This window comes from Hippocampus zosterae, chromosome 2, assembly GCF_025434085.1.
Source record: "Hippocampus zosterae strain Florida chromosome 2, ASM2543408v3, whole genome shotgun sequence".
Classification (NCBI taxonomy): Eukaryota; Metazoa; Chordata; class Actinopteri; order Syngnathiformes; family Syngnathidae; genus Hippocampus; species Hippocampus zosterae.
Window position 1 is genome coordinate 25,131,023 of NC_067452.1, and position 104,293 is coordinate 25,235,315.

Consider the following 104,293-nt stretch of genomic DNA (forward strand, 5'->3'; position numbering starts at 1 on the left):
TCATCTGGTACACATTTTGTTCATATGTGATTCCAAGAAATATCTCAGTGTAAAAAGTGTAACATCAAGACTTCGTCTCCCCTATATCTGTTTTTGGATCTGCGGGATATATAGAACACGGTTATTGAGGAGTAAAATGGATTCATTTAGCGTATCTGTGTTGTCTCAAACAAAGATATAACATTTGGGCACGCACATCCTCACCGGCAGAGACAGTCTTTGAAAATAATGGCGGCTCGGCTCATCATTAGAGGATGCTTGGATGCCCTCCTTCCTCCTTGCTGATTTACTTTGAAAGGGATAAAAATTAAATAATGAAAATCAAATATTAGGAGCAGCAGGATTCATTCTGAAGTTTGCAAAACCATTTTGTCTGGCAATTTACAGAGAAAAAAATGTACCCAAACTAATCGAGAGAGGCTTCATCATGCAACAAAGGACATCATCAGGAGGAAAAAGTGCAAGGTCTTTGACTGGCCTCGTCAATTCCCGGATCTCAACCCAATAAGGCATGTATTTTACCTGCTGTAGAAGAGAGAAACTCCAGAAACCTTTGTAAAAACTGAAAGAGGCTGCAGTAAAGGCCGAGAAAAATGCATTTCAAATGAAGACTGCAACAGCGTGGTGTCGTCAATAACAGGCAGTTATTGCATGATATTTTAAAAATGATATTTTGATCTCTTGTCATGCTTTTGCTCGCTTGAAATGAAACTTGAAATAACACAAAATCTGAGTTAGAACTCACACAACTTTGCGACTTTGTACAACAAAAACAAAGGAAACAACCTTGCTGTTCCTTTTTGGAGAGGGCTGAGTGTCAGCGCGAGCCAATATTGACATCTACTGGCTGAAGTTGTGTCTTACATTATGGGGTCACTTGAAACGTGCATGGTATATTAAACACAAAGTAGACTTAGAAAAAGAAATTCAAGTGATGTCAAATTTAAATAAAAAATGGAGAAGCTGGTACAAACTGAAACTCCGTATTCCTGAAGTGCCATTTATACTCCATAGATGAGAGGCTTCGACTCCAGGGGCTGCAACACAAATTCAAATGAAAAAATCCTTTCCAAAGACTGTTCTAGTGTGTTGCTGTGTGCAAGAGCGTGTGCATGTGTGTCTCATTGCTGGCTTCCTCTCTGAAACAGTGTTGTCTCAGCTTTTCTCAGTGCCGCCTCTGATGTGGCTTGTGAATCACTCGGATACATAGCACAATAGAAAAGCTATTTTGCTCACATTCTGAATTGAGGCTATTTGATGAAATGAGATCCCATCACAAAAACAAAGTGGACGTAGAATGGGTTGATATAAACAAATAAAATATAGCGGTGGCCCAGTGTTCAATTGGTTAACACGTCGACTTCACAATGCAGAGGTTGTGGATCTGAACTTCCTGTGTGGAGTTCGCATGTTGTCCCCGTGCCTGCGTGGGTTTTCTCCGGGTATTCCGATTTCCTCCCACATTCCAACCACATTTTCCCCCGATCCCTAGGTAAAATCCACACATGGATTTTTTTTTAAGAATTCTGGGTGTTTGTGGAAAAAAAATAGTTAACTATTTGAGCTTTTACCCATGTTAAAATGCTAATTTGTCACCAACCCCATTGTAGTGTTTTTCTCCATTCAGCCACCCCGTACGCATGACTGCTCATTATTCTCTCGGGACAAGCGTCACCCAATCCAAGAAAACAATTGGGCACTCACAAAGAGAGGAGCCACCCCCTTACCGCGCTGCAGACTAAACATACGCCCACTTTCTCAAGCAGCCGGCGGGACACCCGGCCGGATGTCCGATGAGCATATAGGGGAAAGAGGCTTTTTACTACTTATTATTTAGTGGGCATTGTGCCAGCTTTCGGACAATGTCATGAAAGCGGCGTGGTAGCCACGTGGAGAGAGGTGGTGTTTTCATGAGCCAGGTGTCTTCCTTCCAGGTTAGTCACCAAAATAGCCACCAAAATAACTAATATTTCATAGGAAAATAGATGATCATTCTGCCAAAGGTAAGATATGATCATAATTATTTCTAAAGTTAAGTGTGGAAATCTTAAAATAACAGCATACAGATCCTTTAATTCATGGGCGTCAAACTCAGGTCCTGGAGGGCCGCTGTCCTGCATGTTTTCCAAGTCTCCCTGTTGCAACACACCTGGATTCAAATGAACAGAATCAATGTCAGGCTTCCGCAGAGCTTGCTGATGATCTGATCATTTGAATCAGGTGTACTGCAACAGGGAGACTTGGAAAACATGCACGACAGCGGCCCTCCAGGACCAGAGTTTGACACCTATGCTTTAATTAATCAATGGACCACTTAGAATGTGATTGAATTTTAAAACAATGGGCCCATGCAAGGTCAGCTATATTGTCACCAATTTGAAGCGTACATTTGGGTGATGATATTCTCTGTGACTTGTCCTTGAAAGGCTTCTATTTCAATTACAGGTAAGTAATCACATAATGAAGTGAAATGCTGCTATAGACGCACATGAAGCGCTCTTACATCCACTACAGAAGTCCTTCATTTCAGCCTGGAATGTGGTCATATAATGGACAGAAATGAATTTTTCAGTTGTGTAAATGTGAACATTTCACCTGTGTTTCTAAGGATGATTAGTATCTCTAAAGTTCTGTTGTGTGTATGAGTAATTCAGTTGTGTTTTTGAGAGGTAACCCCTCATGGATGAACGTCTGTGCCAGTCACGTCAGAGTACTCAAACTTTAGTAAAAAATATCACAGTGTTGTCTAGGGATATTATGGGGGTTCACCATGGCAACAGACATCCCAGTGCCACATGCACCAACATGCACAACTGCCTGACACTCTTCCAGTGTGTGCTCCTGACCCTGCCCTCAGAAAGTATCTTGATGCTGTTTGCTAAATGTGAGAGGACGCACCGGCAACAGTGGTGATGCTTTTGTTCTCCAAAATTGCGCTGGCAAAGTGCTAATCAGACATTGTGCGATGGAGAAAACTGTCTGGCCTTGTGTGTGTTGATTCCAGTGCTGATAGACACGCTCCTCTTTGTGTTGTATTCTTCCTTCGTGCTGTAATGACTGTGTTTTTCAGAAATTCAGCACATCATTTGACCTTGCCTGTAGGGTGATGACAATAGGTTCATCCTGTACACTGTGTCTGACATGTCTGGTAAGCTGTAAATGAGCACTGGGCCTGCCGCGAAAGATAGTTTTACATGATGTGAATTTGTCATGTCAGTTTTGCACGTGGGGGGGGGGGGGGGGGTTATGTCTCAATGTGTTCTAGTGACTCATGTGCGAAGAACAGGCTGCTTGAAATGAGTGATTAGTATCACTTGGACTCATCACAACAGTGAATTTCTCTTCCTGTTGAAATCGATCAAGGCAAAAAAAAAAAAGGCTAAACGCAGTGCACACTGTATTTCTGTACTACTGGGTCACAAATGTTTTACGACTAAATTTATGTCTTTTACGTTTTAAATGACAATGTTTAGTGAAGTGTGTCGAAAAAGAAATCATGTCGCTGCCAATGTGGAGTCAAAATTTTTGTTTGAGCATATTTGAATAAAGTTCGAACATGCCTGTGGGCGAAAAACAAAGCCCCTTTTCCCATAATACGACATGGTATTGACATTCACATGCACAAGTTAAAAAATTGGCTTTTTTTTTTTTAGCATTTGGCTTACATTATACCAATACATACTAAAATCAAGTCAGTAAACATTGTTTGTTTGTAACTTTGATGGGTTTATTATTATTTTGTCTGCAATGCATGATTTCCAGTCAGTTCCACCCACAAATATGAATATATTGTTACACGAACACCTCTCTGAAAATGGAATGATGGAATACTTGATACATGCCCTTGCAGCGGTTATGTAAGTGTCCATAATGTGCTAATTAAGTTCCAAACTTTGTTTGTTTTTTGGTGTTTCAGTAGAACTGTTGAGTTAACTGTTTTCAAAATTAATTTAAAAATATTTTTAAAAAGTCAAATATTCTCCTGGAACTTTATGTGTTGAATGGTTCATGTTTGAAAGGCAATGGTGTTTAAATGTTTCTTATGGTGGAGCAGATGCGTGCATATGTACGATATAGGTGAATGTGTGTATGAGTGTGTGAGTCACGCACCACTATACAGCCTCCTGGGCTTCCATTTCTGATGTCCATCTCTCATAGCGCTACTGCGCACCGAACTCGGTGAACCCTCTGCTGTTTACACTCTACCCCTCCTCTATCCCTTCCTCCCTCTCTATTTCTCATACACTCGCTCTTTTTCGTGCTCGTCTGTTCTCTGCAGCTTCTTCTTTCATGCATCTCCATCCAACTCCCTGCTGTACAACCTTCATTCTCATGCACTCACGCTCTCTGGTGTTCTATGCCCCCCCCCCACCCCACCTACATCCCCCCCTGGCCCATCGCTCTTGAAAACTATGCCTCTGTGAGGCTTCCTCTGCAGTTCAAGACCTGTTCTGACAAAGACAGTCTATAACGCTAACGTTTCAGACACTCAGGGACTCTATCTGTGTTAGGCCTGTCTGGTTTAGCTGTTAGATGAGGCCAGCAAAAGAGGCAGACGAGAGAAGGAGGTGGTAGGCAGGAGAGAGAAAAGAAAGGTCGGTGCTTTTCACACCTGCGATCCAGTCGCCGTCCTCACTTGACATCCGCCGAATTCTCACGAGTGTGCTTGCCAGTGCGCGATGGTCCTTCCAAATATTCTACATACACACGTGCGCACACACAGACGCACACGCGCGCACACTCCCGGTCCATCAGGCGGCGAAAAGTTGAACAGCTTTTGTGTCATCAGCACTCTGTTGCCCACGCCGAGGCCCTTCTGTTAGATACAACATTGTCCAAAGGCAGACTGGTAACAATGTGTCTCTTTTATCTGTTTGTGTGCATGTCTGTGTCAGCGAATCTCAATGTTTTCATGAATGGAGAAACAGCCGCGTGCGTGCATGTGAAGCTGGCATAGTAAATGAGGACGACACCCGTGTCAGCTTTGCTCTTCCAGGAATCGTGACACATGATGATGTAACCTTACACCCTCTCCCCGAAAACAGAAACGGCATCCTTTGAATTTTGTACTGCTTACCTTGCACTTCTCGACCGCATTGTAGGACTGCAACACACTATTAATAATCTTGACCAAGTGTAAGTCGAATCTGAGTGTGCAATGAATTAAGTGCATCGCATGGCATGGACCTCAGAAAGTACAATGCATTCGCCCTAGAAAAGAGTTTGTCTCTGTGTATGTGGATTTGAGATTGTGGACAAGGCACAATATATGCAACCTTGTGTGTCTAAATGTAGAGCTTGTGCACTCACGAGGTCATCAAGTTCATCTCCATGTAACAACATGGGTCCTATTTTCATGCACAGCGCAAGCGTAGCACAAAGTGCAAGTCTAACAGTGATTATGGGTGGAGTTGTTGTTCTTGTGGTATTTATGCAGACAGGCGCAGTTAACAATGGGTGTTTGCGCCATTGTGGGAGTGCATAAAGTTGACTCGATTCACGGCCAATCGAAGCGGCTCCCCTTATTCCTTTTAAATTAAGTGTATGAGAGGCATGCGGATGTATAACGGACATGCTGCAGTCTGTGCAGGAGATCACGATGCATTTGTAAGCAACTGCAAAATCTCCACTCGGTGATGATTTAAAGTTGGCCACGGGGAAGTGGAGATGGCCTTTAACCCCCAATTGTGTGTCTGTGTGACAACTGCACTCCCTCCCACACAGACACACACACACACTGGTTGTGTCACAATCAGGGGGACATTTTTCAAAATATAGTGCAGATGATAATATTATTATTGTGCATTACATAATTAGCATTCAATTAGTTGAATGAAATATAAGGGCATCCGCCAAAATTTCAGCAAAGCGCAGAAAATGTCTACATGCGCCTCGATCAAACCCAACAAAATCGTGTGACACTAACTGTGCCACAACTTAGACCAGCTTTTAACTGGTGTAAATTCTATTTTTGGTCAACAAATTGTCAGGTGTGATAGAACACTCCCTCGGTCCGCCTGAACGCCCGGATAAGCTTAACGCGGTCTGCCAAATTTCTCAACATGGTAAATTTGAGTTGCCCCAGCAGGAGAATTAAGATGTGCCAGTTTGTACGCCGAGCACACGCATGTCTGCCTGCAAAAATAGGGCCCCATATGTCACTTTAGCTTGTTCATGTTGCTCAATCGTGAAAGATTCTCGTTGCTTAAAGAATGCTAGAGAATCAATTTGTTTCCATGCTGTCATGCCACCTCTTATGAGGCAAAGCGCTTGATGGCAAGGTTTCTTATCCGGGTGGCACACATCGGAAGCATAAGCCCTGCTCACGAATAGCGCACATAACATTATTCGCTGCTAATCGGGTATCAAACCAGCGGAGAGGAAAAAGCGGCTCCACTCTGCGCTTCATTTATAATTCACAGAAAGCAAATGAAGTTGTTATACTGGGAGCAATCAAATATAGATGAGAGAAGGTGTGTGTGTTTGTGTATGTGTGTGTGTGTGGAGGGGGGCACAAGAGAGATGAAGGGGAAAAAAGAGAAACTCACCTTGCATGTAGCAGAGCTTTAGCATGTCAGTGAACGTGGCAGTGACATTTTGCTAGCCGCATGAACACAGACACTCGCTGGGCTGGCTCTGGAGGCCATGGCTCTGAGCAGAGGCTAAAGCAATGACATGCATCATGCACCACACCAGCAGCATTTATTCAGCATGGTAAATTTGCAGTCCCTTGGTTCCCCTGCGTGTGTGTACACTTACATTCCACCCCCCCACCCCCCATCTATGGCTGAATGCGCTGACTCAGTCATAGCGAAACCCTATTTTGTGTCCTCACAAATGTCGAGAGACATTCAGGGCATCGCTGCGAAACCAGAATCTTCAATTGTTTCAGATGCAGCGTTGAAGAACACTCTCCAATTCTTTTCTGTGGTTGACTCACACAGGCCTTCTGTCGCTGCACGAGAACAGATTCTTTTATTTTTACTATCATGGACAAAAAAACGGTATTGGTGCAGCACCACAAAGCAAAAGGTATACACAAGAAAAACTAAAAGATCTTCTGATTCAATACCCTCCAGAAGAATAATTATATCGATAGTAAGAATATAATATATAAAATATAATAAATCAACCTAATATTGTAGGATTCTAATTATAGTCGCTTAATGGTGTTGTTGTTGATTGCTTAATATTGTTATTTGTATTCACTTTTCTTGGGGGCCGCTTTGCAAGCAGCATCACACAGAGATGGAGCCAATCGCAGCTGATGTTTGGGCCCGAGGTGATTTGGACTTTTCATTTCATCTGAAAGGAACTTGCAAACACTCAAAAGGATTGGCCTGTATCGAGAGTCGGGCCTTTTACCGCTCGACTGCGAGTTTGCTGCACTAACCGATTGACTACTGCATTGCATTTATCCATTTCATTATCATTGTGGAAATGCTTATCTAAAACATGGTGGGACATTATCAACCACTTCTACATTCCAAATTCCTAAAAGGTCATTGTTGGGTTGTTAGTGTTGTTCTGGGTGAGTTTTTTTCCTCAATAACAATAGAACTTTTAAACAAGAATACTTGTTTCTTAGTCAGTTTCTTTCATGTACATCATTAGTAGCTAAGCTAGGAAGGAACAAGCATGCTTTATTTTAAAGATGAAGACCCAAACAATGCTTTCGATATCATTCTCCATTTTGGGGACTTTCCCAGACCAACACAATGATATTTCAAGGTGTTCAGACCCAAGATCACCGCAAGATATGTGGGCTGGTTTCGATCAGCATACCAACATTTGATTGGAGAGTATGTGGCTGAGAATTGCAACTGTCAGCATATTTGTTTCAATCTCTTTGTCGCCTAGTTTTTTTAAATGTCAGATATTGGAAACAACTCTTTCTGGGCCATCTGTATTAAATGTTTACGTGTTTGCCCGTGCATGCGTCCACGCGTGCAGGCGTGTGTGGGCAGAGAGGCTGTTTGATGTGAGTCAGATCTAAACCCAGGCTGGTTTCTCTCACATGTGTGGGACGTATCCAGATGGCTCAGCAGGACAGCACAAATGTCACTCTGATAATGAGACGACAGAAAATACTGGTAGTTTGGGCTATATTTTGTGCTCAGACAGTTTAGAAACACACACACACACTCACTCACACACAAAGGAATACATTGACTTGCTTGTTGCAGTTATAGTAATAACAGAACCTTAAGACTAATAACATTCCTCCATAGAAAATTGACATCCCTGATTCAGCACCCGTCCTGCAGCTGCCACTGGGTGACTTTGTGACATCTGGGATCTGCTCATTGTTCAGGTTCTGTGCAAGGTACACTGGAAAAGGTACTTAGTTTTTGTTTTGTTGTTAAATACATTTTGTTCAGGACTCCTCACTCCTATGAGTGCAATTTTCATTTCTCCTCTTAGAGCACTTATGGAGCTTATTGTTGTAACGTTGCCAGCTGTCGGAGCCTAGATTGCATCAAAATAGCAGGTTGCGTTTTGCTGTAAATAGAACAAGCAATTTAAAGAAGAATGGACTGAAAAATCACACCTTCGACCAGCACAAGGCCAATGTTCTCAGTATGCCAGGAACCTATAGATGTGCTTCAGCTTTGCAATTTGAAACAGTGGTGGGAGACCAAGCATGGGGATTCTCAAGAGTCATTTCCTCAAAACGTATGGGGTATAAACAACCAAATCAAATGTACTTAACATATATTATGGAGTTGCAGACAGGATTCTTGTCACATCTTTCGGCAACATCAAAAGCCTGCTCCTGTTTTCCCTTCTGTCATATTTTTTTACCCCGTTCTGCACTTTCAAGGTAATTCTGACACACCCAACTTGCGAAATCTGGAAATTTGTGCACACAAGATGCGTGACTCTGTGAAGTTTAAGCGTGGCTGTAATTCCTGGACTGTGGAGTTTCTATGAGACGTGAGTTGCAGAGATCCATTGGATTGGGAAATTAACGCGGATCCCAAAGCTTTTCTAACAGCTTAGACTACCGGTAACTAACGAGCTAAGAGTAACTAACAGTACTTAGAAGTACCAAGAACTAAACTGAGGCTCAGAGGGGATCGAGCCCTTTCTGTTGCTGGTCCCTCTCTCTGGAATGACCTCCCACTGAACATTCGACAAGCCTAAATCGCTGCGCATCTTTAAAGCCCTCCTCAAAACTCACTTGTATTCTTTGGTGTTCGACTCAGCATGACTTAGATTTGTTCTTGATTTTACTGCTTGGTGCTTTCTACTGCCTTTATTACCGATTCGTCTTACTGTTTATTGTGTACCGATATGTTAAATCGCGCCATGTACAGCACTTTGTATGCAGCGATGGCTGTTTGAAAGTGCTCTATAAATAATGTTGACTTGACTTGACCAATTGTCGCCAGGAAGGTGTGAGCGGCTCATTAAATAGGCTACTTTTAAGGAGCATGTGCTGTTGCATTCTGTATTTAATATATACAATTAAATCATTTTGTCATGTCCGGATTTGGGACTGGGAGTTGCGGCTTGGAGTTCGAAGCGGATTACGTGGGACAGGAGAAGTGAACTAATCTCTTTTCGTCAATGGACGCTACAGCTTCGTGTTTGCTTTCAAAACTTAGCTTGTAGCAGACATGTGCTCATTTTCAGCATGACGTCTCTGACCCACTGGTGAAAGGACACTTTGATCCTCTCCTCTTTCATCTATAACTGCTTCAGACAACAAAGTGTATGCAGAAAAGTGTCTGTGTCCTATGTGTTGTGTGTTATTTTGACTTCAAGATGGTGCCGTGAGAGTTGCTCCCTTTCCAGCAGCTCCTATATTTTGTTGTTCTACTTCTTCCTTTTATAACTTTGCTGCTGTGAATTGGAAATTTCTCCAGTACGAGACGAATAAAGGTTTTCTAATCTTATCTTGTCGAAAGTGTTTATCAGATTACCGTGCTCATAACTTAATGCTTCAAGAGAAAAAACAAGGAAGTGTGCCAGCCACTAAGAATTTCACAAATGGCTTTGATCGAATACAAACAAATGATTCAAAACCAATCATTTTAATGACAGCAGTTGGTATGAGCGGCGCGTTCAGACAAACTCCAAGCCGCCAGCACGAGTCGGCAGCCACGCTTAATTGAATTAAAATGTGCAACATATTTAACCTTCAAGAGCTGCAAGACTCTGGACTGTGGAAGAGAAAAAGATGATGAAGTGTTTGGGAGACTGTGCGCTCCACCAGATTTGACAGGGAGCACCATCATTTCAGGGTTGTTTCACCTAGAGTGCATAGATTTCATGAAGGTGCATTAAGTGACACACTCAAGTCAATGGGAGTATCGGTGCAGCCAAAGATATGCATAGCTGTGTGCTTTTCTGACTCAAGCATATGTGAGAGTTGGGTGGATTTGGGTCGGGGGAGAGTGGCGAAACATCGAGACAACGGGCCGCATTTACTTCTGTCAAATTGCACCACATGACCTCAGGTATTGTGCGCACACATCCCACTTCATGGACGCACTCCGATTCATGTTAGATGTCAACATATGTTTTTGTAATATGAACCACTAGATCGAAAGATTAGATTTACTCCCCAACTTTGGAATTGGGCACCTTACTCTGCTTGTGAACGTCGACTTGACATCGTCTTTAAAAGTTTTGTCCATAGATGTATTGCACCAACTTTGGAATTGGCAATTTATTGTGATGATGCATGATGATGCAAATCTTTTGGAGCTTTCTACTACAATAGGGGTAAGTTGATTATGATACCTTCCTGAACATTGGCTGTAATCCAGCTTTTTCTTTTTTTTCTTTTTTTAAAAATATGACTTTCGTTTCCTTACCCCATATCCACCTAGTTTTCTGCAAATTGCATGTTTATCAATGTTGTTTGAAGAATATTTGGGTTTTTTTTTCCCCAATTATAATTGATCACAGATTTTGCGTAAAACTGCAAAACATGGACCGATTTTGATCCACTTGATCAGATCGATCTTAAAGTCTATTAAGGCTCATATTCTACCGTTGGTGCGTAAAACCATTCCTCAGGCGTCTTTGCTCCGCACTTTCAAGGCGCGACAGGTCCCACCTAGACCTCTGACACACCCACCAGTGTAACCAGTAAAAACTCGTGCAGCCACCGAAAGGTGTGACCCATTGAAATGTGAAGATGCCTGCAAATCTCGGATTATGGAGCTTTATTGAGACATGAATTCCGCAGAGATCCATTTGGAATATGTCAACCTTTCAACGTGAAATTGAATTGAGTATGGATCTTGATCGTCCCCACTGAGGATTATGGGTCATCTCATGGTCTTCTTGGAAGGAGCATTGGTATTAGCATTGTGTATATCAACTGACGCAATTTAATCAACGTACTGCGCTCATGACTGAATGTATATTTGAAGTCCTTCCATTGTTGAAAATCCAATTTAAGTGTTGCCTAGCAACGCTTCCTACCGCACATGCGAGCATGGACGGCACTTCTACGGATTTCACGACCAGCGTCTATCAAAATTAAAACAAAAGATTCGAAATTTACTGTAATTTAGCATTGTCATCATTAGAATAATGGCGGTGGTTGTGAGCGATGCCTCCAGACAAACTCCAAGGCACTCGCTCGAGTCAGAAGCTGCTCGGTCATGCAGCTGTCACACGGCGCAGGACGGAAACAGTTCATTGAATCAAAACGTTCATTGTGATGCGTCAACTTGAAAAGCGCTCGTCCTTAAGACACCCTCCTGAACACGCAGGAGGAAAGGCACTTAAATTTCTGGGAGCATATCCGCACCGCTATGTTTGACACACCATAGCAAGCAAACAATATGGACGGGAAGGACAGTATTTGTCATTCTATTCACAGTCACAGTTTCATGAAATGAAATGCATATGCCAATCCCGCATGCACACTCAAAATACAAGCAGGAATAAAGTCAAAAGCAACATGTAAGATTTTGTGTCATTGTGTTTTTTTAGATGTGATTTGAATGAATGAGCCATTGATCGTTGTATTCAAAATAGCGCCATCGGTCTGTGACGATGTCTCCGGTTGTTTGTGAGCTAGTGAATGAGAAAGAAGTAGACAATGTGAGACACTTTTCACAAAAGCAAAGCCACTGCAAAGAAAATGGCATTATTCGGAAAATATAGCTCATCAAAATATTTGGAATGAGATTTGTTCTTGCGTGATTAGGAGTGTAATTGTATTTATTTATTTATTTGTTTATTTTAATCTAGTTCAATTTTATTTCATGAACCCTGGCCGAGGGTATGATAAAGAATGATGGATGCATGCGTGGCCCGCACTCTGAGGTGTTTAGTCTCTCTAAAATTCTGGTTACGGCCCTGCCAGCAGGACCGTATCAACTACCGGTTGTATTGTTGGCGATCAAAAGGTTGGTGAGCTATCATGTTAAAATCACAATGAACCTTAATACAGTACTTGCATTCCAAATGTGACGAATTAACACATTGGCCTGCACATAGCGTTACATCCAACCATAGTCACCCACTGACCTATGCCAAATGACAACTTCACCTCCAGTCTTTCAAGGTCATTCCCGTGCATGGAAACCATGGCAACAGCAAAGAAAAAAAAATCTCAGACCCATCAAGCAGTGACACCTTACCCTGTCACCGTGAGACTCAGTTGAGAGGCACATCAAGTGTGAAAGCAAGAGTGAGAAGTTGTTGTTTATTTAATTTCCTGACCGGTCACCAGAGAGCTCCGTCAACCCCCTCTGTTTATCGAACTCCCACTTGCATACAAAGACATTTCACACGCACGCATGCAGAATATTTCCTTTGTCTACATCACACCATGGAGCAGTCTCGGAAAATTATATAGCTGCTATGTTGGATGTAATGACTGTGTGTAAATGCTTTGGCCTCACACATTTATCACGCCGACGCTGCTGGCCTTCGATGCAGCAGCTTTGCCAGCCTCGTATGGCTGCATGCCTGCACCTGTTTGCCTAATGCATGCACATAAACACACTTTATGAGTTCGCCTACAGTTACGAATGTTTATCTAATGACAACAATGTTATCTGGAGAGTATGGCATGTGTGTGTGTGTGTGTGCGCGTGTGTGCGTGCAAGCGCTAAGCGAGTGGTGTTGCTGCCCTATCAAACACTGACCATTGCTGGCAGCAGATTTTCTCCCCCGAGGTGATCTGTTATAGTGACAGAACAGCAAGTATTTTTAGCCCGAGACGACACGTACAAGTAATGATGAAGGAACGGCATGGCAACAACAGGAAATGAAAGTAAGAAGCAATTTAAATCAAAAGCACTTCAGTCATGTTGACTTGATGCTCTTTCGCCGATCACCGTTATGAAATCACCGATACTTATGCTTCCATTGTTTACTGGCCCGTTCTTCACTTCTCACGTTCATCGCAGTGAAACCGTGCTGACACTTTGTCTCCTCCCAGGATGCTCACGTGTAATGGCCACTTTGTACGTTTGAAGGTTGGGAAGCATGCAACATTTATTAGGCGTACCATCGTGTCTTCTTGTCGATCGAGATGGAGCACGATTGGCAAAAGAAGTTCTAAGAGGTAATGAATGTATCTGAACTTATGGCCCTGCTATGCCAAAAATAAATAAATAAAAGAAGTTATCAGGAAGGTTAGAGAGATTTGTTCAGTGCTCACAAGGGAGGCAGCAAGGCTCAAAGTGAATCGATCTACTGCTTGAGGTTGAAACGCTGGTCTATGCAAGATGAGTGGTGTTCATTTGTCTGAATCAGTTTTTCTTGTTTTGTTTTTCAAGCTGGTGTGGTCACAAGAGTACAAAAGAGGGTTGCTTGACTGCCATTACAGCATGCTGCCATTATTGTCAATACTGGTGTGCATACCGAACCGGAATGCGAGTTATGCTTGATAACGTTGGCCTGGGATTATTTTGAAGAAGTAAAACATTAAATTTAACGTTAGTTCAACTGGTGTTGTAGCCTATGATTGATGTTCTGTATGTATATATAGAACATCCCAGAATTGCATACACCCTCTTAAAAAATCCCCACTACACCACTGCATACAATGTATTTTTTTATCACTCGATATCCTGAGATACTTTGTGAACACAAGCAAAGCATTTATGAAACTTAACAGAAGACGACAAGAATTTCCCGTTGCAAGCTTTTTGTTTGGTGCCCCCCTAGTTGTTGGGAATAAAAAGAATAATATTCTTAGTACTCAATTGATACTGATTAATACATTTTTGGCAAATCCTGGTTGCTAATAGCAAATAAAACGCATAACAATTAAGTTACAGTATATGTAGTTGAATTTGTTGGTGTAATCATAAATCTACCATGAAACAGACACCACCATGTTCAGTTTCCCAAGGATTGATGAATTTACCAATATTTGTAGTCAAGCTGACACCCTCTCTCACACAGAAGACGCTAAGATAAACAAACATGCTAGCGACCAAGTGTGAGACAAGAAACATGAACAGTCAGATGACCAGGCAGTAGGAAAACCTTGACGGGTGAAAAATCCAGCCGCTTGTGTTTGCTTACAAACACAAATCGCTTCATATTAAAAAAGATTACATAAGATCATGTTACTCCATTTCCTCAAGAGAATTATTTCCAGAGTGAGACCTTTTATGTTCTCTTATTGGACGTCAAGATATATGGGAAATGCAAAACTGGTGGTCAGGACACTCTAGTTTGCTTAGAAAAGTCAGGAGGCCTCAGTGAGGACAATGTTTTCTCAATCTCTCGGTCTCTCTCTCTCTCTCTCACACTCACACACACACACACACACACATACACACATGTACAGTATACACACACACACCGGTTTGTTCCCTGAGTCAGCATTCTGCCTCAGCTCCAGTTTCTCTACCCTTGCCCGTCACTATTAGGACATCACTCTGTAGCATGTGCGTGTGTGTGTGTGTGTGTGCGCGCGGGCGCATGCAACCTTTGTGGTAGAGAGCTTCTGTTGCATTTACATGGTCAGGTCCTTTCACCGTCTTATGCAATAGGATATTTTTCACTTTGCGAGTAACCCTGGCCCTTCCTCTGTTGCTTTCTCCAAACAGCCATTTTAGCAATGCACCATAAAAAATGCACGTTGCCCTGAGCAATTCCACAATGCTCCCAATGGGCTTTGCATGTAGTAGCAAGTGACTGCATGTGTGTGTGCGTGAGTGATGTACTGGATACTACCAGTTCTGCAAACATGGAGCCAAAATATGAAACTAGAGAGGTGTGAGGCAAAAAAGGAAAGGACACTTTAGCTGAGGAGTTACTGACACACACACACACACACACACACACGCACATGCGCACACACACACACACACACACACACACACACACACACACAAACACAAGCAGGTACTGTAACTCACACCACGTACAATGGAATCCAACACATCAACTATTGCCTTTTCAGTGACAACGACACTAATTACGGTAACATTGCTGAATGTCGACACTATCAGAGCAGCTTTGTTTATTTTTGTGGTTGTAGTTTGCAGAGGTGTAGAACTGCGCGGCATCATACTGAGAGGGATCACAAAGAGTTGTGAAATGATCTCTGTCACTGTTGAGTGTGTATTCGAGCTGCTTCTTTCATATTTTGGCTCTCTAAGGTTTCTCACTTTGTCATTCTGTTTATACCAACAAGCAATACCCAATTCTTGGCTTGAAGGGAGGCAGCATGTTTTTGACCTACTCCCCATTGTTTTTTTTTTCTTGATAACGAGTAGTTTTAATTCTCAGTGAGCGCCACGGGACTCAACGAGGAGTGTCGGTTTCTCCCGTCGTCTTTCTTACACCCCTGCCGTCATCATGTGCTTGTCAAGCCATCAGTCTGCTCGTCTTTACTCTGCCTGTTTAACTCAGTCACAAAACTAATGTCAAAATAAATATGTCTTAATTCTTATGGTGCTCTTTTTGGAATGCACTGGAACCTGTGCGGTTAAAGAGGCTTTGGAGCAATGTTTTTCGGTAGTTTCAATATTCTTAATGGTCATCCAACCTACGACCCTCGTGGGGGTATGCGGAATCGCAAACGGATGGATGGGTATCCAAAGGTTAACGCATACAGGGAAGTGGCAAAGATGGATTGTATTGCATTGTATCAAGGTGCTATGTTGTAATTTCCATGACGTATGTCTGCCTTCAAAGATGTTTCTTCTGCTCTCCCAGTCCTCTCTCTCTCTCTGCCCTGTGATCCAGAAGTACCCTTCAGTGACCTTGAACATGTGACTCACCCGATTATGCTCATTGACATTGCTGTGTCTGATATATGTCATTGAAATATTGGTCAAAATTTGACTTTTATATTGCCAAAATGGCAATTTAGTCAGCAAAGAGAGTCATTATACTGTAGTATATTTGGCCTACCGAAAGCAAACCCCAACATTTGATTCCGCCAAAAGCCCAAATGGCAATTTTGTGACTGTTGTGTCTTTGGAGTCCATTCATTTTGCATTTAATCAACAAATGTGCAGACAGTGACGTTTTCCCACTTTGATGGACATCTCTGTGCGATTTGGGCGTTGTAGTGTGATTGCAGAAGTGAAAATGGGAGAGAAAGAAGGAGGGAGGAAATGATACTAAAACGTTTGTCCGCTGAGGTGCCGAATCATCACAAGAGCACATGCACGCATGTGAACGCTTGCGCGGGCGGGTGTGCGCCGCACACACTCTCTCTCTCACACACACACACACACACACACACACACACAACATGTGATCTGTCGATGGGTGCTGTAGTCACACACTCCTACTCTCTTGTTTGATCACAATCTCCTTGCTGCTTTCCAGTCCAACTCACTTAAGTAGAAGTCTTCACAAGATGATCCTTGTGAAAATATTGCTAGTCACATGTGTTTGGTGAACATATTGGAATACAAGATAACTCTTGGTGACGTACTTTAAACTATACAGAGTCAAGACCCCAATAATGTTGTCCATATCGAATAGCGCAGGGCAGTGGTTCCCTAAAAGATGTAATGCTGTGTAATATGTCACATTTGCATTGTGTTTTGTGTACGTGCAGCAGGGAGTATTTCTTATTTTCTTCTTCTCAGGCTGCCTTGAGTCCAACAAATTTGTCTGCGTTATATCAACACAATACTGAGCTCGCTGACCAATAACATAATGGGTGACCTGGTTAATCCGACAATATTAAAGCCAAGCAAAGCAAATCTGTGGCCACCATGGCAATGGTATTGCTCTTCTTATTTCAAGACATTTGTGATTTTCAGTAACGTTTGAAAATGACTACTCACCACGCTATCATTTTCTACTTTGCATCAGGCCCTCTTGGGCAAAGAGAGCAATTGTCTGAAACACGGTTTTGATGCAGGTGTCACAATTTTGATGGGAAGAACATTTCCAAAACTATGCTAGGTCTGATTGGTCACCGGTAATCCCTCAACACGCCACCGAGTTTAACCAAAAACATCCTTGTTGAGTAACACTGTTAAGAGCAGTAATTCAACAACCGTTTTGAAGAATTGAAACCTGCAGTAGTCTTGATTCAAAAACGTGTGATGCTGCAGCCTTCATCAAACAGGAGATGTTCTGTTTTTGTTTTTTTTTTGTTTCACTAATTTAACAACTCGTTGTTTCACTTATTCACCAGCATTACTATTGAGTTGGTACCATTTTAATATTCCATATGTGCACCCTATGTTACTGCTTTCGACGGAAATGTGACAAAAATATTGATAGATTTGTTCTGAATATTACATGGCACTTTGTATGAAAAGCCAAAGTCGGTCACGTGTCACGTCGAATAGTAAGTCCAATTGAATTGGTCCAGGGGCTGCAATCTCTGTTAGCTAAACATATGAACCTGACTTGACCTGACCTGGCCTGGACTGTCCACTCCCTTCCAGCACCGACCACAAAGGTCACAGATATTTGCTGATTATCTATCATCAATTATTTGGAAAATTAGCCAAGGGATTTAATCACAGTACCTGAGGTAAAGTGCATCTTAAAAATCTGTCTCAATAATCTTTTTTCATGTTGTGTAAAGAATCGCACATGCGCAATGGGGACTGCAAAGTGGAAAGTATATGACTTGTTGCCTCATTACAATCGCTATTCTATTAGCCTTGCTGCACAATAAGTGCAGGTGATCTCTGTTTGACAGAGAAGAACATGATGCCACTAGATGGGGCCCCACAATTTGGCCCAAGAAAAAGAAGCGTGGCCTCTGTTATGACTGTGAAGGATCCTAAACTTGACATTGCACCTACTGCAACTCGTCAGTGCTTTCTCACATACCGGTACAGTGTCCCCTGGTCTTAGGAGGCACACCTTTGTCTTCATCCCTCATGGCCTGGGATTGGCTGATGATGCTAAGAGGCTGAGGTGTTGCAACAAATAGCGAGAGCCACAGGGCCGGTTCATTCTGCATTCTGCTCAAGGGAGGTTAATGAGCCAAGCCACCGGGCTGTTCGCCAAACATGAGCGTCAATGCCAAAGCTTTCACAATGCGTCTGACTGTATTACCACTGAGCTCTGTCTAATTATACACTCCATTGCAGGTGGAGGGGGTAGGGAGTGAGGGGGGGGGGGGGGGCAAGTGTCAGGGAGCACTTGTAAAGCAATAAGGGAAGAGTGAGGTGAGGGGAGGGGTAGTGACATCAAGCGAGCTGGGGAAAGAGAATGCTCTGACAGGGAGATAGAAAGTGAAGGAGGGAGGGAGGGAGCGGGAGCGAGGGAGGGAGGGAGGGAGCAAAGAGGCGTTTAGAGAGTGAAAAGAAGGAGAGGCAGCGATAGGATGAATAGAGGAAAGGCTGAGCTGTAGCGAGGAAGAAGACACAAAGTGGATATTTCTATATGCCTTCTACGGCAGCCAACCTGGTCCAATGAGTGAAGTCTCCAGTCGCAGCTCCGCTCAGACGCTCAGCGAGGTATGTCAGCACACCACTTCCTCTTCTCTGTGTGTTTGTGAAGTATTGGGTGAGTGAAACTGTGTCAGGAACTTTGAATGAGACACACTGTTGTATGTAGACCGAGGCTGAAGTTCGGTATTTGTAGTACGTGTCGCTGTCACAAACATCTCAAAATCTTGTTTTTAGCGTGTATGTGAGGGGATGAATTTTGCCATTCACTCAAGTAATGTCACCTGTGTGTGTGTGTGTGTGTGTGTGTGTGTGTGTGTGTGTGTGTGTGTGTTGAATGTTTGCTATTCAGTCATGTAAGCCAGCACCTGCGTGAATGCGTGCATGCATATGCATGCATGACTGTGTGTGTGTGTGTGTGTGTAGGCGCGTGGTGGGGAATAACCGAGAGAGTGTGAACAAGCTGGTGAGTGTGACTGATCCAGAGAGAGCAAGTGAGTGAGAGAGAGGGAGATGGAGGTGCATCACTCAGCCTGATCGGGACTTTCAGAATTAGAGCAGTGGTCTTAAATAGCCCTGGTTCAGAGATGGCAAGGGGCCCTGGAGGAGCTGTATTTAAACTGGGAGCGCGCACAGGAGATTTCGTCAGAGTGGGACAATTCGCAGCTCATTCAGGAGCGGTTGGGGAGGGAAAAAAAATAAAGTGCAGTTGCCGCGTATGAGATCTTGTGCCAACAGGCGCATAACGTCCATAAGAGGGCAAAGAACCGGGGAAGGGGTTTATTGCATACAATGTTACGCACACAATACATTAAACTTTAAATGATGGTGCACGGTCAAACAATTACATCTCTCTTTTTATTCGTCTTCTCCCGCATCATTCTTTTGGGCTTATATGGTGTGTTTGTCTTGCCTCAACAATACAACTAATTTCTCACTACTGCATTCCTAAAAGTTCGGGTGACTATTTTTGCTGCGTGGGTAGCCCTTGCGCGATGTGCCGAAGAACGTTTAAGAGATTCAAAGTGTGTGTGTGTGTGTGGGGGGGGGGGGGGTTGCTAATGCTCTTTCGTGTCAGTCTTGCAACATTTGGCCTCGCCGACTTGTTCTAATCATGAGCATTTTCCCGAGTGTTGAAATATATCTCGAGGTACAGGATTTCTATGACTCCCGTTGTTAAAAGCGTTTGTCTGGAGAATCAAACCATGTGCGTAGGCTGAACGTTTGCTTTCTTTGATGTGTGCCTCTCAAAGAAAATAAATGAGGTTGACTGACTGCTGGCCCTTTAAGAGGTCTATTTTTGCAGAGGCATACATGAAGCGGGAAGCCGTGGCACACGGATGGGCCTCACTCGTGTGACTCCACACCACACATCCCGGTGGACCGTCCGTAACCTTGTGACTAAGAGACTGCCAGAGTGAGTGATAAAAGTCTAAGCGTGTGCTCTCTCAGCACAAGCTCAAACAGGATCATCAAAAGGCAGAGCTACAGGTTTTGCATCTGACGAGGAGAGTCAAGCGAATCTCTCTGAAGCCTAAAAGTGATAATGAGTGGGAGCCTGAGATTAAAAAGAAAACAAAAAAAAAAAGACACCCTCATGCACACTCGGCACAAGTGCGCCAACATTCCCACATATTTGTTTTGATATGCAGATAGCACTCAAAGAAATCTCAAACATCCATGTGCCCCCTTCTTAAAAAAACACATAATTCATCCCAGTTTACTCACACCTACACTCTCGACAAAAAAAAACCTAACAAAACAAAAAAAAAGAGCACGTCTCAGAATATTTCATACACTTGGAGGCGCGTACAGTGCTTTACACCCACGTCCAAAAATACTTATACATCGTCGATATGTGAACTTAAAATAATCACCTCCTTATGCAATCTGCATGTTATATAATGCACGGCCTGTCATTATCACAGGGCTCCTTCACGCCCTGCTGTGCTTCTCCACCTACCTACCATATACACTCACAGACGTACACACACACACACACACACACACACGTACACTATACCGTGTGTTGACATACTCTACTCGAGCACTCTCACCCACTTTGAGGGTGTGCTTTCCTGCAGCCCGGCAGACGAATGAGACAGAAAGAAAGTGAAAAAAGAGACGTAACATTGATAAAATATGTGCAAATGTATCGTGCAGCTTGTTATTGGGATTTACGCTAAAATGAAATAATTGTTTTCTCTTCTGAATTTTAGAAACCTCCTTTTATTTACTTACCTCTTAAATGTTTTGATGGATTTTAAAGTTTCCTGTTACATGTTGTCACTGTGCACTGTGATAGTAATGGCGTGGTAAAAGCTTATTTTGTCGGTCTCTGCTTTGCTTCTGAATGTCGTTAACCGTTGTGTTTATAAGTGCTTTAGGTGCCGTCTTTGTTTGTGTGAAGCACGATGCTATAACATGCTTTTCAAATGTGCTTTAAAGCTGCCCAGCCTTGCGTTGCCGTACACTTATGCATATAGGGGTGTTGAAGTTGTTCACTCCTTCCTCAAGGTTTTTCCGTTTGACTGACATGTTAAGGTTAATGGCCCTCAATGTTATCAAGAGCATGGTGGCCATCGGGAATTTTGGGAGCTTCCCGAATGGCCGGTCCCTTTACAGGCCAACCCCACCCGACCCCATCTGTATATATATTTCGGCGCGCGTCAGCCATCTGTCCAACCCCCGTCCACGAAAAGGAATTGTCATCCGCAACCCCCACCCTGTCGACGAATATTCCCAGACCCAATTTTTTTTTTCAGATAGTCTCCCAGATTGTTACTCAAAGTCACACCTTTGAAATGATTTTCAATTCCCTTCATATAACTTTCACTCTCTATAATACACCCGCAGCAAAATATTTTTTGAACTTTATCCTGTTTACGCTCTCCTCTTTTCATTTGTGAGCGATCACCAGCACACCTGATCAAATGGTTCAATAATAAGTCTCTAGTGAAAGTGGTTTGAAAAACAAAAGACAAAAAACTAAAGCAAAAACGTTTCTGAGTTTATGTTCAGGGCTGTCTATACAAGCTCAGTGGATGAATATGAGCAGTGACGAAGGCATTCCAGACAGCCTCTGTGTAGACAGTCTAGACAGATTCTCTGTCAGTGAATGGCACTCAAGCTAGCAACAAGAGACTTGGCTCTGGTACGTCCATGGAGTTACCATCACTGTGCTTGCTTAGTGCGTGCTGACATTTTGCTGCTAAGACCAGAAAACTAACATAAGCCCAATTTGAATGACACTGTCATGAGGACGGCGTGTGAATAAAAACACATTTTTGGAATGGACACAGACAACCACACACTTTTATAGAGACGCTTACACAATACAAGCTGTAGCCGTCACATTCTCAATCAACTTCCCTCCGGCTCATGTTAGCTTCTGATCTCAAAGTACGGTACTCTTTTCAGTACCTCGGAATTGTGTTAGTCTTGTCAAAAGCTCGTGGAGAGGTGCTGGCTCAGAATGTGTGCTTTTAAAAATTGTGGAAAATGGAACTTAAAAAAAAAGTGATGCCACAAGCGCATTATCAAAATCACCATGATGGCAGTTTTTTTTGTTTTTTTGGGGTGTGTGGTGGTGGGGGGTTGGGGGGGCTGTCAATGCCAGCTCTTCATGGCTGAATATAATAATGGTGCACAGAATCACGCTACAGCGGTGGAAAGTGCAAGAACAAAACTACCCTACACAGACATTTAAATGTCAATGAATGATAACAAGCCGGTGCGCCCACACACTGGAGGAAGATGTCAACCTCACAGGTTTGCAGAGTACTTGTTAACTGCCATGTTGACCTCTGCAAGAACCTGTGCATGTCCGCTACATGTTTGTCGCTCACTCAGAAACGCAGCAGCTATGGAGGATTCACAGGTGTACCTTTTATTTTTTTATTTTTCTGATTTCTGCGGGCTGGCTGAGCCCAGCGCAATTAGATGAGTCATATTTAACTGATACTGAATAAAAGCCAGTTTGAAGAGTCATTGCGACCCCATTTATAATCTCGGGGCTACAAGTCTGAAGGTGGGATTTCCTCTCCAAAGTACACTAAACCTGCCGTAAACCGTACCCATCTTGTCTAGTATTAACCAAGCTATACCTTACGAACTCCACTCTCTCCTCAGCATCACAAAAAAATTTCCCCACTTGCAATGGCACGCGCATTCCCTGACCACTTTGGTCGGGAGACCTTAGTGATTATTTTTCGTCGCGTCTATTTTTGTGCTTGCAATGTGCAGCGGTGTCGGACGACATTGCATCATATATTGACTGAGTTTGAAAATATCTTGTACTGTTTAAAATTCCTATCTTTGGAATGGTCCACGAAACAGTGTTCCATGAATACTTCAGAACTGGATAGGAATTTGTAAGGGAAGACTTTATAGGTGTTTTAATTACAACAACAATAATAAGAATAATAACAATAATAATTATAATCATCATTGTTGTGATAGTTTAGATCTAAATGGAGCCGCTCAAGTAATTCATGCGTGGCTACACTGTGGCTACACGTGGACACTTGTCGCAGTGACGCCAGTGAAGGTACAACACAAAATATGACTCCAATGAGAATATGACTCCAAACAGAGCGAATAGCACGTTCTGTTTGAATTTGTTTGCATTTTATTTTGCCACCACTTGCGGCTCCTGATAATTGCATCGAGGTGTTGCGAATGGATGACTATGTTTACATGCAGTCAATAACCCTTTTACAACCTGAGTATGGTCAGGGTTGAGGGTTTTAAAGGCCATGTAAACCCTCACAAAAACCCAAATATGTTGTTATTCGGGTCAGCCTGAATATTGTCATGTAAACGCAATCCGGTTACCTCCTTCGGATGGGGCATTGATTTATGCCCCCTGTATGTTTGCATCGGGTTATTTAAATGCAGGAGTAATCCTGTCTGCTCCCGCATGCAGACAGGCTATTCCAAGTGTTTCAGAAAGCGGAATTTTGATCTTTCACCGAAAATTGAGTGCATGTAACCAGAGTCAATGTGCCAATTAACATAAAGACTGTTGCTACATGACTCAGTAGTCTTGCTTGTGTCCCTGGACACATGCAGATTAACATGTGTGTGTGCGTGTGTTAATGTGTTTATAGTAACTCTTGAGCCCTAAGCCCATCCTCATTGTGCTTGAGCCGGGTACAGGCTGGGCTTCCTGTCGAAGATTGGGTCAAGTTTATCTTGTCCCTCTGCTTTCATTTTCCGCTGTGTTTCATTCAACAACAAATTTCTGCTGCATCAGGAGTCCATCACAAGAGATCCTTTGCATGTCCTCAAATGGGTTCAGATTTTCTGATACAGGACGAGCAAGAGAGCGATAGAATCGATTGCTCAGGAGTAAGTCAACTTTTGTGACTTTATGCGGAAAACCCGCCCCCCTCCCCTTTCAGAATTTATTTAAGCCAACAAAAGAAATGGAATGGCATTATTTTAATGTTTTTCATTACATTCATTTTTATTTGCTCACACTTAAAATATAAAATAGGGCGGCCCGGTAGCCCAGTGGTTAGCACGTCGGTTTCACAGTGCGTAGGGTACCGGGTTCGATTCCAGCTCCGGCCTCCTTGTGTGGAGTTTGCATGTTCTCCCCGGGCCTGCGTGGGTTTTCTCCGGGTGCTCCGGTTTCCTCCCACATTCCAAAAACATGCGTGGCAGGCTGATTGAACACTCTAAATTGTCCCTAGGTGTGAGTGTGAGTGTGAATGGTTGTTCGTTTCTGTGTGCCCTGCGATTGGCTGGCAACCGATTCAGGGTGTCCCCCGCCTACTGCCCGAAGACAGCTGGGATAGGCTCCAGTACCCCCCGCGACCCTAGTGAGGATCGAGCGGCTCGGAAGATGAATGAATGAATGAATGAATGAATAAAATATAAAATGAAGTCTTCATTTCATTTTCTCTCATTACTGGCAAACAAATTTAAGTGGCTCTGGTGATCCAAGATGTTGCAACAACCAATTCCCATATCAGGCAGCCAAAGACTTTATAGACAGTGTTGTTACGCATCTGGAGGCTCCAAAAACACATGCGTTGGCATCTTTTATTGATTCTTCATCAGCATTCAATTGTACACAACCCCACATTCTTGCTAGCAGCCTTTCTGACCTAGCTGATATTTTTGACAGACAGCATGGTTGGTCGGGTGGATGACAAGGAGGCCACTAAGAGTTTGTGTAAATAGCACCTTGTCTAAGTCTACAGAGTATGCTGCAGGATCACCCACAGGGTTGTCACCGTTGTTATTTATATTTTATACTTATTGCTGTCATAGCACATTTGAGTCATCATCTATAATGAAGTATACTGATGATTCAGTCATCCTCAGTCTATTACATGACCATGAGATGGCCCATGGTCCTGTCTTGAATTATTTTACCGAGTGGTGTGCTAAGGGAGTTAATCTTCCAATGTAATGTCGCCAAGACTGAAGACGTGCAGTTTGATTTCTGTTGAAATCCACCGACAGCCACCAACTAGTAGAAACCCTAATTAAATGTTTAGGAACTGTTCTGGACACCAAGCTGACTTTTGAGGCCAACACAGATCAAATGTGAAAGAGGGCCAACCAGAGATTGTTTTATTTGAAGAAGCTGAGGACTTTTCATGTTGACAGCTTACTTATGAAAATGTTCTATTTGTCATATGTTGAAATTTTACTCACATTTGCAATAAGGTGTTGGTTGGGCAATCTCATAAAAACAGGCTGGGAGGTGTGGTTAAGCTGTGCCGAAAGATCACTGGAGTTGATCTTATTGATCTCAGCCATGTTTACCAGGTTAGATGTATACGGGGGGGGGGGGGGGGGGGGCATCCTGGCAGACCCGCAGCATCCTCTTTTACAGAGTTTCGGCAACTGCCATCAGGAAGGAGCTGGACCTTTTCTCGGAAGGCAAAGTCCAATAGATACCTGAGATTGTTTGTAACAGCAGCTGTTAAGCTCTGAAATCAGATATGAGATTGCGCTTCGTCTACCATGATGACATTATGTGTTCTCGCTTTCCATGTATTCATGAAACTTGACTATTTTATTGTTTTGTTTTTTTTTTCCGTTTGATTGTGTCGCATCCAAAATTGCCGAATGGGGACGCTTCTTTTTGATTCTCTTCTATTTTATTCCAACCCTGGGCCAAAATAGCGGCCTTTGGCTTTCAGAACCCGGCCAACTCGGAATTCTCACTGTGCTCCAGATGGGCCACTCTGGGCCTGCTGTAATGTATTCCATGCAAGCTACTGCTCTGCCCCATACGGGCAACTTATCCAGCGACTCAAAACAATCTCTGATAGTTAACCAGTCTGTTGATCATAAAACAGTGTCTGACTGGCTGCCTCTTTGGGCTGGTGCGGATCATTCAGTCCTGCAGAACTTGTTCCATTGCAGCAGTACTTCCACTGTGTACTCTTTAGCTGAGTTTGTTTACAACCGGTTTGCTGTCAGCTCTGACTTGGCGTGTCACGCTTTATACTGCAGGCTGGAACACTGATTTCAAATGACTTCACCTTGCTCCTCCTTGCGTCTTTAATTCAGTATTAAAATTCATTTTAAGTCACTCCGCTCTTCTTTCCTTCCAGTAGAAACAGTTTGACTAGACTTTAAAGGCTCTCTTTTCATGACCGGCATAAATCCTGTGCGGAGCGTGGTGTAACTCTCTTGGGAGGCTGGTTCAACCCGATGCTAGTAGTTTGGCAGATAAGTAGGAACTAGTGGATCTGTGAGAGGAAGGGCTTCGCCGCTGTGAGTGTATGTTTCCCCCCCCCAACCCCTTGATTCTGTGGCTCCCCCTGGAGGCAACGGCACCTTTATAATTGGCCTATATCACCCAATGTACAAGATGGGCTGTGAGTGACTGATTACTAGGATTGGGTGTAGTCTGCCTTTTGCTTGCAGTCAGCTGGGATAGCCTCTAGCTTCGTGTGACCCTTTCCAGACATCATTCTGAGCTGCAAACTCATTGGACAAAAAATGGAAAGGAAGTTAAAAGGTTTTAAACCATTTTTAATATATTTTTCTTTTAACTAAGCCTCTCATCCTCTCAAATTCAACACCTATTGGTTCATATAACTGATACAAAATATGTGCATAGCACAAGTGTTCAACTTTAAAATTATGTGCAAATCACTGAGCACATATTCTGACCAGAAACTGGAATTTAAAATACTTATAACGTTGTACAAAAATTAGTCTCTGAAAACTATGAATAAAATGTACAACAATTTAAATCTAAATCAAAGCACAAAGCATACAGCCTATTTAAACTTTTGCTTAACCACATACAGCACTTCATTAGATTTTTTTTCATGTGTAGTTCCATTTTTACTTTTCGGAAACAGTCAATTTCATAAGTACCGTTTTGAGGTATTTATTGTTGGTAAATGTAGAAAAAGGCCAAAGACGTCACTGTGTGTTAATGCAGCTTGTTATGATGGAAACCAAAGTACTTTTTGAGGTGGTACTTGGAAGAAAAATTTTGAGAACCACTGGGCTACGTTCAACACGTAGCAGATGTAGTCATGTTAGTAATGCTTGTCGGAAACAGTGTGCAAGGTGTTTTGCCTCTTGCAGGCTGCTTTGCTCAACACCTGCTGCTTGTGTGGCAATTTATTTTGGGATAAACTTGTATATATTAAAAAAAAGCATGAAGTGATTAACAGGGTGAGTGTTTAATGGGAAAGATAAAATCGTCCTCTGCATCATTTTTAACCAACACATGGAATAATTAAATTCCTCAGTCAAATTAAATAGAACACACCATCAATCAAACGACTAATCATATTTCCACTGACTGGCATAGAATTGACGCACAGTCAGAGTGAAAGAGGAAAAGCGGTGTTCATTGAAGGTTATCTACTATTTTACAGTATATAGTGCTTTACAAATTTATTAAACCATGACCCAATGAAACATTTGTACTCCAGCATTACTAATTTAAAAAGTTGTGTGGCATGAGTAACTTAACCATTAGCCAAAAGGCCCCATTAATGCAAAAATGTACATGCGGGTTTTGGAGCAACATATTCTTTCAAATAATGCCCTTTTCAGGATGTCCCTGCGTTTTTGAGCAATGCCGAGCCGCATTCTGCATGTTACAACAGCCTGGCTTCGTAGTAAAAGAGTGGGAATACAGTCCAGTACTTGACTGACCTGCTAGCCGTCCAGTCCTGCCATCTATTGAAATTGTGTGGCTCAAATACAACAATGGAGACCACAGACTGTTGTGCAACTGAAGCTGTACATCAAGCAAGAAGGACAAAGAATGTCACTTACCAAGCCTCAACAATTAGTGTCTTTTATGAGTTTCCAAATGGTTATTGAGTGTTGTTCAAAGAAAAGGTGACGTAACACAGTGATTATCAAGCCTCTGATCCAGTTTTTTTTGGAACCTATAGCAAGCATTTGATTAAAAATGAGTGAACATTTGCTTTACTGGGTTAAAGGAAAAAAGCTCACTCCATTAAACACTAAAATGTACAGCAACAAACCCACACAATGAACACAATAAATAGCAGAGCAGACACCTATGGGCAGCCCACACAGACTCATAGTACGTTAGCTTCAAGCAGCAATCAGTCTGAAAAATAAAAGTAATGCTCACCATAAATGTCAGACGAGACAGTTGCCATCCAACAGTGAAAACTTATAATCTTGGCCTTAAGAGCTGAGATGTTTCCAGTGCTCCTCGACTATCATTCCACGCTGTTCGAATGCACTCAAACTGTCTGCATGTTGCACTGGATCATGATAGTGTACATTTCTTTCCTGGGTTAAATTCACACGACTAATTTATGATGAAGGTGTCCTTCTCCAAAATTATTTCACAAGATTTGCTGTTTTCAGTTTAATTATTTTTTCCCTGTTGGGTTTATTGTCCTTTCCTGATTGTTTCTGACTTTGAGCATTCAATGAACTACACAGCTGTCACCAATTTAGTTTAATTTTAATGAGCCACAGCAGCCATGTCAATGCACTTGTCTTGACTCAGTCACAGAGAAAAATCATTGAAAGCTCTCCCGCGGCACTCCCGTTGGCGTGCTCATCGTGCCAAACTAAATGCATCAAAAGAGGCAATTTGTGGAGGACAAAGGATACAAATTTCAATGAAAAGCTTCAGAGAAAGAGCAAAAGTGTATTTGTGTTATGACTGTCAAGTTTTGTGGTTCTTTTTGAGTCACGAGCAGCAGAGAAAGGCAAAAGTGTGTAGGACGACAAACAAAGTACATTGCAGCGTCTCATCAAAGAGTTCCTCTCGATTTAATTGGTGCAATGTTTTTCTGTGTTGTATGTTGCACGTACAGCACATTTGACAATTAAGTTGTACTTGACTTGACTTGAACGTAAGGTAATATAAGATGAGATCTGCAACTAATTCAGCTGTGCTAAGTGATAAATTATTCATCTACAGCTGCAAAACACCAAAGAGAATGGGCTAAGAAAAATTAGCATTAGATATTACCCTTAGCAGGGTTCTCGAAGGTATGTGGGAATTCGCCCAACCAGTCTACATGTGTTTTGTGGACTTGGAGAAGGCGTTTGACCGTGTCCCTCGGGGAGTTCTGTGGGGGGTGCTTCGTGGGTATGGAGTACCGAACCCCCTGATACGGGCTGTTCGGTCACTATACCACCGATGTCAGAGTTTGGTTCGCATTGCCGGCAGTAAGTCGGAATCGTTTCCAGTGAGGGTAGGACTCCGCCAAGGCTGCCCTTTGTCACCGATTCTGTTCATAATCTTCATGGACAGAATCTCTAGGCGCAGCCGAAGTGTTGAGGGGGTCCGTTTTGGGGGCCTCAGTATTGCATCCTTGCTTTTTGCAGATGATGTGGTGCTGTTGGCTCCTTCAAACACGGCTCTCCAACTCTCACTGGAGCGTTTCGCAGCCGAGTGTGAAGCGGTTGGGATGAAAATCAGCACCTCCAAATCTGAAACCATGGTCCTCAGTCGGAAAAGGGTGGAGTGCCCCCTCCGGGTCGGGGGGGAGATCTTGCCCCAAGTGGAGGAGTTTAAGTATCTTGGGGTCTTGTTCACGAGTGAGGGCAGGAGGGAGCGAGAGATCGACAGGCGGATCGGTGCAGCGTCTGCTGTGATGCGGACGTTGTATCGGTCTGTCGTGGTGAAGAAGGAGCTGAGCCAAAGGGCGAAGCTCTCAATTTACCAGTCGATCTACGTTCCAACTCTCATCTATGGTCACGAGCTATGGGTCGTGACCGAAAGAACGAGATCCCGGATACAAGCGGCCGAAATGAGTTTTCTCCGCAGGGTGTCCGGGCTCTCCCTTAGAGATAAGGTGAGAAGCTCGGTCATCCGGGAGGAGCTCCGAGTCGAGCCGCTTCTCCTCCACATCGAGAGGAGCCAGATGAGGTGGCTTGGGCATCTGATTCGGATGCCTCCTGAACGCCTCCCTGGTGAGGTGTTCCGGGCATGTCCCACCGGGAGGAGACCCCGAGGAAGACCCAGGACACGCTGGAGAGACTATGTCACCCAACTGGCCTGGGAACGCCTCGGGATCCCCCGGGGAGAGCTGGAAGAAGTAGCTAGGGAGAGGGAAGTCTGGGCTTCCCTGCTAAAGCTGTTGCCCCCGCGACCCGTCCCCGGATAAGCGGTAGAAGATGGATGGATGGATGGATGGATGGTTACCACACTGCCCCTTAGAGGCCAAGATATGCACAACAGTTATTTCTTGTACTGTATTTATTGATTTGTGTTGCAGGTAATTTCATCCAATCAAGTTTCAATTGTTGCTCTGGGGGCCAGATATGGCCCATCACATAATTTTATGTGGCCCACAAAAGCCAAATTTGTAAATTGACTTAATGTTTTTTGCTAAAATACCAGAATTGCAAATTCTCTTGACTTTTAAAAATCTTGAGATATTTCAAGACTTTTTTGTTTCCAATATCCTTTTAAAAAATTTAATATTTGAACAGTTCTTATTGATGCTTTCACCAGTTTTGTTGTGTGTATGTAATATGAGACGATCTTACATTTTATTTTCTTTTGACACTCCTTTTTTAAGTGCCTGCCTGGCGCCTCAGGTCTGTGGACCAGACATTATTAGAAGTTCCAAGAACTAAACTGAGGCTTAGAGGGGATCGAGCCTTTTCTGTTGCTGGTCCCTCTCTCTGGAATGACCTCCCACTGAACATTCGGCAAGCCTCCTCGCTGCCCATCTTCAAAACCCTCCTCAAAACTCTACCGCCTTTATTACCGATTTGTCTTACTGTTTATTGTGCATGTTAAATTGCTCCATGTACAGCACTTTGTGTGCAGCAATGGCTGTTTGAAAGTGCTCTATAAATACTCTTGACTTGACATAAGTCATTGTTCAAGTATACTGTATATCAAATTTAGTTTTGGTAGTTGAATTAGTAAAGTTTTGAAATCAATGAATAATCATGTTGATAACCAAAATTTCAAGATCAATCAAAATAATTGCCAAGCCCTCATAGAATGCTGAACATTGAATACAATTACATGGGTGAAAATGAATCTGTCAAGCAGATTGTTAATTGTTCTGTGGTTAAGGACTTGTTTTTTCTTTGCTTTGGACTGTGAAACTCCTTTCTCCAAAATTTCAGAGAGGCCTCTTTCATCATTCGGTATGAACCTGCTTCGAAAGAGGTTTGCTAATCAACCTTTGTGAGAGGGAGATGATCACCGAAAAGTACACATCACGTAGAGCTGCACACGGTATACACGTGGTACAGCTGATTTGATTGCATCATTTCAAACAGAACATTGATTACTTTCTTTTTAAATAAGCCTTATTAGATATTAGAAGTCATGAGACTGCGCTCGTGGGACTGGGTCTGGCCCGGGCCCAATTCCTGGTGAACGTCTCAATTACTCAAAGCTACCATGACATGATGAAACACAAAATTAAAAGAAAGCTCTTTGTGCTGTACAGTGTGTATTTCACTCCATTTGGAATTAATCACATATTTTGGCATAATTATATTGGGTTGGACTTTTTATCATAATTGGAGTGACTTGTATCTTATTGTATTGTATCTGAATAGCCTGACACACTGTGAATGTATCATGCGGTTGCCGTGTGTTGAGATACATATCATATCAGCCTCAGTGATGGAGACGCACATCCCTAATAAATCAGATCAGTGTACAAAAGTAATGAATGGATTGAGAGATGACCTCTCACAGGGTGATGGTTTTGAATCTCGAGCCTCGAAAATGGTTGGATGGGATCCATGCAGTAAATGTACCCGACATTGTGGACATGCAGTATTAAGTGCAGAGTCCTCGGCTGTTTGTGTCTGCCTGTGTGTATCTGTGTGTGTTTGTATCCCTCAGAGTGATTAAAGCAAGTGGGCGGCAGTAGCAACTGGTCTGCCTGTGTGGCTCGGCATAGCAGACATGTTTCTCACTGCTAGATATTACTCATTTCCTCAGTCGTTTGCACACACAAAAACACACCCGCATGCGCGTGCACACATATACACACGCGCGCACACACACACACATTTATACACACGCGCGCACACACACATGACACACAGCAGAGACGAATAGGGCTCTCAGTTATTTCCCTTGATTTTTCTGGCTTGACTATATCATTTCACACACAGCAACACTGGGTGTGTTGCTGTGTGTGTTGCTGCTACAGATGTTGACAAGTGTCAGTGTGGCAGAGTAAGGAGCTGAAGATTGGGTTGAACCCACGGGATGTTTGGGATATGAATGGCACGCTACGCTGGGATATCTGCTCATCTTGCACTAAGGTCAGTGTCTCGTCACAGCTCCATCCAGCCGACTCCCTGCGCCCACATCAAGTTTGCGCTCACCAAGGACAGCTGATTGACAGCCGCACAGAGGCATGCTTTTGTGCCAAAAAGGCGGCATGATGTGGCACCATTGAATACAAATCTTTAATCCTCAATCTAAAATATTCTCGGATTAGATTGCAAATTGTATCCAGACATATTTCTTCCAATTAAGCAATATTTATCCAAATTTTAAAAAGAAAAAAAAAACCTTGAGATGAATTGCACTGATGTTTACCAAAGAAATCAAAGTGTGATGTGAAAGAGTGCCTGACATTGCTATGATCAGCGAGGTTTGGTATAGTTTAACACTCCCCCAGTAAAATGACGGCACCGAAAGAGCAGCTCTATATACATGTGTGCACAGTGTAGGAGTCTTCTTTCAGAAGACATTTCACAGCAAACTCCTCCACATGCACAATACTCCTTCTTTGTTTTCTCATACTGGTTGGCAGGGTTCAAACAGGTTTATTCGCTGAAACATATTTGTTTGTTTTTTAAATGGGGTTATGAAAAGGACAACGATATTCGTTTCTGGAGAAGAAAAATGCAGATTAATAGTTTACTTAGGGTGAGTTAGTTAGTTTAAGGAATACGGGTGAACCTGAAAGTGCTTCAAATGTACAAAAGAATACTTTCAAAGAAAATTATAGATGGTTAATAAATTTAATTTAAATTTAACGGTTTAGCATTTCGGGGTACATTTTCAAACATGGTAGTGTTGTTTTGTCTATTTTCCCTTCATGTCCAAACATGTTGTAAAGCGTTTGGTAGATTTAAATTCAAATTTTGGTAAATTCAAATGGTCTCAAACACATGACGCAGTCAAGAAATTCTACGTGATTACCAGTAACTCTTGATAATGCACAGTTGTGAATAAAATCATTCCAGTTCATAAAGCCTCATCCACATCATAAAACTGTAAAATACCAAGAGGTGCAAAGCTCTTATCTGGGCAAAAGGTGCCTACATTGAATAATCTAATTATAAAACATTTTATAATTAAATAAATCAAGAATTCTTCATAATGTCGATGACTATTCATTTACATTTCAGATTTTTTTTTTTTAATAATGAAAAAATAATGAAAGGGTGTTTCCAAACACTTGACAGGCATTCTAAGTGTATAGATACAGACAACCACTCACATTAACATTCAAAATGCGGGAACTACGCACTGACATATATTTGATTGCATGGCATTTAGCTCTGTCATATGTCAGATACATAAGATTCTGAACTGTATTCATTATTTTTAGTAGGGATGGGCGAATACCAAGACCGGCCTTATTCTAAGGTAATGTCAATCGTGCAGATATTTGGCAATGGTGAGTCCCTCCTCAAACAGTGAACAATGTACTCATACTCGTATCAGTCTGAAAAAAAAAAGCGGCATTAAAAATCCCAAATTTTTACCACAAAGGCCAACATTTTAAAATGCCATCATGGACCACCGAATGAAAAATGAAAACTGTTTAAGTGATATTCTAGATTTTTGCTTCTGAAAGGATATTTTCTTCTCATTATTTTTGGTTCATAAGACATTTAGAGGGACTGTGAAAACATCTTAGAGTGTACAATAAAGTTATGGTATAAAATTCTTTATTAATATAACTTACTACCTAGAAAATGGGTGCGCCCATGTGAGACACAGCGTCTCACACCCACAGCAACCTGCCAACTTTTCAGCTTTCCACTCAGATGCATAAACAGCTTCGTTGTCTCCAAAACGTCATCTGTTTTTGGACCTCGTAACTTGTTGAGCAACAGTTTACCCGCCATTCTGTGGAGTATTCCCATCTCACCTCTCTAACCGACAAGATGCGCGAGCAGACGCAGTTGCCATGGTGACAGTATGGTAGATGGTGAGACAGCGGTACTGTAGGTTGTTGTCGGGTGAGTGTGGGGCCAAGAGGCAGCGTGGCGTTCTCTCTGTGGGGGTGGGGGGAACAGCTGGGATGACAAGATGGCAAAGAACGGGCTCATTTTGATGCATTTCGTTTCAGGGGACGGCCGGGTGGAAGAGAATTAGTGGAGCTCCCCCGCACTTTTCGCTGAGTGAAAAAAGACGGCGAAGTCTGAGACACATTGGAGGATGCTAACGCACACCAAAAAACGAAACAAATAAACACACACATTCTCCCATATCCCGAGCAACATGGCATGCAGTCACAGAGTCGCCTCTTTTGACAAATATTTAGTTGGCATACACAGCTCCTCACTATTCACAACAACTTGTGCTGTCTCTGTCAGCTTTTGGGTGGGTGGTGACCAGCTTTGACTGTCACTGAGGGAGCAAGCAGTGCTGGCTGTGGGAGTAGTTGTGTGTCTGTTGCTGTCTGTGTGTGAAAGCGAAGAGCCGGAGGGGTGAATTTTGGGAGGCTGGTGGGGTGCCTGTAGTACACTTCCTGAGTCTGCCAGCGGGTGTCGTCCGGGTGGTTCATGACAATAATATCAAAACACATCTCCATATTGCAACCAAAGATAAAGAGAAGAATACTCCAGCTGCGTGTGTGTGAGTGTGTGTGTGTGTGTGTGTGTGTGTGTGTGTGTACGTGCATGCAGGAATGCACCTGCTTCATTCGCTTTCAGGAGTATTTTTAGCCAACATGTGGGAGTGATGTGTTTAAATGAAATGAGTAAGTTGGATAGTTTCAGTCCCACCACACTGCACTCAGGTGATGACTAAGTTCTGACCTTTTTAAATTTGGCGACATTTGACAGGAAGCCCATCTTCGCATATCCACGATTTATAGGGGTGTTCACACAGCAACTTTTACTCCAGTGTAGCCCCCCGAGAGCGTTCACACGTATAAAGTTACACCGGTTTAGCCGCTGAAAACAGTTTAAACCGGAGCAAATTTAAAACTGTTCAAAAATTTACTCCGGAGTAAATGCTCGTTTACGAGGCAGCACCGATATAAAATGGGACGTGTGAACGCTCCAGGGGTAGACTCGTTGCGCATGAGAAGAGTTGATTACATACGGGTATTGAATGCTGTGGAAATTGTAGAAACTCAAAGAAAGCGTCAATTTCTCACGTTTGTTTTTATTCACGGTCGTTTTTATTAGCACACCAAAAAGACTCCCTGCGCAAAACGAGACCGGCCGAAAGTCAGTTTCCATAGAAACAAGCAGACTAACATGGCGGTCCTTAAAGGGACTGCAATTATTTCTACCCCGTTACCAAATGATCGTGAACTCTCTGACAAGCATATGAAAACATTGCATTCACACGTTTGCAGTTGGTGGTGAATTATGTATATAGAAGTCACTACAATGCGTTGCTTTCGTGCTCTGTTGTACTCTCTTCTCTCATCTTTTTACAATGTCTAATAGACCACAGCGTTGATTTGTCCAGAGAGGTATAAACCATAGTTTTTCGATATGTGACAAACAAGGCTGGGAAAAAGAAGTACACTTTACGAATGCGCATGTTTTATTTCCGTATTATTACTATGGTATTGCACGGCCGCAGAAACTGCCGTGTGAACGCAAGTGGGGCTGCACCGGGGTTAACACGCTTCTCTTTAGTTAGTAGCTTTTTACGTGTGAACGCTCCACAAAATTTACACCGGTGTAAGAATATATCGCAACAAAATACGTCAGTGCAGCACCGATGCAAATGTGTGCCGTGCGAACACCCCTATTGACCTCCCAAGGTGGGTAACAACGTGATGTATTTACTGTATTAAATAATGATTTGGGATTAATTGTACTTGTGCGAGTAGTTTCAATGCAAGCTACTTTTACCGCTATGACTCTGTTACAGTGAGATACGTTCCAAAAGCTTCTTTTGATTTTATCCCTTATTACTTGTGCGGTGTATTTGTTTTGGTTAGTCAGAGAGACTTCTGCCTCGGGCACTGTCACGTGAATGTCTTTCAGCAAACCAACGTAACCGCGAGTGAAATTTGACTCCATTTTGTCGATCAAATGGAGCTGGGCAGTCTTATGAGCGCACATGAAGTCTCTGCTGCCCCTCCCACCGGCAAAGTTGTGAAAGTGACTCATTACATGAAACGAAGCATGACAGAAACAACAGAGGAAACAGCATGCTCTTAAATCTGACTGCAAAAAAGTACACTGACCAAAGTTTTGGTTGGGTTTACTCCATTTTACTTCATCAAGCGGCTGTACGAAATAAAATCTTCTGGACCCATGTTCGTTTTTTTCAGTAGACTATCAAAATAAAATCATCGAGCTCCACATCCATTTTTAGGTAGACTACATGCCGACTTAAAAAACGGATCGAGAGCCAAAAGATTTTATTTTGTGCAGCCACTTGACGAAATAAAATTGCAGTCAATTCAACACCCGTTTTTTTTTTTTTCAGTGTCGGCAATATCTGAATTTTCACATATCTATCTTATATTTTTGTTCACTTGATCTTCATAAACAAAAAACAAACAAACAATAAATTGTGAAGTTTTCACCAGTTACTCACTACTCAAGTAGTTTTTCCACAGACTGCTCATTCAAATCAGCAATTGGAGGATAACTTTTCATTTTTACTGGAGTCAGATTATTCCAAAATCGTACTTGAGCACAATTTTTGGCTATCTGAGCGGCCTCCAGTGTTCTCTACCTATCTCACCCATGTCGTCCTCTGCAGGTGAGTGTCCTCAACCCTGCAAAATCCACAGTGATCAAACAGTGATGCTGTGCCACAGCCTTCCCCTCTGTGTGTCCCCTCCATTCTCCCGCGAGGCCCATGTGACCTAGCCTACGCCCACACGTAGGGGGCACCAACGGCCGCTGGAGCCCACCCATGAATCCCAGCCCTGACCGCAGCAAAGAGTGCCTCCCTCCCAAGAAGAGGGAGTCTCGGCAAGGGTCGTCCGAACGCTACCTTCCGCCGCCCGATGAATTTAAGCCCCCTGTGCCATTTCGGAGTAGGACTAACGCAGGACGAGGGGAGAGCAGCAGAGAGGTCGTGGAAAGGCAGCGAGCTCTTGCTAGCCCAAACCCTAATTTCCATCACACTCCTCCAGCCCTACCTGCACCAGCACCACTGCCCCTGCCATGGCCCTTGAGCTACACTTCCTCTGTGTCCCTTCCGCTTTTTCAAGGGCATGTTGTGGAAAGGAGGGGTTCCGCGTCTCCTGCATGGAGAGATGATCCCCTCTCAACACCACTGCCTCACCACTCCAGGTGGCTCCGAGCTGAAGGTCCCCTTTCCTCCCCGTCCTCCAGTTGCTCGTTTAAGACTCCATTCCCAGCTGATTCGAGAGAGACGTGGTCTTATATTAACAGTAGCCGGCGAGATTACAGCTCCTCTCTCTTCTCCCCGTCCTACCTGTTTGGCCATACCTCTCTCTACCCCCAAGAGCCAAGTTTAGTTGAAGCCAGGAACAGATACCTGGGAAAGAGGCCCAATGGACTGGATGGGCCGGGCAGCAGGACTGCCTCTGCCTCTAGGCATTTGTTCCCAGGTGATTACGGACATGATAGTATCAGAACTAGATTGGACCTGAGTCCACAAAGCTCCCATACTAATGGTGGCCGGAGACAGCAGGACGATCTGACACCTCATACTCAGTCCGGGGGCCCAATTTTTTCAGACTCTCAGGCTCACGAGCTACATTCCTCACTGCAGGACAGGCATCGGCAAAGAATACCCACCAGCCCCCATCCGCTGGGACAAGACCCCAGGGCAAGTAGAGAGAGATTACCCGACACAGCGGGGGGCCCAGCAGCCGAAGCTCACCTCTACTACTCTTTGGGATCTGTCTGCCAGTCCAGCCCTCAGACCTCCCAGTCCTACCCACCATACAGTCCCTCAGGAACACCACTGTATAACTTGCAAGCAGAGCCTGGCCTAAAGCAGCAGTGTCCAAGGAACTCCCCCAACTCACCACAGGGTCTACTGAACAGCCATGACGGGTCCCAAAAGGACCATGACAAAGACCAAGACAAAAACAGAGAACAGGCTCTGCATCGGAACAGGGAGCGAGATAAAGACAAAGAGAAGCACCTGAAATATAACAGGGATCATGTTCACACCTCACCCCCTGCACCTCACCCACCATCCCCTGCGCTCCTACCTCACTTCACCAAGGGGTCGCTCATTGAGCTGGCCAGCGGGCAGTTGAAACAGGTGGAGGAGCTGCAGACAGATGACTTCTTGAGGAGTGCTGATACATCACCAGAGTTCCATCTCAGCACCTGCACGGTGTTGCTCATTTCGCCCAGCAGTGCACAGGGTGTCAGCCAACTGCAGGTCCACCTCACAGACCGCAACACTCAGGTAAGCAATCTATCTCATCAAAAACAGACTTGCACAAATGAGGTTGGCTTTGTAGGCTCGTGCTTTAGCCCTCCCAATCAAGATTCCCCTGTTCACCTGTAATCCTTTATTGCAGGGATGGGAAAGTAAAACCACAAACTCCTTCCGAACGGTGATAAAACAAAAAATGCCCACGTTTCCCTGGAAAGACGGGGGACTCGGTGAAGAAAAATCCCGGAAAAAATGGGATAAATCCCAAATATGAAAAAATGGTGGGGGGAAATTTTTTGCAAATATGTAATTGCCGAATTACAAATATGCAATAGTCGGTTGTAATTTTTAGTTGGAACATCACCACTAGATAGCAGACATCTCTTAGCTGAGCTTACACTGGGTCTTAACACTCCACTATGTTACTACGTGACTAGGCCTAGTATATTTTTTTCAGATTTTGAATGGCATACAGGACAAACAGTACCTTGATAATATTAACATTTTGATTGAGTTGATTTTTGTGAAAAAAAAATCAAAAATTAGTTCTTGCACTTCATTTGGGTTTCTTGATCAGCAGCTTTATTACGCCATCCTTGAATGGTCCCTCTTACATAAAAATAACACATTCGCTTTTTTCTAAGGAGTTCCTGAAGGTCTTGGTGGAGTATCCGTTCTTCGTCCAGGACCAAGGCTGGTCTTCTTGCTGCCCTCTGAGAACAACTCAACTCTATGGCCTTCCCTGCCGCCAGCTTACAGAGGGGGATGTCTGCCTTGCTCTCACTCCAGCACCCAAGCAACTCCACAGGACATTTGTGCGTTCCTCCTGCAAGGTCCAACGCACAGAACATCTTCCCAGGGCTGCAGCAGGAGGCTCAGGCAGCTCACACAGGGTGAAAATGCCACCTCCTCCTCCTCCTCCTCCCCCTCTCCCCCAGCACTCGCCTCCTACCGGGGCTCCGCACATCCCGGGCGCAAAATCTCAGACTCGGGAGCTCGGGCGATCTCGGAAAAGGCGCTGGTCGGCCCCTGATGTCCTTCCCTCAGCAGGTACTGATGAAAGCCTCCTGGATTTACCTCAAGGCTCCAAGCTGATGAAGTGGAAGTAGAAAATTGCACATGCACACGTTCACCAACAGTAAGCACATGTATACGCGCTAAGTCTCTGTTGCTCCCACGAGGGTTGCAGGTATGGAACAAGAAAGAACAATCAAAAATTACGGGTGTTCACACTGCCGCCCTCAGGCTTAAATATGTCTACCTGTGGCCCCCACCCCCTTCCCTCTTCTACTCCCCTCTTTTGTTCTCCCTTCCTTGGCTTGAAAGGAGCAGCCACTGAAAGATGTCTGGGTGGCTCCTTGCAGACACACTGAAGACATTAGTGAGACAATCAAGCACTCGTCTGTGTTCACTCTGTTTATGTAACGGTCGTCCCACACACATATTTACCGACAGTGTTGTTCTGCAGGGTATCAATTCTTCAATCAGTGTTATGAAAGTAAGCACTATTCATGCATACACACACACACACATATATATATATATATATATATATATACACAGTATGTATATGTATATGTGTGTGCGTGCGTGCGGGCGTGCGTGCGTGTATGTATGTATGAACAAAAAAAGTTATCTTACATGTGTACAGTGAGTATGCTAAACAGACTTAATGCAACTTTGTCCAGATACGTTGTGTTCGACTTTTTCTTGCTTCTCAACCATTGTGTCCGTGTTGGTCTGGGCAGTCAAGATGAATGTAAGAGCGTGAACAACTCTTTGCCTTCTTCAGATCTTATCACCTTCAATGAGTTGTTTGTCAAGGCATTACTCTCCAATATGTTCTTAACATGATCTCCGAGAAGAGGTGGGTGAACACTAATGAAAACTGCGTATGAGACAATCGTGCCCACATGGACAGATGTGTACCATAGTCTACACACTGTTTTTTTTTCCATTAAAAGCTGAATAGTGGAAAGAGTGCAGTGAGACGGGAGAGTAATGGTGCTAATAACACGTTGGAACATGATGCTTTGTGGATATCCATGTCATTGTTACGTACTGTATGCAGTATGTCTGAAAGCAGGGAAAATGATCAAAGTATTTTAAACTCTGATACGGGTATCTCCTCTGATTCAGCACACTCTTTCACTTTAGTTTTTGTGACTAAACCATCCCTGTAAATTATTCCTTCTCAATGCCATAGCTACAAAATGTATATTTTTTAAAACCGTGTATCTGTTATATGATGTTCGCTAGAAATAAATGGGAAAAAAAGCTTCTTAGATTTACTCAGCACTTGTGATTTATTCCAAGCATTTCCTCAAATCTGCAAAAGCAACTGTTTCAAAACTTTTATTAGCTTTCAAAAATATACAGTTTGAGCGAAAGGCAATGAAGTAAAACTGGCAGTCAAACACAATGCAGTGCCCTCGACTTGTTCAGGTTTCGAAATGCTTTGATGACAAGCGACGGACACAGTGATGAACATTGAGGGTTTCTACGAGGAAGGTGAGTCACCTCATGCAAACGCTGAATTTATCTCACACATTTGGACTTTGAAGTGAGGTGTTTCTGATTTCCTGTTGTGTTTATCATTATAATTTCCCTTTCTGCGGTTGCATTTGGAATATGCATGGCGAAAAGGTTTCCCCACATCATTTTCAACACTTTGGTTGAATATGAAAGCAATAAGTTGACAGGCTTCACTGTGCTGACAAAATATGTACATTTAAAATACCGTATCAAAGTTATTTCCCTTAACAACACATCTTTGGGTGGCAAAGTCTTGCTTGCATGATCGTGAAAGGAGAAATAAAACTTTTGCTGGCTTATGTTGTCCCCACTGCAGGATGGTTGACTTTCTGATCTTCTTTCCCTTGACTAGTGACAGAACTGTCCGGCTTTTCCTTCATCTCCTCCAAGCGGAGCTTCTGCAGCAGTTCCACTGCAAACGCGGGTACAGCCTGGGCAGGGCAGATGGTTAGTGATGTACATAGTCGGTGTTGTACCACACTCTACTGGTGCTTTCAGGATACTACAACTGACTTCGAGTCAGCATCTGTCTGAATGCAAATGCTGTCTGCAAGCGGAATACTACGGAGCCCCTGAGATGACATGGGAGGTCTGCAAGAGAACATGTTAATGCGCGTTTATGCATTCCCGGGTCAGGTTGGCTACTGTCGCCTAAAGCTTGGCTATTTGAGAGACGACAGTAAGCTTCAGATGTCTTTCACTTATTTGGAAACTGTGCTTAAAATCAATCACAGAGTTGATGTATTTTTATTTACAGCCCATTTCAAAGTAAAATTCAATCAAACTCAACGAATGAAAACGCTCCATCTTCATTGCTTTCATTTAGAAGATGACCGGAAAGTACATAAATGCATACTTTAAAAAAATGCTCCCATGAAAAAAAAAGATTTAAAAAATACATTTTGCTTCATCTTGCAAAATTTGCGAGGAAAGGCGAAGGGTTTTTCCCCCCCTTCCATGTCACCTTCGAGGCCTGAACAATACAGAGGTGAATGGGAAAAAATTTCTTCAATAATTAGTCAAATCATGACCTCAGAGTTTTGACCCACCTGTACCATGACAAGCTTCTTGGTTTTAGGGATTGTCGGGTCTGGGTACTCCTCCCCAAAGCAGAGTTCAATTGTACAATTGGGTGGTGCTCCTTTTCCTTGTAAACAGCTCTGAAGATCTGTGGACATTTTTTTGGAGCTTTTGATTTCTCATATACTGCAATTCAACAATTTATGTTGAAAAAAAATGTAATTTACAATGGCTCGTGTTTTGCCAATGGTGTTCAACAAATGTTTTAAACTCACAACAACAACAAATTAAAAAAAACATGGTCACTCACCATTAAGGAATGTTGACGTGTCCAGCAATTTGAAGGTCTTCTCCCGTTCCAGTTTGTTTGGCCTGTCAGTGTGGGGTGCCAGGGGGCCACTCCAGTACACTCTGCCCTGGCAGAAGCGCTTGATGAACACCCCATCAGGAGCAGCCCATAAGAGTACACCGCTTTCCAGATGGCAGAGAAGTCGGGTTATTGCGTCCACCGTGCATGACGGCATGTGTTTGCGATTTGGGGAAGGGAAGTTGAGCCGTTCCGTGGTGCAAGGCCCGTATATACGCTCGCTTCCTAAAGGGACACGACCCTGCAGGATGAAGCACCCATCGGGACTCTTGGTGGTGCACTTCGCCACGCTTTGGCCCTGATACAGCAGTGTCACCTGCATTCGAAAATCTGTGAACACATGCAAATTAGCCGGCTGTTCAGTGATATGTGTGGTATTCCCCCCCCACACACACCCCTTACCTGATATGGTATTTAGAGCGGTGCAAGCCATTAAAGCAGAGTGCTGAGAGTGACTTGTTTCCTCTGTCAGCTCAGAATACGTTTGTTTCATCATTAAATCACCTACGGTAGAGTGGAAATAAAGCGTCAGCACTTTGTCTGAACTGTGTGGCTCTCTTGATCTAGCCCAGTGATTCCAAACCTTAATGAGCCATGGCACATTTTTTTTAAGTTTGAAAAATCGCACAGCACACCAACAAACAAAGTTGTCACAAAAAGAAGATGCAAATGTCAATTTCATACCTTTTGCCATCTAATAGAATATGATTTATTTGTTCTTTCTGTCAGTATAAGTTGTTGGCATAGATAGATGGACAAAGATACATTGTTTGTTCTTAAGAAATAATTTTCTCACCAAATGAGTACAATTTGATCATTTCCTCTTTTCAGATAAGCTAACAAGTATCTGAGCTTCTTCAAAGTTCGACAACTTCTCTCTTCTTCTGCCCTCTGAAGTTGTACTGCCAATCATAGGTCAGTCCCGTGACTACAACAGACATCCGGTTTGGGGGCCAATATGTGGTGGACATATCTTGTGTATGTGTGTGTGTGCATGTGTGCGTGCGTGGTGTCTTTGGCACTCCACACACTATAACCCCAGTGAGCAAACGCCTGCTTAGTCTGACCTCTTAATATGTGTCTCTCTCATATTTGAAAAATCCGCTGATGTTGTGAATTGGTCTGAGTAAATCAAGAACAGATTTGAATTTGTAATGCCGACCTTGCTGCCGACAGCAGTCAAACTTTCACTTTCACATATGCGCTCACACATGCACGCACTTGCACTTTCAAAGACCGGTTTGAAACATGCCAAATGGATTTTTAAAAAATGGTGGCCTAACCAACATTCTCTTGTGAGGGACATATTCTAGTGAGTTGGAATGTTCACATTGTGAACCCTTATTTTGTCCACCTCTTAATGAACAACTCACATGTTGTAGCTGTGTGCATGTTTGTGTAGCTAGGTGCGGGTTGAAAAGTTAAGCTCTTACGGGGTTGGCTTTGGACTTCTTCCGGCTCTTCTTCGTGAGCTTGAAATGATTCCTTTTTGATGACAAAACAACAAGATCCAGGTTCAAACAGTTAAAACCATTAATATCTCTCCATCAGAGCAACAACAAGGAGCATGTGCCTTGACAGTATGTCAATAATTACACTGGACATCATGGCTCAATAATCTATTCATATTTTTTTTTTCTTCTTTGTCTAACCAAAAATGATACCCGATTGAATTGCCCCTGTCACATCATTGCCCATCATTCCAAATAGGGTTCTTCTTTCAATATTGGAAAACGTTTTTGGTGTCCAAGTATAGGGATCATTGCCATTTTTGTACAATAGTTATTTGTGAGTTGTTGTTTTTTTTCACCAAGACTAACCTGATTGTCTTGGAAATCGGAGCTCCTTGGCGATGTCTTAACTTGGCTGATCAGGTGGACTTTGGTCGGCGTAGACTCTGTGAATAAACAATAAGGATGCGCTCCTCATGAAGTCAGGTATGATTTAAAACACTGTGATTCAAAATATTCTCCTTACCAGCTCGGCAAGCCTTTGCGTCGCCTCGCTGGATGCGATAAACTTTATAAGGCTCAGAGCTGTCCAGCTGGCTCAGCTCATGGACAACTTGGAAATCTGTGCTCTTGTTCAGTGCGCAGCGCAAACGAGTCTTCCACAAAGTGGGGTTGTCCTTGTCTCGTCCCTCCCTGTGTTTCCCCTTGTGCAAGGTCCAGGCCTGAGCACACAAACATTCATTTGCTCAGTAAATTACTTAAGTTTTGAAATTCTTGACTGAATTTCAAAACATCTTTTCTACCTTTGGTACTTTTCTCATTTACCTACTGATGGCGCACCATCAGGAGCAACTGGGGGTTCAGGATCATTCTCAAGGACATTTCGACAAAGTCACATTGGCTAGGGATCAAACCCACCGACCTCCGTGTTGGGAGACGCCCACTCTACCAATGAGCCATGCCGCCCGGTGCAATGTGAAACTCTCTCTAGAAGTCAATTAAATGACTTACCAAAGACAATGATTTTTATTTTCTGATTCCAGTAGATCTCAAGAGCTTGAACTACGGTACATTGTTTTGATTTGGAGTGCCAGGTAAAAGTTTGACCAACCTATTGCAGGCACACATTTGAATTGACATTATCAAGACTTCATAAAACTCAAAGGACTTCCTTTGAAACTAAACATGTGGACTGATTTCGACCAAGAAGGTCTTGGACCAAGAAAATGGAATGCCAGATTTACATGACTTAATTTTCTTTGTATGGTTATTGATTATTACAGCGAACCCAACATGTACATTCATCATTGGTTTATTCTCATATTGTTTTGGCACCATGTTGGTGTTGAGGAAGTAACTATGGTGAAGTGAGTTGTGTAATGTCATTTAGACAAAACTAGTCTTTTAGTGCCATTTTGTGGTATTTGTAGACAATTATGAATCTTTTTATCCATCCATCCATGCATTTTCCGATCCGCTTTATCCTCACAAGGGTTGCCTTGGTGCTGGAGCCTATCCCAGCTGTCTCCGGGCAGGAGGTAGGGCACACCCTGAACCGGTTGCCAGTTAATTGCAGGGCACCCATCAACGAACAACCATCCGCGCTCATACTCATACGAGGGACAATTTAGAGTTTTCAATCAGCCTGCCATGCATGTTTTTGGAATGTGGGAGGAACCCGGAGTGCCTATGGAAAATCTAAGCAGGCACAGGACGAACATGCAAACTCCATACAGGGAGGCCGAATCGAACCCTGCACCTCTGCACTGTGAGGTCGACGCGCTAACCACCCGACCACCAGGCCAAACATGATATTATTATGATTATTGCAAATAAGTAACTGTGAAATATTTCAACATCTTCAAGACATTTACATGTACTTTCAAAGTTATGTATAGTTCCTGCTGTTGATGTACAGTAATAATGATAATATGATTCAGAGATAATTCTGTAAATTTCGATTATCACTCAATCAAAAAGGAAGTAAACGAGCGTTTGTCCTTGCTGTACTTATACAGTAAATCATTTTCCCCGTTTCATTTGTTTATTGAACATAATACATATACAGTATTAATTTGACAGAAAGTAAGGTCAGTAAAATAGTAAAAAGGATAGAGAAATCAGTTATCATCCAACACAATTATTATGTTTAAGGGAGTAGGAAGAAGTAAAAAACTTATCTAGTCCTACCCCGTCTTATGTGTGTATAAATAGATCAAATCAGAATGTGAAAGTCGCTGAAAGATCACCTTGAAAAGTGCAGCATCGTCCGTCTGCTTGTAGTCCTTCTTGGATGCGTGCTTCCAAGGAATCCTGAACATGGTTTTGTCCCGGTCCTCCCAACAAAGACCCTCATAGGCGCCGCTCTCCACCTGAGCTATGAGCCACTCTTTCAAGTGCGTCCTGGGCCCTTCCTGCGTCTTCATCACACTCATCACATGGGCTCGGTCCAACCAATGTACCCCCTGGCAAAACCGTATTGCAACTCAAGTCCAAGTTGACCACTAAAAAAGTAATGAGAGAGCCCCAGGCACGTGTAAAGTTCAGCACTGCACGAGCTCTTTGGGAACCGAAAGCGAAAGTTTGGCGGACGCTGCATACTTTCGGTTTCCAAGTCGCACAAACGACCTTAAATACGTAATCATAAACGTATACAAGGATTACAACACAGGTAAAGGTCACATATCAATAAACGAAAGTAGTTTACGTCTACGACTTCGAGAAGACTGTCGTGTAGCGTTTGACGCTCTGGTATTCGTTGTAGGATTATTCATAACAATGACATTGCACACACACACACACACACGCACACGCACACACGCACACACGCACACACACACACGCGCACACACACACGCGCGCGCGCACACGAATAAATAAAAAGTATTGTGTGCGGGGCAGGTGAGACTGAAAGATATAATTGGAAGTTATGCTCACCATAAGAATAGAAAATAAAAATAAAACGGCCGGGAATCAACCTCAGAACTGAGAGTACTGAAACACCTTGATTTATCAAACAATATTGAACACTCTAAAAATTGTCCCTAGGTGTGAGTGTGAGCGTGGATGGTTGTTCGTCTCTGTGTGCCCTGTGATTGGCTGGTAACCAATTCAGGGTGTCCCCCGCCTACTGCCCGAAGACAGCTGGGATAGGCTCCAGCACCCCCCGCGACCCTAGTGAGGATCAAGCGGCTCGGAAGATGAATGAATGAATGTTCATAAATTAACAAACCGAGGTAGTGTATTTTTTGGCCTTTAGAGGGCAGTGTGTTTGCATTTGCTGACCTTGTTCTGTTCTGCTACAAAGATCATGGACAACAAAATGCTCAATAATGCTCTTCTTTCATTTCAGCTCCCACGAAAAAGAACAGCTCCAATTTTTGCTCGTGGTCTTTCAGCACTATTTCTCACATCTGTAGACATCCTTGATTGAATGAACAGCTCTCTTAGAATAATGGCCTGAATCATATTTTGAATCATATTTGCTCAAATCGGCTTCATCCTACTCAACATTCATTTCTACGCCTGAAATTGAATTATTAATTAATATAATACAATATAATTTCATTCAATTTTCGTGCTTTTGGATAAAATGGGGAAAAGAAGACATTATTTTAGAAAGGTGACGTCATCGTCAAGCACTGGATGCTGCTGCTGTTTTAGATCCTTTTCAATGAGTCAACTATTAGTTAGGGGCGGCCCGGTAGACCAGTGGTTAGCACGTCGGCTTCACAGTGCAGAGGTACCGGGTTGGATTCCAGCTCCGGCCTCCCTTTGTGGAGTTTGCATGTTCTCCCCGGGCCTGCGTGGGTTTTCTCCAGGTGCTCCGGTTTCCTCCCACATTCCAAAAACATGTGTGGCAGGCTGATTGAACACGCTAAATTGTCCCTAGGTGTGAGTGTGAGCGTGCATGGTTGTTCGTCTATGTGTGCCCTGCGATTGGCTGGCAACCGATTCAGGGTGTCCCCCGCCTACTGCCTGAAGACAGCTGAGATAGGCTCCAGCACCCCCTGCGACCCTAGTGAGGATCAAGCGGCTCGGAAGATGAATGAATGAATGAACTATTAGTTAGCATGCTGCTACATAAGTGAGCAAGTCAAATGAGCAAATGATTAAATTAAATAATTAATAAAAATAAAAACGTTCATTCTTTATTTTGGTCGTTCTAACTAAAGCCTATACATCTACAAATGCTCTCCTTATATTGGCAAATATTTTGACGTGTCACACTTCCTTCTCATCACTCTTTCATTATCAGTGCCTGCTGATTTTGGAATGAAATGCAACTCAAGGAAATGTCAAACCTTTTTTCATGCCTTCCGAGTCTAATTTACCAGAGTACCGTTGTATGTCAAGGCCACAAAACGACACCACCAAAAGTAATAAAATCATCAGCTGTAATATTATTGGGTACACAAGCTAAAATTATCCAATTTATGATCAGAATCCAAAATTTATCCATCCATCCATCCATCCATCCATTTTCTTATTCGCTTATCCTAACAAGGGCCGTGGGCGTGCTTGAACCTATCCCAGCTGTTTTGGGGCAGTAGGCGGGGCACACCCTGAACTGGTTGCCAGCTAATCGCCGGGCACACAGAGACGAACAACCATCCACGCTCACAATCACACCTGGGGACAATTTAGAGTGTTCGATCAACCTGCCACACATATATTTTTGAATGTGGGAGGAAACAGAGTACCCGGAGAAAACCCACACAGGCACGTTGAGAAGATGCAAACTCCACGGACGACGGTCGGAACTGGAATTGAACCCTGCACCTCCGCACTGCGAAGCGGACGTGCTAGTCAACCACAAGGCCGCCAGTTTCCAAAATCTGCCTTCAAATCTAATAACAACGACAGCCATATTAAATGCCTGAAAAAAAATTGTAGAAGTTTAGGGCACTGTGACTTATCTTTGATAGCTCACAAACAAATACACCACCTTGAGTATGACAGCTTTTATTACAGCAGAGAACCTGAACATGTCAGGAGCACAAAAGGCTGCTCACACAAAGCCCACTCTGCGCCATTCTCCACTCCTCCCTCAGACACTTTCTGAAATCAGCTTTCAAGTTTGTGTAGCAGCTTCCACTGATTAAATAGAGTCACTGTTTCCATGACAAGTGTGCGCATAGTTCTGTCGGAGTCATTTTATGCGTATGTATCCAGCCATTTTCTATACTGCTGTCCTCATTAGTGCGGTGGGTGAGCTGGAGCTTAGCCCAGCTGACTTCAGACGAGCGGCAGGATCCACCCTGGACTGGCGGTCAGTCAATCCCGGGGCCATTCTAGGTTTAGTTCTTTGTGTGGGAAACAAAGCTGTCAGCGTCACAAACAAACAAACCTGATTGACATCTCAGGAAATAAATACACTATTTGCTTGGTATGACAATATTATTTACAATTCGTTAATACAGTTCCTTAAGTCCAAAGTTGCATCCAGGTTCTCTCGTAAGAAATAAACATCTACAGCAAAAGAAGCTACTAACACAACTGAACATAAACAAGATTGTTGATGGTGAATGAATACATGGCTTAAAATGTCTTGTATACACAGTAGAGAGCACAAGTGCGTGTGTGTGTGTGTGTGTGTGTGTGTAATTTTAAATTCCATTTCAGCCACACAACACTGTTTACTTGGAGACTACCCTGTAGGCGAAACAAGAGCTTTTTGCACACAGGAAATTGTCTTGGACCACATGTTCTTGTGCCAAAACTCGTCAGGATTTTGTTTGCGTGTTTGTGTGTAAGTGTATGTGTGTGGGTGTGTGTGTGTGCGCGCTAGTATGTGACAAGGTGATCAGCCTCTAGTGGCAGCCACAAGCTCTGACCACCATGTTGCGGTACTTTTTGAGGATGACATTGGAGCTGTCGTCAAAGTACAGCACTGAGATGGCGTGGAGCTGCGTGGGAGCACAGCAAGGCTTTGGAACTGTGTCCGGGTTGATGAAGTGAACCTGCGTGTGCCAAGAGCAGAAAAAAAAGAGGTGCATGGTCATCCACGGTTTGCTTCTAACAACAAGGCGATTGTAGAATAATTGGTAGGATTGTATTATCATCCATGTTTAATGTTATGCGTTCTATTATTTTTATTTTATTTTATTTTATGTGAAATGTTCTGTAAAGCGGGCGGCCCGGTAGCCCAGTGGTTAGCACGTCGGCTTCACAGTGCAGAGGTACCGGGTTCGATTCCAGCTCCGGCCTCCCTGTGTGGAGTTTGCATGTTCTCCCCGGGCCTGCGTGGGTTTTCTCCGGGTGCTCCGGTTTCCTCCCACATTCCAAAAACATGTGTGGCAGGCTGATTGAACACTCTAAATTGTCCCTAGGAGTGAGTGTGAGTGCGAATGGTTGTTCGTCTCTGTGTGCCCTGTGATTGGCTGGCAACCGATTCTGGGTGTCCCCCGCCTACTGCCCGGAGACAGCTGGGATAGGCTCCAGCAACCCCCGCGACCCTAGTGAGGATGAAGCGGCTCAGAAGATGAATGAATGAATGAATGTTCTGTAAAGCGCTTTGTTATAGCTGCAGCTGTTGTCAAAGCACTCTATAAATAAAGATGTATTGTTTTGAAAGGTGATGGGATGATTAGATTCGAAAAAGTCCTCAAGATTACTCACGAGCGTTTGCACAATGGCGTGGTTTGTGGCGTTCATGTACGAATTGAGTGGGAAGGCGCACTCGCCCTCGCAGTAGTACGCTGCGTATCCTTCAGGAGCGATGATCCAGTCCTGGGCATGGGACGGTGTTATGATTTAAAAAGCAGACACAGAGGGAGGCTGAGACGTGATATTAAATGTGAGGAGTTCGGACCTGCCACCCAAGATCTCGGAAGCTGACATACAGCTCGTGCTTCTTGCACGCCTGCTTCTGATCAGTGCTGCTGTTCTCTGTGCAAGGAGAGGGGGAGACATTGGTCATTCTCAAACAACAATTAAGCCCAATTGACACAACGCAGATCCAAACTCAAACATTTCAACAGCTGCTATCAGAAATCTCCTCCAGAGCCAGCAGCAATTTGCGAATGGGCCACCCAGCTCACATTGCGGCGTCAACCTTTGTCCTCTTGCTTTACTCTTCATTTGTGTTATTGTTGACCAGGCAAGGGTGGGCTTTTGCCGGGCAATGCACCCCATGCATGACGAGAAGACAGAATCTTCCATTTGCCCATCAACAATCCTTTCTGAAGAGGCATCCAGCGTCATAGGTGGCAGCTATCATCACCCCTCCACCTGGCAATACTTTTTAGGGGGCATCATACCCATGTGCTCCCTTCAGATAACAACTGTGGGTCTTCGGAACTAAAGAAATATCTCAATATAAAAACAAATAAAAAATCCATCATGATAATTTGACGATATTCTACAAAAATATTGGAAATCTGCATTTGCTTCTCAGAACAGTTGTGGTTGCCAACAAAAGCACTTGCTTATTTTTTAAATTGCTCCATATTTTGAGCTGGAGTAAGTACCACTGCCAACTACTACAGCAATCAGAATGAAAAAAAAAACAAAAACAAAACTATTTGATTTGGTATGTGGTGTACCACATATGTTACCCTGGAATATATCATTTTTGGGTCGTCTTTATAACACAAATGGTCAGAGGAATACAGCTGTTGGCGCCGTGACTGCATATCGTCGCTGACGTACGATAAACACATCAATTTTCGACTTTTTTTTTAAAAATTTGAAAATACCAACAAATGCAGCTGTGATCTTTTGGCAGATAGCTTCCAAAATGTCCCTACACATTCTACTCAAGTGATCATTAATGTAGCTGTGATGGAGACTACTAGCGTGTAAGAAGTGATATATATCGAACATCAGGAAAACTTTTAGCTATGCTTTATTTCTGGCCAAAAAGGGTCCAAATTGGTCAGTGATCAGGAACGACTGGTTCTCATCATCCACTTAAGGCCATGTCGGTCCAAAAAGTTCTAAACAGGCTTGTGTGTTTGTGACGCCGGTTGCCCCACAGCACAGCCCAGATGTGCTCTGCCATAAAAACCTTTTACTCCTTCGTAGAGAACACGGGAACTAATGTGATTGTAATGCTTGTGCAAATAAACAAAAGCGGCCGAGGGCTACTCAAACCTCTGGCATTACACTCTAATGTTTCAGCGGGTCCCATAAACATGAACCTCTCACACCTCCAGTGAAAGATCATTAGATATACGTATTGCATGTTTTGTCTTTGTCAAATTTTATGATTGTTAGTATGGCATAACAATGATTACTTATGTCATTTGGTTAAAAGAAAAATAAGCCTCTTGCATTCACGTTCAGAAATGGACAAAATGGCAGAATCCTGGCGGGCTACTTGGCAAGTGAATTGTTAGATAGGATGTTGCCAAACTCGTCAGGCAGCTGGACTGGTGTTTATACATGTTTGTAATCTCATAATTTAATCTTGCAAATATTCTTTTGGGGCCTGCCAAACAATATGGCAGAGCAGTCTGTGTGCTTTTCAGATTTCAGGTTGGTTTGAAGATCCATACTATGATTTTAGTTTGGATGTTTTCAGAGTGGCAGTTTTATCAAACTACCTGTTAATTTTTTGTTTTGTTTTTTCACGAAAACAAGGGGAAAGAGCACAGAAGATTATTTGTGTGTGTGTGTGTGTGTGTGTGTGTGTGGTTTACTCCTTCTGACACACACTTTTGTTGATTACCTGCAATGTTGGCCACTCGCAGGGCCTCTTGGCTCTTGGCCCCTCTGGAGCGATTCGGGTTCCGCTGCTTGGTGCCTCCGTGTGCTGAACGAATGCTTCGCAGGTGCACCTCGGTAGCTTTGAAGAAGGCCACCATGAACGGCTGTTTGTTCTGCGGCCCACTGCGACCGATCAGCCCTGCTGCGCGAGGGTTTATACTGTCGCCTGTACAGGGTGACACAGAGAAGAATACCAAAAAAAAGTGTCATTATTGATATCAACCTTGTTGGAAATGAAATGTGTGCTTCTCGTTTGTACCATATTATTGGAAAATGACTTGTTTGTGTATTTCTTTTTGGAGTGGGCAGTGGCTGCCCACCCATGAAAGTGAAGAATAAAATTACACAACTGAGAATTTTTTTTTTTTTTTGTGGATTGCCAATGGAAAAATCTGTGCTTGGTGCTTAGGTGAATGCAGGCCAAAGTATATTTGTGGATCGTGGTTAAAAGTTCTTAATCCAGACACATGACATAGACGTGATAGCAGCTTGAATTCGTAGAAAATATGATGTGGGGATTTGTGTTAGATTTTGTTTTGTCTGCTTTTCCATGCATGGTTCATTAGGTTTTTGTGTCCATCTGGGCTCGTGTTTAAGCAACTTGTGTCTTGTCCAGGTGTTTTTAGTTGTCACATCTGTTTGCTTGTATTTAGTTCCCTGTTCCATGATTACTGCTTCTGTCGGTGTCCTGGTGGTTTGTGAGTTTAGTCCCAGTTTTGCTTTGCTACTTAGTGTCTCAGTCTTTGTACTTTTATTATTTTGAGTCCACATGCCTTTTTTGCTTTTGTGTTAATTTTTTGGGCAGGCGGGAGGATCTCCTTTTTCAGTTCATCTTGCACATTACCTTGATTGACAGCTTCCCTGCAGTTGTGTCTGCAACGCTGCCCCGATCAGTACAGAAAAGTGGCCCACAAGCGCGTCTCATCATCTCATCATCAAATCATTCTCTGGAAATTCCTCAAATTTTTAGGTGTGCTCAAGCGCACCCCCCACCCCCCAAAAAAAGAAAAAAAAAACTATCTCTCTCTTTATATATAAGTGGAGATGTCGGCACTGTTGGACAGTCTGCGTTGGTGCGGCTGGATAGATGGCTGCTGAAGTTGAGGGTGAGGAGAGAGAAGCGTTGGCGCAGAATGCGGATGCATATTTGGAACAGAGTCACCGCTTGCAATTTAACATGGGAAAGGAGAAGTGAACCAATGTCTTTTTTTTGTCAATGGATGCTATTGCTTCTGGTTTACTTTGAAACTTTGCTTGAAGCCGACGTGTGCACATTTTGAACATAACGTCTTTCATCCACTGGTGAAAGGACATTTTGATTTTCTCCTCTTTCATCTAGAACTCCTTCGCGTATTGAGGGAAAAGTGGTTAGGATTGCACGACTGTCCGTGTTTTTATGTTGTGTGTTGTGTTTATTATTTACTTTATGTTAACTGTTTTGTAAAGCGCTTTGTTACAGCTGCAGCTGTTGTGAAAGCGCTAGATAAATCAGGATGTATTGTATTGTATTGTATATACTGTACATACATTATATACAGTGTGTGTGTGTCAAGGCCTTGGCTTCTTTGCATGTTCTATGTGGGTATGTTGGCACATGCTTGTGTGGCCCCATCCGAAGAATGTGCGTCTGATCACCGTTTGGCATATCAAGGCTGCTGCTTGACGCTGCCGGCAGACCGTCCTGTGTTCCTGTCTACACTCGCTCATCGGGACTTCAATACACACTAATAGTTGTTGCATTCCCTCCCTTATCATGAAAGCATCTGTTTTCCTTGCCAGGTATGCAACATCCTGCCAACCTGAGAGACATCATGTCATTAATCACACTCATCTGATCAACACTGTTTGTTGACAGTGTTTTCCAAAGACTAACAACCGAGCATGGTGATGACAACCTCAGGCAGTCATAGTGTCAAAAGACGTGATGACGTGGCATGCTTCCTACGAGCATACTAACCATGCTGCTGGAATGACGGATTGTGGCGGCATTGTCTGATTGAGTTTCTTTTGAGAAGAGGGGAATTGCACCTTCTGTAAATTAAAAGAGCGACCGCCTGGAAAGATATGACCCAAGTGGGTTCATCACGGGCAGGGGTCAGCAAACCAAAATGTTGAAAGAGCCATATGGGACCAAAATAAACAAAAAACAAATATGTCTGGAACTGCAAAAAAGAAAAAGCCTTATAATGAAGGCAACACATGCTGTATGTCTCTATATGAGCTATGTTAGCCTGCTATCAGGTCTAAGTTGGCTACAGATTCCCAACGAACATTCATGAGGTTGGTTTTATATATATATATATATATATATATATATATTCATTCATTCATCTTCAGCACCGCTTGATCCTCACTAGGGTCGCGGGGGGTGCTGGAGCCCATCCCAGCCGTCTCCGGGCAGTAGGTGGGGGACACCCTGAATCGGTTGCCAGCCAATCGCAGGGCACACAGAGACGAACAACCATCCACGCGCACACTCACACCTAGGGACAATTTAGAGTGTTCAATCAGCCTGCCATGCATGTTTTTGGAATGTGGGAGGAAACCGGAGCACCCGGAGAAAACCCACGCATGCCCGGGGAGAACATGCAAACTCCACACAGGGAGGCCGGAGCTGGAATCGAACCCGGTACCTCTGCACTGTGAAGCCGACGCGCTAACCACTGGACTACCGGGCCGCCCTATATATATATATATATATATATAGGGCCGCCCTATAGGATTAAGCGGTTCGGAAAATGGATGGAGATATATATATATATATATATATATATGAGGATCAAGCGGTACGGAAGATGAATGAATGAATATATTGTATATATATTTTTTGCGAGATAAAAATAATAATAAAAAAATAGAAATCACTTCAAAACTATCCATCCATCCATTTTCTGATCCACTTATCCTCAAAAGGGTTGCAGGGCGTGCTGGAGCCTATCCCAGCTGTCTTTGGGCAGTAAGCGGGGTACACCCTGCTAATGCCAGCTAATTGCAGGGCACACATAGACGAACACCCATCTGCACTCACACTCACACCGAGAGCATTCCGTCAACCTGCCACGCATGTTTTTGGAATGTGGGAGGAAACCGGAGTACCCAGAGAAACCCCACGCAGGCACGGGCGTAACATGCAAAGTCCACACAGGAAGGCTGGAGCCGGGATTGAACCCTGCACCTTTGCACTGTGAGGCCGACACGCTAACCAGTCGACCACCGGGCCCCTACTTCAAAACTAATACACAATCTAGTTTTGTGGCTTTACTTGCGTGTTTCGCAAACACATTCAACCTGTTTAGAAATATGTTATAACATACTTTCCAGAAACCTTTGAACATGTACTAACCAATACCTAACGTGCAAGGAACTAAAAGACTCCCCCCTCCTTCCTATCCAGCCCTCACAAACACACATGGGGCACAGCTGCAACACAGACATGGGAACAGGAATTGTATTGAAACAGAATGGCTACTTGTAAATGTTTTTTTTTACTTAAATTAACAAATAAATAATTAGAAACAACTAACAAATACTATAAACAAAATTGGGGTGCTGAACCGGGGACATGGTATCGCGCCGTGCATGGATTTTTACAATATGGAAGACTCATGTTCGTTAATTCCTGGTTTTGTTTTTCAAATTTGTATGGAAATGTAGATAACAGCGACAATTTAGAAGACATGTATTTTCACATTGCTCGGACTTTAACTCTTTAACTCTACAAGATGTTCTTGTACGTCTTTTTAAAATTAGGCCCCACATACCAAGGACGTACATACAGTCTGTCTTTTTTTGCGTCATAGAGAGGAGGAGGGTCTGATGCAATCTGTGATTGAGAAAAAGCCGTTTGCATTGTAAATCACGTAAAAAAAAGCGACCGGTAGGTGGCAGTGGTGCCTCATATGCTTGAAATGCATGCTTTTACGAAAACCTCTTTTTCTCTTTTTTTTGCCCAGGAATCGCCATTTTTATGAAATTTAGCCATTTTTTAATGCCGATTGCTGAAGAATGGAACAAGATAGAAACATTTTTTTTCTGCTGAAAGAAGAGAGTCCAAACTTTCTTTTGCTAGGCTCCATGTTTGTATAGCATTAGAACCAAACATTCGGTGGGCCTTGCAAGATCAGTCAAAATCCAGTAAAACGCTAGGATTGAGGGAGTTGCTCCAGTGAAAATGACTGGGATTAAATGACTTAAATGTGTTTTAAGTATGTGCAATAGGTAAAATCAGAGCTGGGGACTCAAGCTGACTCGATTTTGTGACTTGATTTGACAAGGGTTCAGAATTGAGACTCGACTTGGACTTGGACCCAAGACATGACATAAGACATGATAATTTGACGGACTTGATTGTTGGCCATTTTTTGTGTAGTTTGAAGATGAAATATAAAATTAATCAGGCTATAATGTAATGTGATGTAATGTTTTATGCAATAGATAGATCGATTGACTGACACACAGAGACACAGTGTGATTAGTTTCAAAAATTAGTTGTAATTATTTAATTTACTGTAGGGGTTGATCATAATTTGGTATGTTAAGTTGTTGCGGGTGCAGTAATGCCTTGGTTTTCATGCTCCGCAGTTCTGCTTGTGACACTCACCGTTTGTGCCGTCCAGAGCCAACTGCAGACCCAGATTTCTTCTTGGGTTGAGGACCCAGTGGTTGCTGGTGGCCGTCACATCAAAAACCAGCCAGCCCTCCTCTGCAGACCAGATCACTCGTGAGTCCAGCAGAAAAAGGTCAGACTCTCTGTGCAGGGAACACAGAAGATGAACGTGTCGCAAGTAAACAACCACAAGAAGCAGCACAGGGACTGGAAGGAATTCCAAGCAAAGAGGGAGGTTGGGAGGATGGAGCAGGAGGGGTGGGGGGGGGCTCCAGATGGTGAAGCCCAGGGGAACACCTCATTTCTTTAATTGACAATAATGGCTTTACAAATGACTAGCCATTGATACACCACATATAGTCCATCATTGCCTTAAAATTTGTAGCAACATGAGTCATAAGTCAAAAGGAGGAAGAAAATTGTTGTGAAAAAGTACATGTGTGGGAAATGTAGCAAGCTCGGTCACATCGTTCGACCGCATGGATACTCCGGATGGAGTGTAAAATCTCCATCGTGTCCTTTATGCGGCCATAGGCATCTCCCGATTGTGTGTCACAGACCTCCGATTCATCATGTGTTGTTCACATGACCGTGGGACACTTTTGTAGGGACCATCGTGGCATCTTTTGACATGTGGTTTTGCTGGGCAAGCTTTAAGATGAATACTGCAGTACTGTACATGTTGATGTGATAAAACAACAGTCTGTACTCTTTATTTGTGGCTGTATCAAATATGTTATATATCCTGCATGTTGTTCAGCCCCGTACATAACACCCATGTTGAGACAAAAAGAAGACAAAAAACCCCCAGAAGTATTCACCTGTCGGAATGTTCCTCCAGCACTTGGTAGATGCTGATGCGAAAGGTTTCGTTATCAAAGCGTTCATGGATGAAGTCTTTATAAATACGAAACTCAGCAGCCGTGACCGCTTCACCCTCAGGAATCTGGGACAGGTCAAATCGAAATTCTCGATGATGCCGTCGCACTGGTAGGAATTCCTTGTCATGCTCCACTGCAAGAAGGAAACAATGATGGCTTCAGAGATCTTATTGGTCGCTCATATGTTGCTGTTTGGAAGCTGGTGAGTGGCACATTAAGCGCATTAACCTGCTTTGTCTTGATACTCATGATGAGTGAGAAGCGACACATCTGGCATGATAAAGGCACACTGACAATTTAACGAGTGCCTCACTTCTCCCCTCTCAGCCCCGGCGAGTCATTCAGTCCAACTCTCATCTGTTTCTCGTGAGTTGAGAATCCATGTTTGGAGTACATAGTTCCGCTCATCTCCACAACACTAACCAGCCCGTTGTAACCCCCTTGGGAAGTGACCTCCTTACATCACCCCCACCACCCCTCAGCATGTTCCTCTTACGTCCTGGCAGGACGTCGCAGGGATCAGCGGCGCAACTCTCCACATCTCGATCCACTTTTCCCTTCGTGATTAACACTCAGGCAGACCTCACACATGAGTTTGACACACCTGCATTAAGGTTAGTTTGTTTTTTGGGAAGGATTCACATATCAAATTTGAGTCTTGAATTGAACCAATGTGTAATGAGTTTTGAATGTTTTATTTGGTAGAATATTGAAAAGCTTTTCTTTTTTTTACCTCTAAATTGAGGTCAGTTGGGAAATACGGGAATAAAATTAGGATCAAATGAAACTATAAATGAAGAATGAACCATACCTGGATATGAGACCTTACTGAAGAAAGACATTCGCCAAAGATCAGATGTGTCAATCATATTGGACAAAGCTTCTTGCAATGCTAGTAAGAAAATATTCTACACAAGAAAATGACCCTGTGACAAGTGTGTTTAATATGTATCAATAAATAAATAAATATTCCAAACTTCTGCTTAAACTTTCTCTGTTGACTGATCTCCACCCTCTCTTTGTTGATTTAAGCTCCACCCACCAAATGTTCTTAACTTCGTAACAAATTCCTTGGTAAAACACGGGCAGAAAAAAAAAAAAAAACAGCGATTTATTTTTGAAACCTACGTCTCACACACACACACTCAGGCCCATAAACACACCAGTTCAATAAGAATTTCTGATGACAGCGCATATATTCGAAAGCAGTTGTTGGCAAGATGAATGTGGCGTGATGTCTTACGCATGCTCCCCTACACATGCTTGACACATGCCTGTGCAGTCGTTTTACTTTCAGTGCACCTGCTGCTTCCTCCGCTCTGGTTGCCATGAAGTTGTTTTTTTTCCCCCTGCAGGCTTTACATCGCGTTTCTTTTATGTCTCCCACAAACCCAGTCGCCGTTAGTACGATTCAAAGAGACTCTAAATATGTACTTGAGCCTTAACGATTGTCTGCACCTTATATATCATTTATAGTAAAGATACAAAGTCGACGCAACATTGTTTAAATGTCGTAATTTTCTAATTAAAAAAAAAGATATTCAATTGTTTTCATGAGTTGTGTTGATTTAATACCTTGTAGCTGCCATTGTGCCCTTAACAAGGACCCAAACCCATCTAATATCAGACTCTTAGGATCCCTTTACAATTGTTGCGAAATCTAATTATGCCAGAAGCAAAGGTCCATCGCCAAATGGAGAAGTTTCCTCGACACTTTTTAACATTGTAGTTGTGATCTATTTATCAAATGAGAACACAAAAAATTGAGACACTGCAAAGCTCACAAATTCACATCAACTCTATATTGACATCTCTCCTCCATGTTTCCCCCAGTTGAACTCCTTTTGAGAAGAAGCCTATGCAGACCTTCAGCTAAGTATAGCCAAGCAATCAATCAGCAAAACAGCCAAGTCAATCTCTCAGCTCGAGAGCAGCTGAAATCTTTTGGGACACATTTGCTTCTCCAAAAATGTCAAGGCACCAGTTTGCGTAGTCTGTGGCAGCATTACAACCGCCTGGAGCTTTATCTTAAACGCAGACCTGATCTGACAATTACCGTAAGTAGCACAGCAGTCATCAGCTGTGGAAGCCAAACCTTCAGAAACATGAATGACTTCTTGAAACCGGGAGTGTTTAGCCATTGCTTCACCTGTTCTGCAAACACATGTTCACACACACGCACATCACAAAGTGAACATTGACCCGCTTTTATGATGTGCCGAGGGTCCACATTGGGCACACACATGGGGTAGGTATCACAAAGTATGAGGAAGAACCTGTGAAGCAGACAGCCTTGTGTGTCCCATCTTGCAGTCAGACTATCAATATAGCTTTTTGTAATACATAATTACAAATGCAACCACAAATGCACACCAATAGACATGCACACACACACGCACACACACACACACACACGCAAAGTGAGATGCTTTGGTTATTTGGTCTGCCGTCGGATTTGCTTTTCATACAAGCTGCTGATTAAGCAGTGCGACCCCACATCATTTGACCTGGCCTGACCACATGAAGCAAATCACAATGACAAATTGATGAGTTCAATCTGTCATTCCATTTTGAGTCGTCAACACCCAGGGTATTTATTTCTTCTACGGACCAGAGGTGTGGCATTCCGTCAATACTGACGGAAGGTCTGTCAATCCGTCACTGACAGATGCCCGTTTTGCTGAGCCTAGACGTGAAACTGATCGAGGAACCATCAACGGGCGTGGGTTTTTCTCCGTCACTGGAATCCTCACTAGCCGGGTCAGTACCAACAGATCTTTTCTATCTATCACTGAGTAACATGTCCACGTTATACTTAATGTTTTCAGTGGAATTAAATTAAAGCCAAATATATTTTATGCTTTACAACTTTGCAGATGCCAGTCGCAGGGGACACATAGACGAAGAACTATTCACACACTATCTCACAATCACACCTAGGGACAATTTTGGAATGTCGAATTAACACACAGTGCATGTTTTTGGTATTTGGGAAGAAACCGGACGACCCGGAGAAAACACACACAGGCATGGCGAGAACATGCCAATTCCACACAGGAAGGCTGGGGCACTGTGAGGCGAACATGCTAACCAGTTGACCACTGTGCCGCGCGGTTACAAAACACATACATTATAGAAACACATGTATTTGTTTATTTGCCGATAACAGTTTCTGTGCGAGTGTATCACGGTTGTCAATTTTAATTGGAATAGTTTTGCATTAGTTAATTTATTTACAAAACCTTGAGTCCCTTCACCGAAACATCAGAATTTAAGTTGAATGCAAAGTTGCATTTTAAGAGGGAAACAACCTGTAACCTTAAGTGCAGCCACTCGTTATTGTTTCTGATTCCACCACGCAAAGTTACTAAGAAGAACACGTGTAGACATTTCTGCTCGGGTTGCTCAGCACATTATGGCTGAAGTTAACTTCATATTAAAAGTGCAAGAATGTCGTATTTTCTTCAAATACTGCTGTATCAAGTGTTAAATGGAAAGACTAAAGCTCATAAATCTTCTCTCACACTGTGTCATGCTTTGTGTCCTCAGAGTAAATTAGTGTGTGTCATGACACTCCTTCCTTGAAGGTTTCCCTGTAGTGAGATAAGAATGCTAAAATAAGCCCCGCAGATATGTGGGAACAGCAGTATCCATTTGGTGTTTAAAGCAAACTATTGGCTGATTCTCAACTTCAATATGATCCCTTGGATTTGTATTCAATTTTTTAAAGAACAAAAATAGTGACAAACATCACTATCATACTTTCTGTCCTTTGCCGTTCTCATTGCTCACTCCTCACTTCCTTGTCTTACAGACCCAAGAAGTATCGCAGACACCTCGGCCTCCGGAGCAACAACAGACAGATGTGACGGCTCACATTAGCCCAAGTGTCTGCTGAGCACCGTCACACGCCTCAGTGGCACCTTGAACACTTCCGCCGCAAGGCAGGGGGGCCCAGGGCGAGCTCACCCCTGGCACTGCTGCGCTTCGGCTTGATCTTCACCCTCCCACCTTCAGTCTTTTCTGGAGATGTCCGTTCCACAAGATCCCTGTGGAGTTCATTAAGTCCTATGCCACAGCTGATTCCCATGATCAGTCAAATGTCCATCATTTTCAGAAATTGGAACACTCACAAGCCACGCATATTTGACTGACACGATATAATGACCTGCCTCTTTCTTCCTCTCAGACGGTTTGACAATGTTTTAATTACAATCCAGGGAACTGGTAGGAGTCATAGTTTCCACGAGCCTGGGGAAGAAATGGGCATTGCAAAGAAGGGACAAGTTGCTCAGGATGTTTATCCTATAAAGTTTAAAGAGGGTTTGATCTTTCGGCTAACCACAGTAGGGTGATTACTATGTCAAGAAACTTCCTGCACTCCTGATGACATCATGCCCGTGTGATGTATTTATACTGGAAAAGGGTCAACAGAGTTTCACGTTGGAACTTGGTCACACCTGACGATCATTCCTTAACTCGGTAAGAGCGTTTGCGTGCGTATTCACAAAAGAGCACACAGGCGGGCGTGCGTGTCCGCCTGAGGGCGTGCACGTGCCACTCAGACTGAATGTGTGCAAGTTGAGGCAGCGACCGCAAGAAGAAAGGTCTTTTACTTGTGGTCAAACCAAATCTTTATGAGTTCTCTAGCCTACAGGCAGTCTGCAGATCACAGATCTTGGCCTTTCTTGTCTCTCAGTGCAGTCATCAAACAAGCAAGTGTTCCCTCTGCAGCCATAAAGCAAGGAAGGTTCCACCTCACGCTTCACTGGGCATCACTGACCGGAGATTTATGGTATATTCTATATGTAACAGACTGGAACACAGAGAACGTGTTGGACTTGTTTAAAGACCATCAAGCGCAACCACATGTTTCAATTACCCTGACTGAACGACATCATCATGCAGTTTATCTCTTGACCATTCATGCCCGAGCTTGCCCAATTCTCTCTCGGGAATGTTGTTTTGCGGAACATTAAAAGGGATGAAGTCGGGGTGTGCAGTATGAACGATGTATTCAGTAGCAAAGCTATGAATTTGCCCGACTAGTGAGATTTGGATCCTGCCAGCCAATCGTTGGAACACATGTTGATTACGTATTTGTATCTGCCTCCATACTCACTGCTCAGTGAGGCGGAAATGCGCAAACTGTATGGCCAGACCCAGGAGAAAGTATGAAAAAACGTTTGTGAAATAAAGTATGTTTACAATATCCACTTGCCTTTTGAGTTGTTAAAGACGTGAGCAATTGATGTAAACAACGCTTAGCCTCATTTGTATTATAGAAGGCAGCCTTAAGAGAGCAGTATGTCATAACTCCCACAATGCAGAAAGAGCTATAGCTACATCCCTGTGCAAATATGTCAAAACAAGACACACCTCACAGCTTTTCGGACCCCACTGTAAGGTGAAAACGGATGACAAGACATATCAGAATGAGAAACTGTGAGATAGGTTAAGACTAAGGAGGGCTGAAAGAAGAGTTCAGGAGGATGACTTACTGTAGATCAGCTATAGAAACAAGGTGAAACGGGGGCTGACTTGAATGATGACCAGAACCCCCAACGCTGCAGTGGTAAAGTCAAATACAGTATAACCAACTCCTTCACAGAGAAGCTACACACTTTCGTCGCTCGGTTTAACAGCAGTAGAACATCAACCACCGGAACGTGTCTAACAACAGGATCCCCTCGCCAAGCCATCACTAGAAGTGACCAGCTGGCGACCGGCATCCTGCACTGGTTTGGGCAAATTCTAAGGGCCATGCTTACGATGCAATTCTCCCAATGGTACCCAAATTTGAAACAGACCAAAATTTAGTCCCTGGCTCTATGCCAAAAAATTTTTGATGATTCGCCATGCAACACAAAAACTTGAATAAATTGGCTTCAAACCTGCTGCGTACAATGAAAAAAAAAAATTGAAGTTACTGACAGTGTAGTGGTTCATTCATCTGACTATGGTGCAAGCAACATGGGTTTCGATTCCATTCAAGAAGGGTGTGATAAACTAACAGTCTTGACACAATATGTGCATTGCGAAACAGTGACTGAGTGGCACCTAAGTGAGCTGGGCTGAATAGGTTGAGCAGCATAGAAAACAGATATATGGAATTCACTTGGTTAGTCACAGTAATCGTTAAGTTTTAAAATGTCACCCATTGTATTGAAACCCATGGATTAGATGGGCATCCAGTTGTCTTTTAGGAGAGATGCACACCAGATATGAATCGCTACAAATTGGCTTGGTGTTGCTGATTGTTGTTGTTTCTTTTCAATTTTGATATATGTGAATAAACAAGACAAAAGCTACATACGCATCATGTCAAATCGAACCGTAATGCCACCAAATCAAAATGAATGCAATCGTCCCTGGAGCTGCAAACTGCACCTGCTTTGGCTGGTCATATTTGCTGAAAGGCAAAAGGATTTGTTTTCATCGTAGCGACATGAACGTTCAAGATATCTCAAAATCATCAAAACGACATACAACTCATCGTTACGCCAGCCAATCATGTGAGCCAATAACAAACATCCGAGGGCAAGGATCAATGAGTGAGACGTGCACAAGGAAGGGGACTCGATGATTTTTGTGGCAAAAAAGAAGTCATACTCCCTTACTTGGTTGTATTTTGGATTCAACATTTTTTTAAATAGGCTCTAAACCAGAGCAAAGTGTTGTGTAGGTCTTTCTCACTTTGCAAAAATGGCAACAAGCATGCCTTCACAGTGTTATGTTCCACCACATGGCGACAAAACATTTTTAGCGCATCGAGTATCATCGTAAATTGTGAGATGGACTTTCTGAAGCCAGAAATGATTATTAAGTAGTCAAACAACCTGTGGAACGTAGCGCTGTTGCACTCCCTGCAGGAACGCACACCGTTGTTTGTAGCTTGGTGGTAATCGCAACTCGGCCCATCCATGCATTTCATATTCTCCACTAAAGACTGAGGTCAGGCGCCGGGTGTGGCTGCTACCCACATTTTCCAATTGACTTCAAATTTATAATGGTGGGTAAAGGCACCCCCTCGCATGTCAACTGTAATGCTGGTTGCGCCTCCTAATAGTAGAAAATTATAGTAGCTGTCACTCCACTCCACCTGCTCCAATTGTATATGGTGGGTTTTATGATGGCAATAGTTTTTTTTCCTCGATTGGAATTATTTTCCACCCAATCCAAGCCAAAAAAAAACAAAAAACACACATTTTGTACTGACACTGCTGGATCTGATGCTAGCGCAGGGTTGTTGCGAGCTGAGTTCAGGAGACAGGCAGGCTGCACCCTGTGCACAAATCACAAGGCACACATCTTTCACAGTCAAGAACGCACGCTGCCTGCATGAAAGCTAGGCGAGTGAACCACTACACTATCAGTGACCTCTTGCGCATGTGTTTTATGCTCTTTCATTTTGCGGTCTCAGCAACCACAACCACCTCAGCCTTCCTTCCTGACTCTTATTATGGACTTTCACGTTCACAAGCAACATCATGACAATCTCCCAGTCCTTTTCATGCATTGAATGATTCACGTTTCCCAATGGGATACATTAAACAACATTTTGAAATACTCCAAGTCCCCCATCGTCATTTTCTGAGTGTAGTTAGTTTATTTGGACCAATTTGTTGTGTTAACAACAACGATACTTGAGATTGACACAACGGCCAAATGTTGCATCTTACTTAATTATAACAAATCGATGGCCTGTCTTTTCATTTGGTTGAAATGTTATTGAAACCAAATCATCCATTAGACTACACTTGCGCATGCACGTGTGTATTTTGAAAAAGGCAATTCATCATAATTTGGTACAAGTAGTTTCTCCACTTTTATCAGTGGGTTACAAACTCCCAACATAACCAGATGTCCACTGTCTGCAGGCTTGGCAGAGAAACAACCCACATGACACACACACACACACATATATATATATATATACACATATATACACGCGCACACACACACACACACACACACACACACACACATACAGAAATAGGCTTCCGTTTCTATAGGCAACGGATGTCATATTTCCTCATCATACCATTAAAAACATTCACTGCTGCTTTTATGTGCTTTGATCTGGCCTGCAGAGTCTGGTTGGTATTATAGGGCTTCCGCTGAGGCAATGTTCAGTTAGCATCACACAATACTGGTGACTGGTCAGGGAAAGTGGCTCTGAAATAGTGTTTTATTATGCACAAACACATCAGTTCAAAGGCACATTCTGTTCCCACAAGAAAAGGGGATAAAAAAAGTGCCTGACTTGCTTTAAAGGAACGCAATGCTATTCTGATATTACGCCTTGCTTTTCCACCCCACCTGATCCCTAGTGCCGCCGAGGAAGAGCTGCTCAATCAGTTTTTGCATGGGTAGTCATCAAAGTGCGGGGGAGTTTGATATGCTGCTAGTCGCTGATAAGACAAGGCTATAGAAACCCAGATGAAAGAAAAGCAGCAAGACGGTTGTACTGCATTTTCTTGTGCCCTTTTTCAAAAATATACTTCTTTGTAACTTTTTTTGGGGGGGGGGGGGCAAAATGGGCAATGTAGGAAAGCAATAAAATCAAAATGAGCCTAACATTACTGGCAATGAATGAGCTCTGGCCAGCAAATTTGGAACACCCACTACTTCACGCATCTGGCCTTTTGGACACCTTGCCCTGTTGTGAAGTCCCACCCACCAAGTGCTTCTCCCAGAGCAGCGCCAAGAGTGCGTAGAAGTTGCTGCATACTCCCAGATGTCATTTTGGACTCCTGGGTTCAGCAGGTGAATCAGATCCAGAGCAGAAATTTTCCTGGAACTGTTTTGGCAGCCGCTGGAGATGCAAGATTCTTTTTCATTGTTTCTGGTATTGATTTATCCACCAGCCCAACATATAATACATCAAATCATGGCGTGCATTAAAAGGAATGGCCTGACAGGAAGGCACGGCTATCTCTACCAACTGTAACATTCCATTGCCTTTGCTCACTCCCCACTCTTCACAAGGCTGTAAAACATGCCCTGAATAACACTAATTAGCTCCAAGCACATTCCTTTTGGGCATCTGAAAAGTGCAAGCATGTTTCTTTCCCAGTCCACACTATACACAAATGTGTTTACTTTTAGTTTCATTTGGAGAGGTCCACGAGTGATTTCATGAACCGAGAAAGGCAACTAATGCTGTCAATGGCAGGATGCATTCACTGTGGAATGACGGGCCTTCAGCGCTTGCTTGTTTATTCTGCGTCAATTTGGAGAAGCGACTCAGAGTTGAACCAGAGCCAGAAAGTTGGAGGAGATAGACAATATGTGTATTTATGAGGGTGGGAAAATGAGAACTCTGATTGGCTAGCAACCAGTTCAGGGTGTAGCCCGCCTACTGCACGACGACAGCTGGGAAAGGCTCCAGCACATCCCGCGACCCTTGTGAAGATAAACGAATCAGAAAATGGTTGGATGGATGCATGGATGGAGGGAAAGTGAGAAATCAATAGTGTGTGTGTGTGTGTGTGTGTGTGTGTGTGTGTGTGTGTGTGTGTGTGTGCGTGTGTGTGTGTGTGTGTATCTGAGCGCTTGGGGTTCAGAGAAAGTGTGTGCATGTGTGCAAGAAAGAGGTGGGGGAGTGGAAAAACACACAAAAGAAAGTGTTGAAATGTTTTATGTCTGAGGATTAAACCTCAGGAGGTGAGGGCCGGAGCGGGTGCTTGGAGACGAGATGTGGCGAAACCCATCGGGGACTCTCTGTTAGCTAGCTGAACCGGTGCTGATACATCAATACTGTTGGCGCAGGAAGGAAACAAGGGACATTCATGGGTGTCGCAGGATCTTGCATGCAGGATGAATCTGAGACAGGGCCAGACATAATGGAGGAGGTTGCGATGAGGGATTCCGAAAATATCAAGTTTCTCTGCACAGCTGCTCTGGTGTGCAGACAGTGGGAAACATCTATATTAACCTCTGCTCCACGTGCAGCCCACTGTGGAGGAATGCAAGGAGAAATAGGCACATAGGTGGGAAGAGAATGGATGAATACATGCTCCTGGTATGATTTGAGCGTGCAGCCCTCAGAGCGGGTGCAGACATTAACGGGCAGACATCTAAGCACAAACTCCGAAGGGAGTGATGAGGTGGTATGGTGCAGGGCCAGGTGGTGCCCTGTCAGGTCACCAAGGTAACGGAGAAACTAATTACCTGGTGAGCAGAAGTTACACACTTCCTCTGTGTCACAGCGCAAGAAGGAAAAGAGCATGTACGTTGGTTTTTTTTTTTTCATTGTAGTCATTTTTGGCTAAATATATCACATCTGGCACTGATTACAACAGCACAACACAGAAATACCCCTTGTTCCTGCTGTTGTGTGATGAAATGATCCATGATGATGACAAACTATTGCTTTTTGAAAAGGCTTGTTCTGAAAAACAAATCACCCACTGAGAGTGCAGACACGCTAGCTGCTTTCCTTGTCTGATCCCAAACACAGAAACATACGACTGCAAAGCCACACACATATAAAAACATAACGAGAACTCACAGCCATGATATACTGACCAGCATTCATTTCACAATGCAAAATGTAAAGTTTGACGCAAAGTGTGCATATCTCCTGCAGGATAATAATACTCATTATCATAATCAGAATAATGAAGGACACCGCTGACCCATGCAAGTCATTACAAAAATGCATGGACAGTAACTGGTCTGGGATAGACAAAATGTGAATAACAAAAACAAACTTTTTGTTATTGTTGTGACATGATCCATCATGATGACAAACTATTACTTTTGAAAAGGCCTGTTCTGAAAAACAAATCACCCACTGAAAGTGCAGGCACACCATCTGCTCTCTTTGTCCGAGATACCAAACACAGAAACATACCACGGCACTGTCACACACATTTCTAAACATTCTGTGTTCCAGAAAAAAAGGCTACATGACGCAGTACCTGTAACTGTTGCTTCTGTGTCAGTCATCCAGGGTGCAAAGAAAAACAATGCCAAAGTCAGACTACTTAACTGTAACCCTGCACGGAAATGTTCAGCATTCAAAATCCGAGCTGAGTAAGAATAAGCTTAACCAGATCCCAAGTAAATGAACTACGGCGCACCGTCTCGGTCTGGCCAAAAGCACTGCAAGTTGTAATTTGTTATACAGGAAATGCTTATGACATACTTAATTCATTGCGGCTGAGCGATAATGCTGCCATCGACCGCCACATTAAACACAAAGGCATTACAGATGAACGGATAGGTATGAAAGGAAGAATGTGTTTTCATTGTGAGCTGGATCTATCTGTTGACCCTGGGTCAAGGTTCTAGGTCCATTTTTTTTTTTAATTAGGACAACATTTTGACAGTTTCTGTTATAATGAGATACAAATTGATGAAATGAGTCGACACTTTTATAAGATGCCAGTGTGTGGTGCAGCAAAGGTTTGGTTACTAAAGTGCCCTCTTTTTGCCCCGGGCGCAACATGCGCGACGTGTTTGGGTGGCCCAGGCTGCGTGCATATTGCTGAGCATTCTAAACGTATGCTGTAAGCCATTTACACAGCTGGCCTTTCAAACGGAGGTGACTCAGCGAGAGGACGTCCCTGGATGGGGGGTCTGTCCCAAAGCCCGCACCGACCCAAGCTGGCCTCTCACGCGAGCTGACTCCAAAGAATTCCAGCTCCTCAGGGCGACAATGAAAAAATGATAAGGGGGAACAACGAGAATTGTGTGGAATATGCTTTCGGCTTACCATAATTACACAAATACACGTTCGCTGGTATCAGCGCTGTAATTAGATGAACACTAATAGTACTGTATAAAGCAATGCGTTAAAATAAGCTTTTCAGGAAAAGGCTAATGCACCTTGGCAGAGAGGCGCTGGAGACTTCCAGAGAGCCCAGGGACTGTTTTTAAATAAAAGCCACACTCATTCTACTCTCAGGCGACCTAAATAAAAATAAAAACCACAATGAGCAAATGTGGAAAGAAAGGAATTTGAAGAGGAAATGGGCAATCCATCCGATTCTGCCTGACGCTCATATGAAGGCAAAGAAACAAAGTGTACCTGCTGCCTCTAATCAAGCTGCCAGGAAACTGATGCTATCACAAGGGGCAACAGAACTCTTTTGGCAGATGCAGCACATACGGGAGCACAGAATTCATGCCTCCAAAAAATAAATAAATAAACCCCACACGTCATCGTCAGGGGGTTTCAGAAGTTCAGAGAAACATTTGCTGCTTAACCTTTGAATATACGACTTGTAATCGAACGTGATCGATGGCCATATCTGCTGACGCATCTCGGAATCGAGTGCCTCTCTCATCTCTCTTCCCTGTCCCCTTGATGCATTCAACCTTAGCTGCACGCTTAGCGAGGCCTTTTGACTTTGGGAGTCTCTGTGGTCAAATCCATCTGTGTTGCAGCCTTTCGAAAATAGTCACAATGCAGCAGCTCCCACTGTAATTATACAGTGCAGCGGAGGAGCCAGTGTCACCTCCCTCTCTCCTGCCAAGATGCTCCGACAATGATCTTACCAGGAGTGTAAAAGTGCAGCTCTGTGAACTGTATGCTCTTCAACAAGTTTATATTGACACATTTTTTTTACTTTGCACACAAGTCTTAAATCAATAGAAACACAAGAGGCCACTTCGCAAATGGCCTCTTTGAATGACCAATTGCAACTGACTTCATCGAGCATGGCTCATAGCTGAATGCCATTGTTCAGCAGCCAGGGAACCGTACTCACAGAGGCGCCTCTGAATCGCAGTTGGAAGGGAACACCCACTGCACTTTGATCCATTGTGCTGGTGGCACACTCTCATTCTTTAGATAACGCAGCGACCTGCTCGAACCTCCGAGTGCCAGCACCTGGCCTCGAGCTCCTGCAGAGCTGTTGAACAGAGAAACTTGCAAATCGCATTGTGTGGCAGTTCTCCTCCAGCGCACACCACACAATAACATGTTTGAAAGTTGCATGAGGAAAGTGATGCGTCGAGCTGGTGATTTATGACGAGCTGCGTATGCAGACTTACAGGTCATTACTTGTGTTTGAGGAATTTGAAATGACACAAGTTAGTGGCCTCTTGGCTTGCCATCACTAAAATGCGAATGATTCAGCATGAATTGAATTGATTTCCCCATGTAGCACTTCCAAAGGGAACAAACCAAAAGGCTGTTATGTTAGACAAAGACATCCTACCTATATTGACAAAGCTCATGACCATGTCTGCATCATTCAGGAAGTTGTTGTCTTGCAGGCCGGCGATGGGAGGCGCCTGCGTGGTGAAGATGGGCTTGTATGGATAGGAGTACCTGTCGTCGTCCACCTCCGTGGACATGGCGTTGTACAGGTCCAACATGAACATGGGGGCAGAGTTGTGCTTGCCGTGGAGGTGCGGTCGCGGCCGGTGCGGCAGCCCCAGGATGGAGAGGATCTCCCGCTGTATCTCCCGGCGCTCCTGGCTTCTCAGCCGGCGGTGAATGAAGCTGGAGTGGAACTCGTTGTCCACGGAAAAGTTTGTAAAACTCGTGTCGGCCACGACGCAGAAACTCCAAATGAAGAGCAAAGCTGGTGCGCGTCTTTCCAAAAGGGATGCCATAGCAAACGACGCCGTGCGTAAAAGTCTCTCTGCCGCCAAAAGCTCCAAAACAGTCGTTTGCACTATTAGCGACCGTGTTCAGTGTCCTGAATCAGCTGCCGTCATGATGCGGGAAATTCTCCCGAATGGATCACAAACTTCGACTGCGTCCTTTGAATGGCGTTTTTCATCAGGCGGAGCGCGTGGTCCTCTGTCGCCTGTTTGCCTTGCGACACTTGCGTGCTGCTGACTGCAAGTGCACAGTGGAAGCTGGCGGCTTTCACCAGGAGAGAACAACTTCTGCGGACAGCTGTGATGGGAGGAGCAGGCGAAAGAGATAAAGAGGGTGGCAGCTTGAATGAAGACGGCGGGTTTGTATTTGTACGCTCAGCACCGTTTCACACAATATTTTGTTCATGCATTGCACTTCGGTGCGAACGGTCATGACTGACGATGTCGACATTGCTTTTTCCCCCCTCGCTCGTTACAATTGCCAATGGAAAAGAGTCTGTTTTGAATAATTCGGGGGATTTTGTTATGATTGCATATCTTAATTGGGTCTTGGGGGCGGGGGGGGGGGGGGGGGGGGGATATGCCGATTGCGCCAAATAGCTTGCTTTGTGGACCCAAACTCATTTTTGACCATACTCCACACTTTCTGCTCTGCTGTGGCAGGACGTTTGTGACAAAGGCAGTGGTGAACAGCCACAGATTACAAAGGAGGGTTGCAGATGTTTGGCAGCTGCTTCCATGCTCCATCTGCCCCCAGTGCCCCAGCACCTCTTAAACACCAAACTTTTAAGCCGCTGCGCCGCTGACCCTCTCGTGAGTTCTGTTCTCACTGACACACTTGAATGTATTTCAGATGGCTGTTGCAGGACTGAACTCTTAGAACATGAGAGAATGGAGTTTCAAAGACTCCTCTTTCGATGCTTTAAGGCCGCAGCTCGCCGAACTTCAATCGCAAAGCAAGCAAGGCTGCCAAACAGCTTTAGCCATGATTGTAAACAGAGGGGGCGAGCAGAGAGGGTCTTCGAGTCCTGTCCACTTGGCTCACCTTACCGTGCACCACCTCAAATGTGTCTGTTTGTCGTCCTCAAGAAATGATTAGCTTCTCCTTTTAGGGTCAATATTGATAATAGCTAAAAGCCCGCAACTTGTTCTTCATTTTGCTTGATATAGTTGCTTAGAAGTAGTGGACCGGTTTTCATTGGGTGAACTCGCGGTGTGGGAGCGTGGAGGGGACTGCCCCCCCTCCTGAAATATGCTTGAACTCCTCAAGGTGTCAGGCCAGACTATTAACTTTTGGCTATTTTCAAAATTATCCAGGAATATTTTCAACATTTACCCACATTCTCCGTATGGATAATACATTGAATGCTTTCCTGGAATTTCTGAATAATATTATGAGTTCGAAAAAAAAAAGTAAATAAAAAAGGGCAAAGGTGGGGGCAATCAAAGGGCTACTGAAAGTGTGGCCCGCGGGCTCATGGCCAGTCTTGCCTATGTACCCCCAAAGTATGTCTCCTAACTAAAAAAGTTTAAACATTAAATTATCCATACACATTCCCAGCCCTTTTTAAGTTGGAAGGGGAGCTTTTTCAAATGTTTTATTTTATTCAGTATAAAAATGTATGTTGACAGTTGATAACGTGTTTCCAAGTCTACAGGTTTTTATTTTGTAGATCCCCCGAGACAGCTTTAGCCACCCATTGCCCCCACCACCACAACCCCCACCCCAGCCCGGATGAAAGTGTAGCACTGCCGCTACCAGTTTTATCCTGCACCTCGTAATGGCTCCAGATGTTTACAGAGTAGACAGTACCCAAAGGGTCTTGGTATCATTTTCATCCTTGGTACAGTCATTTTCATTTGTTCCTGTGTTCTCTCTCTTTTCAAGATGGCTTGTTGAGGTCAAACCTCTAACTAGCCCCCCCGGTCTTTGGCTTAGTTTTTGCCATGCCAGGAGATGACAACCATGGATGAGACAAAAAGAACAGACCTCCCTTTGTTTGCGACTCACCAAGCCTGGTGAAATTCACAGTAAACAGTGGGCACAAGGCTCAGGCGAGACTGAGTGAGCCTCACTGAGAGGTCCTTGACAGGGGGACAGAAAGCAGACAAGCAGAGGAAACTGCGTTTGAAGCTTCTATCAACAACCCTCAAAACACTGCGTACAGCTGTGTTACAGACTCCAGTCTGCTCTGTCACAAATTATTTTTTGGGTTGTGGGCAGACACTACCAAGACAGGACACAAATTGACAACAGACACGTTTATTTTCAGCCAGTCATCATTTTACTCACATAACTCATGTTATCTCACTATTTATCCATAGTAGTGTCGAGATACGAGAGGCTGCTGGCTGGATGTTGTACACGTTTTCACTCGACAAACATCTTCATCTGTGAGTGTTTTACGATCTGTATTCAATTAGTTGGCTTTTTTTTTACAACCATTTGTCATAAATCATATCAAATTATCACTTGCATATTCTACTAGCAGACACTGCATTGTTCTTTATTGAATGTAATGTTTTTTTAAGGAATCAATAAGGCACCACAATTTGCTTTTGTAGAAAAAGTAACCTGGACTGATAATGCACGCACACACACACACACACACACACACACACACACGCTTGCATAATACCGTATTTTCCTCACTAAAAGGCGTGCTGGATTATGAGGCGCACCTTCAATTAACGGCCTATTTTGTAATTTTTTTTCATATATTGGATGCTTCGCATTATAAGACACAATCGACAATGCATCCACTAGATAGAGCTACGCTCAAGGAAATGCCAACAGCACATTAAACTACACTACACCCTGATTAGCAAGGAGCCATTTTGGGGGTTGACATATTACTGTAATGACCATACACAAGGCGCATCGGATTTTAAGGCGCGCTGTGAGCTTTTAAGAAAACGGAAGGCATTGAGGTGCGCCTTTTAGTGTGGAAAATACGGTAAGCTTCTTTTTAAACTTTATATATTTTTTAACGATGCTGCTGGCTTGTGCTTTGCTAGCTGTTAGCTGTTGGTAGATAGTTGCGTTAACTGCGAGAAGCACCTGATGGAATGTTTTTAAATTTGAGTTCGACATCTTGGATGTTGACATGAGTTTCCTTTGGGGTTGCATTCCAAAGAGCAGAATGTATAACTAAATTACTCACGAAAAGTTAGGGATATTTGGCTTTCAGTATGGTATGCATGGAAAATGTAAAAAGCTCATGATATAGTGATATCATATCGTGAAATGTATACATTTAAGTAGAAGGATGTTCATCATGTCAAAAAATTCATTGAAACATAAGTTAACTACAATAATCGTAGCAAAGACTCAGCCCGCTCCTTGAGTTTCCGCCAGACATTCACCTTCGCGCATTTAGGGATCGCATTATTACAGCACCTGCCAGTTTCCGGGTTTGCGTCCTGCTCAAGGTCAATCCGTTCTGTTCGATATCAGCCTTTTGTCCTGTAAACCTCCTTCGTACCACTTACTTCATCTGTGATTCTTTAAGCCCCCGAGTTTATGACAAAACACTCAGCCCAAAATACAGTCAGCTCATTCATCCCCTTCATTCCTACTCATCCCTCATCACCCCTCCGAAGCGTCCCTCCTCAGCCCTCCTCATCAACCCTCACAATCGTCTCAACCTCTATTGTTTGTATTCCTTGTATTCACTGTAAGATCTCGAGTAGGGGATATTGAAACACCCCTTGATTCCTGTCTCTTCGTACCTGTGCTCTGACCGGCACACCATCTGGTTTACAGTTAACTCCTTAAACGAATCAGTCCTAACGCATCCCCAACAATAATGTCTCGATAACTCGTTATGTGCCCTTGAGCATCAATTACCATTTGACAACGACGTCTCATGCTGCTCACACTAAGACTTTTTGTCTGTTGAGGCATGGCTTCCCACTATTCTTGAAGGACAGCCTTCAGATCATTGAGGTTCTGGAGTGCAGAGTTACAGTCCTCTACACTGCGACTCGGCTGATCCCACAGGTTTTCAATCGGATTCAGGTCTGGAGAAAGTGCAGGCCATTCCATTTGAGGTACACCAGCCTCCAATCGCCGTTCCCTGATGATGTGACCTCGATGAGCTGGAGCATTGTTGTTCTTGGTATAATTTTAAGTTGTGTAGCCAAAACATGCTTGAAAAGTTCTTCACCAAAAAAAAAAAAAAAGATGATGCGCTGTCCGTTCATGCACTGCTCCCAGCAGAGAATCTTGAAGCACACAATCAGAAGCAAGATTAATATTTATTTCATATGGTGCCCTAAAGAGCTGCAGGCGGAAATACTTTAAATACCTGTGGACTGAGTGAGGTCCATTAGGTGGTGAGAAGAAGGGATGTTCGAAGCAAGTAGACCCAAAGTTGATGTAGTAAAACTTTATTCAGGCTAAACTGAACCCTAAATAAGGGCCTAATGGAGGGTTTTTGTCAACCAATCTCCCATTATCTATCCCAGTTGTCTTTATCTAACTCTTTGGTGTATCAATGTTCCACAATGTTTCCACGAGTGTGTCACTCTTCCAAGGGCCTTATGAACCTATGAAACACAGCAGTGAGACAAGCATTTTTTTTTTAAAATAAGGTGGGGGGGCAAATATGGAATATTTCTAATATCCCATCTTGGTTTCATGTTTGATCCATCTTTTATTTCATGTCATTTAACATGTTTTTTTTCTAATCTAGATGCTTAAAATCCCATTGTCTTATGTATTCAAATATTATTATTTGTTTCTTATGGGTCAAAGATATAAACATCTACCAAACCACACTAGAATGAAAACATCCAGCGAATAGTTTTTTTTTTTTTTGGGGGGGGGGTGTATTCCTAATTTCCGTTTTGGAATGAAATTGAGCCATTATCCCCGTCTTTCTGGGATTTCCACAATGGCTAAATTTGCATCACTGTAACAAAGGAGTTCCATGATACCATGATTATCTTATTAGAAATGCTTCAACAGCAGTCATCCTGTGGCATATTTGTGCCATGTCATTTCATTTGGCCATTCTTCTGTAGTCTAATATGGGAACTCCACGGTGATCTGACTCATAATTTATCCATTATGTCACCGGCGTTCTAGATAAGCTTATCTGTAACACAGTACTCGACTTAGCTTTAGCCGTTGCAGGACGTTAGCACTCGGGCACCTGTGTCATCAGTTTGACACTGGGCTGCTCTCCACATCAAGCCACATGCTTATCAGTAAGCTTTACGGAGGTGTCAGGTCCTGATAAAAGTCCGACCATTAGCCGACTACCTCGATGGGCAGAGGTCCCATTTAGATTCTTTTCTCGTCACTGAAAGGCCTTGCCCCGTTTGACTCTTTCTTTTATCACTCCTTAAATGTGTCCTGACTTGTCAACAGAAAGGACCCCAGGTGACCAGCCAGACCGTCCTTAGGGAATACTGGACTGAGGAGCCATTAGAGTAGAGGCGGCATCGTCAGACTGACCAAAAGATGATAAGAAACAGAGCCGGCCGAAAGCCTGAAGAGGAAAGGTAGAGGGCCAGATGGGGGAGTGGGAGGGAGATTTGGTGAACTATAGAAGTAGTGAATGGAGGGCAGCTCTGTTTTCTATTTGTGAGGATTAGGTTGACAGATTTGTATTTAGTTTCTCTGGGCCAAGCTGCAGTTAATCCCCCTCACCTGCAACGAGTCCAACCCCCCCCCCCCTCCTTCTTTTTCCTCTGACCCTGCAGCCCGCAACTTCCCCCTCTACTTCCCTTGTGCCCCGCTCACTCCTGCCCAGTACAAACACTCATCCCGAGACAAGCACATGACTCGTTGCACTCTGTCTCCTCAGGTTAGAGCCTAGCACTCGACACAAATCTCTCCTGGGCAAAGGGAACAGCAGGGGGCTCAGCTTTTCTGCCGCACAAGAAAAAAGAACCCCCACAACCTGAGGTGGTTCACATTTACGATTTTTTTTCCAGCTTGGGTGAGGAGGTTGTCCTTCATCACTTAGAGATAGCAATTACTCAGAAATTAAGAACCACTATACCGGAAGCAGCTTGTCAAAGCCACTCAGGGTGAATGAATACTTTAGGTAAAGCTTCACATTAGGAGAAATTCAGGGTCAGGTCAGGGGCACAGACCTCTTCTCTTTGGTTCTGAGTTCTCACACGCCTTGACTAGGCCTTCACACTGTGAAAGATGGACTGCTCTGTAAACGCACAATGCTTGCCTGCCATTAGTTAAATAGGAGGGTCCTCAGGATGACCTGATATCGTTGATCAAAAAAGTGGTGGAATGTAACAATGGTGCAAATCGGGGCAGAAAGGTTTGTTGTCAATCAAGTATTGTGCAATGTAAAGTAATGATCCATTGAATCACTTAATATTATACAGGTATATTATAATGTTTTTTTAATTTTTGATATTATTATTATTACATTGATGAAATTTGGTATTTAATTAATTAATCCTACTGGTAAAATAAGATGTAAAGGCAGCAATGTTCACACATAAAAAAACACAGATTTTTAATTCTTTCTGAAGTTTAATTTATGATATTGATTATAAAAGAGGACATTCAATTTAGAGTCTGACATACGAGTATACAGTATATCTACTTTTTGCATGCCACATGCGGAACAAATCACGCACATGGCATATCATCTTGGCAGATTGCAGGGAGAAATATTTGATTGAAAGGGGTACTGAAACATTGCTGCACCTATTGAACTCGGAGGATGGGGATGGCGCCTTGCTTGAAAGCATTTTGCTGGTACAGTAAGCAGACTTGCAACTCTCCAACAACTCATTGGCTTTCCACGTCCATATTTTGTCCACAACAGGACTCGCTTCCAAGGCCGAAGTCCACAATTGAGCGACTGCCGCAACATATTATTGCAAACAGTATATTTATGTCCTGTACATCCTGTACAGACTATGAGCAAAACAAAAAGAAAAAAATGCTTTACAAAGCCAAGCAAGTATTTAAAAAATATATACGCAAAGCAGTGGAGAAAAATGTTTTTATGCTTGCATATCTACAGGCAGTAACAAATATATATTATGGAAAAATCTAGGGTATTATTTGTACAATCAGCGCAATTTTGAAAATACAGTATGAGATTGCCACTACTGTAATCAGTATCAATAATATAGACTGAATCTCGCACATACTGTAAATATCGCTGTGCCAAGCCGGAACATATGTCAGAATTTGGTACGTTTGATCTTTCTGTGATCTGTGGGTGTTATCTTCTCATATGTATGTATGCATGTATGTATTAGGGATGTGAATCTCAGCATTGAGGACGATTCGATACACATCTCGATGCACTACCAGCGATGCGATACTTAAACGATACATGGAATTTTCTGGCGACACGATGCGATACGTTTCACCGTCTTCACGATGTGATACAACGTGATACACATTTAGTTCAAATCAATGCGATCCGATACGATACAGTGCAATTTGTTGTGATATTGTGCAATTAAACATGATGCAAATACGCAAAGAAAAAACGTTTTTAAAAAATGGAATTCAGTATGGTATTGCAAAAAGTAGACCACTTTATTCCTTATAAACAGCAGAACGTGTAAAACAACTTATTTAAGCCCTTTCACAATTGGGTTTTGTGCAAAGAAAATGTAAACAATTTGGTACCTGAGACTCACAGCTGTTGCTGTAGTGTAAACACAAACAGTCTACTCACTGAGTGTCTTATATGAAATATCCATCTCCATAGGACAGAAAAAAATACAATTGAAACAATGTGGCAGTCACAGCCTCAAAGCTGCTGTGTGTATTGTAGCGTACACAGACCACTCTCACTGAGTGTCAAAATGAAATGTCCAAAAGAGTCATCCATATATAGTTTCTCCTTGCGCGGTCACAGTGAGCTGCAAGGGGACCCCCAAAATAAGAGGCGATTTTTTTTCTGGTCCTGACCTGGTTTGCCAAGAGTTTCTCCGGTGTCCAACGAGGAACTGGACGGGGAGGGGGAGGGAAACTTGTCGGTGATGTGGTGCCATCGTTTTAAGTGGTCTGCATATTTGTGGTGCTGCCATTGTATGGCTTCGTAGTGCGACATTCTTTGCAAATTACGGAGCTTTTATCAATTTTTCCGTGTTTCTTTTCGAAGCCGTAGTATTTCCAAAAATAAGATCTGAATGTTGCGGAAGCATTAAATACAGTAGTTTCCTCGCTGCTGCTTGCGCGAACTTCCATAGTGTTTCGCTAATTGTGTACTGGACTGTATGTGACGCACGGCTACCGTCCGTATTCAACACAAAACGCAAAACAATTGTGGTGCATTCATTGTGCCTAGGAAGAGGGCAGATAGGTGACGTTTAACATTAATAAAACGGCGCTTGAATCGGATTTTACCGATACCCACCAATGCATCGTGATGAATCTCGATTTCACCCGTCAATCGCGTCGTACCCAGTGAATGAGCCGATGCACTCGCATCGCGCACAGGCGCATCGATGTATCGATTTATATCGATTATTTTCCACACCATTAGTATGTATGTATGTATGCATTTGTTCATTCGTTCATTCATTTTTACAAACTATTTATTATAATTGTATGCTAGTTGTGTTAGTGTAAGAAACAAAAAAAAGCTGAAATAATTTTAAGACAACATTCTGTATTATTAAGCAGCGGGCATACGTGGGGGGTAGCACGAGGGCGCGCTACTCGTGTTTCGCTTCGCGTAGCTTTTGACAGAGGCGAGGGACGGATTTTTCAAGAGGATTTCTTCCCTAAAACTGATCATCGTTGGCTACCCCTGTTGAACAGCGCAAAGCCATGGCCGACCGCCAGCGTGAAGATGAAGAAAGTAGTTTGTAAGAGAAAGGTTTTTCCTCATACTACCAGCCGATACAGTGTAATGCAATGTGACACTGAGTTGGGCTAGCTAGTCAGCATTAGATTGTAAATTTGTCAAAAGATCGTTTTTTGCAATAAACGTAACCATCACATTGAGAGGGAGTACAGTATATTGTATGTGCATGTACAGTATATTGTGTCACTTCTCTCTCTGAGCTTGATGCTAAATTGCTCTTAGCATTTGTAAAGGCATTTTGCACACGTGCACCCCACGTGTGTTTTCCTGTACCGTATATTACTAGACAAAAAGATTCTTATGTAATTTGATAAAGACTAACCATATACATGTGTATGTATCTTAAACTGATAGGTATTTAAAGTGCAAGTATTTATATGATCTTAATAATTTACTGCACTGCTAATCATTTGCGGCTGAATTTGCTTGACTGTGTTCACAATCAGTTCTACTTGGATGTCCAGGGAGGTTTTGAAACGCATTGAAAATGTAATCCTGGAAATAGTAACTCATCTCGCGAAGGATGAGGCACCAGCCCTTGTGCTACCAAACAGATCCAGCTGGGACAATGTCAGGTGATTTCATTTCATCAGATTTACATATGGCATGTTCATGTACCTGACTGAATTTGAAAAGATAAAAGAATGATTTTGTGCTGAAAAATCAACATTTACCTTCATGGGGTTTTGTAGGCATTTGGGCCACACAAGACCACCAGCTTGTTGAATTTCTTTCCAGAGGGAAGAAAAACTGCCTCTGTTAGAATTTGCACGACGGAGAGTTCAAAACGACCATATGGGGGTAGCCAGGTGTTAGCAGCGAAAAAATGTGCTGTGGACCACAGAAAGTGAAGCTGAAATAACTTCCTGCTGCTCAAAAGATGACTGAGTAATTAAAAGAACACAGCACCTAATGTGACTAAGCTGTTCAGCAAAGCACACGTTATGGGTGGGGGTGTGTGTGGGGGGGGGGGGGGGGCTTCCTAAAGGTAACCCTCAGGCTGTGGGGAATTCTTGATTGCTCACATGTGGAAGAACAGTTTTTCAAAGCTGTACAAATATGTAAATTACAATGCACCACACTCTTTGTTGTACGGTACTGAATATGCTTTTTAAATCCTCATGTCATTCATTTGTTCTTGAGAACCTTAATTTCGTCCTTCTTTCAGTTTTGACAATGCCATTGGGCTTCAGATGAGTTCAACAAGTGCTGTCCGGACGATCAGAAGTGACTGCCCAAGAACTGCCACCACATTTTGTAAGATTGCTTGCACTCCTTATGTCCTTAAACTCAGTTTCAATTAATTACTGTGTTTTTACTTGCATAAATGAGAAATAAAGTCAAGTAGGCAAGGGGAATATTTGTTTTCACCACCTGGATATCACTGCATGGATTTTCACACCAGCCCATTCCAAGATTTGTATTAGCCTTCAATCCATACGGAATGTTTTTTTTTCCCTCTGTTTGAAGCCCAGATTCTCAAGATTCTCTCTGTGACTTACACACTTGTGCAGAGCAACTCATATGCCACAAAAAGGTCCTAATTTCAGCATGCAGTTCCTCTTTATCAACTCCAAATCCTCAAATCAGCTTTTTATTTATCTTTATTGTTCTCCACAGAGACATCTATTACAACCATCCCCAGCTGTTTGGCTCTCAGAAAATTGTTGATAGAATAGTGGATGATGTATCCTGCATGCTCAAGATTCCTCGAAGATCTCTTCACGTGGTGAGTGCGTCCAATTCCACTGGCTTGAGTATGTTTTGTTATTGTACTGCATAACGGCAACAACAACACAACATTTGATCACATTGCATCTATAGGGGTGTTCACACGGCACACATTTGCATCGGTGCTGCACCGATGTATTTTGTTGTGATATATCTTACACCGGTGTAAATGTTGTGGAGCGTTCACACGTATAAAGCTGCTTATGAAAGAGAAACGTGTTAACCCCGGTGCAGCCCCACTTGCGTTCACACAGCAGTTTCTGCGGCCGTGCAATACAATATACGCATGTTTTAATCAATAAAATATGCTCATGCGTAAAGTGTACTTCCTTTTCCCCGCCTTGTTTGTGACATCAAAAAACCTTGGTTTATACTTCTCTGGACAAATAACGCTGTGGTCTATCAGACACCGTAAAAGGATGAGAGAGAGAAAGGAAAGAAGTGCAAACAACCCAGGATGCAAGTTATGTAATACCCGTATGTAATCAACTCTTCTCACGCGTAGCAAGTCTACCCCTGTAACGTTCACACGTCCCATTTTATATCGGTGCTACACCACAAACTAGCATTTACTGCGGAGTACATTTTTAAACCCCCTTCTGAGCAGAGTTACAGGGGCTACACCGGGATAACTTTGTTTGTGTGAATGCTCTACGGGGGGCAGTCCTGGTGCCACACCGGAGTAAAAGTTGCCATGTGAACACCCCTTATGATACAAAATGCTGTTTTTCCTTTCGCTTAGTAAGGGCTGGGCAATATGGGACCAAATTTATATCCTGATATTTTTCAGCCGATTGGTGATGCACTCTATGCTGGTGTATGTGTATAGCATACCTTTGATATTTTCTCATGCTCTTTTATCATTGATATCAGGTGCATGTCAAACTTGGCCGGAATTAACATAGTTGCAATTTTGACACCAACAGTTGGCCACGTCCAAAGGTTTAATCTCAGGTGATCTTTGTTATATGGAGGAGGACGGGACGAGGATCAACTGCCACTCAAACTCCTCTGTAAGTTCTACTTCCTCCATGATTCAAGTGAACTACTTCTGATTTCTTTTCCCTCAATGTGTCCCAGTTCCTATATTAGTCATGGAAGTAAAAAAAAAAACTATAGAATTGGTTGAGATTCAAATCAGGCTTTGATTTTTTATGGATAAAAATCAAGAGGTGCAAGAATTAATTGTTAAATTAACTAATCAAATATATCAATAACTATTTTTTAATAATGAACCAATTCTTGGATCTCTGTAACTCTCCATGAAAGGGGACTTTTTGTTGAATGAACCGAAAAAAAATTGCTTTTATTTTGCTTTACAGTGATCAACATGTTTGCATATTTTCTGACATGTTAATGGGCCAAACCAGTTACAGAATCATTATTGATGTATGTTTGTGCATTTTCTATACAGAAATGTTGTCCTGTCTGTGTATAATAGACTATGCAATTGGGAAAACAACAAAACAGAAGGGAAATATAGAGTTTTGTCGTATTTTCATGCGACAGTGTGTGTAAGATAAAATGAAAGTTATCTCGACATGCAGTCAGAACAATTGGATTTTTATTGGAATTAAATCAGAATTGTGCAGTGCCCACCCGGTCGCATTGCCCATTGATTTAATAGAAGATCTTCTCTTTTGATATTGTATATCATTGCGGAAACATTTTGTGAAGGCCATCTTCTTATCTTAATTTATTCTTCAATTCCTTTATGTAAATGCACTTGTGTGTTTTCGAAGGCCATTTTCGAAAACTGACTGTAAAAGTGGGTCGTGACTGATCATGGGGAAAAAGAAACATTGCTCACTGCCGGTGGTCTGCTTACTTCCGACTGGAAACCGGACACGCAGTTGTCTGTCAATCTTCATCCTGACACAAATGAGACAGTTATGTAGTTCATGTCAGAGAGCTGAGTTCACAATATCGATGTCCGCAAACTAAACGCGCTGCTTGTTGGTGCCTCCAAGACTCAGTTCTTGTGGTTTTTCAGCGGATATTGTGTGTATTCTTTACACAAACAAACCATTGTGGGTCTTGGGGCAGACAGAAGTATGCATATTTGGGTACGAGACATGAATGTTTCTTCTAAAGTTGTATCTTGTTTTAGGCTGTCGCGGTCTCATCCAACATTGGAGGCATCCGTAGTATCCTTTGATTTATTTTTTCAAGACTGTTCCTGTACTGGAGCGAGGGGTGGGGGGGTTGTGCTAATTGGCTGCAGGGACTGTGCTTTGCCTGAGCCATGCACAGATATTGTATCATCAGCCAAATTCATTCTCGTAGTTGAGAAGGATGCTACATTTCAGAGACTTCTTCAGGATGACTTCTGCACAAAGCTTTCTCCATTAATCATGATCACGGTATGTCAAACGTTCTTTTTATCTCCAATCTCACACGGATGACACTTTTAATCTGTTGACTGGAAGCACAGCTGTCTTTATTATTATTATTATATTTTGAGTATGCATGTTTTAAAAAAATGTGTTTAAGGGTAAAGGCTTTCCAGATGTGAACAGCAGGTTGATGGTGAGAAAGCTCTGGGACGTGCTCCACGTCCCCATCTTCACTTTGGTGGATGCCGACCCGCACGGTACATCTGCTTTAGTACAGCCCTGTTTTACATATCATCCAACGAAACATATATCCTCTCACTAAACAGTCGGCAACTCAAAGCACCTGTTAGCTCTCCCAGGTTGTCTCTTCAAGCTATCATTCCACCAGGTCTAATCTCTTCCAGACATTCAACTTCTTTTGTGTTGCATGGCAGGACACATATGTAATGTTTTACTTTGTTCTGAGCTCTGTTGCACATCTCGCAGGGTAATTGCTCTTGTATGTTGGTGATCGCGGCATGTTGTGTCTCTGATTTTCCCAGGCATTGAAATCATGTGTATCTACAAGTATGGATCAGTGGTGAGTCCCATTTGATCAAGTATTGCTCCATTCTGTCTTATCCACTGTGGCCAAGTTTGTGTTTGGGCCTTTGGACACTGCACTTGTACGATCCGCCGTCAAACAGCCCATTCATTGTGTATGTGCTGCCGTGTAGCAATTGGCGCGGCTGCATTCTGTGGTGGCTGGCAGCGCGTGAGATGAAAAAGGTTTTATTCAAACGGCAGCACACTGTGACAACATCTCTACGTATTCAATAGCAAAGATGGCGGTGGAGTGATTTCAGAGTGATAACAGCAAGACACTTTGGCAGAGTTGCACGTTAAAAACAGCATGGAGAGGGGAAAAAAACAGCTATTTGGGGTAAAGGTGGACCAAAGGTTTTTGGCAACCGCCAAAAGAAAATAGGATATGGGAAAAGAAGTCATGGCAACTCATGTGACATTTGTTGTTAATTTGTTGTCGCCTCCCTCTCCTGACAACAAAAGAAGGGAACGCCTCCCCAGCTAGCTCGCATGTTTCGCATGTGGCATCTGCCACAACAAGTTACAGCACGAAAAGATGTAATAACTCACCAGGATTCTCCCTTTGGCCATAATGCGAGACAGGATTTTAGCTAAGGTAAGCCTATTTACGATAAAAACAAGTACTTTTCCATAATTAGAAGCATAAGTTTTGAATCCACCCAGAAATCGTTCACTGCCATCAACACATTTAGAGGATTAAGGAATGCTGACTTTGGGTGTCAGTCGCACTTGAGTATGAGTCACGGGACCAACCAAACTATGAAAAAGAGGGCAATTTATAGTCCCAAAAAATGCTGTAATTAATAGATGGGACCTCTGAACCATTGTACTGATGTCAACATTTCTTTCTTTTTTTTGTTTTTTTTTTTATAGGCCATGTCATTTGAGGCCCAAAGCCTGACCATCCCCAATGTCATGTGGTTAGGCCTCCTCCCCTCGGACCTCGAGAGGTTTGGGCTCAAGTCAACTCCTCCTGCTAATTCCTCTTGACCTTTTGTTTTTATTTATGTCACTGTTGCTGTCTCTAGTTCAGAGATGTCAAACTCAGGTCCTGGAGAGCCGCTGTCCTGCATGTTTTCCAAGTCTCCCTGTTGCAACACACCTGATTCAAGTGAACACATCTGATCATTTGTGCAATCAGGTGTGTTGCAACAGGGAGACTTGGAAAACATGCAGGACAGCGGCCCTCCAGGACCTGAGTTTGACACCTATGCTGAGTATGCTCTAGTTTGTCGCTAGGAGGTCCTGAGAACAATAGATTAAAGTTTAAGCTAAATCGGGGGGTTGTTCTGAGCTGGAATTGAACCCAGGATCTCCCACATCACATTATGCAAGTGGGTAAATGCTCATATGCAGTGCAGTTCCCCCCCCTGGTGGGGCTATTGGTAAATTCTAGTGGAGCGACTCACCATTTGACAAAATACATCCGCGGTTTGTCAATTTTGAAGAGTTTTTCATTAGCCTGCTGTGACATGAAAAAACAAGCTCAGTGGTAAAACACTAATTTGATTCTTGAGGTTACAGATTCCTCGGAATGCTCTGATCCCCCTCACCAAGGCTGATGAAAACAAACTCAACAGCCTCCTCAAAAGGCCCTATGTGACGGCCCAACCAGAGTGGCTGATAGAGGTCAGAGAGAAAAGAGATAAACCATTGATTAATTTGGGAATGGTGTATGCTATCAATGGTGGCCAACCTGCCCTTGAAAAATTCCACTTGTCGATCTTAAACTTTCACTTGTATTTCCCAAACTAATGTCGTTTTCTTGTGTGGGTCTTCTAGGACTGGACAGGGTGCTTTTTTTCCACCTTTATGCTCATCCAGTTTGCCACCCTCTGCTGTATATTTAACTAACTAACTTGTACAATCAATTTTTGTCATTAATTACAATAATATAGGTACTATATTAATGTATTGAGTTCCTTCTTTGACATTGTGCTCATGTGATTCGTGGATGTGTAGTTTGACCTCAGCCTGTTTTGGTGTCATCGTAGATGACGTTGATGCAGAAGAATAGAGTCAAAGCAGAAATACAATCGCTGGCAGCCATCGGTCCGGATTTCCTCACAAGCATCTATCTGCCCAACAAACTGCGCTTTGGGGGCTGGTTATAAGTGCAATGCTGCCACCTCGTGGGAGAAGAACTTAATGACAGCATTGGTTGGAAATAGCGTTGTATGGAATGGATCAGTTTTAACCTTTACTGTCAAAATGTCTTGTTTATTTCACATGCATGTACATTAAATCTTCGTATTTTTATACGATTTATGTCACATTGGGGACGTCACATTGTGTGTGGTCATATTTGGACAATTTCTCTAAGTACGTTTGCAGGAGAAGGAAAAGAAAATTTGGAAGAGGGAATGACTGTCAAGATTAAAACACATTTGAGTCAACAGAAGAAATGTGGGATCATAAAACATGCAATTTGGTAGTTTATTACAAATATTAGTCTTTAAACATATTTTCAGATTTTCCAGATCTGTTTTTTTATATTTATGTTGAAACAATGTCATAATTATTTAAATTCAATAAAAATGGATTGATCTCAAACACTTGCATACAACGGCAGATAACTGTCCCGTTCATGAAGTCTCTTGCGTGTGTAGATGTCTGCAGATAATTTGCCTTGTAGTGAGTAGTGCAGCGGTGTCAAACATACAGCTCACAGCCCCCAAGGAGGTTTGATCGGGCCCGCGGGATCATTTAAAAGTGAAAAAATGAATAAAAGACAAGGAATGAATATTTTGATAAGGTGCAATTCACGGAGCATCCGCTAGGGGATGCACTGTTTTGGTTCGAGTAGAAGACAACATTGTTTTGATCAGAGAAGAAGACAACAGCCGCCTTAGTCTGTCACTGAGCAGACCCAATAGAGCAGACACTATAAAGGACATGCGAATATTTTATTCTTTACATTTAATAGCACTCTCCTTAGTTTGGAGGGTGTTAAATTTAGATTTTATATGCACATGTGTAAATGGTTTAAAAAGTTCATTTCTTTATAAATCTCGTTTAATCTTAAAATGCATTACTATATTTTCAATACCAATTACTTGTGAAAGTTTTGCGCCTTTTACAATCAGTGAGATCAGTTGTAATGCATATATGTGAGTGATAAAAGTCAATTGCACATTTGTCTAAAGAAATCTAAGGTTCTTCATGAAATGTATTGTAAAAGATATATTCATTAAATTTCAACATTTTCCTAATGTTCTTTGCTTCTTTAGACCAAAACAAAGGAAATACATATTATTTTGGTTACTTTTAGGACAGTATGCTACAATTTTGATGGTCCGGCCCACTTAACATCTACCGAGGCCTTATGTGGCCCACAATGTGAAATGAGTTTGACACCCCTGGAGAAGTGTCTTGTGATTTTTTTTAACACTCTGGTACCACTATAGAGCTGTAGCAAGTCTTTGGGAAGCCTTCCTTTTTGCCAGCTGACTGCTGCTGATTAAATGTTGGTGGTTAGGCCATCCTCTGTTTGCACCACTCTTGGATGAGAGTGCATGGACTTAGCCATGTTTTGTCGGGGTTTTTTCGTCTGTCAAATGAAAGTGGACTGGGATGTACTCAGGTAACAAATGGAAGGATGACACAGTAGGGATAATTTACAGGACGCCGGAGAGATAAATACGTATTGTGAATGTCGTCATTTCACAGTTGGGAGTTCAAGGCTCAGTAAGCCAGTGTCCCTTCATGGGCTACTGAACTAATGTTCGCTGCTAACCCTCTGCTTGATATCCACAGAATGTCCGGTAAAAACTTGGAACGACGTGGGCTTGGAATTGCGTTCGCACTCATCAGCCAAGTGTGACTTTTGTCAACAGCCTCTTCGCTTTGGTCAGATGAGTGAGCGGAAGAGATTCTGCTTGAAAGGTCGCAGTCACGCAATCTTAGGCTAGAGCAGTGCTTCTCAAATAGTGGGACGCCCCCCCCCCCCGCCCCCCAGGGGGGCGCGAGGCACCATCAAAAGGGAGCATACCTTTTTGTTTTTAGTTTTTTTTAATTGTCCAAGAATAAAGTGCAATTGCACCTCCACTACATAAGGGGGAAGTGACGCTCTTATTGGCAGCGTGTGCTCTGGGAGCATTCGCTTAGTGTTTTGTTTGCAGTGAGCATGCGCGCTTTGCACACAGCACAGAGTATGAGTGTGAAGTGCAGACACGAAGTCGACAGGCGGAGAGAGACAGAGAAAAGAGGTCAACAATCATACCGCTTTGTGACTGCTACTTGTAGCCATTAATCTAGATTCATCTTCAAAAAAATCTGCAGTAATTATTTTATATATTTTTGTTTTGCAGCTTTTCATATTGTGCTCCTGAATTAATGTTGGTGATCAGTTTGAATGTATTGTTATTTATTGATTTCATGTAATTTTATTTTTCAGTATTGTATGGTTTGACATGGTCAGTCAAAAAATGTATTGTATTTTTGAATTTCACTTAAAATCTTTTCTGTTAGTTACTAAAGCTATTCATTGTTGTAAGTTGGTCCATAATTCTTATTTTTAATTCTCTTATACGTTAATAAGGACACAGTGTTATGCAAATTTGTACTTTTAACAATTCTATGGACAAATGATACTATTTATAGTCGCGTGAGGGGGGGGGGCGAGATGTTTTCTTCTGACGAGGGGGGGGGGGGATGACAGAGAAGCACTGGGCTAGAGAGTGGTAGAAAAAAAATGGTATCCAACCATTTCCACTTTGCCTATACAGTATATCCAAGGTGTTCATTGTTCCAATTTCTGAATCAGTAATAAATGTGAAACCTAGGCGGTGAACAAACAAAGACGTTTTTAGAGTTGATCGGTTTTCTGATGATTAGCGCTCGTGTACACCTACGACCTCCCCGGCGGTTCATCAAGGCATTTCCAGACTTCGTTGATTTCACCACACGGGGGCGAAGTTGGTCTCCGTGTTGGCCGTGACACGAGCGCCTCTCTCCGCGATGACCCATAATGTACTCGGGTATGCGGTGCAGTTTGAGGCTTTCATGATGAACAACCACTGAATGGTATCAACGATGAACAGGATATTGCATCTCCTCCTGAGATAACGCAAAAATGCCCGCATTGTGTTTTGCTGCATGCGCAACAATGATGCACATATAGATCTTTAACACAACTGTGTGGAGGCCTACTTGAAATTCATTCATTCATTCGTTCATTCATTCATTCATTCATCTTCTGAACCGCTTCATCCTCACTAGGGTCGCGGGGGGTGCTGGAGCCTATCCCAGCTGTCTCCGGGCAGTAGGCGGGGGACACCCTGAATCGGTCGCCAGCCAATCACAGGGCACACAGAGACGAACAACCATCCGTGCTCACACTCGCACCTAGGGACAATTTAGAGTGTACAATCAGCCTGCCACGCATGTTTTTGGAATGTGGGAGGAAACCGGAGCACCCGGAGAAAACCCACGCAGGCCCGGGGAGAACATGCAAACTCCACACAGGGAGGCCGGAGCTGGAATCAAACCTCTGCACTGTGAAGCCGACGTGCTAACCACTGGACTACCGGGCCACCTCCTACTTGAAATGTTAACCTGAAATCATGAAGGGGCCAATAATTCTGATGCAATTATTTTTTGGTATGCATCTTGGAGCGTGGTAGGATGAGGCTGTACAGAAAAAAAAAATGCTAATCGGATCCGGCCCACTTCAAGGAAGGCAAAACTCCCCTCCCTTCTGTGCCATCCCTGCATCCAGTCTGGGGCTGCGGTCAGGCGAGCCTCCAATCCAACAGTACAAATAAAAATCAAATACCGCAAAGATTGTTAAAAATTGTGCATTACGGTTTTGTGCCGCTTATCCGCCATGTTGGCCTACTTCAAAATAAAAGCATTACAAATAATAAGTAGGAATTACTACTTTGGATTTAAAATAATTACATCTATGTTTTAACAGAAGCGGTCCCAGGAAATGTCTGACGTTTATTTGAACCCTGCAAATATGTATCTGCATCTGTATACCCCTGATTAGAAAAATAAAAAGATTAAAACATCACTTTGTTTTCCCAAAACCATTCCAATTCTGTGGGGAACTAGACTATCTTAAGACTCCGTCTTTGATACACATCTGGTGTTGCATTTCAAAATCAAAAGTCCAATTAAATATGCATATTTGACTGTCATTACCCCTACCCCAAAGAAAAGAATAAAATAAAAATGATTCAAAAACATCCTTTTATCCTAAAGTCAGACCAATTCTCTGAGACATTGGACTGTCCCAGCACTCCAACAAAAATACTTTCATACAGATGTGGTGTTTCATTTCAAAATAAAAGTCCTCTGAAATCTGCAAATTTGACTGATCTTCCATAATCCCTTAGTTATCCCACAAACAGTCCATTCCTGGGGAACACTAGACCATCCCATGACTCCACCAACAATAACATTTTTTGTTTTGAAACATAACAGCAGATCAATATGAAGCCTTACAATAACTTGACCACAAACCCTGGACATGGGGCAGCAAATATTATTTAAAAATTTAAGCGATGCCAAATGACCATTAAACAATAATAGCAACATTCTCTCCTCTGGCTGATTGATACAGTGCTTGATCTCAAGGGCCAATTTATATGACCTCACAGAACTTTGCAAACATCTCAAAATGACCAAAATTATACAGAGCACAGGGAAGGAAAAGAAAGAGGAAGAACAAAAAAGAAACAAAATTGATGAATGAGAGGTTATGTTTTTGCGCCTTTTGGTTTATCCAATTAGTGAACACAATACAATTTGTTTGACATTAACGAAACTAAGAAAATGTTTCATTTTAATTGTGTGACATGTTATCATATAAATGAATAAAAGGCAATGTTAAAAAGTCAACTTCTTTTGTAAGTGTATGTAAATCGTCAAAAGAGGCGGGCACTGTCAAATCTCACCGAGGGCGCCACATTGACTTGGGCCGGCCCAGCTTGACTTGGAGCAGCCACCATTGCTACAGTAATCATAGTTACAGTGCCATTGGCGCTTCACAGAGTGCCATCAGTGAATTGAAGGGGGCATTTCCTCTCATGATTTCTTGCAGCTACACTTGTCACTGTGTTTAACATGGTTCTCCGTGTAAGACACATTCCTTGCAAAGGTGTTGTTTCAAGTCTTGTATCAAAATATTGCTACTTTTGGTATTAAATTATTGTGACTTTTGATGAAACCCTTAACAAAAAAAGGTGGTGCAGTTAGTGTTGAATATATTTTAATGCCCTGCTATTTTTTTACTTCAATGTGGAAATGTAGTTGCAATGAGAAAGCGAGAACACGATTAAATCAATGAAAGCACTTTTGTCTTTCTTTTATTTTTATTTATTATTTTTTTATTTATTTTTAATGTTTTGCTAATTTCAAAACTAGCCCAAGGGTCATAGGAGTTTGCATGAAAGTGTTAGTGGAAGGTCTTAAGCTGATCAAATCAATCACTAGACCCTAACCCAAAAAAAGCATTCATTTCACCCGCTGAAGAGGAAGGAGACTGAAGCGAGAAGCCTCTAGAAATAAAAACTTAAAGAGGCTGCAGTAAAGGCCAAGGAAACAATTTGAAATGATGAATACAACAGTCTGGTGAAGTCAATGGGTCGCAGGCTTGATGTAGTTTTTGCAAGTAAGGGTTTTGCCACCAAATATTCCATGTGATTGATTGAAAGTTAATAGTATCCTTCTTTTAATAGCATAGCATTTGGAGCAACAGTTTCTAGCGTAATGTGCAGGTGTCATTGTTATTTTTAATTCCATCTTGTCCACAAATATAGAATGGCTGAATGGCCTGTATGCGTTGCCAAAGGCCGCACAACAACAATGAAACATGTCAAATATCTTCTATCTTGTATTTGATACAATATTGAATAAAGAGATATTGGAAAGTTTTTGTTTGATGTGGTTCGCAAATTTTCATTTGTGTCTGTAGTTCGTTCTACCAATAAATACCTCCGATGTGGCATTCAATACTCCATAAAAGTAATCGTATACATGATGTGTTTAACGATGATAAGGCAAAGGGACATTTGTATCAATTATTTGTTAGAATAGATGGAAAAGTGTTGAAGACACGGGTCAAAAAAGTAATAAGTGTGAGGATTACATCAAATTGCATCGCCCCAAAAGGCATTCCAACTCATAAAGCAACAAAACAAACAAACAACAAAAACAGAAAATGTACTGCAACTGTAAATTGGATAATAACAGGGACATGGTGGCATGAAGACCACAATACACAGACTGCCAGAAATAACAAATGACGTCAATCAAACCAGTAAATTATATGGAGAAACAAAACATTTTTCAATGACAGAGTAATGATCGAAAAAGGCCACATCAATATCATGACTTTTGAAATTGTTGCGCTCTCCAGCCCACATCAGAGCAGTTCCACTTGTTACAAAAAATATCCATATAATACAAAGCAAAGCAGCCACATAATGCATCAGAAGGACAAAATCTGTGACTGTTTGATTCAAATCAATTCCAGCCATCATCCCAGTTTGTCATGCAAAGGGTAAAACATGACTACTTCCTCAGAACCTAAGCACGAGAAATCTGCTGAAAAGATCTCTAACACATGGAAACTGAAAGTTCAATTTTTTGCTCCTTTGCCACAGAGACATTTTGAAAGACGTTACAAATATGTGTTTACAATTAGCCTTCAAGCAAGCAATGAGTGCATTCGCTTGCAAACGTAAGCCCGCTCGCTTAAACAACCGTTCGTCATGTAGCATACAAGTGGGGAACATTGTTTTGTTGTGTTTTCTTTTGCAACAGAACAGCCTAAATACATGTGTGTGCAAATATATCGGTATTGTTTGCGTGCGTGGGACAGAGCGTTGTGTCTAAAGACCAATGTCGTGTGTCTTCCCTTCGATTACTTTGATAGAGTTGGAACAGGAACAAGTGAAGATTAATCAAAATGAAGGGGCACTGACTGCAGGCCAGTGCCAGTCGATTTGGCGGTGTGGTTAAATTGCCTCAAGGAGGCCTGTCATCAGTTGGATGATAAACAGTGTTTGCCCCCTTCTTTTGCCACGAGCGTCCTCCTGCCCAGCAAGAAAAATTGTTTCGACCTGTGTTCGCTAATTCACAGTGGGGGTGCGGGTTGGGACATTAATCATCCCTCCTCATTTGACAAAAGAGTTGTCTTGGATGGACTGGAAGGAGATCTTCAAATTTCACTTTTCGCTGATGACAAGATACCACTTGTTAATAATGGCTGGTAAACACTGAGAGGCAGAGAGCGAAAGCAGTGCACTGCTGTGGAAAATAAAATAATTTGAATGCATGTGAGGCTGATGGAACCCATCCAAGACTTGCAGCTGATTTCCACATGGAAAGGCGGCATTCCACAATAGGCCACACTGACCCCCTTCTCTCTTAAATTGCGTGGCACCCTTTTAATTGTGTGCCTAAAACAGCAATGGAACATATCACAATGGAAGCTATCACACTGTGGAGCTCAGCCAAGTGCTCCTTCCCCCACTTTGCCGAGGATGGAGGCTTTTATATTGGCGAGCTGAGGCTTTGCTCCCGTCATCATTTCCATGCTGCTTTCCGCTGATTCCCTAATATCCTTAGCGCCTTGCGTAGGGATAAGCCCATCATGCTGAAACATGACTATAAACCGTTCACGGCTCTAAAGAATCCATTATGGTTCCTCCACAAACATGGAGACTCAAATGGCCACTTCGCTCATGCTCATTTATTTACCCTCAGTGCTGCGGTGCAGGGGGATTCGCCACACTGCCAGACAGTGATGCTGTTTTCAATTACAAGTGGTCATTTATACCACAAATCACTTAGCAGGCATCTTTAGCACACTCAGCTATGCATACGTTTAAGCGCGCAACAAAAGTACTTTACTAAGTTAAGAGCTCAGTAAAAGACTGGTGGCGTGGATCCAATTGTGGCAGGTGCAAGTGTGAACAAAGCACAGAGCATCATCCATAAAATGCATATTCGCTTACACAGACTGAGGCTGAAATAACAATATCATTATCATCCACCAACTCCAGCGCACGCACGCGCACACACACACACACACACACACACACACACACACACACACACACACACACACATACGTGTTTTGGTGCATTTTCAGGACGTCCGTTTGTTCACCCGACATATGGGTACATGCCTTTCCCGTGGTCCTACAGGCTCCAAAAAAATATGGTAACCATGAAAAAAAATCAGGAAGACAGCCATCTACTCAGATTTTGGCTAGGACGTAATTTTTTTTTGATTTATGACAAAACTACTACATATGAGGACATTGACAGGTTTTTGTGTATTATGGAGACAGTCACCTCAAACACACTACCATTTCATGTTTTTGTGAATTTTGAGCCCCCTAGATACACATCATTTTCAAGTATATATGACTTATGAAGACCAGCTAAGAGTAAAGTGTGTATTTTTAAATTGACTCATGTTACATACCAACAGTATATGTTAGGCACATGTGTCCAATTGTCATGCTCGGGCATGGGAAGAACTCTACAAAGGAAGGAAGCCCAGATTCAAACATTCAAATACCAATTGCTGAACTGTGAGGCGAATGTGCCAAACAGTCGTTACACCCGTCATCCCTCAAATATTCACATTAATAATACAAGATAGTAAAATAAGCTGTGAAGAAGAAGAGACGGTTAAATATGTGGTCAGTCCACTTGCTTATTTTTTAATTGCTGACAAATATGAAATTATGAACACAGAAAACATGCCACCTCCTCTCCATGACACAAAGCACTGCAATAGATGAGGGTTGTTTGAACTGAAGAAGATTATGTCAAAATGTGAATACTGCGATGAAGAATTTTTAATGAATCTGGCGATATATTGTGCCATGTGTGTAGCAACTTCTTTAGCTACCGTTAGACAAAAGCAACTTTTCAAAAAGTATTGAAATTCTTGAAATAGGATGAATTCAAATGTTTTAGGGTTTTTCCGAAATATCACCTCAAACCTAATAAGCCTATCTTTTGTGAGAAGTTTGTATATCGTACGTACGTTTATATACAGCAGGGGTGTCCAAGGTCGGTCCTCAAGGGCCGCTGTCTTTTTGTTTTCCAGCTCTCCCAGGATGTTCTAGTGCTGCATCAGAGCTGACTGATGAACTGATCATCTGAAACAGGTGTGATGCAGCCGGGAGAGCTGGAAAACAGGCACGACAGTGGCCCTCCAGGCCCAGATCGGGACATGCCTGATATACAGTATAATTTACATGTTCATACATCTTCAAGGATTTTCCAAATTGCTCTTGAAGATCATGAAAAAACAAACGTGAAACACAGTATTAAACAACAAATATGAAATCCATAATTGACCATCCCACCCTAAATGCACCATTGCTATTGCTTTAGTTAACTTGAACTGAAATGTACCCAGACGTGCTCGCATTTAAATGGACTAGCCATTCATTTCCCTTTTTAATGCAGTTATATCCTGTTGTGGATGTAGTTTTTGATGGACACCCAGCCTCTGTCTTTCAGAGCTGCTGGCTCTGCGTGGAGACAGGACTCCCAGCTCGTTTTACCTGAAACTTTATGGCTTGTTATGAAATCAAACATATGTCGCTCAACAGCCTTCACTTCATCATCTGTCCACGTGCGTCTCTTATTCCCACCTGTAAAAGAAGGCATTATTTATTAAAAATGGAAAAATAAAATAATCAAAATAAGATATTCCAGGAAATAATGAGAATTTTGAAAATTTGAGAATTTTGAGAATTTATCTCTCATTCCATTCATGGTCTCCAGAGGGTTCAGTCAGGTCACTTGGTGTCTGGAACATAACATTACGGTGTCAAAATATTCAGCATTCTTCATTCTGACCAGTTAAGAAATGAATAAACATTAATTATCATTGAACATTGCTCACGGGAGAGTTTGGGATGAATATACCACACTATAGAAAGTTAACACTGTTCAGTTCTGTGGAACAGCAATATGGGGACATTCGAACACAGGCTCTCCAGAGTTAGGTTAAGGCAAAAGTCATGTCACCTGAAACACACTCAGGTTTTTCAGGTCTAAAGAAATATGAGGACATGACGACTGAAATCATGGAGAGTCCATGTTTCTGATTTATAACTTCTCCTGTGTTTGTCAAAGAACATTGAAAATTCAAACCTAGTATATCATGATAAGAAGTAGTAACCTGTTATAAGGATGAAGTGGATCTCTCACTCCATTCTTGGTTTCCAGAGGGTTCAGTCAGGTACCTGTCACTTGATGTCTGCAACATAACAACATTACGGTGTCAAAAGTTTCAGCATTCTTCATTCTGACCAGTTAAGAAATGAATAAACATTATTTCTCATTGAACATTGCTCACAGGAGAGTTTCGGAGTAATGTACCACACTATAGAAAGTTAACACTGTTCTGCTCTGTGGAACAGAAATATGGGGACATTCGAACACAGGCTCTCCAGAGTTAGGTTAAGAAAAAAGTCATGTCACCTGAAACACACTCAGGTTTTTCAGGTCTAAAGAAATATGAGGACATGACGACTGAAATCATGGAGAGTCCATGTTTCTGATTTATAACTTCTCCTGTGTTTGTCAAAGAAAGCTGAAAACTCAAACCTAGTATATCATGATAAGAAGTAGTAACCTGTTGTAAGAATGAAGTGGATCTCTCACTCCATTCATGGTCTCCAGAGGGTTCAGTCAGGTCACTTGGTGTCTGCAACATAACATTACGGTGTCAAAATATTCAGCATTCTTCATTCTGACCAGTTAAGAAATGAATAAACATTAATTATCATTGAACATTGCTCACGGGAGAGTTTGGGATGAATATACCACACTATAGAAAGTTAACACTGTTCAGTTCTGTGGAACAGCAATATGGGGACATTCGAACACAGGCTCTCCAGAGTTAGGTTAAGGCAAAAGTCATGTCACCTGAAACACACTCAGGTTTTTCAGGTCTAAAGAAATGAGGACATGACGACTGAAATCATGGAGAGTCCATGTTTCTGATTTATAACTTCTCCTGTGTTTGTCAAAGAAAGCTGAAAACTCAAACCTAGTATATCATAAGAAGTAGTAACCTGTTGTAAGAATGAAGTGGATCTCTCACTCCATTCATGGTCTCCAGAGGGTTCAGTCAGGTCACTTGGTGTCTGCAACATAACATTACGGTGTCAAAATATTCAGCATTCTTCATTCTGACCAGTTAAGAAATGAATAAACATTAATTATCATTGAACATTGCTCACGGGAGAGTTTGGGATGAATATACCACACTATAGAAAGTTAACACTGTTCAGTTCTGTGGAACAGCAATATGGGGACATTCGAACACAGGCTCTCCAGAGTTAGGTTAAGGCAAAAGTCATGTCACCTGAAACACACTCAGGTTTTTCAGGTCTAAAGAAATATGAGGACATGACGACTGAAATCATGGAGAGTCCATGTTTCTGATTTATAACTTCTCCTGTGTTTGTCAAAGAACATTGAAAATTCAAACCTAGTATATCATGATAAGAAGTAGTAACCTGTTGTAAGGATGAAGTGGATCTCTCACTCCATTCTTGGTTTCCAGAGGGTTCAGTCAGGTACCTGTCACTTGATGTCTGCAACATAACAACATTAGGGTGTCAAAAGTTTCAGCATTCTTCATTCTGACCAGTTAAGAAATGAATAAACATTATTTCTCATTGAACATTGCTCACAGGAGAGTTTGGGAGTAATGTACCACACTATAGAAAGTTAACACTGTTCTGCTCTGTGGAACAGCAATATGGGGACATTCGAACACAGGCTCTCCAGAGTTAGGTTAAGACAAAAGTCATGTCACCTGAAACACACTCAGGTTTTTCAGGTCTAAAGAAATATGAGGACATGACGACTGAAATCATGGAGAGTCCATGTTTCTGATTTATAACTTCTCCTGTGTTTGTCAAAGAAAGCTGAAAACTCAAACCTAGTATATCATAAGAAGTAGTAACCTGTTGTAAGAATGAAGTGGATCTCTCACTCCATTCATGGTCTCCAGAGGGTTCAGTCAGGTCACTTGGTGTCTGCAACATAACATTACGGTGTCAAAATATTCAGCATTCTTCATTCTGACCAGTTAAGAAATGAATAAACATTAATTATCATTGAACATTGCTCACGGGAGAGTTTGGGATGAATATACCACACTATAGAAAGTTAACACTGTTCAGTTCTGTGGAACAGCAATATGGGGACATTCGAACACAGGCTCTCCAGAGTTAGGTTAAGGCAAAAGTCATGTCACCTGAAACACACTCAGGTTTTTCAGGTCTAAAGAAATATGAGGACATGACGACTGAAATCATGGAGAGTCCATGTTTCTGATTTATAACTTCTCCTGTGTTTGGCAAAGAACATTGAAAATTCAAACCTAGTATATCATGATAAGAAGTAGTAACCTGTTGTAAGGATGAAGTGGATCTCTCACTCCATTCTTGGTTTCCAGAGGGTTCAGTCAGGTACCTGTCACTTGATGTCTGCAACATAACAACATTACAGTGTCAAAAGTTTCAGCATTCTTCATTCAGACCAGTTAAGAAATGAATAAACATTATTTCTCATTGAACATTGCTCACAGGAGAGTTTGGGAGTAATGTACCACACTATAGAAAGTTAACACTGTTCTGCTCTGTGGAACAGCAATATGGGGACATTCGAACACAGGCTCTCCAGAGTTAGGTTAAGACAAAAGTCATGTCACCTGAAACACACTCAGGTTTTTCAGGTCTAAAGAAATATGAGGACATGACGACTGAAATCATGGAGAGTCCATGTTTCTGAATTATAACTTCTCCTGTGTTTGTCAAAGAAAGCTGAAAACTCAAACCTAGTATATCATGATAAGAAGTAGTAACCTGTTGTAAGAATGAAGTGGATCTCTCACTCCATTCATGGTCTCCAGAGGGTTCAGTCAGGTCACTTGGTGTCTGCAACATAACATTACGGTGTCAAAATATTCAGCATTCTTCATTCTGACCAGTTAAGAAATGAATAAACATTAATTATCATTGAACATTGCTCACGGGAGAGTTTGGGATGAATATACCACACTATAGAAAGTTAACACTGTTCAGTTCTGTGGAACAGCAATATGGGGACATTCGAACACAGGCTCTCCAGAGTTAGGTTAAGACAAAAGTCATGTCACCTGAAACACACTCAGGTTTTTCAGGTCTAAAGAAATATGAGGACATGACGACTGAAATCATGGAGAGTCTATGTTTCTGATTTAGAACTTCTCCTGTGTTTGTCAAAGAAAGCTGAAAACTCAAACCTAGTATATCATGATAAGAAGTAGTAACCTGTTGTAAGAATGAAGTGGATCTCTCACTCCATTCATGGTCTCCAGAGGGTTCAGTCAGGTCACTTGGTGTCTGCAACATAACATTACGGTGTCAAAATATTCAGCATTCTTCATTCAGACCAGTTAAGAAATGAATAAACATTATTTCTCATTGAACATTGCTCACAGGAGAATTTGGGAATAATGTACCACAATATAGAAAGTTAACACTGTTCAGCTCTGAGTAACAGCAATATGGGGACATTCGAACACAGGCTCTCCAGAGTTAAGACAAAAGTCATGTCACCTGAAACACACTCAGGTTTTTCAGGTCTAAAGAAATATGAGGACATGACGACTGAAATCATGGAGAGTCTATGTTTGTGATTTATAACTTCTCCTGTGTTTGTCAAAGAAAGCTGAAAACTCAAACCTAGTATATCATGATAAGAAGTAGTAACCTGTTGTAAGGATGAAGTGGATCTCTCACTCCATTCTTGGTCTCCAGAGGGTTCAATCAGGTACCTTTCACTTGGTGTCTGCAACATAAATAAGATATTCCTAGTTCTACATGGCAATACAATATTCTCAATAATTGAATGATAATGGCTGCTAAACATTTTCTTCAAAAGTACTTCAATTATTTTTGCTCCAATATGATCAATGGCATAAAAAAAACATGCTGTTTATTGTGACATTTTTGGGGTAAATACAATGTACGAATAAAATCTGTCACTGTGACAGGCTTTGGTTGCAGCTCTTGTCATGTGCTTGCGGTAGCCATAAGAATTAGATAGCAGGTAGATTGATAGCATACCTTTATAATCATTGATCCACTGGGCTTTCAAACAAGGCTTGTTGACTCCAGATAAAAGGAGCAGCCTCAGATTCAGGGCTCAGTCTGGTTCTTCTTTGTGAGATTATCACCACCAGTAAACATCTACAATGGAAAGTGAGAAGAAGTCAGCCAGACAAGCAAGCACAATATTATGGCAGCACTTATTTTGGCTCAGAAAGTACTGAGCCAAAGGAATATTATTTTCTTCCTCAAAAATACAAAAATTCAATTCATCAAACATTTGCTGGTCAGACTAATAGATTCGGGCAAACCATTTGTCAGGCAGATAACAATGTAAAATTAAAATAGAGTAACACAATATTGTCTTGACCAAATGTACCAACAAAGCTGAATTCTGCTATAATTTCATTGCAAACGTTTGTTTGTTTTTTCATTGAAACGGTGTACAATTGAATCAGCACAAGAATAAACAGTGTAAATACACCGGGCTTAGCGTAAATGCTAGAAGTGCCTGGCCCACTTTCATTAGGCTACCTGTACTAACTAATTTAAATTAACTGCAATCGAATAAAACAAATACTGCACTGAAATAAACATATGGCACCAAAACCAAGTTCCACAGACTGTGTTGTTAAATATTTAGAAAAGTTTTCCAGAACCTTGCCTGCAGGACATGTCCACATTACTTTTACTGGAAGCTTATTAGCATGCTAACGATCGAGCTAGCTAGCTAGCTAGCTGTCTTATTGAATGATATTACCTTTGGTGGGCACTGTTAAACACGGTTATATTAAACAACTTCTATGTTACGGTAAGATAAACGAAAAGGAATTGCTTACCCGATGGTCATCCATGCGTGGTCGTGTTTGAGAGTAGGATTGTCTGGCTGCTTCACATGTTGGATTTTGTGTCACTGCTAATTGATGTGACTTATCAGGACGAGGGCGGGGAAAATGTGTGAGTCAGTCCGAAAAAGATGACATTTGAGGTCCTGCACAATGACGTCACTGAAAGTGTGTTAAAAGTGTGTTAAGTACCGAAGTTGGCCACTAGTTTTCCAAATGAAAAGTGAGTCGAAAGTTAAACACACTTAAACACACAATTTCTGAAAATTGTGCTCTTTCAGGACATCACTTATTTTTGGTGTGGGAGTATCCTCGTGAGCTCTAGAGTAGTGTAGACTGCGTGGAAATATGAGGACGCGAAAAATGTCCTCATTTTTCCACAGGTCCTCATTGTGAAGGTGTGTTATCATAAAATTGTCCTGAGATGTCATGAATACAAACGCACACACACACACACACACACACACACACACACACAATAATGACAATAATGTGCAGATTACAGAGAACTGTCCCTGAGTGGAAATTAATTTGCCATCAGTAATGGATAAAGACATTTTATTGAGATGCGTAAAGGCGGCTGAACTGCCAGCAATGACCTGTAAGAATCAGCCCTCATCAATATCATGATAATTACAAAGCGCTTCTGGCAGCGCGTGAAATGAACTCGCATGCAACAGATTGGGCGGTGGCCATACATGTCTGCAGGTATTAGACCGCCTTCTCCTCACAGTGCCTCCATGGGGGCAAGTGCTGCCTGAGCAGACCGGAAGTCTTACTGCTGCTCAGCCCAGTTTGGGTCCACTGTGTCTGCAGCTAATAGCCTTTGACAGTTTGGAGTAAAAGAAAGCAAACACAAAGAGACAGTGTTCTTTCTCCTTTGGCAAAATTGTGAAGAAATACATTCCCCTCCAAAAGTATCGGAACGGACAAGTCAGTTCTTTTATCTCGGCTGATGACTAAAAACATTTGAGAAAATGACACAAGTGATATAAAGTTTTGCTTTTATTTCAATATGTTTTCCTTAGATCGGCTACGTATCTTATGAGATAACTTTGGTTACTCTCTTGACTCTCCTCTTTCGCAGGTAAAGTCTATTGTATAGCAGGGGTCCCCAACCTTTAGGGCTTAGGCCTCAAACGGTCAAATAATGAGACCTGACTGGCTATGAACTATTGATATCCTTAATATTTGTTCATAACACGTTTGGTGTATTTTCAGAAGGGGTTATCTATGAGGCGCTCCAATTTGTTCTGCCACAAAACGCTCCCACCTACACCCAGTACAGCAAAAACATGGACACATTTGACCCCCCACCAAAATTCCAAGAGGTTGCTCCGAGTGTTTCCCAACATTCACATCCATCTCTCACCTGGAACCACTTTGTTGCTCACCTCACCCCTTGCCCTCTCACACACAGTATTGAGTTCCCTCCAACAGCTGAAAGGTTACTTCAGTCCGTCTGTGGGTTGGAGAGATGACATGACTACTTTACTTCCTCTTCTTCTCTCACAGTGTTTTCTTCATTGGAACGCCTGGAGAGGAAGGAAACCATTTCAGACTGGGTGAACTGGGGCCTGGCTCATTGGAGAGGAAGAGGCTTTGGAGGGTAGACAAGGAGACACCTGAGACTTCTAGAAATGTCTGGGAATGACTGAAGAAAAACATCCGGCACCCCAAGTGCACTCCTCATCCCCTGAACCTTTTGCCCATAATAAGCACATGCAGGGGCCAAACACTCAAATGTTTGTACGCATTCTCATTACTATTTGAATTTAGACACAAAAGGGATTGAACTTCAAAACCTCCAAAAAAGTCCAATGGGCGTCTTCCTTGGACATATACAATCTTTTTGGAGGGGAAGGGAATGGCCTTACAGTCATTAAGGTGTTACTCCTACCGACTAAAAATGCGTGCTTGAAACTCCATTCAATTGTC

At 42.7% G+C, this 104,293-nt stretch overlaps 4 protein-coding genes and 1 long non-coding RNA gene across 10 annotated transcripts; 2 read left to right on the forward strand and 3 right to left on the reverse strand.

Moving 5' to 3' along the window:
• The first annotated feature begins 18,691 nt into the window (after window positions 1-18,691).
• On the forward strand, window positions 18,692-41,105 carry zmp:0000000926 (uncharacterized). Of its 2 annotated transcripts, none has more exons than XM_052057119.1 (3): window positions 18,692-18,881; window positions 37,210-38,844; window positions 39,459-41,105. In XM_052057119.1, exons 2-3 carry the CDS (start codon window positions 37,366-37,368, stop codon window positions 39,921-39,923), a joined length of 1,944 nt encoding a protein of 647 aa, XP_051913079.1. In that variant the 5' UTR covers window positions 18,692-18,881; window positions 37,210-37,365; the 3' UTR covers window positions 39,924-41,105. The 2 variants fall into 2 exon arrangements, with proteins under 2 accessions (XP_051913079.1, XP_051913080.1); XM_052057120.1 differs by lacking the exon at window positions 18,692-18,881 and adding an exon at window positions 31,163-32,552.
• Window positions 41,094-46,995, reverse strand: irf10 (interferon regulatory factor 10). The gene is made up of 8 exons (XM_052057148.1): window positions 46,437-46,995; window positions 44,714-44,909; window positions 44,557-44,633; window positions 44,170-44,221; window positions 43,139-43,240; window positions 42,680-43,066; window positions 42,399-42,517; window positions 41,094-41,780 (listed from the first exon to the last, which is right to left on the reverse strand). Exons 1-8 carry the CDS (start codon window positions 46,620-46,622, stop codon window positions 41,646-41,648), a joined length of 1,254 nt encoding a protein of 417 aa, XP_051913108.1. The 5' UTR covers window positions 46,623-46,995; the 3' UTR covers window positions 41,094-41,645.
• A 2,141-nt stretch (window positions 46,996-49,136) lies between these two features.
• bmp7b (bone morphogenetic protein 7b) lies at window positions 49,137-72,354 on the reverse strand. Of its 2 annotated transcripts, XM_052057146.1 has the most exons (7): window positions 71,562-72,349; window positions 58,327-58,519; window positions 57,500-57,648; window positions 52,862-53,065; window positions 51,002-51,078; window positions 50,809-50,919; window positions 49,137-50,150 (listed from the first exon to the last, which is right to left on the reverse strand). In XM_052057146.1, the coding sequence occupies exons 1-7, from the start codon at window positions 71,959-71,961 to the stop codon at window positions 50,001-50,003; spliced, it is 1,284 nt and encodes a 427-aa protein (XP_051913106.1). In that variant the 5' UTR covers window positions 71,962-72,349; the 3' UTR covers window positions 49,137-50,000. The 2 variants fall into 2 exon arrangements, with proteins under 2 accessions (XP_051913106.1, XP_051913107.1); XM_052057147.1 differs by lacking the exons at window positions 50,809-50,919; window positions 51,002-51,078 and having other exon boundaries at window positions 71,562-72,354.
• Window positions 72,355-80,463: 8,109 nt separating this feature from the next.
• On the forward strand, window positions 80,464-88,569 carry spo11 (SPO11 initiator of meiotic double stranded breaks). Of its 4 annotated transcripts, none has more exons than XR_007961279.1 (13): window positions 80,464-80,769; window positions 81,233-81,343; window positions 81,937-82,025; window positions 82,239-82,305; window positions 82,389-82,497; window positions 83,426-83,512; window positions 84,610-84,646; window positions 84,753-84,862; window positions 84,993-85,092; window positions 85,378-85,415; window positions 86,294-86,370; window positions 86,945-87,049; window positions 87,415-88,569. XR_007961279.1 is itself a non-coding variant. In XM_052057154.1 (13 exons), the coding sequence occupies exons 1-13, from the start codon at window positions 80,732-80,734 to the stop codon at window positions 87,532-87,534; spliced, it is 1,095 nt and encodes a 364-aa protein (XP_051913114.1). In that variant the 5' UTR covers window positions 80,464-80,731; the 3' UTR covers window positions 87,535-88,569. The 4 variants fall into 4 exon arrangements, 2 of the variants coding, with proteins under 2 accessions (XP_051913114.1, XP_051913115.1); XM_052057154.1 differs by having other exon boundaries at window positions 86,938-87,049; XM_052057155.1 differs by lacking the exon at window positions 86,945-87,049.
• A 7,533-nt stretch (window positions 88,570-96,102) lies between these two features.
• LOC127595572 (uncharacterized) lies at window positions 96,103-102,825 on the reverse strand. Its single transcript, XR_007961286.1, has 3 exons — window positions 101,529-102,825; window positions 101,173-101,250; window positions 96,103-97,207 (listed from the first exon to the last, which is right to left on the reverse strand). It is a non-coding gene; the product is annotated as an uncharacterized LOC127595572 (long non-coding RNA).
• Between the last annotated feature and the right edge of the window lie 1,468 nt (window positions 102,826-104,293).

Bases quoted from the DNA above. Each gene is read 5' to 3' on its own strand.
- bmp7b (XM_052057146.1), bottom strand. From the start codon at position 71,961: ATGGCATCCCTTTTGGAAAGACGCGCACCAGCTTTGCTCTTCATTTGG. The intron at 58,520-71,561 runs GTAGGATGTCTT...TCCTTCTTGCAG, and splicing joins CATGAGCTTTGTCAATATAG to TGGAGCATGACAAGGAATTC. The intron at 57,649-58,326 runs GTGAATACTTCT...TTCCCTGCACAG, and splicing joins CTGGAGGAACATTCCGACAG to AGAGTCTGACCTTTTTCTGC.
- irf10 (XM_052057148.1), bottom strand. From the start codon at position 46,622: ATGAGTGTGATGAAGACGCAGGAAGGGCCCAGGACGCACTTGAAAGAG. The intron at 44,910-46,436 runs GTGATCTTTCAG...TTGTGTGCTCAG, and splicing joins ACGATGCTGCACTTTTCAAG to GCCTGGACCTTGCACAAGGG. The intron at 42,518-42,679 runs GTGAGTGACCAT...AAATGTCCACAG, and splicing joins CACGTCAACATTCCTTAATG to ATCTTCAGAGCTGTTTACAA.
- zmp:0000000926 (XM_052057119.1), top strand. From the start codon at position 37,366: ATGAATCCCAGCCCTGACCGCAGCAAAGAGTGCCTCCCTCCCAAGAAG. The intron at 38,845-39,458 runs GTAAGCAATCTA...CTTTTTTCTAAG, and splicing joins TCACAGACCGCAACACTCAG to GAGTTCCTGAAGGTCTTGGT.
- spo11 (XM_052057154.1), top strand. From the start codon at position 80,732: ATGGCCGACCGCCAGCGTGAAGATGAAGAAAGTAGTTT. The intron at 81,344-81,936 runs GTGATTTCATTT...TCCTTCTTTCAG, and splicing joins TCCAGCTGGGACAATGTCAG to TTTTGACAATGCCATTGGGC. The intron at 84,647-84,752 runs GTATCCTTTGAT...AGCCATGCACAG, and splicing joins CAACATTGGAGGCATCCGTA to ATATTGTATCATCAGCCAAA.